Source organism: Musa acuminata, chromosome BXJ3-7 (genome assembly GCF_036884655.1).
Source record: "Musa acuminata AAA Group cultivar baxijiao chromosome BXJ3-7, Cavendish_Baxijiao_AAA, whole genome shotgun sequence".
In the NCBI taxonomy this organism is placed as follows: Eukaryota; Viridiplantae; Streptophyta; class Magnoliopsida; order Zingiberales; family Musaceae; genus Musa; species Musa acuminata.
In genome coordinates, this window is record NC_088355.1 from 11,901,192 (window position 1) to 12,033,259 (window position 132,068).

General features: G+C 40.0%; 12 protein-coding genes and 2 long non-coding RNA genes across 19 annotated transcripts; 7 read left to right on the top strand and 7 right to left on the bottom strand.

The window, feature by feature from the left end:
- The first annotated feature begins 27,320 nt into the window (after nucleotides 1–27,320).
- Nucleotides 27,321–27,767, top strand: LOC135643817 (RING-H2 finger protein ATL60-like). Its single transcript, XM_065161182.1, has one exon. The coding sequence runs from the start codon at nucleotides 27,321–27,323 to the stop codon at nucleotides 27,765–27,767; it is 447 nt and encodes a 148-aa protein (XP_065017254.1).
- A 12,357-nt stretch (nucleotides 27,768–40,124) lies between these two features.
- Nucleotides 40,125–41,129, bottom strand: LOC135643479 (E3 ubiquitin-protein ligase EL5-like). Its single transcript, XM_065160487.1, has one exon. It carries the CDS (start codon nucleotides 41,094–41,096, stop codon nucleotides 40,293–40,295), a length of 804 nt encoding a protein of 267 aa, XP_065016559.1. The 5' UTR covers nucleotides 41,097–41,129; the 3' UTR covers nucleotides 40,125–40,292.
- A 759-nt stretch (nucleotides 41,130–41,888) lies between these two features.
- LOC103991751 (uncharacterized) lies at nucleotides 41,889–43,106 on the bottom strand. The gene is made up of 2 exons (XM_009411293.3): nucleotides 42,434–43,106; nucleotides 41,889–42,341 (listed from the first exon to the last, which is right to left on the bottom strand). The coding sequence occupies exons 1-2, from the start codon at nucleotides 43,044–43,046 to the stop codon at nucleotides 42,262–42,264; spliced, it is 693 nt and encodes a 230-aa protein (XP_009409568.1). The 5' UTR covers nucleotides 43,047–43,106; the 3' UTR covers nucleotides 41,889–42,261.
- Nucleotides 43,107–43,889: 783 nt separating this feature from the next.
- Nucleotides 43,890–49,056, top strand: LOC135643481 (uncharacterized). The gene is made up of 4 exons (XR_010498266.1): nucleotides 43,890–44,426; nucleotides 46,364–46,483; nucleotides 46,584–46,687; nucleotides 47,789–49,056. It is a non-coding gene; the product is annotated as an uncharacterized LOC135643481 (long non-coding RNA).
- Nucleotides 46,791–48,854, bottom strand: LOC103991752 (protein TIFY 3). Of its 2 annotated transcripts, none has more exons than XM_009411295.3 (5): nucleotides 48,714–48,854; nucleotides 48,399–48,510; nucleotides 48,054–48,294; nucleotides 47,893–47,950; nucleotides 46,791–47,072 (listed from the first exon to the last, which is right to left on the bottom strand). In XM_009411295.3, the coding sequence occupies exons 1-5, from the start codon at nucleotides 48,749–48,751 to the stop codon at nucleotides 46,991–46,993; spliced, it is 531 nt and encodes a 176-aa protein (XP_009409570.2). In that variant the 5' UTR covers nucleotides 48,752–48,854; the 3' UTR covers nucleotides 46,791–46,990. The 2 variants fall into 2 exon arrangements, with proteins under 2 accessions (XP_009409570.2, XP_009409569.2); XM_009411294.3 differs by having other exon boundaries at nucleotides 48,054–48,297.
- A 3,859-nt stretch (nucleotides 49,057–52,915) lies between the features above and the next one.
- LOC108953430 (uncharacterized) lies at nucleotides 52,916–60,305 on the top strand. The gene is made up of 4 exons (XR_010497933.1): nucleotides 52,916–53,339; nucleotides 53,530–53,588; nucleotides 54,302–54,375; nucleotides 55,236–60,305. It is a non-coding gene; the product is annotated as an uncharacterized LOC108953430 (long non-coding RNA).
- Nucleotides 60,306–70,448: 10,143 nt separating this feature from the next.
- Nucleotides 70,449–71,555, top strand: LOC103991753 (brassinosteroid-responsive RING protein 1). Its single transcript, XM_009411296.3, has one exon. It carries the CDS (start codon nucleotides 70,853–70,855, stop codon nucleotides 71,387–71,389), a length of 537 nt encoding a protein of 178 aa, XP_009409571.2. The 5' UTR covers nucleotides 70,449–70,852; the 3' UTR covers nucleotides 71,390–71,555.
- A 657-nt stretch (nucleotides 71,556–72,212) lies between these two features.
- LOC135642347 (uncharacterized) lies at nucleotides 72,213–74,739 on the bottom strand. The gene is made up of 5 exons (XM_065158432.1): nucleotides 74,228–74,739; nucleotides 73,891–74,136; nucleotides 73,737–73,805; nucleotides 73,205–73,397; nucleotides 72,213–72,820 (listed from the first exon to the last, which is right to left on the bottom strand). Exons 1-5 carry the CDS (start codon nucleotides 74,588–74,590, stop codon nucleotides 72,414–72,416), a joined length of 1,278 nt encoding a protein of 425 aa, XP_065014504.1. The 5' UTR covers nucleotides 74,591–74,739; the 3' UTR covers nucleotides 72,213–72,413.
- On the bottom strand, nucleotides 74,706–76,746 carry LOC135642346 (pentatricopeptide repeat-containing protein At3g14730-like). Its single transcript, XM_065158431.1, has one exon. It carries the CDS (start codon nucleotides 76,741–76,743, stop codon nucleotides 74,836–74,838), a length of 1,908 nt encoding a protein of 635 aa, XP_065014503.1. The 5' UTR covers nucleotides 76,744–76,746; the 3' UTR covers nucleotides 74,706–74,835.
- A 325-nt stretch (nucleotides 76,747–77,071) lies between these two features.
- Nucleotides 77,072–82,458, top strand: LOC135642329 (uncharacterized). 2 transcript variants are annotated; one of them, XM_065158395.1, is made up of 5 exons: nucleotides 77,072–77,502; nucleotides 77,594–77,726; nucleotides 79,908–79,952; nucleotides 80,040–80,126; nucleotides 82,419–82,458. In XM_065158395.1, exons 1-4 carry the CDS (start codon nucleotides 77,271–77,273, stop codon nucleotides 80,095–80,097), a joined length of 468 nt encoding a protein of 155 aa, XP_065014467.1. In that variant the 5' UTR covers nucleotides 77,072–77,270; the 3' UTR covers nucleotides 80,098–80,126; nucleotides 82,419–82,458. The 2 variants fall into 2 exon arrangements, with proteins under 2 accessions (XP_065014467.1, XP_065014466.1); XM_065158394.1 differs by lacking the exon at nucleotides 82,419–82,458 and having other exon boundaries at nucleotides 77,073–77,502; nucleotides 80,040–80,336.
- Nucleotides 80,732–89,203, bottom strand: LOC135642328 (uncharacterized). 2 transcript variants are annotated; one of them, XM_065158393.1, is made up of 12 exons: nucleotides 89,079–89,203; nucleotides 88,449–88,534; nucleotides 88,259–88,367; nucleotides 87,583–87,672; nucleotides 86,663–86,776; nucleotides 85,469–85,642; nucleotides 84,032–84,519; nucleotides 83,179–83,278; nucleotides 82,996–83,055; nucleotides 81,919–82,011; nucleotides 81,699–81,818; nucleotides 80,732–81,338 (listed from the first exon to the last, which is right to left on the bottom strand). In XM_065158393.1, exons 2-12 carry the CDS (start codon nucleotides 88,484–88,486, stop codon nucleotides 81,024–81,026), a joined length of 1,701 nt encoding a protein of 566 aa, XP_065014465.1. In that variant the 5' UTR covers nucleotides 88,487–88,534; nucleotides 89,079–89,203; the 3' UTR covers nucleotides 80,732–81,023. The 2 variants fall into 2 exon arrangements, with proteins under 2 accessions (XP_065014465.1, XP_065014464.1); XM_065158392.1 differs by having other exon boundaries at nucleotides 85,460–85,642.
- A 985-nt stretch (nucleotides 89,204–90,188) lies between these two features.
- On the top strand, nucleotides 90,189–96,411 carry LOC135642122 (protein REPRESSOR OF SILENCING 3-like). Of its 2 annotated transcripts, none has more exons than XM_065157991.1 (5): nucleotides 90,189–90,329; nucleotides 91,095–91,364; nucleotides 92,236–92,448; nucleotides 94,912–95,328; nucleotides 95,502–96,411. In XM_065157991.1, the coding sequence occupies exons 2-5, from the start codon at nucleotides 91,146–91,148 to the stop codon at nucleotides 96,285–96,287; spliced, it is 1,635 nt and encodes a 544-aa protein (XP_065014063.1). In that variant the 5' UTR covers nucleotides 90,189–90,329; nucleotides 91,095–91,145; the 3' UTR covers nucleotides 96,288–96,411. The 2 variants fall into 2 exon arrangements, with proteins under 2 accessions (XP_065014063.1, XP_065014064.1); XM_065157992.1 differs by having other exon boundaries at nucleotides 90,191–90,329; nucleotides 91,072–91,364.
- A 456-nt stretch (nucleotides 96,412–96,867) lies between these two features.
- On the top strand, nucleotides 96,868–100,381 carry LOC103991758 (pentatricopeptide repeat-containing protein At5g52850, chloroplastic). Its single transcript, XM_009411302.3, has 2 exons — nucleotides 96,868–99,727; nucleotides 99,810–100,381. Exon 1 carries the CDS (start codon nucleotides 96,946–96,948, stop codon nucleotides 99,388–99,390), a length of 2,445 nt encoding a protein of 814 aa, XP_009409577.2. The 5' UTR covers nucleotides 96,868–96,945; the 3' UTR covers nucleotides 99,391–99,727; nucleotides 99,810–100,381.
- Nucleotides 99,742–106,155, bottom strand: LOC135643544 (protein PHOSPHATE STARVATION RESPONSE 3-like). Of its 2 annotated transcripts, XM_065160626.1 has the most exons (9): nucleotides 105,969–106,153; nucleotides 104,241–104,312; nucleotides 103,333–104,025; nucleotides 102,733–102,949; nucleotides 102,583–102,659; nucleotides 102,474–102,513; nucleotides 101,759–101,834; nucleotides 101,584–101,653; nucleotides 99,742–100,223 (listed from the first exon to the last, which is right to left on the bottom strand). In XM_065160626.1, the coding sequence occupies exons 3-9, from the start codon at nucleotides 103,948–103,950 to the stop codon at nucleotides 99,939–99,941; spliced, it is 1,383 nt and encodes a 460-aa protein (XP_065016698.1). In that variant the 5' UTR covers nucleotides 103,951–104,025; nucleotides 104,241–104,312; nucleotides 105,969–106,153; the 3' UTR covers nucleotides 99,742–99,938. The 2 variants fall into 2 exon arrangements, with proteins under 2 accessions (XP_065016698.1, XP_065016699.1); XM_065160627.1 differs by lacking the exon at nucleotides 104,241–104,312 and having other exon boundaries at nucleotides 105,969–106,155.
- Between the last annotated feature and the right edge of the window lie 25,913 nt (nucleotides 106,156–132,068).

The window sequence follows — 132,068 nt, forward strand, 5'->3', positions numbered from 1 at the left end:
CTCTAACGGACTAAAACCTAAAGAGAAATGGCATACGCCGGAAACCAAGAGGGGCATTCTATTACGCGTCCACCCATGTTCAATGGGACGGACTACACCTACTGGAAGACCCGAATGAGGATCTTTCTTATTTCTATGGATTTTGAACTATGGAATCTTGTCGAAAACGGATTTTCGAAGTCTTCTCTTCCAATGATCGATTGGAATGATTTGGAGAAGAATGTTAGGATCGGAGCGGCACTAAGAGGGGGGGGTGAATTAGTGCAGCGGATTAAAACTTCGGTTTTAGAAAATCTTTCGTACGATAAGAACGGAACTTGAAAAGCTTAATCTTGAAAGCGTATTCTTAAATATGCGCAGCAAAAGTAATAAGGAACTTAAAGCATATAAGAAGGTTTGCAATAATGTAAATAGCAATAATGAAATGCAAACCAAGAATCACGCCGATTTTAGAGTGGTTCGGTCAAATGACCTACTCCACTTGCGAGGCCCCTCTTCGATGAGGCTCCCACCTTCCACTAGCAAATCTCTTGAAATGGAAGGGTAAATACCCCTCTTACAACTCTTTTACAAGCGGTTCACTCTCTTACAGATTTTCGAGAAGAGATGAGGTGAACACTAGCAAATTGAAAAGAAGACAAGCTAAAACTTTTCTAAGACCTTTCTTTCAAACTCTTGCTGCTCAAAAAGTTGTCCTCTCAGCTGAGATTTGAGGGGTATTTATAGGCCTCAAGAGGATTCAAATTTGGGCTTCAAAATTTGAATTCTCTTTGGGTTCCCGCTGTTGGAGGTGCCACCGCCCAGGGCTCGGGTGCTGGGCGGTGCCACCGCCCAGCCAGGAGGTGTCACCGCCCAGCTCTCGGGTGTTGGGCGGTGCCACCGCCCAGCTAGGCGGTGCCACCGCCTACAGTGTTTTCAGCCCGACTACAGTGTTTTCAGCCACTAGTTGGGCTTCAATCTTGGCTCTCTAGTTCACTGGTTTAGCTTAATTTTTAGCCTAAACCAACTCTGACTTTGGGCCCAGTTGGCCCCTAACCAGGATATAGGATTATCTCTTAATCGTAATCCTAATTACAAGTGGACTACATAACCAAAACACATCCTAAGCAAATTTTCAACCGCGAACGTCGAGTCTTGTTCTGGCGAGCTTTCCGACGAACTTTCTGCTGACGGGCTTCTAGCAAGCTCCCGAACTTGTGATGACTTTAATGAGTAGCCGAGCCTTCTCGGTGATCTCCGTGAACCTCCGACGATCTCTTCGGCGAACTTCCGAAAATTCCGACAAGTTCCCGATTTCTTCTCGGTTGGTTCTGGCAGCATCTCCGACGATTCTTCGGACTCTTAAACGTCCATCGAACTTGACTCCGGTATTCTCGCTTTGTGTTTTCTGGTTATCGTAGTTAATCCTGCACACACAAGCAAACACTCTACTCCGATCTAGACAATTATTATAACGCAAATTGACATTCTGTTGCCCGGCACGTCATTGGTTGGCGCTTCATCCGATTCTTCGGTGCATCGTCCTCTCTTGCGGCTTGTTGCCCAATCGGCGGTTGACCTCCGCAACCCCGATATCCTTGGCGCAATTTCGCTCTCCTTGGGCCGATGCCCGACGCCCGACGCCCGAAGCCTTCTGCCATCCAATATCCTGACGTGATCTCCTCCGACGCAACGTCAATTCCTCCTGCGTTAATTGTCTAATCCTGATCGAGTAGACCTGTATCACTCAAAATGTAGTCAAACATTTAAACACAATCAATTAGTTTCATCATCAAAATCCGAGATTCAACAAAGAAGGCTTTCGCTCTTAATGCAAATGCTATGAATGCCTTATTTTGTGCACTTGATAAAAACGAGTTTAATCGTGTTTCAACTTGTGAAACTGCATTTGATATTTGGCACACACTCGAAGTGACCCATGAGGGCACAAGTAGAGTAAAAGAGTCAAAAATCAATTTGCTGTTACATTCTTTCGAACTTTTTCTGATGAAACCGAGTGAAACCATTGGCGACATGTTTACCCGTTTCACGGATGTCGTCAACGGTCTAAAAGGACTCGGAAAGAGCTTTTCAGATTTTGAGCTTGTTAATAAGATACTAAGATCCCTTCCTAAGAGTTGGGATCCTAAAGTCACTGATATTCAAGAGGCAAAAGATTTGCGAAATTTCCCTCTTGAAGAACTAATCGGGTCATTAATGACCTACGAAATGACTTGTAAAGCTCATGAAGAACAAGAAGACATCCTTCCAAAGAACAGGAAGGATATGGCACTCAAAACTTCTGAATGCCACTTGAGAGAAAACTCAAGTGATGAGGACTGTGATGATGACTTGGCACTTCTAACAAGAAAGTTTAAAAAGTTCTTTAAAAGAAACAAGTTTAAGAATGATGCAAAAAACAAACTTGAACCCAAGAAGGACCAAGTAATCTGCTATGAATGCAAAAAGCCAGGACACTACAAGAGTGATTGTCCTCAAGTCAAAAGGAAAACGTCAAAGAAAAAGGCGCTTCAAGCAACATGGAATGACTCAAGCGCATCCGAAGAAGAGGAGTCCAACACCGAGCAAGTTGCTCATTACGCCTTAATGGCCATCGAAGATGAGGTAACAAATTCAATAGATGCAGATTTATCATTCGATGAATTATTAAATTCTTTCCATGAATTGTTTGATGAGTGTAAGACTATCAGTAGTAAATACAAATTACTAAAAAAGGAGCATGATAGTCTTATTTGTAATTTCGATAAGTTAAATGCTGAACATCATGATAGTTTAAGCCCATGCATAAAATGCCATGATCTAGAAACTCTCCAAAAAGAAAACTTGCTACTTAAGGACACCTTGAAGAAATTCGAGGTTGGTAGCAAGTCATTGAACATGATCCTTACAAATAAGGGTCACGTTCCCAAAAGAAGTGGAATTGGATTCGTGAGAAGTCCTCACCAAAATCCAACCACCTTCATAAAAGGCTCCATCCTACATATTCGACATCAAGACAAATGTAACTTCTGTTGTAAATTTGGACACAAGACACATTGTTGTCCATTCAAGAAAATAAGTCCAAACAAATTGATTTGGGTTCCTAAAGGAATTATGATAAACTCCATGCAACATGATAAACAATGCAGATCTATCTTTGAGGCACCCAAAAGCAAATGGGTACCTAAAAATCATCCTTTCTTGTAGAAACCCACACCATCGCAAGCTAGGAGCAAGAGATGGTACCTTGATAGTGGATGCTCAAGGCATATGACCGGAGATCCATCTCATTTCTCTAAGCTCACTAGCATAGACGAAGGCTATGTCACCTTCGGAGACAACAACAAGAGTAAAATTATTGGCAAAGGAACCATAGGTAACAAATCCAACCTTTTTATTGAAGATGTTCTGTTAGTTGATGGTTTAAAACATAACCTCTTGAGTATTAGTCAATTATGTGATAAAGGATATACTGTCAAATTCGAATCTAATGCTTGCATCATTGAAAAACCACAGAAAAATATGTCTATGATTGCATTAAAACAAAATAACGTATACACTATTGACATCAATGACTTATGTGATGAAATGTGTTTTGCGGTTATGAATGAGGATGCTTGGCTATGACATAGAAGATTAGGTCATGCTAGCATGAAACTAATCACTCAAGTATCATCTAGAGAACTTGTAAGAGGAATTCCTCATATCAAGTTCATCAAAGACAATGTATGTGATGCTTGCCAATTAGGTAAACAAATTAAGGGTAGTTTCAAAGTTAAGAATCAAATAAGCACCTCTAGGCCCTTACAATTGATCCATATGGACTTGTTCGGACCAATCTCTACATCGAGTCTAGGAGGTAGCAAATACGCCTTTGTCATTGTTGATGACTACAACAGATATACATGGACCTACTTCTTAAAACAGAAAAATGAATGCTTTAGATATTTTACCAAGTTTTGTAAACTTGTTCAAAATGAGAAGGAATCTATGATTTCGTCAATTAGAAGTGATCATGGTGGAGAATTTCAAAACCATGATTTCAAAGAATTCTGTGAACTCAATGGATACAACCATAATTTCTCTACTCCAAGAAATCCTCAACAAAATGGGGTAGTAGAAAGAAAAAATCAAAATTTACAAGAAATGGCAAGAACCATGTTGAATGAACATGGCCTACCCAAATATTTTTGGGCCGAAGCTGTAAACACTGCATGCTATATTTTGAATAGAGTTCTAGTAAGACCCTTACTCTCCAAAACTCCTTATGAGTTATGGAATAACAAAAAACCCAATGTCTCATATTTTAAAGTCTTTGGGTGTAATTGTTTTATCTTGAATGAAAAGGATAACTTAGGAAAATTCGATGCTAAATCTGATGAAGGAATCTTTCTTGGTTATTCTTCGGTTTCTAAAGCTTTTCGTATTTTCAATAAAAGAACCTTAATTATTGAAGAATCCATCCATGTTGTTTTCAATGAGATTTCCGAAATTAAGAAGAATGATCTTGATGATGATGTTAACTTTGATTCTTTGAATTTAAACGAAACCCCATCTCCAACTAGCAACTTGGATGCATCCACTTCCTTACCTAAGGATTGGAAGTATGTAGATGCTCATCCTAAGGAGCTAATCTTAGGAGACACATCAAAGGGGGTTCAAACACGATCCTCTTTTAAGAATTTTTGTGGCAACGCCGCCTTTCTCTCGCAAATTGAACCCAAATATGTTGATGAAGCCATGAAAGATGATTCATGGATTATCGCAATGCAAGATGAATTGAATCAATTTGAGAGAAATGAGGTGTGGACGCTTGTTCCTAGGCCAAATGACCATTTAGTTATTGGTACTAAATGGGTCTTTAGAAACAAGCAAGATGAAAATGGTAACGTGGTTAGAAACAAGGCTAGATTTGTTAGGATCGAGAGCACTAAGAGGGGGGGGGTGAATTAGTGCAGCGGAAATCTTATATTAATTTAAAAAACCAAAAGCTGCATTCGTTCAAAAACTATTATGATGCAAAAGCAAATTCTCAGTTTGTATCTAAGTGCAGTTTGCGTCTAAACTCAGATTTACGTCTAAATGCAGATTTACGTCTAAACGCAGATTTACGTCTAAACACAGATTTACGTCTAAACGCAGTTTTACGTCTAAACGCAGATTTACGTCTAAACGCAGTTTTACGTCTAAACGCATATTTACGTCTAAACGCAGTTTTACGTCTAAACGCAGATTTACGTCTAAACGCAGTTTTACGTCTAAACACATATTTACGTCTAAATGTTGAAACTCGTTCGTAAAATCATAGAGGACAGATTGCAGTTATTAATAGGATTAAAATATAAGCGTAAACTGCAAAGAAGCTCGTTCGTAAAAGCACGGAAAACAGTTCTGCAGAATCAAACGTAAACGTAAACTGTAATGTATGAAAGTACGAATTTACGTCTGAATGCAGATTTGGAAGAACAGCACTTAGAACTTGTTCGTGAAAGCGCAGAGAGCAGTAGTGATGAGGGAGGTTTGCAGTAATGATAAAGTGCTCGAAAATAAACGCAAACCAGAGATTTAGAGTGGTTCGGTCAGCCTTGACCTACTCCACTTTTGGCTTCCTCCACCGATGAGGTTGCCGACGTCAACTAGGTGCCTTCCTTCAATGGGCGAAGGCCAAACTTCCCTCTTACAATTTCTCTCCTTTTGACAGGCTTAGGAGACAACCTTTACAGACCTTTCTCTCCTCACTTTACAATTGAAAACTTGAAGAACAGAAGGAGGAGACTTAAAGGCTTTACAACACTTTTGAGCTCTTAGAATCACAGAAAAGATCAAGATTTCGTTATTGGTCTGTATCTTTTCAGTGCTGAATGGGTGGGGTATTTATAGGCCCCAACCCAATTCAAAATTCGAGCTCAAAACGATCAAATCGATCAAATCCCAGAATTCTGGGATCAGGCGGTTGCACCTCTCAACTGGAGAGGTGGCACCGCCTGGCAGAGCTCGAAGACTGAGCTCAGCCGATTGCTCTTCTCTGCCAGAGCTCGAAGACTGAGCTCGATGGTTGCATCACCTGGCAGAGCTCGAAGACTGAGCTTGGTGGTTGCATCACCTGGCAGAGCTCGAAATCTGAGCTCGGTGGTTGCATCACCTGGGAGAGCTCGAAACTGAGCTCAGGCTGATGCACCTCTCTGCCAGAGCTCGAAGACTGAGCTTGGTGAATGCATCACCTGGCAGAGCTCGAGACTTAGCTCAGGCTGATGCACCTCTCTGCCAGAGCTCGAAGACTGAGCTCGGTGGTTGCATCGCCTGGCAGAGCTCGGAACTTGAGCTCTGGCGGTGCAACCTCTTGGCTGGGGCGGTTGCACCTCCCAACCCCACAGCCCAGGCGGTTGCACCTCCTGGCTGGGGCGGTTGCACCTCCCAACCCCACAGCCCAGGCGGTTGCACCTCCTGGCTGGGGCGGTTGCACCTCCTGGTGCAATCAGGGTCCGAATGGTTCACTCCATTCGGCCCACTTTGAATCTTTTCAGGGGCCCAATTGCCCCAAGATTAAGCTAATGGGATCACTTCCCATTTTCATGCTTAATCATCATGCTAACTACGATTAACTCTAAGACAACTTCTGCAGCTTTGCTCCGATGCGTCAATCGCTTCTTCCGGCGAGTTTCCGGCTAACTTCCGTCGATCAACCGATAACCCTCGGTGATCCTTCTGCGGACATCCGGCATACTCCTGGACTTTGCGACGATCCACTTGGCGAGTTCCGACGAGCTTCGCTTGGCAAGCTTCTGGACTTCTCGGATCTGTTCTCTCTGAACCTCCGACGACCGTCCGAACTTCCGTCGAACTCTCGAACTCCCAACGTGATCATGATCTTGACTCCGGCGCAACACCTGCTGCTTGTCTTACTCTTATCGTAGTTAATCCTGCACAACAAAACAAAACTTCAATCGAGACAATTAATCCTAAGCAATTAACCAAGTTGTCCGACATGTCATTGGTCCCTCGACGCTTCGTCCGATTCTTCGGCGCATCGTCCTCTCGTGCAGCCTATTGCCCAATCGGCCAGTTGACTCCGCAACTCCGATATCCTTGGCACAATACCCGCTCTTCTTGGCCCGATGCCCGAGTCCACGGCCCGAAGCCTTCTGTCGATACGTCGACCGATCCACCGGCCCGACGTCCAATCTTCTGACATGTTCCTTCGGCACAACATGATTTTCCTGCTTTAATTGTCTCATTCTGATCGAAGCATCCTGCGTCACTCAAAACGCAGATTAAATCATAAACATATATCAAGTAGTTTCATCATCAAAATACGAGATTCAACAATCTCCCCCTTTTTGATGATGACAACCACTTGATGACGGAGTTAAACTTAACTCCCGGAGTTTAAACAAACTCCCCCTATCAATATGCCATATTGATAGAACCTTGAATTCAAACTGAATTCAAGTCATTGCAATATTCATCATGAATACTTGCAATACATCAACATGAACATATGCATAAACTTATGCATCACATGTCATGTCATCAACATACTTTCATCAACATACTTCTCCCCCTTTGTCATCAACATAAAGGAGAAGTATCACAATCAAGTGTTTGTGATATTGATTCAACTCTTTGCATGAAAAAGATAGTATCAAGTTTTATCATCATGCAAGTTTGCTAATATCAACATGAAAAATTACGATGTAAGCTTTTGATATCATAACGCAAACATTTCAAGTGTTTATCAATTGTAGCATTTCATCACATGGTAAGATATCAATGCGTAAAATTACGATACAAGCTCTTGATATCTTAACGCATGATGCAAACATGGCATAATGCAAGTTTGGCAATCATAGCATCAATTCATATATTTCTCACCCTTTGTTATCAACAAAACGGAGAACGATATAAGCAAATTTTAAGCATAAGTGCTTGTAATTATTCATGTCATAACTAGGTTCATGTCATTTTCCAACAGTGAGTGATAGGATATCAATTATACAAACATCTCAAGGAAAACATGACATAGAGATAGCTTTGAAAACTTCTTCCTTTTTTGTTATTATCTTTTTGCATGAAGGAGGAAGACTATTTGTGATACATGCTATTTGTGAGTTTACTTCGAGTGAAGTTAGAATCGATGAGAGATTAAATCATGCTTCATTTTTACAAGGACCAAGATATGTATGTGAAATAAATCCTTGCAAGTAAAAACACTTTCATCCATATTCATCAAATCCATTTCTCAAAAAATATTTTTCACATGATGTGTGTATGAGAGATGTATTTGCTAGTTAATTACATATGTCAAAAATCAATGATATGAACTAAACTTGATATGACATATGCTTGTTAAGTTTGGAAGAGAGTGAACTTGATATGTTAGATTCAAGAGAATCCGAAAATGAAATTGGACTCTTTCTTCCATTCGGACAAGGTTTTGCTATAGATATTCAATTACAATCATGAAGGTAAAGCATGCTTGTTATCATGGAAGTTTTGTATTCAAGCACATAATTTTCAACATGTAATTGTGTAAAATCATTATGCCAATCAAGTGATTCGATCATTCAATCAAGAAGGTTCGAAAAATAATTTTAACACGTTCAATCATTAGGACGTATTTTTGCCATAGTTTTTCAAATACAATCATAAAGATAAGACATACTCATCATCATGATAGTATGATAGCAGGTTTACCATATACAAGCTAGCAAAAAATTTCTACATTTTAAGGCTCGCAAGCTAGCAATTTTGAGATGTTCAAGAAAGCAACTCTTGCTTCTTGATATATGCAAATTTGTCAAGTTTTGCTAGATGTGCAAGTTAGCATTTTTGCCTCTTGAGATATTCAAGATGGTGATGTTCAAGAAGACAACTTTTGCTTCTTGAAATAAGCAAGTTAGCAAACTTTGCTACTTACGATAGGCAAGCTGGCAATCAAGTTTTTGCATCTTCTTGACTTGTGCAAACTAGCTATCTCCCCCTTTGTCATTGTCAACAAGGGAAAAACCCTTTACACCAATTTCTAAATCATGACAAAGGTAAGTAATCATTCTTATTTGTGCATCATTATAGTTTCAATGCACAAATTCATTAACATTACATTTCAAAAAATTTTATGCATGATACCGAAAAATCAATCATCATCATGAGCATATCAAACATGATATTCAAGCATTCATGATATATCATTTTGGCAACATGATCATAGATATTCAAACGATGGTATCTAGAATTCATTACATCCTATTATGCATGATCATTAACTCCTCATTTGTATTTCATGCATTATTTCATTTCATCTCATAAGGAATATCAAGAAGAGTTATTGGATGATGAGATGAATATTTTATGAATACACAGAATATCATAAGTGTTTCATGTATTCATATTATCACATGAAGCATATTATCATTTTTAAGATTCATAACATGAATAACGTTATTACTATTTCATCAAAATCAGTTTCGAGATTCACATAATATCATGAAATCATTAATCTCGATAAAATGGGAAAAACATTTTCTTTTTAAGTGATTCTTTTAACACATCATAAAAAAGAAAAACTCATTCATAATTCAAGTGATTTACAAGATATCATAAATGAATTTATCACTTGTATTTCACCAAAATCGAGAACTTTAGAGTTAGAAAATGATTGAAGCATTTAATCTGATTGAAGAATGATTCATATTTAAAGTGTAGCATTTGTCAAATCTGAAATCATCAAGTATAACTTTAATATTTTCATTGCAACATTAAGCAAGGTTTCATTGAACATAATTTTGAATGATTCTTATAAATGCCTAAAACTTCTTTAGTTTTAATTTATGATTGACTTTATAATAGCATGCTCAAATCTTTATTCTTATGTCAAAACCATACATTATATTTAATAAACAAAGACAATGAAAAATATCAAGCCTTCCAGACAAAAGCCATGTATCGTCATTGAAAAGCAATATGAAAATCATCAAAATATACATTCTTGCTTACATAAGATTAATCTCACTAGGTGTAAAATCATTAGATTTCTATCTTGCATTAACATAAGACATGCAATTTTCATTATCATTTTCAAGATTACAAGCATGATCATATTTTTGCATTTTCATTGTTAAATTATTAAAAATATAATTTTCAACAAAATTTAAAGAAAAAGAAAAGTGCATCATGAAAAGCATCATGTAATTTCGAAGTAAATTAGGGGGATTTCGATTACCTCATCATTGTAGGCTGTTAAGGCGTAGTTTGCCGCCTTGCTTTTGTTGACTTTCTCTTCTTCGGAGGAGCTCGATTCATCCCAATTTTTGTTCTTCTTCTTGCGTTTAAAGCAAGTAGTTCCATTCTTTTTGCTTTTTAATTTTCGTTTCATTTTAAGTTCACCATCACTTGAGCTTATGCTCGAGTGGTCTTCAAATGTTCTATGTCCCAAATCCTTCTTGTTCTTTGGAAGGTTGGTTTGTTCATCATTGTCCTCATCACTTGAGTCATCGCTCAAGTGGCATTCATTTGTCCAGAGTTCCAAATCCTTCCTGTTCTTTGGAAGGTGGTTCTCAAGTTCTTCACGTGCATTGCACGTCATTTCATATGTGATCAATGAACCAATTAGTTCTTCAAGTGGAAAATGGTTCAAGTTTTTCGATTCTTGAATAGCAGTTACTTTTGAATCCCAAGTTTTAGAAAGTGAGCGCAAAACTTTGTTAACGAGTTCAAAATCCGAAAAGCTTTTACCAAGTGATTTTAAACCATTGACGACATCCGTAAAACGGGTGTACATGTCAACAACGGTTTCGCTTGGTTTCATATGAAAAAGCTCGAAATCAAGCAGTAGAATATTAACTTTCGAGTCTTTGACTCTACTAGTTCCCTCGTGCGTGATTTCAAGAGTGCGCCAAATATCGAAAGCCGTTTCACACGTAGAAATCCGATTGAACTCATTTTTGTCCAATGCGCAAAATAAGGCATTCATAGCCTTTGCGTTTAAAGAAAAATTCTTCTTCTCCAAAACCGACCATTCGTTCATCGGTTTGGAGGGAAGTTGAAAACCGTTTTCAATGATATTCCATAAATCCAGATTTAGAGAAATTAAGAAAACTCTCATTCGAGTTTTCCAATAAGTGTAGTCTAATCCGTTAAAGAACGGTGGACGAAAGACCGAACAGCCCTCTTGAAAAGTCATTTCTCTCGGGTGTAAACCCGAAATGAGAAATACCCCGCTCTGATACCAATTGTTAGGATCGAGAGCACTAAGAGGGGGGGGGTGAATTAGTGCAGCGGAAATCTTATATTAATTTAAAAAACCAAAAGCTGCGTTCGTTCAAAAACTATTATGATGCAAAAGCAAATTCTCAGTTTGTATCTAAGTGCAGTTTGCGTCTAAACTCAGATTTACGTCTAAATGCAGATTTACGTCTAAACGCAGATTTACGTCTAAACGCAGATTTACGTCTAAACGCAGATTTACGTCTAAACGCAGTTTTACGTCTAAACGCAGATTTACGTCTAAACGCAGTTTTACGTCTAAACGCAGATTTACGTCTAAACGCAGATTTACGTCTAAACGCAGTTTTACGTCTAAACGCAGATTTACGTCTAAATGTTGAAACTCGTTCGTAAAATCATAGAGGACAGATTGCAGTTATTAATAGGATTAAAATATAAGCGTAAACTGCAAAGAAGCTCGTTCGTAAAAGCACGGAAAACAGTTCTGCAGAATCAAACGTAAACGTAAACTGTAATGTATGAAAGTACGAATTTACGTCTGAATGCAGATTTGGAAGAACAGCACTTAGAACTTGTTCGTGAAAGCGCAGAGAGCAGTAGTGATGAGGGAGGTTTGCAGTAATGATAAAGTGCTCGAAAATAAACGCAAACCAGAGATTTAGAGTGGTTCGGTCAGCCTTGACCTACTCCACTTTTGGCTTCCTCCATCGATGAGGTTGCCGACGTCAACTAGGTGCCTTCCTTCAATGGGCGAAGGCCAAACTTCCCTCTTACAATTTCTCTCCTTTTGACAGGCTTAGGAGACAACCTTTACAGACCTTTCTCTCCTCACTTTACAATTGAAACTTGAAGAACAGAAGGAGGAGACTTAAAGGCTTTACAACACTTTTGAGCTCTTAGAATCACAGAAAAGATCAAGATTTCGGTATTGGTCTGTATCTTTTCAGTGCTGAATGGGTGGGGTATTTATAGGCCCCAACCCAATTCAAAATTCGAGCTCAAAACGATCAAATCGATCAAATCCCAGAATTCTGGGATCAGGCGGTTGCACCTCTCAACTGGAGAGGTGGCACCGCCTGGCAGAGCTCGAAGACTGAGCTCAGCCGATTGCTCTTCTCTGCCAGAGCTCGAAGACTGAGCTCGATGGTTGCATCACCTGGCAGAGCTCGAAGACTGAGCTTGGTGGTTGCATCACCTGGCAGAGCTCGAAATCTGAGCTCGGTGGTTGCATCACCTGGGAGAGCTCGAAACTGAGCTCAGGCTGATGCACCTCTCTGCCAGAGCTCGAAGACTGAGCTTGGTGAATGCATCACCTGGCAGAGCTCGAGACTTAGCTCAGGCTGATGCACCTCTCTGCCAGAGCTCGAAGACTGAGCTCGGTGGTTGCATCGCCTGGCAGAGCTCGGAACTTGAGCTCTGGCGGTGCAACCTCTTGGCTGGGGCGGTTGCACCTCCCAACCCCACAGCCCAGGCGGTTGCACCTCCTGGCTGGGGCGGTTGCACCTCCTGGTGCAATCTGGGTCCGAATGGTTCACTCCATTCGGCCCACTTTGAATCTTTTCAGGAGCCCAATTGCCCCAAGATTAAGCTAATGGGATCACTTCCCATTTTCATGCTTAATCATCATGCTAACTACGATTAACTCTAAGACAACTTCTGCAGCTTTGCTCCGATGCGTCAATCGCTTCTTCCGGCGAGTTTCCGGCTAACTTCCGTCGATCAACCGATAACCCTCGGTGATCCTTCTGCGGACATCCGGCATACTCCTGGACTTTGCGACGATCCACTTGGCGAGTTCCGACGAGCTTCGCTTGGCAAGCTTCTGGACTTCTCGGATCTGTTCTCTCTGAACCTCCGACGACCGTCCGAACTTCCGTCGAACTCTCGAACTCCCAACGTGATCATGATCTTGACTCCGGCGCAACACCTGCTGCTTGTCTTACTCTTATCGTAGTTAATCCTGCACAACAAAACAAAACTTCAATCGAGACAATTAATCCTAAGCAATTAACCAAGTTGTCCGACATGTCATTGGTCCCTCGACGCTTCGTCCGATTCTTCGGCGCATCGTCCTCTCGTGCAGCCTATTGCCCAATCGGCCAGTTGACTCCGCAACTCCGATATCCTTGGCACAATACCCGCTCTTCTTGGCCCGATGCCCGAGTCCACGGCCCGAAGCCTTCTGTCGATACGTCGACCGATCCACCGGCCCGACGTCCAATCTTCGGACATGTTCCTTCGGCACAACATGATTTTCCTGCTTTAATTGTCTCATTCTGATCGAAGCATCCTGCGTCACTCAAAACGCAGATTAAATCATAAACATATATCAAGTAGTTTCATCATCAAAATACGAGATTCAACAAGATTAGTGGCCAAAGGTTTCAACCAAGAAGAAGGTATCGATTACGAAGAAACCTTCGCACCTGTGGCTCGATTGGAAGCCATAAGGATGCTCCTTGCCTACGCTAGTTGTAATAATTTTAAGTTATTTCAAATGGATGTTAAAAGCGCTTTTCTAAATGGCTTTATTTCCGAAGAAGTTTATGTTGAACAACCTCCTGGCTTTGAAAATAATAGTCTCCCTAATCATGTGTTTAGATTGACTAAAGCTCTCTATGGCTTAAAACAAGCTCCAAGGGAGAGACTTAGTTCCTTTCTTATTGAAAATAATTTCATAAATGGCAAGGTTGATACTTCATTATTCATCAAAGACTTTGAAAATAATTTTCTCATTATTCAAATTTATGTTGATGATATTATCTTTGGTTCTACGAATGAATCTCTTTGTGAGTCCTTTGCTAAAACTATGAGTCGTGAATTCGAAATGAGTCTAATGGGAGAATTAACATTCTTCTTAGGTCTACAAATCAAACAACTAAGCAATGGCATCTTTATTAGCCAAACTAAATATGCTATGAGTTTACTAAAGAAGTTTAATATGAATAACTCAAAAGCTATTAACACTCCTATGAGCACCTCCACTAAGTTAGAAATTGATGAAAGTGGAGAAAGCTTCGATCAAAAAACCTATAGGGGTATGATAGGAAGTTTACTTTACCTCACTGCAACTAGACCAGACATAATGTTTAGTGTAGGACTTTGTGCTAGATTTCAATCAAACCCTAAGATATCTCATCTCAAAGCAGTTAAAAGAATACTCAGATATCTTAATGGTATCACAAATCTAGGATTATAGTACCCAAAATCAGAGAAGTTTGAGTTAACTGCTTATGCTGATGCGGACTTCGCTGGTTGTAGATTAGATAGAAAAAACACATCAGGAACATGTCAATTCTTAGGACATGCCCTTGTTTCCTGGACATCTAAGAAACAAAACTCGGTTGCACTATAGCATATAGACAGGGGGAGTTAAGGATAACTCTATTATCAATTGATTGTCATCATAAAATAGGGGGAGATTGTTGAATCTCGGATTTTGATGATGAAGTCAATTGTCATTTGTTGTCTAATCTATGTGTTGAGATAAGTGTGCAGGATTAACTACGATGAAAGTTAGACAAGCAGCAGGAGTTGCGCCGGAGTCAAGTTCATGATCACGTTGGGAGTTCGAGAGTTCAACGGAAGTTCGGACGGTCGTCGGAGGTTCTGCGAGAACAGATCCGAGAAGTCCAGAAGCTTGCCAAGCGAAGCTCGTCGGAACTCGCCAAGTGGATCGTCGTAAAGTCCAGGAGTTTGCCGGAAGTCCGCAGAAGAATCACCGAGGGTACATCGGATGATCGACGGAAGTTCGCCGGAAACTCGCCGGAAGAAGCGATTGACGCATCGGAGCAAAGCTGCAGAAATTGTCTTAGATTTAATCGTAGTTAGTATGTTGATTAAGTTGGAAAATGGGAAGTGATCCCATTAGCTTAATCTTGGGGCAATTGGGCCCCTGAAAAGATAGAAAGTGGGCCGAATGGAGCTAACCATTCGGACCCTGATTGCACCAAGAGGTGCAACCGCCTAGGCCAAGAGGTGGCACCGCTTGGGCTAAGCCTCCCAGCGAGACTGGGCGGTGCAACCTCCCCAGCCAGGAGGTGGCACCGCCTGGGCTCAGTCTTCGAGCAAGACTGGGCGGTGCAACCTCCCTGACAGAGAGGTGGCACCGCCTGGGCTCAGTCTTCGAGCAAGACTGGGCGGTGCAACCTCCCTGACAGAGAGGTGGCACCGCCTGGGCTCAGTCTTCGAGCAAGACTGGGCGATGCAACCTCCCTGACAAAGAGGTGGCACCGCCTTAGCTCGGTCTTCGAGCTCTGCCAGGCGGTGCAACCTCTCTAGTCAAGTGGTGCAACCGCCTGATCCCGAAATTCCGGGATTTGATCGTTTTGAGCTCCAAATTTGAATTGGGTTGGGGCCTATAAATACCCCACCCTTTCAGCACTAAAGGGACACTGATCCACACCGAATTCTTGATCTTTTCAGTGATTCTAAGAGCTCAAATTTGTGTAAAGTCCAAAAGTTCTCCTCTTTTCTGTTCTTAAGTCTTGAGTTGTAAAGAGAGGAGAGAAAGGATCTGTAAGAGTTTTCTCCTGAGCCCGTCAAAAGGAGAGAAACTGTAAAAGGGCAGTTGGCCTTCGCCCATTGAAGGAAGGCAGCTAGTTGACGTCGGTGACCTCGTCGAAGGAGGAAGCCAAAAGTGGAGTAGGTCAAGACTGACCGAACCACTCTAAATCTCTGGTTTGCTTTTATTTCGAGTACCTTATCATTATTACAAACCTCCTACATAACTACTGCTCTCTGCGCCTTTACGAACAAGTTCTAAGTGCTGATCTTTCTGAATCTGGATTCAGACGTCAATAGGTGTTTTCGTACGATCTTTACATTGCAGCTTACATTTACGTCTTGAATCTGTTTATAACTGCGAACTGTCTTCTGCGCTTTTCCGAACGAGATTCCTTGCAGTTTACATTTACATTTTGATTCTATTTATAACTGCAAACTGTCTTCTGCAATTTTACGAACGAGTTTCAACATTTAGACGTAAAACTGCATTTAGACGTAAATCGGCTTTCCTCGCACAATCATCAGATTTCAGTTTACGTTTACGTCTTGATTTCAACTGCATACTGCCTTCTGCAAGTATACAAACGAGTTTCAAAGTTCAGACGTAAATCTGCGTTTAGACGTAAATCTGCGTTTAGACGTAAATCTGCGTTTAGACGTAAATCTGCCTTCTACAGATTACTTTTTGAGTTGTACAATAGCAGCACATTGTCTTTATACTTCTGCTTAAACTGCGCTTAGACGCAAACTGTGTTTAGACGCAATCTGCGCTTAAACGCAAACTGCGCAATCTGCGCTTAGACGCAAACTGTGCTTAGACGCAATTTGAGTTTAGACGCAATCTGCATTTAGACGCAAACTGCATTTAGACGCAAACTGTGTTTACACGTAAACTGCACTTAATCATAAGTAATCTTAGAATCGGCTTTTTGCATCAAAATAGCTTTTATCGAACGAACGCAGCTTTCGATTTTAATCGCTGAAAGATTTCCGCTGCACTAATTCACCCCCCCTCTTAGTGCTCTCGATCCTAAAACTGAGATGGCTGACATTTTGCTCCACTCACGATGGTCACCACGCAACGCAAGAACAAGCCAAAAACAGGCCAAAACGGCCCAAAAACGGGCCAAAACTGGCCATTTTTGGCATCGCGAGCGAGCGGCGAGCGGCGGACAGCGAGTGAAGCGAGAGGAAGCACCGTCCCCGCTATACGAATGCCCCATCCAGCCCTGTGCCACCCGGGGGGTTCCAGGGGGCTGAGATGGCTAACATTTTGCTCTGCTCACGACGGTCACCGAGCCACGCAAAAACAGGCCAAAATGGCCCAAAAACGGGCCAAAACTGGTCATTTTTGGCTGCGCGAGCGAGCGGCGAGCGACGGACAGCGACCGAAGCGAGAGGCAGCACCGTCCCTGCTATACGAAAGCCCCATCTAGCCGTGTGCCACCCGGGGGGTTCCAGGGTGCTGAGATGGCTGACATTTTGCTCCACTCACGACGGTCACCGCGCAACGCAAGAACAGGCCAAAAACAGGCCAAAACGACCCAAAAACGGGCCAAAACTAGCCATTTTTGGCTGCGCGAGCGAGCGGACAGCGAGCAAAGCGAGAGGCAGCACCGTCCCAGCTATACGAAAGCCCCATCCAGCCCTGTGCCACCCGGGGGGTTCCAGGGTGCTGAGATGGCTGACATTTTGCTCCGCTCACGACGGTCGCCGCGCCACATAAGAACATGCCAAAAACTGGCCAAAACAGCCCAAAAACGGGCTAAAACTGGCCATTTTTGGCTATGCGAGCGAGCGGCGGACAGCGAGCGAAGCGAGAGGCAGCACCGTCCCTACTATACGAAAGCCCCATCCAGCCCTGTGCCACCCGGGGGGTTCCAGGGTGTTGAGATGGCTGACATTTTGCTCCGCTCACGACGGTCGCCGCGCCACACAAGAACAGGCCAAAAATTGGCCAAAACAGCCCAAAAACGGGCCAAAACTAGCCATTTTTGGCTGCGCGAGCGAGCGGCGAGCGGCGGACAATGAGCGAAGCAAGAGGCAGCACCGTCCCTGCTATACGAAAGCCCCATCCAGCCCTGTGCCACCCGGGGGGTTCCAGGGTGCTGAGATGGCTGACATTTTGCTCCGCTCACGACGGTCGCCGTACCATGCAAGAACAGGCCAAAAACTGGCAAGAATAGCCCAAAAACGGGCCAAAACTGGCCATTTTTGGCTGCGCGAGCGAGCGACGAGCGACGGACAACGAGCGAAGCGAGAGGCAGCACCGTCCCTGCTATACGAAAGCCCCATCCAACCCTGTGCCACCCGGGGAGTTCCAGGGTGCTAAGATGGTTGACATTTTGCTCTGCTCACGACGGTCAGCGCGCAACGCAAGAACAGGCCAAAACGGCCCAAAAATGGGCCAAAACTGGCCATTTTTGGCTGCGCGAGCGAGCAACGAGCGGCGGACAGCGAGCGAAGCGAGAGGCAGCACTGTCCCTACTATACAAAAGCCCCATCCAGCCCTGTGCCACCCGGGGGGTTCCAGGGTGTTGAGATGGCTGACATTTTGATCCGCTCACGACGGTCGCCGCGCCACGCAAGAACAGGCCAAAAACTGGCCAAAACAGCACAAAAACGAGCCAAAACTGGCCATTTTTGGCTGCGTGAGCGAGCGGCGAGCGGCGGACAACGAGCGAAGCGAGAGGCAGCACCGTCCCTGCTATACGAAAGTCCCATCCAGCCCTGTGACACCCGGGGGGTTCCAGGGTGCTGAGATGGCTGACATTTTTCTCCGTTCACGACGGTCACCGCGCAACGCAAGAACAGGCCAAAACAGCCTAAAAACGGGCCAAAATTGGCCATTTTTGGCTGCGCAAGCGAGCGGCGAGCGAAGCGAGAGGCAGCACCGTCCCTGCTATACGAAAGCCCCATCCAGCCCTGTGCCACCCGGGGGGTTCCAGGGTGCTGAGATGGCTAACGTTTTGCTCCGCTCATGACGGTCACCGCGCCATGGCAGAACAGGCCAAAAACTGGCCAAAACAGCCCAAAAACGGGCCAAAACTGGCCATTTTTGGCTGCGCGAGCGAGCAGCGAGTGACGGACAACGAGCGAAGCGAGAGGCAGCACCGTCCCTGCTATACGAAAGCCCCATCCAGCCCTATGCCACCTGGGGGGTTCCAGGGTGCTGAGATGGCTGATATTTTGCTCCGCTCACGACGGTCACCGCGCAACGCAAGAACAGGCCAAAACTGACCATTTTTTGCTGCGTGAGCGGCGGACAGCGAGCGTAGCGAGAGGCAGCACCGTCCTTGCTATACGAAAGCCCCATCTAGCTCTGTGCCACCCGGGGGGTTCCAGGGTGCTGAGATGGCTGACATTTTGCTCCGCTCACGACGGTCGTCGTGCCACACAAGAACAGGCCAAAAACTTACCAAAACAACCCAAAAACGGGTCAAAACATGCCATTTTTGGCTACACGAGCGAGCGGCGAGCGGCGGACAACGAGAGGCAGCACTGTCCCTGCTATACGAAAGCCCCATCCAGCCCTGTGCCACCCGGGGGTTCCAGGGTGCTGAGATGGTTGACATTTTGCTCCGCTCACGACGGTCGCCACGCAACGCAAGAACAGGCCAAAAACAGGCCAAAACAACCCCAAAACGGGCCAAAATTGGCCATTTTTGCTTGTGCAAGCGACGGACAGCGAGCGAAGAGAGAGGCATCATTGTCCCTGCTATACGAAAGCCCCATCCAGCCCTGTGCCACCCGGGGGGTTCTAGGGTGCTGAGATGGCTGACATTTTGCTCCGCTCACGACGGTCACCACGCCACGCAACAACAGGCCAAAAACTGGCCAAAACAACCCAAAAACGGGCCAAAATTGGCCATTTTTGGCTGCGCGAGCGAGCGGCGAGCGACGGAGAACGAGCGAAGCGAGAGGCAGCACTGTCCCTGCAATACGAAAGCCCCATCCAGCCCTGTGCCACCCGGGGGGTTCCAGGGTTCTAAGATTGCTGACATTTTGCTCCGCTCACGATGGTCACTGCGCAATGCAAGAATAGGCCAAAACAGCCCAAAAAGGGCCAAAACTGGCCATTTTTGGCTACGCGAGAGAGCGGCGAGCGTCGGACAGCGAGCGAAGCGAGAGGCAGCACCGTCCCTGCTATACGAAAGCCCCATCCAGCCATGTGCCACCCGGGGGGTTCCAGGGTGCTAAGATGGCTGACATTTTGCTCCGCTCACGACGGTCGCCGCGCCATGCAAGAACATGCCAAAAACTGGCCAAAACAGCCCAAAAAGGGGCCAAAACTGGCCATTTTTGGTTGCGCGAGCGAGCGACGAGCGACGGACAATGAGCGAAGCGAGAGGCAGCACCGTCCCTGCTATACGAAAGCCCCATTCAGCCTTGTGCCACCCGGGGGGTTCCAGGGTGCTGAGATGGCTAACATTTTGCTCCACTCACGACGGTCGCCGCGCAACGTAAGAACAGGCCAAAAACAGCCCAAAACAGCCCAAAAACGGGCCAAAACTGGCCATTTTTTGCTGCGCGAGCGAGCGGCAAGCGACGGACAGTGAACGAAGCGAGAGGCAGCACCGTCCCTGCTATACGAAAGCCCCATCCAGCCCTATGCCACCTGGGGGGTTTTGCGGTGCTGAGATGGCTGACGTTTTGCTCCGCTCACGACGATCACCGCGCCACGCAAGAATAGGCCAAAAACTGGCCAAAACAGCCCAAAAAGGGCCAAAACTGGCCATTTTTGGCTGCGCGAGCGAGCGGCGGACAGCGAGCGAAGCGAGAGGCAGCACCGTCCCTACTATACAAAAGCCCCATCCAGCCCTGTGCCACCCGGGGGGTTCCAAGGTGCTGAGATGGCTGACGTTTTGCTCCGCTCACGACGGTCGCTGCGCCACGCAAGAACAGGCCAAAACGGCCCAAAAACGGGCCAAAACTGGCCATTTTTTGCTGCGCGAGTGAGCGGCGAGTGGCGGACAGCGAGCGAAGCGAGAGGCAGCACCGTCCTTGCTATACGAAAGCCACATCTAGCCCTGTGCCACCCGGGGGGTTCCCAGGTGCTGAGATGGCTGACATTTTGCTCCGCTCACGACCGTCGCCGCGCAACGCAAGAACAGGCCAAAAACGGGCCAAAACTGGCCATTTTTGGCTAAACAATACCTACGGAGCCGATGGGTGGGAATTGTGGCAGCAAGGATTGCCCGTAGCTCCTGCGACGCATTCATATGGGCGGTCGAAGCCTTTCTTTGCTTCACGAAGATATCAACTATGAATTTTAAATTTATTGTTAAAATTTTGATGATGTTACTAATTATTATTGACATAATAGTTTATTACTAAAGTTTCATCACTTTTTTATCACTAAGATTTTTACACATCTACCTCACCGGGTCTTTATTTTCATCTTAATGATAAAGTTCAAACAGGTTGACCATAAACACAATTGATCATTTGACTAATAATTTAGTGCACAAAGTATCTTCTTCGTCACTAATGACGGATCAGTTCCAATCGGCATCGACAAAGGCATGAAGATGAAGTGGAGAGTGTTTACAAAGAAAGAGACCATGATTGAGGGTCCTCTTAAGATATCGTTGAACTCATTTGACCACAGACTAGTGCATAGTAGATGGCCTCTACATGAACTGTGATAATTTATTGACTATAAAGGAGATATCTGGACGGGTGAGAGCTAAGTACCGTAAGGAGCCAACGACTTATCGGTATTGAGTGGGCTCCGCATTAAGACTTCCATTAGAAAATTTGAGAGAGCCACTAGTAGAGAGATGAGTTGTAACTGCATTTGCGTCCTGCATGTTTGTTTTTTATAATAAATCTTGAATGTACTTTCTTTGTGAGAGAAAGAGACCGGAAGATATGAATATAGCTTCGACGCCTAGAAAGTAGTTTAAGGGTCCTAGATCTTTAAGCGAGAATCGATCTGCCAACTGTTTAATGAATGCTTGGATTACTACGGGATTGTTTCCTGTGATAATGATGACATCCACATATACCATAATATATATTGTGTCACCATGATGTTGTCATAGAAATAATGAGTCATCAGATTTAGAGTTGAGAAAGCCAACGAAAGTCAGAAAATAGCTAAGTTATGTGTACCAAACTCTTGGAGCCTGACGAAGTCCATAAATAGCTTTTCACAATTTGCAAACATGCCTTGGATACTGAGGATGAGTGAAACTAGGAGGTTGTTGCATAAAAATAGCTTCAATTAGAGTCCCTTGTAAAAAGGCATTATTAACATCCAATTATCGTAATTGCCAACCTTAGTGGTGGCAAAACTCAGGATATGTCGGATTATAGTCGGCTTAACAATGAGACTAAATATCTCATTGAAATCAACTCCATGTCTTCGATGAAACCCTTTGGCGATGAGGCGTGCCTTATATCGGGCAACAGAGCCATCTGGGTTATGTTTAATTCGAAAGACCCACTTACACCCGATGATGTTTTGTATATGATGAGAGGGTACTAGATCCCATGTTGAATTATGGATGAGGGCATTATATTCCTCGCACATGGCAGTATGCCAATGCAGAGATTTTTGGGCTTAAGTGAAGGTGGTGGGTTCAACGGTGGTGGATGGGGAATCCATGATAGCATGGAGGTCAAGGACTTGACGTGGTTTGAAAATATCACTCTTAAAGCGTGTGGTTATAGGATGGTTAGAGACTACGGGATCATGAGATTGTATTGTTGGAATAAGTGGTTGAGAGTCATTGACATAAACTAGGTCAAGTGGAGGTACGTTAGTGTCACTTGACTGAGAAGGAGGTAAAGATAAGGGTTGTGTTTTTGAACTAATTGTCCCAACATTTGGAGAAGAAAGAAGTGGAGTAGGAATGGAGGGAATAGGCAATTGCTGAACTGGAGGAGTGATATAGTATGGATCATGAGGGGAGAAACTGGATGATGTCATGGGAGGCGCTAGAGCCGACAATCCAATTGGGCTAGCTAGTCATCGGAGTAGTTAGAAGATTTGCCTGAGGCCAATGTGACTGAGTAGGGAGGCGGGGTCGAGACCAACAAATTTTAGCGGAGTGTTTGACTTTATCACACAACTAGCAAACGACCCATTTTTGGTGGCTTGGTGGGGTAGAATGCCAAGACAAATGATTATTGGAGTTGCCACTTTGTGAGAAGTTATGATTAGGAGGACAAGGGGGGTTTCGCATGGAATCCATTGGATCAAGATGTGTATTGGCTAAACCTTTGGAGATGTTTGGAGGGTATCGAGTGCCCTTCCTTTTAGACTTATGATTGAATTGAGCTGTGATAGTCGGGCTGGGCAGCTTGTCCTCACGCTTCAAATACGTCTCATAATCAATCAACTTGTCATAGAGTTCTTAATGATACTAGCGTGTCGTGTGCCTGAATTGTAGTTGTCAACTCCTTGTAATCGTCTCCGAGACCATTAAGGGTATGGATGATGATCTCTTCATCATATATGGAATGACCTATCAAAGCCAAATTATTGATGATAACTTTGATATTTTGTAGATAATCAGTAATAGTACTTCCCTCTTGTTTTGTCACCATAAGCTTGGACATAAGGCTGAGCTTGCGAGTACGCGAATGATTCGCCAAGGTAGTTTGTAGTTTAGACCATGCTTTGGTAGCAGTCTCACATGAGGATATCAATGGAGTGACGGATCCAGCAACTGAGGTTTAAATAGCTTGGAGGATGAGATGATCTTGACTTAGTCACAATTTATGAGCCGGATTTGGTATTGGACTAGGTTCTCTAGGGATGTTAATCATGGCTAGCGAACAACTGGAGGAGCCATCAACGTAGCCGAGCAAGTTGTATCTAAATAAGATATTAGAAAATTGAGCTTGTCAGGATGCATAGTTGTCACCCTTTGATAACTTGAAAGGGATTAGCGTGGCAGCATTGACGGAGATAAGCCCTATAGGAGAAATACTATGAGTTCCTATAGAAATAGTAACTGGAATATTAGAAGAAGATAAGGAAGACATCCCAGACATTTTTATCATTTTTTATGTTTTTTTGTGTCGTTTTTTATATTTTTTTGTGTTTATTTATTTTTTTTATTTTTTTTGTTTTTACTGAAGGGTGATCTTTACAGAAAAGGAGGGAGGAAGGAGGCTTGTGAGAAGAGCAAGAGCATATCATTGCTGCTCTGCGATTGTTGTTGCTACTGCGACAACTACTCCTGCTACGGTTGTTGCTACTATGGCTGCTGCTGCGGTGGCTGCGGCTATTGCGGTTACTGTGAGAGGAAGCTACAGTAATGCTACAGCGATGCTAGAGGAGGAGAAATATGTAACGATTAGGTGGAGAAATCTACAGCGATTAGGTGCAACGATTAGGTGGAGAAATCTGCAACGAGGTGGAGAAATCGCAGTCGACGAAGAGGGCCCAATCATGGTAACTAGCGAGGTAAGGGGAGCCCACAACAGTCACCCACTAGTTCTTTCCGTTGGGTGACCAAGGAGACGCTCGCCACGGTGGTAGGCCATATGGTAGTACCTGGCCATCGCCTAGTACTCACTGGGCCAGCGTCAGGTTTTGCCACTCGTCTGAGCGAGTGGTGCTCGGGAAGCCGATGGAGGTGCCGCAACCGGTGAAGAAGAACTCAGTGCTCTCGGTGGGGCCATGTTTGCATTGGTAGAGACTAGTCGAGCAGAGATTATACTAACGAACGGGGAAGCGGTTCGACGGGGAAGCAAGTCTGGTGGGGAAACTGGTTCACTTCATAAGTGCATTTCTACTGGAGGCACTACAACGATGTCGTGGACGTAGTTTGCATTGATGTAGTCGATGATGGCCTTAGAGATATCATTATCTTCCTAAAGACTGTAGCTCTGATACCATATTAAAAGATAATATAAGATACATATTATGAAAGAAGTTGTATTGTATTAAAGTTGTTCTCTCCCTATTTATACAGGTTAAAAGGAAGAATTTTTTTTCACAGAATATAGATATTTCCTCAAGCAGTTAAAAAAATCTTATTTGCTGTATCTTCATCGTTCCTAGTGAGTTCCTCCCACATTTTATAACCATTATTAATTGGCTTGTGAAGAGTCCCCAAGGAGAACGGCCTCCAACAATTTTGAAAAGCATCATCAGTTTCCACTTAATCTGTATTTTATCTACTCTTAGATGGCTATCATCTAGCATCTTTAGGGGCGCACAAGCAAACTCGAGCATAGATAACCCTCCATCATTCTGCTTGGAGTAAATTTGATCAACATGCTTTTGTGCAACAAAGAGTATCCACTTGGCAGGCTGTATATGGAGTTCTTTGTGGGCACAACTTTAAACTCTTGCCTTTTTTCAGTGGTTGGTACCCCTCGATCACCCCTCGTCGTTCGATTCTCTTTTCACGATCAATGGGGCTCTCATCACAGGGTAACTGCACATTGAATTTAATGGGAGTCATTTCCTCATTATAAGTAAAGGTATAAATTTAGCATTGTTCCATAGAATATTTTTCTGTTGCAGTCTCCTGTGAATACACCCCCATATAAGGTAGCTATAACTCTCTCGTAGCTTCCTTGTGTTATTCTTAAACTTTAATCTCATAAACCTCTCCTGGAAGGGTCTTTGATGTCTAATACTCCTATAAGAATCATTATAACATTAGTATTATGATTTTGAGTTATATCAAATAGATATAAAAATAATTTTCTGAAAATCTAGATAAGATAATTTATATGGATTAACCTAAACAATTCATAGAAAGAAATATAAATTTTGGCACGTAAATTTAAAAAAATTATTTATGACCATAATAGGTTTCTAGATAACTTATCTTATTCATATAGAGATATTTAAGGATATGTCTCAATAATCATTAAAATTATCTAAGAAAGAATTTATTAATTAATTCTTAGAAAAATTTAGTATACACCTTTGTTCAATAAATGATAAAAGTAAAGAATTTTAGTTAGAGCAAGTGTTTTTAAAATAACTTGGAAAAGAATCAAATGAAAGAAAAATATTTTTTATGTATATATATTGAAAGTCTATTATATGCTCAATTATATATTAAATTAAATATTAATTTTATAGTTAAAATATTGAGTATATATTAGAGTTACCTAGAAATGAAATACTGGTAAGTTGCTAATAAGATGTCTGGAAGGGACGAATGGTTATATGCTCATATATATTAAATTTAGTCTGGAATGATTATATTTTTAGATTCTGATTATAAATTATCTCGATAATAGAAAATCCATTTTATATTTTATATTTATATTAGTTGGATGGTAATTTATAGAAAAATATAAAGCAATGTATTATTGTATTATCAAAAATATTATTTTGTGACATATAAGGCCACTAATCAAGTTTTATAATTGTAAAAGTTCATCTCTTGGTGTGGTCAAATTCAATTGCCAAGTGATTGAAAATACCTTATGACATATCATAATAGTTTTCTTTCCTAAAAATAGCTACTCCTATGCATTATGGTATAAAGTACTTGATGATTAGAAAAATAGTTTAAAAATAATTAATATTAATTAAGAATTTGAGTTTCACTATATTAATTACTGATTTATTCACTAAGGTCTTATAACTTAAAGTGTTTGATTATTATAATTAATTTTATGAGTAATCTATAAAAGATATGATATTACATATTTGAGTAGATAATATATTGATTTTTTTATTATGTAATTAAAATTATTTATTTCTATTATCTTGTTCATGTTTATATATATACATATTATAGTTAAATTTGATAATAGAATTAGCTTGACAAGATAAATTACATAGATCGTTTTAGACTATAGTAGAAAGGATTAATAGTGTTATGGTATACAGAGGAAAGTATGACATTGATGGTATACAACTATTATGACTCGCATTAATAATTAAACTTAATATGGTATTATTATATATGTTAGACTTATTGGTCTATTTTATAAAATTCACATGCACATGTAAAATATTTTTTCAAAATTTTAGAATCTAATTAAGTAAAATTATTTTTAAATAACCTTTTATTTTATTTATTTAGATTTTATATTTTTTTATATTTTACCAATTAATGGGTAAAGTGAGAAATTATTATATTTTATAGTCTTATCTAATTAGGTAATATATATCAAAGATATAATTGAATTCTGATTAATCAATAGAAAGGAAGTCAAATAAGATTCCTTAAGAGACGACCTTGGTGGGATGAACATTTTTAATTACTTATCCTATACCCTTTGCTCTCATCTATAAATAAACAGAATCTTCTAATGACTCAAAATGTGATATTATGTTATATTATACATTTAAAGATTACTGATCTTCTCTCATCTCCCCTTACTCTCTATTTTATCACTTATATTAGTCCTATGAAGGATAGAAAAAAAGAAGAAGACGAGTCTAATTCTCGTTCTACATCATTGTAACTTTCAAATTCAACGACAGTGTACTTACTAATCAAATAAAGGTTTTTTTAATAGTATCAAAAGGTACGTTATTTTGATCTTGATATATTGTTATTTAATTTTAATTTTTTTAAAATTTTTATATAATAAAATCATAATTATAATTTTTATATTTACAAGAATATCTACATTCGATAAATAGATGAGAGGTGATCCACGGTGAAAATGGTGAGATGAGGATAAGCAGTGAGATTGTGGTGGCAGCTATCATCTTCTTCTTTATGATGGTCGTACTGGCCTTCAATTTATACTTGTACGCCAAGTGGCACTTGCGCTCCGCCCTCCGTGCCCACTCTCGTCCACGCTTTGACTTCACCGCCATCGACATTGATCCCCTCCCTGTCCCTGATCATGGCCTTGAAGCTGCCGTGCTTCAATCGCTACGTGTCACCGTTTACCGAGCGACAGACTTCAAGGAGGGGATCGAGTGCGCCATTTGCCTCTCCCAGTTGACCGACGGTGAGGTGGCTCGGCTGCTCCCTAAGTGCGGCCATGGGTTCCATCTCGATTGCATCGACATGTGGTTTTGCTCTCACTCCACTTGCCCCCTCTGTCGAAGACCGGTCGGCACCAACCCGAATGTCCAACCCATGTCGGGGTTACCGACCATTCATGCTTAGATGAATGTAGGGATCTTTTGCAATTGCAGCAATAGAGATGAATGTAGGGATTTTTTGCAATTGCAATTGCAGCAATAGGACTAGTATCACTTATATTAGTCCTATGATTGAGATACTAAGGAGGGTACTCGAGGGGTTCCCATTGATGTGTAGGCTAGCAACAGAAGAGGCGACATCACCTGTTCCGATGAGGTTTAGGTTGCTGATGAGGCTGTCGACCCATGGAAGGTGGGCTGCCAAACTGTCTCATAGCCCTAGGGAAGGAGGCAATGGGGGAACGATCGAGTGGGAAGCATTAATGCATCAACGTTTCGAACTATATAAACTTGATTTCTTTATTCAATTGAGGTGGTGAAGAATTATTCACCAATTAGTGGCTTAGATTCATTCTCATATGTCAATCCAAATGCATGTTCTGTTTGTAGTTGATATGTACATCAAAAACACAACTAAAGATCAATTGTGAAGTCTCTTGTATTTTGCTAAAGTAAACAATGGAAGGTGTCAACTAGCTTAGTTGATAAAGATTAATTTGATAATTTATTATAAGATTGATCTTATGTTTAAATCTTGTCTTCGTTACTTACTTATTTATAGAAAAAATAAAAATAGATGAACATAAACATAATCGAGCATAGCAAAGACGATCCTAGGTGACAAATGGGATGGGTTGAACCACTTAGGTTTGACATAACCACCCACAAAGTTTATGAGATTACTGTCACCACTATGGCAGGTGAAATAAGACAAAAAATAATCTTAGTCTAGATTAATCTGATTAAAATAATAATTTATTATTTTAGATTATAAAATATACTTAGTAATATAATAACTATGGATTATTAACCCTCCTCAAGCCTAATCCTCTTACTAAGCAATAAGATGTATCCATTAGAAATATTTATCTTTAATCCCTTACACGTAAAGTCAAAGTCTTGAATTTATCCCTTTATAAATAAAGGGTATACTATTTGGAATTTAAGAAATCATAAGTTTTTATATTTGGAGTATGAAAAATAAGTTAGGAATCTCAATATTAAATTTTGCACTCCCATTAATCCATTATTTTTTAAGAATATTATATTATCAAATTCAAGTATTATGATTATGGTAATAAAATTTATATCCCTTTAAATTTTTTAGATAAATAATAAAATACTTTTAAAAAATTGCTATTGAATTTAATTTCTTTCAATGTAATTTAAAGATCCTTATCTCTATAGGAAAATCCTAAATACATAAATGTCTTAAGTTTGATTTTTTATTAGTCAGTAACTCAAAAGGAGTCCATGAAATTGAGTTAGTAGGAATTTTATTCAAGATACACATAATTATCCTTAGAGTTTCTCTTTATATTAATTTGAGTATAAAAGAATAACTCATCATGCTTTTGATCATATCTATAAGAGTATGATTTTGTTTTTTAACAATCTTATTCTACTTTGACACATCTAGTAAAATATACTAAGCACAAATACTCTGCTTTTCTAAGAATCTAACAAAAGACTCAAGATTCTGATTTAACTCATTATATCTATCATGAAATTTATCATCGGATCCGATAATTTTAATCTTTTTATCTAATTAACTCTCAACTTAATAAGTGTATATTTAAAGGTGTCAATAGCTTGAGATCATACATGAATTAGATATATATAATTATATTTCAATAAGTTACCTATAAAGATAATGAAGTAACTCCCTCCATTAAAATCGAAAACATAGAGTGACCTAGATGTAAGCATATATAATCTCAATCAGTTTCTAAAACTATGTTTCATTTAAATATTTGATTATAGAATCAGTGTAAACTTAAGCTTTATATTAATTTTATACAAACCATAATATATAGTTTAATAGTTAACTTTTATTAAACCATAAATATATTGAGCTTACAACCACTAAAATAAATATAATATCCTAATAATTTTAGATAAAGAAATCAAATTTTTAGAATTATAGGAACATGTATTGTAAGGTGTATCAAATAAACTATCTTTAGGCATAGGTGATAAATATCCGTTATTATCGGTTTTGCTTTGAGATGATTTCTTATAACGATGAATATTTCATACTATTTGATTTTCATATTAAAATAAATCTTTATTATTAGTAATATATGTTGAAGTATCATAATCAATCCAACAAGTATTAAGAAATGGACTTCTATAATTTTTTATTTGAAATATACAAATGTCAGACTTATACCATATTTTTTCAAACCAAAACTTTATAGTTATTTTTTACTTGACCTTTCTTGCCACATAAGTAGAATTTTACTATTAAGATTTTTTGAGTTTATATAATATTTATAAACTTAGGTTATTCATTATTAAATTTTCTTTGATTGTTACCTACTTCTATCCAGAATATTATAAGTCTTTCCTACTTTAATCTTAATTTCTCCTAAATACATATACTACTCAAGCTCATTTAAGTTTCACTTATTTTTAATTTTATTATAATAAATTTTAATTGAGTCAACTAAAAAAATATAATTAAAAATAAATTATATGAGAAAGGACTCAACTATATTCATGTCTAATATTCTTGAGTTTGCAGCTTTGTTAACCATATTGATGATATAATTTTGAAATCTTGAATACCAATTTTTTCGTTAAGATATCAACTAATGATTTATTAGTAAATTTAAATCGACCCTTAAATATTCCAATACATTAATTGACCATAATAAAGTCTAAATATTACTAGCAATTATTTATTTTTTAGATTTTTTAATCATTTATCTCAATTATTTGTTCTATAGAACTTTTAGTAGTTACGTTTATGATCTTTTCAACTCATCCGATTAAGATCTTACACACCTAGTATAAATTACATATGCTTAAGCCATTTTTAATCAATTAATCTGGAAGTTATATGGACACATGAAAGAATGTACTAATGTAAAATTAATGCTTTTAGTTTTTAAAATATGATAAATTATTGATATTATTTATAGTTTCCCTTTTGAGTGAAATATTAACATATCTAGTTTACTCAAAATTATTTGTGGAAGACTAATACGTAGAATAGTATTGATATATTTGGGTATACAACTCTAAACTAAAAGGATATTCAAAATAGTATTATTTTATCTTATTACATTATTATTAGATTCTCCTATCGGATTATCTAAATTTTCTAATTATTTATGTCATTATAAATATTATTTTATTAATATCATTTAGGATTAATTATTTAATATAATTTTATAAGTTATTAATCTAGGTCGTTTTAACAACTATAGAACTAATATAATAATTTAAAATATTTTATAAATAATAAAATAGTTATTATAATTTATATCCTACAAGCCTATTATCTTAGGTCACTTTAGTAGCTACTAGTTAGATAAAACCTAGAGATATAAGTTACAAATAATATTCACTAAATTTTTTAATCTAATTTATTTAGAAATAGATCAATAATAGTAAAATAATAATCATTATAATTAGTAAATATTAATTAGCATAAAAGGAATCATATAATGATTATAATCAAGAGAAAACATAAATCATATATTTTATGTGAAAAATAAATATCATTTCATAATTTTCTTTCATGCTCATATATTTAATAATAACATAAATATCTAAAATAATAATTAAAATTTATAAATAACATAAGTAGTTAAATTTAATAATAATAATAAATTATATCACATGAATAAAAATAAAATATTTATATTTTATTTTATTCAATTTTGACAAATATTTATCAGGTTTTATGATATAATATATTATTATCAAATTATGGCTATTAAAATAATATTATCAAATCAAAAAGGTAAAATTATAAACAGAGAATAACAACCATAATTAATCAATTTCATGAAGGTAAAACAATAATTTTGTGCTAATGACATAAGTAAAAAATAATTAATTTTTGAAGAGTAAAATTGATAAATAAAAAAATGAATTAAAGGATACAGATTTAAATTATTTGATTTTTGAAAGATAAAACTTCAAAAAAATGCAAAGCAACTTACAGCGATCTCATGCATGCGAACCTTTCGAAGAGAAGAAGCGGCATATCTATCCCAGTGATCTCTCACATCCATTTATATAGCTTATCGTTCTACTTCATCGTCCCCCCTCTTTGACACTTACTGCAAGCTGTTGCTATTTGATATCGATTCATCAGCCTTTTATGGTCATCACCATCATTACAGAGACAGTAAATAGGAAGAGAATAAGCTTACACCCATGAAAGGAATCATTGGACAGAGCCGGTCACCAAGAGAGATGATCCAGGAAGAGCAGCAAGTCAACTTGATGAATTCAATGGGAAGAAATAGTTTTTGTGGTACCTCATTTTGACAATGTTATTGATGTTCTTTTTTTTACCTTTTTGCTGTTTGTCTTCTCGCCTGTCCTTTTTCACTATCTACTTTTCACTGTAGTAATTAATCTGATATCCATCCTTTAGAGTATATATTTGCTCTGCTGCTGCTTAATTGATGACGTATCGCATCTTATGAATCAATCCTTCATAATAGATCAATCCTTCCATCGCTTCAGTATTCTCCAAATCAAATATGATATGATAAATCTTTCATATCTTGGACCGAACACTATATCAGTGTGACATTTAAGTTCAAATGGACAATATGATCACGAGGAAGAAGAAGAGAGAAATAAAACGACAAGCCAAAGAAGAGAATTATTAGGCGAAACTTGGACTTGACCTTCACAAGTGGAAGCCTTTTTAGGGATCAACTCAGGGCCATCAACTTGGTTGATAGCAGTCCGCTCGCCATCACCAAACCGAGCTGCCGGCGTCTTCTTCACACCCACAACGAGACCCAAGAAGGATGTCGTCATCAGCATAAGATGCGAGGAGGAACTTACTGATCCGACGGTCCGGATCGCGTGAGTGCGTTGTTCGGGTCAATGTTTTTTGGGTGCCCAAGGCATTAACTCGACCATGACCAAGCCGTGGCACCTATTGGATCTGCTTTGGGTCCGACCAAAACAAACTCACGACCGCTCCCCGCCTTCGCAGTAGACCTCAACGTTGAATTCTCTCTCTCAGTTTGCTCTTCTTCCTCCGTCTTGCACTCATCCCCACCTTGAGTTGACTGTTATGCCTCCTCGCTAAGCCGCCGCTTCCCACACGTCTAAAACTCCTTTCTCCTAAACAATTATATATACGTCATCTCGTGAGAATAGAATTATTAGATGTTATAATTCTATCTAATAACTAAAATATACTATAGGTCTAATTAAATTTTAATTATAGTTATCATCAATAAAAAAATAATCCACTTATGATAAGATTTCTTATGAGATATGTTGAGGAGAGACTCTCCAATTACTTGTTTTATATGCTCTACTCTCTCACCTATTAGTAGACATTATCTCTTAAGGAGTTAATACATTATGTGACTTTATGTTATACGTTGAGAGATTATAGATCTTTTATTATATCTCTTTACATCGCTCATAATAGTTCTCTGAATGATAAAATGAGAGGAGAAAATAAGTCTAATTCTTCTTACATATCTATATTACTGTAGCTTTCGGATCTGATAACAGTATGCTTATAAATCATATAAAGGTTTTTTGAATAACATTGAAAGGTGCGTAATCCTGATTTTGATCTATCATTATTTGATTTTGATCCATGTGTTCTGATTTTTTCACATAACAAAAGTATGATTATAGTTTTTATACTTATATTTGGTATCAAAACCATGTTTTGAAGTCATCTTAGATCATAAATGTATATTTGATCTATTTTGCATTTAGACTTATTTGTTAGTACCCGTTGCTTGCGAAAAAGTATTATTCGATTTTGATTGTACGATTCTTAAACAATCCGTTTGTGTTGTCGATTTACTTTCCTATCTCATCCATCTTTTTCAATCTCTAAATATATTCTTTAGTGCTCCTCGTTTGCTTGCGGACATTGTAATGTGATGGAACCAAGATATGTTGCTCGTATTTGTTCAATGGGTTACTATCGGTAGCAACATTTTGAGGGTGGCGTCCTCCGTTGGTCACCAACCTAGTAGTAGGCAAAGTTGTAGGTAATGACTGTGCCGATGATAATCGTTGTTGCACCGCTTCTATTTGTGTGTAGTAGCCTAGGTGTTGCGTCACTATAGTTTGTATCCAACAACAACCCCTTCTAGGCATTATTGTGACCTATCGTGGTTGTCGATGCTGCACACATAGTAACACCGATAATGGTAGAACCAACGTGGGTGGGTCGGATCGAGGGGTTTCTTTGTGTTGTCGCTAAAGGACAAGTATCATGAGTGATGATAATGGTTGATAACAAACAATGATAATGGAAGTGCTACGACGGCTATGTACACAATAATCATAGCTTTTGGCTGAGACTAGTTATTACGCATCGAACGACTGCTACATATGGAGCATCGCAGCATTAAGATACGTTGATATAATTTATTATTGTTAAATTTAATTACTTATGTTATTTATAAATTTTAATATTATTTTAGATGTTTATGTGATTATTAAATACATGAGCATGAAAGAAAATTATGAAATGATATTTATTTTTATATAGAAGGTGTGATTTATGATTTATCATAATTATAATTATTATATGAGTTTTTTTATACTGATTAATATTTAATAATGATTATGATTAGTAAATAATTATGTGATGAGATAAAATGATATTGTTTTGGATATCTTTATAGTTTAAGGTTATATATCTAAAGATAGCAAGATTATTCTATAAGGATGATATTAGTCCTCTATAAATAATTTTGAGTGAATACTAGATATGTTAATATTTTACCAAATATAAATGATATTAATAGTTAATTATATTTTGAAAACTCATTAATATTATTTTATATTTTATAGTAGTACTTCCTTTCATGCATTTTTATACTTATAGTATCCATATAGTTTCTAGATTAATTAATTATAAATGGATTCAGTATACACAATTTACATTAGGGGTGTTAGACCTTGATCGTATTAATTGAAAAGATCACAAGCATAATTATTGAAGGTTCTATAGAATAAATAATTAAGATAAATGATTGAAAAGGTCTAAATTGCTCGATTTTATGATAATTACTAATAATATTTAAACTTCATTATAGTCTATAATTGACATACTAAAATATTTAATGATTAATTTAAATTTACTGATAAGTCATTAGCTAATATCTTAATGAAATAACTGATTAAAATTCAATATGATGGTATTCGAGGAATGCAAGATTATATCCTCAATATGACTAATAAAGTTATAAGGCTAAAAAATATTGGGTATGAATATAGTTGAGTCATTTCTTATATAATTTATTTAATTTTATTTTTCTTAGTTAGGCTCATTTAAAATTTACTATGATAAAATTAAATATAGGTAAAACTTAAATGAGTTGACTAGTGTATGTGTTTAGGAGAAATTAAGATTAAAATAGGAAATGCTGATAATAATGTAGGTAATATACAAGGAGTGGGTAACAATAAAAGAAAATTAAAACATAAATCACCTAAGTTTATAAATATTATATAAACTCATAAAAGAAAATTGTTTATAGTAAAGTTCTACTTCTATGGTAAAAAAAGTCATGTGAAGGATATAAGGTTTTGGTTATATATATATATATATATATATATATATATATATAAGTTTAACCTTTATATGTTTCAAATTAAATGTTATATAATTTTTTTATAATACTTAACGAATTAATTCTTACACTTTAACTTATGTTACTAATAATAAGAATTCATTTTAATATAAAACTAAAGAGTAAGAAATATTCATCATTATAAGAAATAATCTTAAAACAAAAGCAATAGTACGAGGTATTTAATGCCTACGCCTAGAAATAATTCATTTGATTAATCTTAAGATGCATGCTATGTTTCTACAATTTTAAAATTTAATTTTTATCTAAAATTATTAGGATATTATATTCATTTTAGTAGTTGTAAACTTAATTTATTTATGATTCAATACAAGTTAATTTTTAAATTCTATATGATAGTTTATATAGAATTAATAATATTATTAAGTTTATAATGATCATGTAATCAAATATTAAAATAAAATATAGTTTTATAAACTTCTCGAGATTATATATACATATAATTGTGGGTCACTCCATATTTCTTGTTTTAGTGGAGAGAGACATTTCATCATATTTATAAATAATCTATTGAGATATGATTATATATCTCTAATATACTATTGATACTTTTAGGTATACATAAATTAAGTTGAGAAATAATTAGATAGAAATATTAAAATTATCATATATGATTGGGGTGATGAAACCAATTGAGAGTGTTTATGATTTAATATGTGTTTAAATGACACAGAACTAGTTTCGATCAGGGAGAGATAATTAAAGCAGGAAAAATCAAATTGGGCCAAGAGAAATATATCAGAAGATTGGACGGAAGAATCAAATTGGGCCTGAGAGAAATATGTCAGAAGATTGGACGTCAAGTAGAAAGATCGGTCGACGTGTCGGCAAAAAGCTTCGGGCCATGGGTTCTGGCATCGGGCCAAGAAGAATGAAAATTGTACTAAGGAAATCGGAGTTGCGGAGGTCAACTGGCCGATTGGGTAATAAGCCACAAGAGAGGACGATGCGTCGAAGAATCGGATGAAGCACCGATAAACCAATGACATGCCGGATAACATGATTCAAGCTTTATAATAATTGTCTAGATTAAAGTAGGTTTTATTTGTGCAGGATTAAATACAATAGTGATCAAGGCATAAAGCAAAACGAAGTCCCGGAGTTAAGAACGAGATTTCATTGGGAGTTCGAGAGTTCGTTGGAACTCACCAAGAAGATCGTCGTGAAGTCCAGGAGCTTACTAGGACTCCGCTAGAATATTGCCAAGAGATCATCGAAAGTTCACTAGAAGATTGCCGGAAGATCGCTGGAAGCTCCTCAGAAGAAACCTAGACTAATCGGATCAGATTTGCTTAGTGTATGCCTTAAATTTCGTAGTTAGCACATAATTAGGATTAAAATTGGGCCAACTTAATTAGGGTCAGTTGGGCCTATGTATGGACTGTGTTAGGCAAAGTGAAGGGCTCAAATAGTGACCCAACAAGTAGAATCGTTGTGGCACAATCTTCAAGACTATGTCAGATGGTGGTACTGCTCAGACTCAGTCTCCCAGACTGTTAGGCAGTGGCACCGCTAGTCTAAGTGATGGTACTGCCCAAACACAGTCTCCCAAGCAGTGGTACTACCAGACTAGGCGGTGATACCACCCAATGTCAGTGCTACAGGTAGTGGTATCACTAGGACTCGGAAAACCCAGGATGAGACCTTTTTAGGCTCCAAGTTTGAATCAACTTAAGACCTATAAATACCTCTCTAGAAATGATTGAACCACTATAAAATGATTTACATTTCTGTTCTTGCTATTTTCTCTTATTGCAAATTGTTTTACTTGCTTTAATTCCATTTCACTTATGAATATGATTTCAAAGTTAACATCTCTCTAAAATGATTTTTGTCGAAATCAGTTTTAATCGAATGAAAATTTTCAAACCGACGACTTTTATCCGTTATACTAATTCACCCCCCTCCCTCCTCCCCCTCTTAGTGCTGACTCATTCCTAACAATTAGTATCAGAGCTAGGTTATTCTCATTTAGTTTAACACCCAAGAAAAATGGCTCTTTTCGGATTTCAAGAGAGTTTTCAATCATTTGTCCCCCTATATTCAATGGGATGGACTATACTTATTGGAAAACTCGAATGAGAGTTTTCTTGTTTTCTATGGATTTAAACTTATAGAATATCATTGAAAACGTATTTCAAAAGTCTTCTACTCGAATGAATGAATGGAATGCTTTGGAGAAGAAAACTTTTTCTTTAAATGCTAGAGCTATGAATACTCTATTTTACACCTTAGACAAAAATGAATTCAATCGAATTTTTATGTACGAAACGATTTTCGATATTTGGCACATTATTGAAATCACACATGAAGGCACTAGTAAAGTTAAAGATTCGAAAATCAATTTTTTGATACATGATTTTGAACTATTTCGAATGAAGTCATGCGAAACCATTGTTGACATATACACTCGTTTTACGGATGTCGTCAATGGTTTAAAAGCTCTTGGCAAATATTTTTCGAATCTTAAACTAGTTAATAAAGTTTTAATGACGATCATTCAAGAGGCTAAGAATTTGAATAATTTTCCTCCGAAGAACTTATCGGGTCTTTAATGACCTATGAAATGAGTTGTATGGCACAAAATGAATATGAGAACAACCTTCCAAAGAATAGGAAGGATTTGACATTTCGAACAATAGAATACCACTTGAGTGATGACTCAAGTGATGATGATAATGACCTTGAACTCCTCGTATTAAAGCTTAAAAAATTCTTAAAACAAGAATCAAAGAACAAAAATGAACTTAAAAGGAATGCAACTACTTGCTATGAATGCAAGAAAAAGAAAGCACTTTGGGACGAAACGAATACCTCAGAAGATTAGAAGCAAACCGATAAAGACGAAGTGGCGAACTTCGCTTTGATGACTCGCAACAACAAGGTAACCAGAATCCCTTTACTTTATTTCAAAATTACATGATGCTTTTCATGAGTTATTTTTTTAGAAAAAAAAAAAAAAAGTGATCATGTTAGTGTTGAATCTTGGATTTTGATGATGAAATCAATTGGTAAATTATTTGACCTAATCTATATGTTGAGATAAGTGTGCAGGATTAACTATGATAGCAATAAGGCGTAAAGCAGATGATGGGCTAGAGTCGAAGATTCTGATAATGTACCGGGAGCTTACCGAGAGCTCATTTGAAGATCGCCGAGAGTTTGTCAAAGGATTGTTAAGAGTTCGGAAGATCGCTGAGAAGTTCATCAGAAGATTGCCAAGAGTTCATCAGGAGTTCGCCGAAAATGCACTAGAAGACTCGCCAAGAAGTTCGCTGGAGGATCGCCGAGAGAAAAATCGACATACTACACTAATTGCTTGCCTTAATCGTAGTTAGAATATTAAATTGAGTTAGGATTGGGAGGTGATCCCACTAACTCAATTAGGGGCCAATTGGGGCTGATTTGGGTTGGATTGAACAACTCATTCAGCATCTGAAATCACGGCCGGCGGTGGCACTGCCTAGGACTCGGTCTCTCAAGTGTTCTGGACGATGGTATCATTGATAGTTAATGCTGTCGACTAATGGTACCGCTAGAGCTCGGTCTCCGAGCTTTGTCAGGCGGTCGTATCGCCCAAACATGGTACCGTCCAAACTGAGTGATGGTACCACCCAATATTAGTCTACAGGTGGTAGTATTGTCCAATAATGACAGTGGTACCATTAGTATCCCGAAATCCGAAGAAGTGATACTTTTTTGCTCCAATTCAAAAGTTATTAGGACCTATAAATACTTCACCCTTTTTGACGTGAAAGAGTAACAAAAATGCAATTGATAATTTGAAAAATTCTAAGTGCTTAAGGTATTAAAAATTATTGTAAAAGTGAGAAATGTTCTCCTCTTTTCGCTTTGTAACCATTCAAGAAATAGGAGCAAGAAGAGATTGGAGAAAGGTGTTAGAGAAAAAATATTTAGGTGGAGAGCAAAACTGATTTTTTTTTGTTTTTTTGGATTGAGCCAATCAAACATGATTTGATGATGAATCACATCGTGATAGATAGATGCAAATAAGTGAACTGTTTCGTAACATCAGAAAATAAGTAATATTTAATAAAACACCCTTAAAAGTAAGAGAAAGAAAATAAAGAGGAAGATGTTGAGAACATTCATATCCGTGAGATTTAGAGAGATGTCCCGAAAAGATAACCTCATATTTCTAAGGATAAGGATTAAAAAAATCAAATTACATTTATTAGGTGTAGCTCATAATTTAGAAGTTTAAATTTTTGGGTTTAATTCATGTGATATAATATCTGTTAACCCAACTCATGATTGTAAGATTTCTGACATTTTTTTTCTTATTTTAAATATGAATAGTTATGATTTCTCAAACCTTGTATAATATATTTTTTTATTTATAAAAAGATAAACTCAAGCTAAAAATGATGAATCTTTATCTTAATCAGATTAATCTGGACTAAAGATTATTTTATTCAAATATTATTACAAGGAAATCATGTAATGATGATTTGTTTATCATGTATGATTTCACTTTAGTTCCCAATCCATTTGTCGTCTCCCATCACATTTGCTATGCTTAATAATTAATATATTTATTTTTTATTTTTTATTAAAAATAAGTGACGAAGGTAAAATTTCAACGTAAGATCGATTTTATGATTAATTATTAAATTAGTTTTTATTTAGGATATCTTTTACTGTTTATTTTGAGTATTAGTATTTATAGTGAGCAAAATAAGAGAGACTTCACAATCGATTTATCAGTGTTTTCGATGCACGTACCAATAATTACAAACGATATACTCATTTGGATCGACAAATGAGAATGAATCTAAGCGACTAATTTGTGAATTATTATTCACCACCTCAATAGAATAAAGAAATCAACTTTATACAGCTCGGAACTTGATGCATCAATGCTTCCCACTCGATCCCTCCCTCGTCGCTTCTGTGTCGCCTCCTTCGCTGAGGCTATGTGACGCACCGGCAGCCCGTCTCCCCTGGCTCCACAGCCTCATCAGCGACCTAAACCTCGCTGGAACAGGCGATGTCGCCTCTTCCGTGGTCAGCCTACTCGTCGGCGGGAACGCCTCCGCTACCCTACGCGGTATCTCAATCACAAGTGCTCCTGAAGAGCTCGAAGAACTCTCCAGCGAGCCATCTCTGTTTTCTACTGTAGCAGTTGTTACAGAATTCCCTGCATTCATCTGAGCATGAACGGTCGGTAACCCTGACACGGGCTCGGCATTTGGGTTGATGCCGACGGGCCTTCGGCAAAGGGGGCAAGTGGAGTGAGAGCAAAACCACATGTCGATGCAATCGAGGTGGAAACCGTGGCCGCACTTAGGGAGCAGCCGAGCCACTTCACCGTCGGTCAACTGGGAGAGGCAGACGGCGCACTCGATCCCCTGCTTGAAGTCCGCCGCCCGGTAAACGGTGACGGGCAGCGACCGAAGCATGGCGGCTTCAAGGCCACGATCCGGGACGGGGAGGGGGCCGAGGTCGGCGGCGGCGAAGTCAAAGCGAGACCGAGAGCGGGTGCGGAGGGCGGAGCGCAAGCGCCGCTTGGCGTATAGATAGAAGAAGAAGGCTAGGACGACCACCATAAAGAAGAATATGATGGCCGCCACCACAATCTCGCTGCTTATCTTCACGCCAGCGTTATCGCCGCCGCCCCCGCCCCCTCCGCCTCCCATCGATTGATCGGCTGTGGACATTCTGCCCTCCTCTTGCAGTTCGTCGAGAAAGAAGCATCAACGTATAAATACTTGCTTAAAGAGAAGGAAGTTTTAGACGTGTGGGAAGCTGCGACTGAGCGAGGAGGCATAACACTCAACTCAAGGTGGTGGATGAGTGCAAGACGGAGGAAGATGAGCAACCGAGAGCGAGAGAATTCAACGTTGATGGGCTGCGGTCTACTGCGAAGGCGGACCGTGGTTTTGGTCGCACCCAAAGCAGAATGCAATAGCTGCCACAGCTTGGTCTTGGTAGGATTAGGAGTTAATGCCTTCAGCGCCCAAAAAATTTGACCCGGTAAACGCATTCACGCGATCCGGACCGTCGAATCGGTAAGCTCCTCTTCGCATCTTATGTTGATGACGACGTCCTTCTTGGGTCTCTTTCTGGGTATGAGGACGACGCCGCCGGCCCGGTTTGGTGATGGCGAGCAGACTCCTGTCAACCAAGTTGATAGACTTGAGTTGATCCCTAAAAACTCTTCCACTTGGGAAGGTCAAGTCCAAGTTTCGCCTAATAATTCTCTTCTTTGGCTTGTCGTTTTATTTCTCTCTTCTTCCTCCACGTGATCATCTTGTCCATTTGGTAACTTAAATGTCACACTGATATAGTGTTCGGTCCAAGATATGAAAGATTTGTCATATCATATTTGATTTGGAGAATGCTGAAGCGATGGATGGATTGATCTAACTGAGTCTTGATTCATAAGTTGTGAGATGTCATCAATTAAGCAGCAGCAGAGCAAATAATATGTAAGTGTATACTCTAAAGGATGAGACAAACTGGGTGAGAAGACAAACTGCAAAAATGGTACCAGAAAAACTATTGCTTCCCATTGAATTCACCAAGTTGACTTGCTGCTCTTGGATCATCTCTCTTGGTGACAAGCTGTATGCAATGATTCCGTCCATGGGTGCAAGCTTATTTTCTTCCTATTGACTATCCATGTAATGGTGCTGATGACACTAGAAAAAAGAGAAAAGAAACAAGAAGAAAAGGAGTGGGCTGATGAACCGACGACATCAAACGATAACAATTCGCAGTAAGTGTCAAATAGTGGATGATGACGTAGAATGGATGTGAGAGATGACTCGAATAGATCTGCCGCTTCTTCTCTCGGAAGGGTTCGCATGCATGAGATCGCTGTCAGTTGCTTTGCTTGAGAGAGCACGCCACAGCCTGCGCCCAGTGCCGCAGTCTCGCCTTCACATGCTGCGGATTGTCTCCTGTTCAGCACCCAAACCACCCTAGTTGTCATCAACATTTCCGTTCTATATGTGTTAGATCGATAGGTTGACATGGTGTTGTAGATCAGCACCTGGGTTGAATATCTTCCAGGCCTCGGAAGAGCCGGAACGCGTCTGCTCATCGGGGCTGCGGGGGCTCAGAGGGCCGCACAAGGTTGACGGAGACGAGGTGGAGGTCGGGGTCGAGGCAGGGCTCGGCGAGGACCACAGCTTGGGGTCAGAGACCTGACGGTTTACGGCGAAGTAGAGGTCGAGTGCGGGGAGGGTGTGGCGGAGGTCATGGCCGCCTTCCTCCTCGCTGAACCCGAACCCGAGTTCTATGCATCCCCTCAGCTCATCAAGGTCCTCATCGGTCAGGCTCTTCACTCTTCCGCTCAGCCTCCTCTCGCCGTCATCGCCGGGCTCCTTCTCGACGGCCTTCTCCTCATCGTTTCCCGCCTCCATCATCATGTGCCTCCTGTGCAGTGTCTGCCTTCTCCGCTTCTCCCACTTGGCCTCCCTCGTTGTCTCTCTCATCGACAGCTGCTTCGAGAGCAACCTCTTCTTGCTGCCTCCCATGGCGGCACTACCGGCATTCCACGTCAAGGGAGGATCGTCGATCACCACCGCCTGTTCGTCCTCCTTCCCCTCGCTTTCCGAGGACTTCGACATCAGACAATGCTGCAGCATCTCTTCGCCCTTCATCACTTCTTTCACTCTCAACGCCTGCGCTCCTCCTCCTCCAGCGGATTCTCGTGAAGAGCATCAAGCACCGGCCGGTCGACGACGGCGGCCGCTGCGAGCGGAGGACGAGGAGGGCAGGGGGGGAGGGAGGGGAAACAAGGCTCCCTGGATGGAAATGAAGCGGGAACAAATGCGAAGGAGCTGCATTCGCTTATGTCTGGGGAGGTGGCATGGATTCGGGCGGCTTACCATGTATATTGGGAAGGTGTGGCGTTATCCTTCACTCCTCCGAGCTGCAATGCCCACCGCTCCTTCCTCTTCTCCACAACCATTTCTAGTTCACACAACCCGTCTTCCATACTTAGCGTAGCGGGAAGCTGGTTTACTGTTCCATCTTGCGCAGGATGATCCCGATCCCTTACAGAAACGCGAACAAAGCAATTTTAGCTTGTCGCATCAAAACTTGTCATCGGTGGCGTCTGACTCTGCCTCCGTCATCGGATTAAGCCGATTGACTTGATGACGTGTTAAAATCCAAGCAACTCACTGAGTGGCGGCTGAGTCCAAGACAATCTCTCTCTCCTCTCTTTATCTCTCTGTGTAATCATAAGATTCTTCCTTGTATCATTACGTTTAGAATCTTCCGGATGTGCCGGCTGGCGCAACTCGGAGGTGGATAGGGATCGGCTGTGAAGATATAGGCAGGGTGACGGCTTTTTCCCATCGCACTGGCCGAGTGGGGACCACAGAATTCGCATATTTTGCCCTAGGCCCGACGTTGTGATCTGTAAATTTCTGTCTTGGTTGGAACATCTGATCCTCATGTTCGAGAACGTTTTAAGAGCTTAGAGTTGTTTCGTGTCACGACTTGAAAGATGGCTGATGCAGGCGGAGTCGGAGAACATCAACAAGGCACCGACCTGGTCCCACTTCTCTCGTCTCCTCGATGTGCGCCACGTCGAGCTGTTGCGCTCATCGAGGCCTTAAACCCGAGCTCCACTGGTTCGCCGTTCGAACGACCAGAAAAATGGCAGTTGCCTCCGCCGCCACTATGGCCGTCGCATCGCTGCCTACGTCCCTCTTCGTCCTCCGCCACTCGGCTACCGCCTCCCGGATCTTTCTCCCCGCTGCGCGCTTCTTCCGCCCCTCGAACCCCGGGCCGCCTCATTTCCTATCACCTTCCTTCCCTTGATCGACGGAAATCACTGAGTCGCCGCCGCCGCTGATTCCGAGGCACAGGATGTCGAGGTAGATGTACAAGACGACGATGCAGGAGGAGTCGAGGGGCCCGATCACGGCTCGGGTGCTGGCGAAGGCGACGACGACCGCTCCGAGGAGGCGAGGAGGGAGGGGTCGACAAGGAGAAGAAGTTGACGCCGGTTTTCGCGGCCCTCGTTGGTGGTAACCCCTGACCCTACCTCTGTGCTTTCTTTCCCTTAAGCTTCCTTTGGATCGTGTACTTGTCGATGTGAATCTTTGTTGCTTAAAGCACATAAATTGGATGCCCAAATGCTGTAGGTAATTTGACCTTTTAAGATATTTAATGTGTAATTCTTTCACAATCCAACAAATAATGCTGAGAGATGCTTGTAATTGGAGCTTGACGTATCTTGTTCCATGTACATTCTATTATCGGTTTGATAAGCTCTTCCCTTTTCCAGTAAATTTAGTGTTTATGATCTCTCAATTCGAATTAAACTAAAAAAATTAGCTTGTTTGTAGGTGTGTTGCCCTTCTTGCAAAACAAAGACAAACAAAAACCCTTATACTGAAAGCCCTATTTAATTTTACTATAAGTTAATGTTTTGCAACATGAAAAATCTGTATGAAGCTTCAAGTTATATTAGTTGCATCTCATTTCCAGAAGAAGACAGTCGAAGGTCTTAGGAAGAGATGATGTACGTTTTTGACTTCATTATAACATGTACAAATGAATTTGCGATATATTTATATTTGATTTGCTTTTATATGCTAACTTGCAGTTAGCATATTTTTCTAAAAGAAAAACAGTATATCATTGGTTCGTAATCATTCTAAGATATAATTTGAAAATAGAGCCTTTGTCATCTTTTAGAAAAGGAATGTCTGATATGCTGCTTTTGCCTATTGACAAGGACACAGTATCTACAGTGTTACATGTATCGTGTACCATGTTGCGCTTGTTAATGGCACCTACATCGTGCTATTATCAGATTCTGACAACTCAATTTACACCTGCCTGGTGACACACAGTCTTTAGTTGCTGCGTATCTGCTCATTGGAAGAGTATGAAGATGGTACTTTAACTCTAGTTTAGGACAGTTTAATAATTGGTCGAAGCTAAAACAATTTAGTACCTTCTTATCTCATAACGTACGCCATATCAATCTATTTGATGTGATTATCCTTCAAAGAACTTTAATTAGTGAATATGAAGTCAATATATTATGATTGGGAGAATTATAACCAGGCGATTCAGAACATAAGGTCTCTTTAACTAATAGATGGTTATGTTCCATCTTATATTGTAATGCATTTGTTCAAGTTCTACCTTGAGGGAAGAAAATATTGGAGATTGGGCCACAAGAGGAGTTTTTCACCAACTAATTTCTGTATCAATCAGGTGGTCTTATTTTCTTCTCTTAAATTTGTAAATTTGACTTGAGAAATAGAGATTGCGGGTTCTATTTTGTTCTTAGCCTGTTTAATTGATTTTGGGAGTAAGACGATTGGCCTAGTCAAGTTCCGATTAATTTTTTTTAAAATGCTTTTTACAATTTGTCAAACTAAACATGAGTCTATTATTAAATATCTTAAAACCTGCTGAGTGTGTATATCTATATGTCAACATTCAATTGGGTTGGACTCAATTGGTCAATAAGCAGTTCCATTGTATGGATCCTGTTCTTGGCCTCGCTTAGACATCTGATCCATTTGACCTGGGAACTTTAGAATTGGTGGCACTAGCTACTGTAATTGGTGAAACATCTTGGACTGCTTAAAATTTTTGTCATGGTTGTAGATCTGGCTGATTTATTCAAAGGTTATGAATCTTGGATAAGTATGACTTCTTCTTTGCAGTTTCATTCCCTTGATCAATTGTTTTTGTAGATTTAGACTGTCAGATATGCGAAGTACATTCGAACTGAAAGGAGTGGATTTACAATTCTGTTCTTTGATGGTCTAGCATAAGATGCTTTACAATGGAATGATGAAACTTCCGCACATATAATATTCTGATTACTCTATGGTGTTGTGTTTTATATGCATTGTGAACCTGTTTTTCGTTAATACATGTATAGTTTGCTTTAGAATTGGGAATTCAAACTAATTTGTTGTCTTGGTTGCCATCGTCAAAGTTGGTGGAATCGTGCGATATGTCAAAAGTGGAAGTCAGAAGTCATTAGCAGCCTTTCTACCGTATTATGTGTACGCACGACTTCCGGCAATAGCAGCTTTTGCATCATCTACGAGACTTGGTACAGCAAAACCATTGCTAACAACGTTTCAGCTTGATGTCTTCTTCGTACACTCTAATTGTTCTCATGCTGTTGTTTTCCTAATTGCTTTGTCTCGTAGGTGTATCTGCCACCCTCCGTGCGGTGATCGGTGGCTAAATCCTCCGTGTCTGATACCTACTACCACCGGACTCTGTGACTGGCCCCTGTTGTTACGAAATATCTGTAAGTGTTCGCCACTCTTTTTACATCACTTGCAGTTTGCTATTAGATCACAAGGACAGTAAGCAGAAATTAATGTCTGAAGTTGTGTATCAAACATCGATACTGCATGCCACACAGCACTTTTAACATTAGTAATAATTGCATGTTCATAAATGCAAGAGGTTCATCATAGGACAGTAAAATGATGCAGTGAGAGACATCAGTAAAGGTGACCTAACACAAAGTTCATGATTCAACTACGAGTGGCAGCATAGCAGCTTTTCCTAATCAAGTTTCTTATGGCAGTGACGAACTGCAAGCTGATTAGGTGAGTTGAGGCCTCTCCTCCGAGGCCACTTCCATGTCTGAAGACTTTTCTGCAGCATAGGGGGCCCTATTTGCCAGCCTGCACAAAGTAGTCATTGGGAAGATAATTTAGAGGTTTGACAGGCATAATATATAAAGGAAATGCCAAATTTTGTAGAATGGATAGATCTCCTGTGAAAGGGCCCCATTTGGGACCCTTTCTGCCTCCAGTCATCATACGAGGAGGCGAGGCTGGTAAACCAGCAAGGGGCATTCGCACGGTTGCATCACCCGTGTGCGCGTCACATCGATAACGTTGGAAATGTCGACCTGCTACCTAACTCATGTGCCCCAAATCCCCAATTATAATTGAAACGGACATAATCTAATTTTAGGGTTTCCTTTTATCCTGTGAAATATTCTGTGGATAGTGTCCTAGTCATGGTATCCACACATCAAGGGGCTTCAAGATTTTTCAGCACCAAGAATGTAGTATTTATCTCCAGGGTGATGTTATGTCCACAAAATAATAATAATAATAATAATAATAATAATTAAGGGACTTGGTATTTGGAATATCAAGATTAAATATCTGAAATAATAATAATAATTTTCAGATGCACATATCTTAATGGTATCATGACAAGATTATTTATGAGTTATTCTCTAGGGTTCATTGTAGCGGATTATTAAAGAATTAACCAAGATGTGACTTGAAGACATGAAAGGAATGTAATCAGGTGTGATTCTATGTTTATAGATTGCTGATAACTATGCAGTATACTGCCTAAATCAAGCCAACTGATATGGATTTAGATTGAAGTTTACGTGATCGGACACGAATCAACAGGATTATTTCCTGACAAAAGTAGAGAGAACATGGAAAGAAGAACAAGTTGACGGTGGAGCAGGAAGCTCACCTGTCCCGGCGTTTCTCCAGGAAACGCTGAAGCGAGTGCCTTCTTGCCATGGGCAGTTCTGCAAGCGAGCAAGAAGAGGAGTCACTAATAATCTCTGATCTGTGAGCTAATGGTGGAGAAAAAGGAACCACTAGAACCAAGGAAGAGGGGGGAGTTCCGACCATCTTGCAGCTTGCACAGAGCGTCGCTGGCGGTAGGCATCAGCTGCGGCTGGGGCTGCCCGCCGGCAGTGGAGCTTTGCAGTGACAGAGACCTCGTGAGCACCGGCCCGAGCGCCGCGGCGGCCGCGGCAGCGCTGGGGCCGACAATTGCGGGGGCTTTCTCGGCGGCAGCAGGAGTCCGGTCGCCAGATACCTTCGTAGCCCCAGCAACGGCGGCGGCGATGAGCATGATCGCCTGGGCCTGCTTCAGTGTCGACCCAAAAGCTTCAGCTGGAGTGGCGAGTCCAAAGCGTGCAGTGTGGGGAGATGTTCCAACTAAACGGATCTAGATCCGGAGTCAGATACCTTTTCCGGCGGGATCGCGTTGTAGACTCTGACCTTTCCGGCGTAGAAGATGGTGAACGGCGACGCAGCAGCCGGTGGGTACGCCGTTGTCATCGTCAACCCCCTCAACAATCTCCCACATAGCAACACAACAACCCAAAGCAAAAGAGAAATATTTATACATGGAATCAGATGGAGAGAAGAGCGGTAGCAACTACAATCGAGCATATTCTCGACAACAAGAACATCCATCGCCAACAGCAAGAAGATTTCAGACAGAATCCGAGACGTGGAAGCCGTGAGATCATTGCAAGTTAGAAGCAGAGCAACCGGTACCTGTTAGCGGGGTGCGTCTTCACATCCTTCCTCTCCATCACGCCTTGTTCTTGATTCCTCACGGCTCGCTATCTTCCTCAGGTCATAGGAGAGGGCAGCGTCACGGGACTAGTGCGCCTTAAATCAAACCCGTTCCTGTGCTCGCACGCCCACGTTCCTTCCGTCCTGGCTCTGAACGTCAAGGAAACGCAACGTACGAGAGAGAGAGAGAGAGAGAGAGAGATGCTAATATTGGAAGGAAGGAAAATGAAAAGAAGAGGTAAAATAGTGGTCCCATTTCTTGGACGACGACTTTTTAGTTTTGTCACGTGGAGGATTCGATTTAAACTATTCCTTTTTTTAACTCGTGGCAAACACTCGATTCCTTCTCTTTGATGTATGCCTCTGCACGCAACTTTTGCACTCAGCGTCCTCTGTTTGTCCGCTGTTTCTGATTCCTCTGGATCGAAGCGTTGGAGAGGTAGAAGAAAGTTATCCCCCGATAGATGGATGTTATAAGCATGGCTCAGTAAACGAAACGTAGTCTCTTCATGGACTAATATAAGGTCAGATTTTGATATAAGCTGCTGATATTTAAAAAAAAAGTGTACATTTTGATGTTAAATGTTATATATCTTTATATATATATATATATATATATATATATATATTCTTTATTCGTTGATGTCTGAATTTTTGTTTTGGTTTCGACTTTTCTCTTCCTCTTCAACAAAAAAGAAAAATTATAAATCTTATTTTACGATTTGTTTATTATTTTATTTTTTATCGTATTGGTATGTATTGTTAAAATTATATTTTATTTGATTGGTACAAAGAGAAAAAAGAGACTCGGTGTTTATCGCTCTCACAAGATAATAACATCTCTCTCTCTCTCTTTACATCTTCCACTCTTGTTTGTCAGAAAGCGGTGCACGCTTAGCTTCATCACCGGGCTTTATGAAGCAGCTGGACGACATGTCCATCTGTTCTCTCTCTATCAGTAATCATGGCGACTTCAAATGTTGCATGCGTTTGTCATGGCCAATGGCGCGACCGACATGCTTCTGAGGGGAGTCCAAAAAAAAACAACAACAAGGACGATTATGAGTTAGAACGCATCATGTAGGGTAGCCGGTCCTATCAAGGCTATTTGATCTACTTAATTTTCTCGTTTGACATTTATGCTGAATCTATTTTGGTGACTCCAATCATGATCATTTAAAACAATGTATCACGGCATCGAAGTTTATTTTTTTATTTTTTTTCTTTCTCGTAAAGGTAAATTTTTTTTGAATTTTCTAATTAGATTTTCTTTTCTTGATATATTCATATATTTTACTATTGTTTGAACAATATATATAATAATCAATAATATCTGAAGTACTATATATATAATAATCTCAATGATCTTGAAGATGCTAACTAGCTTAGTTGGTAAAAAATTCCGATAGAATATTACAAGAACATGTGCTTAAATCTCGTCCTTATCGTTTGAAAAAAAAAATCAATCATTTAAAAAAGTTTCTTAAGATTTTGCTAACGAAAAAAAAAAGACAAATCGTTGTTTGTGGATTTATTTAGGAACACCATGGCTGGTCCACCATCCCTTTCCAGGAGCAGGTCCTGCAAGGAGCAATTCCTGGGTTTCAATCCTTACCTTGGGTTTCTTGTGGGTTGGGTAGACCTGGAAAGGAGGAGGAGGAGCGCATGACGGAGGGGCTTTTAGGGCATGTGAACTCCATGGCTTTCTGCATTGTTTGGCCGAGGGGGTCCCACCCATGTTCTTCTCATCGAGCACCTATCTCGAGTGAAGCCTTTGGAAATGGAGTCTTCCTCCTGTTGCTTAGTGGCTTGTCAGGCAGCCTGCGGTTGGAAGCATTGTACCTCAGTTCGGTGATCATCCCACCTAACTTGTCCGATGATGATTCAACGAGCTCCTCCTGTGCTCTGTAGCTCACGAATCGAAGCACTCTCCCAAAATTACGCCTGCCATTAGCTCAATCAACTTTTACAGGGAATCATCACCGGAAGTACTGATTTAATTTGTCTAAATAAATTAACTCATCATCTTTTATTTTTCTTTTTTCTAATAATTTTCTCGAGAAAAAAAAAGAACTCTTATTGTATAAGTTGATGGAGTGTTTTTTTTTTTTTGCATTTTTAGAATATTGTAAAATAGTTGTATAAAGCATTTCTCTTCTTGATATTATTCTATCAATATAAAGTTAAGTGGGAAATCTAAAATTAAGTGAAGATACCAATAGGTTATTTGTTTTTTTCTCTAATATGAAGTTGATTGGTTGTTCCTTTTTTTCCATTGTTAATTATGTAAAATAGTTGCATAGATATTATCCTATCAATATATGAATAGATGACTGAATGACCTATTCACCTAATGATAATAATAATAATGATAATGATAATGACCCAAATGGAAGCCCCACGCCACTTCTCACCATCATCCATCTCTAACACACATGTATCTTTCGAGACATTGAATGTGTTGTCCACATGTTCACTTCGTTTTCTTCTTTATGATAATGCATATCTTGTCGAGATAAATGCTAGAATTTGTTGTTCTGAATTATTGCACGTATTCTAATCAAATTCTATGATGCTGGTAATTATAATTAAGAAACAAAATAACCCTTTTCAACATATACTTAATATTCAAAGAAATTTTTATTTTATGTTTATTTTTATTCCGTGGGTTGTTATCCAAACATGGGAAACTCGGGCATGCAAAACATCCTAATTTATTAGATTTCTTTCTTAAGATTCTTATTGAATGTGGACATAGAGGCATCAATTATTTTTATTAGTTAGATGCGAGGAACAAATGAGATTAAGAATTAGATAGATAGATAGATACGGGATGAGAACCGTTAAAGCACTTTCCATTTTGTTAACCGGCCTCATCATATGTGGGCCCAGAAGAAGCTAGACATAAATGCTTGGCCCACATCAGATCGAATTAATCCTTCACTGAGTCGATTACGAATCAAGTACAAATTAAATGATATTAAAACATATCTCCTCACGTTCTCCGTGTCAGAGGAATAATACATTCAACATTATTATTATTATTATTATTATTATTATTATTATTATTATTATTATTATTATTATTTTAAAATTTAATATTATTAATTAGTTTTAATAAATAATTTATTTTTTTTAAAAAAAATAAAAAATAAAAAAATTAATTAAGGAAAATATAAAAGAAATTTATACCTCCATATTCCAATGGTACAAAAGCACTGCATATTTTTTGGTGGAGGGAATAGTCTACAACAATTCATTTTACTTTTACTTTTATACCTCCATATTCCAATGGTACAAAAGGCACTGCAGATTCTGCAATGCATTAGAGTTAAAGCAAACCCACCGCACTCTCTATCCTGGTTAGGATTGGCTTCAATGCCAACTTGACCAAGTTGATATATTTTTTAGTAATTTAAAATATAGGTGTAAGATGATTAATGATAGGCTACCAAACCAAAAAAAATAACAACTGGGCCATAGATTCAACACAAATTTTTTTACATAATAACTTTATTCAAACAATTATTATGTAGTATGAGTTGTCATGAATTTGAGTTCTATTTACTTATTAAGTGATGACTTAATTCAGTATGTAGAGTACAATTCTTAAGTTGCTACAATTAGAATTACTACAAGTTTTCATTAACTCAAACATATATATATATATATATATATATATATATATATATATATATACAAGAAATTTTTTTAAGATTAATAATTTCTTACGTAGTGTTATTATGTGAAAAAATTATATTACTTTCACCTCAATATAAACTATTATTTTCGTTGGATATTAATGGATCCGATGACAAAGGCATGATAATCCTAATGGTACCTTATTGGATGGACCCGATGATAATCGAGGAATATGATGAAGATGGGTAGAATTTATGATTTTAATTTTTTATTTGAGAAAAAGATTGCAAGTTCCACAATTTTATGATGAAGATGGAAAAGATGATAGCTAAATTTAGAGGGACACGCAATCACCCCTAAAAAGTGGGCCCCACACGTTTTGGGAGAAAGGTGGTGGCATTACTCGCGAAATTTCTCAGGGGTGATTCACTCCGACCGGATGTGGCAGCGTTCGATAGGAATTCGGGTTGGATTTAACTGAATCCGACAACGATGCAGATCCAAATATTACATCCAAACTCGATCCGCCAGCACCGTCGTTCCGACTCCGAGTCTTGAGACCCCCTCTGCTCCGGCGCCAGGGACTCGCACTCCGCCTCTGCTCCACCGCCGACGGCGATTTCGGATTCACCATCCTTCTCGGCCGTCCATGGATGGATGATTTCTCTAAGGAATTCTCTCTCTGTCTCTCTGTCTCTCTCTCTCTCTCTCCTCAGCATTTCCACCACCCTCTTGGTCGGCGCCGGATACTTCGCCTTAGGCTTTCTCCTCGCCCACAAGGAGACCGGGAGCGGCTTTCCTTCCCAAGTTCTTGGATCAAGCCTTCGCTGATAGGACTACAGTCGCCTCCTTTCGGCCGACGACGCTGCCGCCTAGTTCGAGTATATAGAGCGAACCACGCAGAAGAAGCCCTCCCTTCACGAGATCAAAACCCTTGCTGAAATTCTTGAAAGTTTCGACATGGTATCTCAGTTTTTGTCTTTCTTATTCTTATTGTTCTTTCAATGACTTCTGAATCATTCCATGTCTGCAAAAATGTAGTTTTTAATTGTAGTCCTTCTCGATTCCTGGAATGCCATATTATTTAATCTAAAATTGCTGCCTTTATTAGCATATTCGTGTTTTCGATCATCTTCGTCTTCTAATTGTTCAGGTTTTGCTTGTTAGAAATGATCTGGAAATGAGACAAGGGAAGATTGCTGCCCGACGCAGGTATTCATCCTCTTGAGATGTCTTGGATGATGTTGTAATATTGCATCATGGCTACTTTGTTATGATTTATGTATTTTGCGTATAGGTTTCAATCCAGTAGAGAGAAAGATTTGATGGTCGTTTAATGAGAAGAGTCGGTGGATAATTAAGATAGAGCATTCGATAAGGTGAAAGAAGCTTAAAAGTAGAAATAGTAGAAATGTCCTAAACCCATTTCTTAGATCATTCTCTATTTGATACTGCTAGTGATTCTCCGGTTACTCAATGGCTTAAAGTCTAGTGGTTTTCTTGTGCCATAGGTATGCCTCGTCTAGAATCTATAGGAAGGCGGCATCTTTCTGTATTCTATTTCCTTTCCTACAGTCTATTGCTAAACTTTGACGCATATGATGACACTATTTCCAATAACATATTGCATAACCGTGAGAAAGATGGACAAATTCCATCATGTGTGTATGCCTGATAAGTTCTTTACTGGTAGAGATGAGCTGACATCTTAAGAAAAATTGCTAGATCCAGCATATACTGTTAAATCGACAAATGCCCACTAGTTGTGGTGCTGTCATTATGTCATTGTGACTTGAGGAAATTATATCTACTCATAAACTTTAAGTAAAATTTAACAGTGTAATTTGATGATGTTAGAACTGTTGAAAATTTATTCCTCTGTTTTGGTTCTTAAGCCATTTCATAACAAATTTGGTTTCTTGCAGTGAGACTAATGAGTTTGATGGACATCATGAGCAAGAGAACAGAGAAACTAGCTACTCAAAAGCATAAAAGACAGGTTCGTCTTTGTTTTTAAAACCAACTAATTAAAACTCAGAGATCACCAAAGGTGAGGAAATGGTGGTGTTTTATTTTTCTTTCTGGAAGGTGAATGATAGTAAAGTCATCAATAGCAACATTTCAAATAACGGTTGATACAGTGTGTGTTGACTGGAATTTACCAGTCCAACAAACGGTTAGGCGTCATGCCATAGGTTCAATGTGTGTTGACCGTTAGACTGGCAAATTCCAGTGCAACAGTCTAGTACTGATTGATACCTGTTATTATTGATATTTATTGATATCAAATGGATGGATCGACATAACATCGTCTAGTACACTAATACCATACTGGTCCTGTAGATTATCAAAACTAATGTCTGATCGAGATTTAAAACTTGATCAATATGATAGTTGTATAAGTCGTTAGCGATGTTGATTGCCAAAGTTAAAGAAGAAAGCAAATCATTTACATGAATGATCAAAACAATTGACTAGCTGGGATAAATAACCAATACGAATAGGAAAATGTTTGAGCAGTAGATTTGGAACCTCCTATGAATATAAAGGAATTATAGTAATTCTTACTACATTTGACTTACCAATTCTAATTTTTTTTTGGGGGAAAAAAAGTGAAGTCGTGTATAATACTTGTTTTATTCAGAGGTCATAATTGTTCTTGATCAATGACTTTCATGGGCATTTTATATTGGAGGACAATAAAAATTTTAAATGCTTTAAGGAAACCAGAATTGACATAGTCTAATAAACTGAGTTGTTCATGCTATCGCAGAATGACATTTAAATCCAAGTTTATACTGGTAGCAATTCTAGAAAGCTGAAACTAATTGTCTGGTCTTTTATGTTTCTGCTTTTCAGCCATGCAATGGTGATTTGTATAAAGAGCTCCTTCGAAGGTCTGTGCAAGCTTTCAGCAGGTACCTTTGGTTATTCTCATAAATGAATTATCTATCTCATAGAAAGCTCTTTGATAGGGATTCAAAATAAGTGTGCAGGTACCTTTTGGTACTCTTACAAATTTATCATCATATCTCGTATACCTTGCTTTTGCACCTACAAAATCAAGAATTGTCATATTAGAACTTCATATACTGGTTCTAGATATTTTGATTTTATCATGTACAGCTTCTTTTGTCGACATGAGGGAGAATCTAGGACAAGATTGTAACCATAATCAAAAGGGAGATCTTCTGTGGTTACAAGTATATTACAGTGACATGTAGTTTAATCACATTGGTTAACATAGATCTATCACTTTCTTCGTCTAGATTTGCACCTTTTTCTGTCATCAGATAGTTCCAGACTCATAAACCTGTTGCCATCTCAAGATGGTATATGGTAGTGGGTCAGTAGTATAAAAGCAAACAGCACAAAGGATCACCTGGTGGTTGACCCAGTTGCCTATAACATTAAGTCTATTGTCTTCTTAGATGCACAAATTTAGTTGCAATGCTCAAGTAAAAGGGAAACATCGGTGCCTCTGAAGCATCAGTGATGGTGCTTCATGATTTGCTTTTTCCTGCTTGCTTATGGATCTCTAACATATGATTGATAACTGACCTTGTTATCCAAAAATCCTTCCGGATTAGATTACCGTAATGTCACGGACAAACTTCTAAACATGATGTTTGATGTAATGCTGATGTATATCCATGTCTTTTGGTATGTTCATGCCTTGTACAGCATGTAGAGGGACGGTCGAAGTCTTAATAGTCCCATTTTAGTTGGATTGGTGGCCTCTTTAGGCTTGTAAATAAAGGTTGTGTCATGTGGACACGTGCGAGAGATTTTCGGTCTGTAATGGACTATTTTACCCTTTGTTGTGCAACTGTTCAGAGCTTGTAAAGTCTATTTGTAATTTGCATTGTCTATGAAGTATTTTTCGGAGATGTTTGCTTGTGGATCCCGATTGAGACGTTCTCTCTAACTCGTTCTATCTTTTGTTGGTCCTAAGGGACAATGAGAGGCATCGGAGAGGCTGACCTTTGCGGACGGACACGCAAGGGTGCCGCACGACTTAAACAAAACCAGCTAAGTCCGTGACAGATGGTATCAGAGCGGGACAAGCACTCATAGAAACACTTAGCATGCAAATGTGGGAGACCTAGCGGGGCTGCATTGACGGCAGTCAGCACACGCGCGACCGTTTGGGGGAAAACGGGCATGGAGAATAGGGAAAAGGAGTCGCTCGGAGGAGCGGGTATATGACATTGGCATTCAGAGGAATGGCCAACCCTTCGCACAAGAGGCACCACGAGAACAGGCAAGCTTGGAAGAATGTGGAGCGCACAAAGGTTGGGATGGCTGAGTTTGAGCTACGACTCAACGTTGACAACTATACTTGATGGTGCTCAAGGCAAGCGAGGCGCTTGGTAAGAATGAGACCATGTAAGGTGGAATGAGTTGCTCAGCGATCGAAAGAGTTGTGCAAAGCTCACAAAGGTGAGGGGAATTGCTAACTCAAAGAATTCGGTACTCATGCATGGGCTTGTATGCGGACGATGGAATGTTCGTGGCCATCCCAAGGCGACCGAAACTCGGCGCCATGGAGCATTAAAACTTTCTCTTCGGCATGTGAAGGATACGTCCGTAGGAGGCTGAAGTGTGCAACGAGTTCAGCATGTTGCTAGGCCTTGAGTGGTGCAGCGGGGGCTGTATTGACGTGGAGTCGCAATCTAGCAAGTGCGTTTGCAGGAGGCAGAACAATGCACAGTTTGTTCAGCAGATCATAGTAGTCCAAGGGGATGGTGGTCTCCGAAACGAAGAGAGATGTTGCTCCAATGGGATAGTTATCCAGGAGGGATAAGTCCCAGCTCTCCAGAGGGAGAATCATGTGGGACGAACCTCACATGTTGAGGAGGAGTACCTCAACAAACAACGACTCCACGAAGCTCAATGGACTGAGCAAGCGGCGAGGAGTCGTCGCATGATCTCGCTTAAGAGAATGCATTGGTGGATGCATTGCGAGATCAAGTGGGGGAGCGACCCAAAGCAACTTAAATAAAGGCACACTTGGAGTCGATGTGGAGATCGGACAAGGGAGGGCTGACCCGTAGAATGGTGGGCGCGAGGGCCACCATCGACTCAATGCAAAACTAAGGAGCAGAGCAACTTGGGTGTAACTTGGCGAAGTACCCAAGCCGCATGAAGGGAGCCAACATAGAAGTTGGAACATGGAGCGGAGGCATAGTGCTTTCCTTAGACAGAGGTCAAGGACATGAACTCTTGTAGAGGCAAGAGTAGAATCATGTTGTTCCATGGGTTCTTCATTCTGACGGAGCGGACTCATCTTGCATGGTGCCAAAGACGAAAGGAGCTTCTGGGCACATGCACCTTATCTCGAAGAAGCATTTGATGGAGGAACTAAGGCGACTAAATTTGCGGAGGTGAAATTGGGTTCAGAATGTCTTATCACGGGGCAAGAGGACTCAGAGATGGGTACTCTTGAAGAATATGCCACAGTGTTGCCATTCAAGTTGCCATGAAGGAAGCGGTGCGCAGCGGAGATTGTGCTGGTAGGGGCAGAGGCCTAGGATCCAGACAATGGTGCACAAATTACAGTGAAGTCGGTGGACTTCGGGAGCTACTAAGCGATGGACTGCCTTAGAGCGGTGCTTCATCTAGGTGAGACACAAGAGTGGATGGATGAAGGTCGATTGTCAAAGGAGCGAACAAAATTGAAGGTGGAAGAGACCCTGCGATGTATTGGCAGAGGCCACACATGGAGGGTTCACAATTCGAGTTTATTCCACAAGGATCAGAATGCAATGGAGATGTCACCAGGAGGCGACATGGTGCAGCGGATCATGGTGGAACAGTTCATGGCAATGCGATACACACGACATAGTCCCGTGAGAGACTATATCATATGGAGGTATGATCAGGAGTTACTGGAAGCTCCACTTTGGTGAACAACACGACGGCAAGAAGGGCTATGGATTCAAGGAGTGAAGGCCATGGTGCCGCAGAGGCGGGTCTTCCGTGCGTGTATCGAATTTTGCATCGGATGAAAGCCTTGGTCATCAGCATATGGAGGCTGGGTTCCACCAAGGGAAAAGTTCGAATGCAAGTACCAGTGAGTTCCATGGGAGGGACTTGATCATGTAGAGGTATAATTGAAGCAGTTGGAGAGTTGGACTGCTCCAGAGCTCATATTCGCTTAAGGGAGCCCGATAAGTCAGAGGACAAGGTCGAGTAAACGAACATTGCTACCAAGGAAGCTAAGGAGAACAGAATCGGTGCAAATCCTATAACGTGATGGCAGAAGCCATGCTTGGGAGTTGTAGTCTGTCTTTCCATCGACCAAACAGACTGCTTGGAGAACACAAAGGTGTTGAAGCAGGGGGTCGAAAGGGGTGAGGAAGCAACGACGAGTCCAGAGGGACTTAGCTACCCAAAATCAAGCATCAGTTAGAATGGAGGTGGACTCGGAGGAGTACCACAGAGACATATCTACTGATTGTGAAGAAAATGGATGTAGATGCGAGGCGACGAATAGTAGGGCCATGGGCATGGCAGCGCCATGGTACTGGAGAGGCGGGATTTCTGTGAAAGTCATTGATCCCTTGCTCTCATGGAGGGAGAGCGCTTGGTCGTGAAAGGGGCCGAGGAGGTGGAGAATGCAGAGGCAATCTCCAAGTACCGAGACAAGACTGAAGGGCAGAGGCCGAAGAACTTCGTAAGACCGGTGTCAATGTGCTTCTCATCAAGATAGCCGAAAGTGAAGGACTTCGGGTAATGCAAGAGTGCATAACCAAGGAACAAAGCAGGCAGTACGCGGTGTTGTACCTTTGCTACTCAGTGGAGTAGGCGGCAGGGTTGATGGAGAAGACGGTACAATCCCAAAGGCGACCAAACCTATGAGAGAATTACTCCAAGTTGGGGTGAAAACTTCTTGCATTCCAGAAGTTCGATGGCATTGAGAAGGTGAATCACAGTAACTTGTTGAATCTCGTATTTTGATGATGAAACTACTTGATATATGTTTATGATTTAATCTGCATTTTGAGTAACGAAGGATGCTTCGATCAGGATGAGATAATTAAAGTAGGAAAATCATGTTGTGCCGGAGGAACATGTCAGAAGATTGGACGTCGGGCCGGTAGATCGGTCGACGTATCGACAGAAGGCTTCGGGCCGTGGACTCGGGCATCGGGCCAAAAAGAGCGGGTATTGTGCCAAGGATATCGGAGTTGCGGAGTCAACTGGCCGATTGGGCAAAAGGCTGCAGGAAAGGACGATGCGCCGAAGAATCGGACGAAGCGTCGAGGGACCAATGACATGCCGGACAACTTGGTTAATTGCTTAGGATTAATTGTCTCGATCGAAGTTTTGTTTTAAGTGTGCAGGATTAACTACGATGGAAGAAAGACATGCAGCAGGAGTTGCGCCGGAGTTAAGACAATGATCATGTTGGGAGTTCGAGAGTTCGACGGAAGTTCAGACAGTCGTCGGAGGTTCTACGGGAACAAATCTGAGAAGTCCATGAGCTTGCCAAAGAAGCTCGCCGGAACTCGCCAAGTGGATCGTCGCAAGTCCAGGAGTTTGCCGGAAGTCCGCAGGAGCATCACCGAGGGTTCATAGGATGATCGACGGAAGTTCGCCGGAAGCTCACCGGAAGAAGCGATCGACGCATCGGAGCAAGTTGCAGTAAATGTCTTAGGAAAAATCATAGTTAGCACAATGATTAAGTTGGAAATGGGAGGTGATCCCATTAACTTAATCTTGGGGCAATTGGGCCCCTGAAAAACCTAAATTGGGCCGAATGGATCAACCCATTCGGACCCTGATTTCTGGCGGGAGGTGCAACTGCCCAAGCCAGGAGGTAGCACCGCCTAAGCTAAGTCTCCGAGCGAGACCGAGCGGTGCAACCGCCCTAGCCAGGAGGTAGCACCACCTGGGCTCAGTCTCCGAGCGAGACTGGGCGGTGCAACCTCCCCTAACAAGAGGTGGCACCGCCTGAGCTCGGTCTTCGAGCTCTGCCAGGCGGTGCAACCACCTCAGTCAGGAGGTTGCACCGCCTGAGCTCAGTCTTCGAGCTCTGGCAGGAGGTGCAACCGCCCTTGACAGGAGGTGGCACCGCCCAGAGGCTCAGTCTTGGAGCTCTGCCAGGCGGTGCAACCGCTCCAGTCAGGAGGTGCAATCGCCTGATCTCGGAATTCCGGGAATTGATAGTTTTGAGTTCCAAATTTGAACTGGGTTGGGGCCTATAAATATCCCACCCATTCAGCACTGAAAGGGTATGAACTAACACCGAAATCTTGATCCTTTTCTGTGATTCTTAGAGCTCAAAATTGTTGTAAAGGCCAAAAGTTCTTCTCCCTCTGTTCTTCCAAGTTCTGAGTTGTAAAGAGAGGAGAGAAAATTCTGTAAGGGTTGTCTCCTAAGCCCGTCAAAAGGAGTGAATCTGTAAAAGGATGGTTGGCCTTTGCCTATTGAAGGAAGGCCTCTAGTTGGCGTCGGTGACCTTGTCGGTGGAGGAAGCCAAAAGTGGAGTAGGTCAAGATTGACCGAACCACTCTAAATCTCGGTTTGTATTTACTTTGAGCATCTTATCTTTACTGCAAACCTCCTCAATAGATTATTGCCTTCTGTGTTTTTACGAACGTGTTTCAAAGTTCAGTGCTTTCCGAATCGGGGTTTAAGACGCAAATCAGTTTTATCTTACGAATGTCGTATTTCAGTTTGTGCTTACGTTCTGATTTCCATTATAACTGCAAACTACCTTTATATCTTTGCTTTAACTACATCTCGCCTTATCTCAAGTTAAAGTGGTTTACGAATCAGCTTTTATACCGAAATCGCTTTTATCGTACGAACGTCGTATTTCAGTTTGCGCTTATATTCTGATTTCCATCATAACTGCAAACTGCGTTCATATCTTTGCTGCATCTCTCCTAGTCAAAAGTTGAAGTGATTTACGAATCGACTTTCTTACCAAAATCACTTCTATCGAACGAAAGCAGTTTTCGATCGCAGAAGGTTTTCCGCTGCACTGATTCACCCCCCCCCCCTCTTAGTGCTCTTGATCCTAACAATTGGTATCAGAGCCCGGTATTTCTCATTTCGGATTTACACCCGAGAGAAATGGCTTTTCATGGCTTTCAAGAGGGCTTATTGGTCTTTCGTCCACCGTTGTTTAACGGATTGGACTACACTTATTGGAAAACTCAAATAAGAGTTTTCTTGATTTCTATGAATTTGGATTTATGGAATATCATTGAAAATGGTTTTCAACTTCCCTCTAAACCGATGAACGAATGGTCGGATTTGGAGAAAAAGTATTTTTCTTTAAACGCAAAGGCTATGAATGCCTTATTTTGCGCTTTGGACAAAAATGAGTTCAATCGGATTTCTACGTGCGAAACGACTTTTGACATTTGGCGAACACTTGAAATCACGCACGAGGGAACTAGTAGAGTCAAAAACTCGAAAGTTAACATTTTATTGCATGATTTTGAGCTTTTTCGAATGCAACCAAGCGAGACTATAGGCGACATGTACACCCGTTTCACGGATGTTGTCAATAGTTTAAGAGCTCTTGGAAAATGTTTTTCGGATTTTAAACTCGTAAACAAGATTTTACTTTCTCTTTCTAAGAAGTGGGATTCAAAAGTAACTGCAATACAAGAAGCTAAAAACCTAAACAACTTACCACTTGAAGAACTAATTGGTTCATTGATGATATATGAAATGGTGCACAATGCACATGATGAACATGATGAACAAAATCACCTTCCAAAGAACAGGAAGGATTTAGAACTCCGGACAAATGAATATCACTTGAGCGATGACTCAAGTGATGAGGACAACAATAAACTTGAACGAAGGAAGAGGCCAAAGAAGAAGAACACAAAGTGGGATGAATCGAGCTCCTCTAAAGACGAGGAGAAAATCAAGAAAGGCAAGGTGGCAAACTACGCCTTAACCACTTTCAATGATGAGGTAATCGAAATCCCCCTAATTTATTTTGAAATTACTTGATGCTTTCATGATGTATTTTCTTTTTTAGTTTAGAATTAATGTTTTAAAAAAAATATTATGATCATGCTAGTAATTTCGAAAATGATAATATTGCATATTTTATGATAAACAAACAAAATGATTTTGATTGAAAATATGAAATCATGGTTAAGAAGTAATAATGTGTATCATGTTGATGTCCATTGTTATTTCTCGATTTTGAGTATATTAAATCATGTTTAATTTGAAGTTATGATTAATGAGTATATATTTTTGAAATTATGTATGATGATTCTTGATAATTATGGATTATCGATTTTCATGATAATAACAGTGGCTTTAAAAATTGATGCATGTTTTGATTTGACATAAATGAAAATGTATGCTAACATGAAATCGATCACTTAAGATGAAACACTTAAAAAAGGGGGAAAAATATTATCAATGAAATCATGAATCTATTTATGTTATAAATTTTATGAGCCATAAAAATGATTTTGATGATTTAAATTTGAAATGAGTTTTATCAAAATCATGATCATGATTTTTCAAATTGAATGAATTGAAAATGAATGATGATTTTTCTCTTGAATGATTGTGACCTGTATTCCTTGTATTCATGATATGATTTTTATACAATTCTTTGTATTTATGAAAGGTTTATCTCATCACCCAATTATTTTCTTCTTGATATTCCTTATGTGATGATATGAATACATGAAATATTCATTAATTTATTTTGATGTATACAAATGAAAGGTTATGATCATGTATGGTAGGATATAATTTAACAAAATTGATACCATCATGAAACATTTATGATTTGCAATGATGCACGCAATACTTGAGCTTTTTAATTATGATGTGATGTATTGCATATGATGTGAATCATGATTTAAAATGCTTTGAGTTGTTGCTAAAATGAAGTATTAAAAATATTGATTTAATGTTCGGTATCATGAACACTTTATTATCATACATGAAAATAGCGATAAATACTTTGAAAATAAATGTTTGTATCATGTTAGATGGTTTGAAACAATGATTAAAATAATAGGAATGATGATTTGGAATCATATAATAATGAGTTTATATATGATGATAATGATGCATGCAATGATGAAATATTCATGATAAAATAATTGTTTTGACATTCAAGACTTGAATTTTCATCAATGCTAGTTACCTTTGTCATAATTTAGAAATTAACGTAAAGGGTCTTCCCTTCTTTTTGACAATGACAAAGGGGGAGCAAAACATGCTTGAAAGCTAATTTGCTAGCTCATAAAATTCAAAAAAAAAGGAGAAAGAAAATAATTACACTTCTCAAAAGAAAAGGAATTGCTATCTTGAACATCACCAAGAAGTGCTATCTTACAAATCTCAAGATGCACAAATGCAAACATGCAAAATTTGTAATTTTGCACATCATTAAAATTTATGATGCTTTGGTGATTATGCATGTTCTAAAATGTTATAAGATTCACTAGCTTGTATGATGTAGAACTTGCTATATTGAACATCACCAAGGAATGATATCTTGCATAAGCAAAAAGTTAACTTGCACATGTAGCAAAATTTATATTTCAAGAAGCAAGAGTTGCTTTCTTGAACATCTCAAAATTACTAGCTTGTGTGTCTTAAAATTGTAAACTTGCCATCGTACTACCATGTTGATGAGCATGCCTTATCTTCATGATTGTATTTGAAAAACTATGGCAAAAATACGTCCTAATGATTGAACATGTTAAAATTATTTTTTGATTGAATGATCAAATCACTTGATTGGCATAATGATTTTACACAATTACACGTTTATGTGCTTGAATACAAAAGATAACAAGCATGCTTTACCTTCATGAGTGTAATTGAATATCTATAGCGAAACCTTGTCTGAATGCAAGAAAGAGTCAAATTTCATTTTCGGATTCTCTTGATCCTAACATATCAAGTTTACTCTCTTTCGAACTTAACAAGCATATGTCATATCAAGTTTAGTTCATATCATTAATTTTTGACATATGTAATCAACTAGCAAATACATCTCTCATACACATATCATGTGAAAAATATTTTTTTTTTAGAAATGGATTTGATGAATATGGATGAAAGTGTTTTTACTTGCAAGGATTTGTTTCACATACATATCTTGATCCTTGTAAAAATGAAGCATGATTTAATCTCTCATCGATTCTAACTTCACTCGAAGTAAACTCACAAATAGCATGTATCACAAATAGTCTTCCTCCTTCATGCAAAAAGATAATAACAGATAAAAAAAGGAAGAAGTTTTCAAAGCTATCTCCATGTCATGTTTTCCTTGAGATGTTTGTATAATTGATATCCTATCACTCACTGTTGGAAAATGACATGAACCTAGTTATGACATGAATAATTACAAGCACTTATGCTTAAAATTTGCTTATATCGTTCTCCGTTTTGTTGATGACAAAGGGGGAGAAATATATGAATTGATGCTATGAATACCGATGCTATGCTTGCATCATCAAGAGATATATGAATTGATATGATTGTCATATTTGCAATGCTTGCATCATCAAGAGATATATGAATTGATGCTATGATTGCCAAATTTGCATTATGCCATGTTTGCATCATGCGTTAAGATATCAAGAACTTGTATCGTAATTTTACGCGTTGATATCTTACTATGTGATGAAATGCTACAATTGATAAACACTTGAAATGTTTGCGTTATGATATCAAAAGCTTACATCGCAATTTTACATGTTGATATTTGATAATAGCAAACTTGCATGATGATAAAACTTGATATTATGTTTTTCATGCAATGAGTTGAACCAATATCACAAACACTTATTGTGGTACTTCTCCTTTTTGTTGATGACAAAGGGGGAGAAGTATGTTGATGACATGACATGTTATGCATAAGTTTATGTATAAGTTCATGATGACGTGTTGCAAGTATTCATGATGAATATTGCAATGACTTGAATTCAGTTTGAATTCAAGATTCTATCAATATGGCATATTGATAGGGGGAGTTTGTTTAAACTCCGGGAGTTAAGGTTAACTCCATCATCAAGTAGTTATCATCATCAAAAAGGGGGAGATTGTTGAATCTCGGATGAAACTACTTGATATATGTTTATGATTTAATCTGCGTTTTGAGTGATGCAGGATGCTTCGATCAGAATGAGACAATTAAAGCAGGAAAATCATGTTGTGCCGGAGGAACATGTTAGAAGATTGGACGTCGGGCCGGTGGATCGGTCGACGTATCGACAGAAGGCTTCGGGCTGTGGACTCGGGCATCGGGCCAAAAAGAGTGGGTATTGTGCCAAGGATATCAGAGTTGCGGAGTCAATTGGCCGATTGGGCAATAGGCTGCAGGAGAGGATGATGCGCCGAAGAATCGGACGAAGCATCGAGGGACCAATGACATGCCGGACAACTTGGTTAATTACTTAGGATTAATTGTCTCGATCGAAGTTTTGTTTTAAGTGTGCAGGATTAACTACGATGGAAGAAAGACATGCAGCAGGAGTTGCGCCGGAGTCAAGACAATGATCACGTTGGGAGTTCGAGAGTTCGACGGAAGTTCGGACAGTCGTCGGAGGTTTTGCGGGAACAAATCCGAGAAGTCCATGAGCTTGCCAAAGAAGCTTGTCGGAACTCGCCAAGTGGATCGTCGCAAGTCCATGAGTTTGTCGGAAGTCCGCAGGAGCATCATCGAGGGTTCATCGGATGATCGACGGAAGTTCGCCGGAAGCTCGCCGGAAGAAGCGATTGACGCACCGGAGCAAGTTGCAGTAAATGTCTTAGGAAAAATCGTAGTTAACACAATGATTAAGTTGGAAATGGGAGGTGATCCCATTAACTTAATCTTGGGGCAATTGGGCCCCTGAAAAACCCAAATTGTGTCGAATGGATCAACCTATTCGGACCCTGATTTCTGGCGGGAGGTGCAACCGCCCAAGCCAGGAGGTAGCACCGCCTAGGCTAAGTCTCTGAGCGAGACTGGGCGGTGCAACCGCCCCAGCTAGGAGGTAGCACCGCCTGGGCTCAGTCTCCGAGCGAGACTGGGCGGTGCAACCTCCCATGACAAGAGGTGGCACCGCTTGAGCTCGGTCTTCGAACTCTGCCAGGCGGTGCAACAGCTTCAGTCAGGAGGTTGCACCGCCTGAGCTCAATCTTCGAGCTCTGGCAGGAGGTGCAACCGCCCCTGACAAGAGGTGGCACCGCCCAGAGGCTTAGTCTCTGAGCTCTGCCAGGCGGTGCAACCGCTCCAGTCAGGAGGTGCAACCGCCTGATCCCGGAATTTCGAGAATTGACAGTTTTGAGCTCCAAATTTGAACTGGGTTGGGGCCTATAAATACCCCACCCATTCAGCACTGAAAGAGTATGAACTAACACCGAAATCTTGATCCTTTTCTGTGATTCTTAGAGCTCAAAATTGTTGTAAAGGCCAAAAGTTCTTCTCCCTCTGTTCTTCCAAGTTCTGAGTTGTAAAGAGAGGAGAGAAAATTCTGTAAGGGTTGTCTCCTAAGCCCGTCAAAAGGAGTGAATCTGTAAAAGGGTGGTTGGCCTTCTCCTATTGAAGGAAGGCCTCTAGTTGACGTCGGTGACCTCGTCGGTGGAGGAAGCCAAAAGTGGAGTAGGTCAAAATTGACCGAACCACTCTAAATCTCGGTTTTCATTTACTTTAAGCATCTTATCTTTACTGCAAACCTCCTCAATAGCTTACTGCCTTCTGTGTTTTTACGAACGTGTTTCAAAGTTCAGTGCTTTCCGAATCGGGGTTTAAGACGTAAATCAGTTTTATCGTACGAACGTCGTATTTCAGTTTGCGCTTATGTTCTGATTTCCATTATAACTGCAAACTGCCTTTATATATTTGCTTTAACTGCATCTCGCCTTATCTCAAGTTAAAGTGGTTTACGAATCAGCTTTTATACCGAAATCGCTTTTATCGTAAGAACGTCGTATTTCAGTTTGCACTTATATTCTGATTTTCATCATAACTGCAAACTGCGTTCATATCTTTGCTGCATCTCTCCTAGTCAAAAGTTGAAGTGATTTACGAATCGACTTTCTTACCAAAATCACTTCTATCGAACAAAAGCATTTTTCGATCGCAGAAGGTTTTCCGCTGCACTAATTCACCCCCCCCTCTTAGTGCTCTTGATCCTAACATAACTAACTCAACGCAAGGAGTGCAAACACTTCAAGTGCTTCAAAAGTGTGAGCAAAGAGCAGGCGAAGGCTAGTAACCAGCTCGATGCATGGAGTACAACCTGGAGGAGGCGGGCGAAGTCAAGTAACCTTTGCCTTGTCAACCCTTAAGAGAATGGGTGAAACCGAGTACCCCAATTCTCTTATCTATCCAGTAGAGGAGCTCTGCACAAGTTCAAAGACCATTCGAAGATAATGGAAGACAATAGTTGTCAAATCCTCACCAACGGTGATCAGTGTTACTGAGAGTAGATTGTCCGCTTCATTTCCCAACGAAATTCCAATCGAAAGCGGAAGTGATGCGAACCTACTTGGATGTGACAACTAAGTGAAAGAAGAGTCAATGAGCAAATTTGGTGGAGGAATGACCCAAAACTTCAGAAGTTTGCGAGACGATGCTCGTTAAAGCTCCAACAAGCATCCACCCAGTTCAAGCAGCATGAGGCATTTGAAAGACTGGCGCAGTAAGGATGGTCTTTTCCTTCATCTGGGGGATCCACAGGAATCAACAAGGATCAACACAACTCAGCCAACCCCACACCAGAGTCAGAGTCATTGGTGAGTTGAAGTAGCATGGCGGATCAAAAGGTTCGACTACTCAAAAACAGTAGCGGGGAGCAGTTGGGAGCCAAGAGGCGCATTGTAGTTAGAGCAGAAGATTGAAGACTCAACAAAGGCGAGGAGTTGCACTGTCGACAAAGGCTTCAACGAGGACGTCGAAGGAATAAGTGGGGGAGAATGTCACGGACAAACTTCTAAACAGGATGTTTGATGTAATGCTTATGTATGTCTGTGTCTTTTGGTATGTTCATGCCTTGTACAGCATGTAAAGGGACGACCGAAGGCATAATAGTTCCATTTTAGTTGGGTTGGTAGCCTCTTTAGGCTTGTAAATAAAGGTTGTGTCATGTGGACACGTGCGAGAGATTTTTGGTCTGTAATGGATCATTTTACCCTTTGTTGTGCAACTGTTCAGAGCTTGTAAAATCTGTTTATAATTTGCATTGTCTATAAAGTGTTTTTCGGAGATGTTTGCTTGTGGATCCCGATTGAGGCGTTCTCTCTAACCCGTTCTCTCTTTTGTTGGTCTTAAGGGACAATGGGAGGCATCGGGGAGGCTGACCTTTGCGGATGGACACGCAAGGGTGCTGCACGACTTAGGCAAAACCAGCTAAGTCCGTGACAGTAAGTTGCTTTAATTATATATAGCACTCGAACAATTTCTGTTTTGTTTGTTTCAATTTTTTTATTCTCATTTAACTCTCTAATTATAGCATATGCTCGTCTAGTTTCAATCAAATGCTATACAAGGTTATTAACTTGAGCTTGAAGTATTTCGGGTTATGTGATTTATGATTGTAAAGTTAATGAGTTAGTTTCTCCATCGGATTGAACGGTTTATAAGTTTGGACCTATATCAAACATAGTGAAGGGGGGGAGTTCAGGTAAAATAGGTCTTTTGATAGATAGGACTTGAGGGAGTTGGAATCACTACTGGTCTGGATCTGATGTATTGCCTACCAGACATGATTTTGACAGTGAAATAAAGTTGGATTGTTCTTGGAACAAAAATGAAACAGGAGTTGTGGTTGTTGTTGGGCAATGGCAATCTCCTTTACCTTTAAGCACAAAGCAAGTTAGAAGATGAGCAGATCTATTCCTATGTACTTTGATCTATTTTCCTCTGTGTGTGTGTGGATGGAACAGTCATGGGGTCAGAATAGGTGGTCCATGTGGTCAGATCCTATCTTGAAGGAACAAGCAAGTCATCACGAGGAAGGAAGGATAGGATAAGGGACCTGTTTGGCTGGCTGCATGTGTTCTTATCAGTAGCAAAGTCCTCCTCATACAAGGAATTGAATCACTATATTGCCTTCCTATCATCTCAATTACCGGAATTGAATCGACTTGATCAAATATCGGTCACTGAGTCACCGGTTGAGCCGATGGATTCATTGATCATATCATTGGTTAAAAAAATAATATTTATAATGTATTATCATTCAAAATAAAATAAATTAGGGATACGGAGCAGAGCAGATATAATATTTTTAAATAATTATAATAACAAAATTTAAATGCCTTTATAAAAGGTCAAATATCCTTCTTGTTGATAATGAATGAAGAGCATAATAAAGGGCATCTCAGTTTTTTTGAAGACTTAATTAGTGAACAGAACCCAAGTCTTTCTGTTGGCTGTGCCTCCTCTTTCTGCTTGCTGACCTCAAGTAGGACAATCTTCTTTTTGTTGCAACCCTGTACATCCTTTTTCTGTGGCTTCTTCCATGTGCAATGGACATGGTGGGGATGAAGCTCGAGAAAGTTTGGCACCCCCCATGTCACCGTTGATGGTTGTTCGTGTTTCCTGTGATGGGTAGGTGATAGGTCCATTTCACTGTGAGTTTTACAGTGGGATGGCACCCATTCCTCAGCCTTCAAGGCAGGAGGCAAGATGAGATGCCAAACCTGTGAGACAAGTCATTGGAATATTACCACAAAAGAGAAAGAGAAAGAAAGAGAAGGAGAGAAGAGAGCGAGAGGCTGGTGGTGAACTTAGAATGTCACATCTCCTACGTCACAGCTTCGTCTTTTGTCGATCTGTCACCTCAGTGTGGTTCATCAACGTAAATGAAATGATGTCAGTTTCCGACATAATAGTGGATCTGACTTGGATCTTATGCAATTCTGACTCAGCTCCACCCTCCCATCCCTCTCCCACATCAAATCCTCCTCACATCTGTCAATTTTGGCCTTCTTTCTACTCCCTGCAGTCTCAGATTCATATGACTGACACAGTCATCAACAACTCTGAGCCACACAAGACTCTCTTCTCGTCTTCCCCTCCGTGCCGCCCATCTTTGACTGTCAAACCTCTTCTCGCTGCTTTCGAGCTTGTCATCTTAAGCAGGAAGTGGTGTCGGATCATGTCAAGGTGCCTCAAACCATGATTCTTCTCGACTTGGTCATTCTAAATCCAGAGGCATAATTATTGGAGACCTGTCTGGTTGAAGGTGCTTTTCTCGTGTCGTTTGCTTTGCTTTCACATGGTGGTGGGTGCAGCGTGGAGTAGATTAATATCATGAATAGTCTCAAATAAATCTTCCATCTTTTCCTTTATGAAAGAAGGCCAGAAAGGAAAGGAAAAAAGAAGATTAGCTGATGCATGTCCTCCTGTTGCCACCATCATCCATCTCCCTTTATAAGCACCCTTCCTGCCCTCTCTTCTCTTTCCCTTTCTCCTCCTCCTCCTCCTCCTCCTCCTCATCTGTGTGCAGGATCAGGTTGATAATAGAGATATGAGCATCTCAAGGGAGAACTGCTACTCGACCCTTGTGCTGTTCCGATTCCTTAGAGAGGTTGTAGTCTTCTTGTCTCTCATGGTCAATTGGCTCTTCTTTCCCTGCTACGACTGGTGGCCTACTTCTTCATCCGCTGAAGACGAAGCGGAAGGAGGCAAAGGAGCAGAGGACAGAGCTCGTCACCGCGCCGCGGCGCAAGCGGTGAGGGAGACCCTCCACGTGTCGACCTACGGCGAGGTGGCGGGAGAGGAGGAGGAGGCCGGCGCCGTCGCCACGGCGTGCGCGGTGTGCCTGAGCGAGGTGAGCAGGTGGGACAAGGTGTGGGAGCTGAGGAACTGCAGGCATGTGTTCCACCAGGGATGCCTCGACCGGTGGCTCGACCACGACGAGCACCTCAGCTGCCCCCTCTGTCGCGAACCGCTCCTGGCTCGGCGGCCGCCGTCTCTTCCACCGCCGCCGCCGGAGGCCAGCTGGGCGGTGGAACGTCTCCTCTACCTTTTCGGAGACGACCTCCTCCCTGCCCCTTCTTCATAGCTTCATCATCTTCTCCTTGATACGAAGCTTGTTTCCTCTTCCTTCGATCTTGGGGTGATATATATATATATATATATATATATATATACACGAGAGATGTAAGTATATACATGTTTGACATTTTTTACGTGAAAAAGTTAATGGAATCGAGTATTCTTCTAACTCATTGATTGATCTTTTGAATCAATTACACACCTATTGACATGGTGATCTAATTCATGTGAACCAATTATGATGTATGATGCATTATATTTGGTTTGCATCGTATACAGAACAGAAGTGGAACCTAATTTGCAGATGGGGAGCAGCAGATTCATGGAATTTCCCGGTTCTACAGATTCTAATCCCAAAAAAGTCCCAATTTCTTGAGAATTCTGTTCCAATAACAAAGTATCTTTCTTTCTGCGAGAAAGAATTGTTCTCCCTCGAAGAATTCTCATAGTGATTCGCATTTGGCGAAAATGAACGGTCATGACGGAAGAAAGCTCGTCCAGAGGAGTGCCTGTGCTTGGCTTGCAGGCTAAGTTATTAGGGCTTTCTTTCTCGCTAGCCTCAGGTTTCACATGTAAGGGACTTGGAATATGTTCAAACTGTTTGATCGGTCCGATCAAGTTCAACAAATTAGATTGATGACCAAAATCGATCTTGATGAACGGCACATCGTAATCCAACAAATTGGATTGACGATCAAAATCGACATTAACAATGTCGATAAATAATTGTGTCCCTCATAAAACATAAATTTTTGACTCTTGAACAGTTGGAAGAGTGGTTCATTCAATACCTAGACAGAGTAGAATCGAAAAGTTCAAAAAGATCCCTATTAATCACAAGGAGACTTTTGAATTGGAATTTTGATATTTCGAGAATCACAAACGAGCTAAAAATGAATGAAGACAGTGTTTGATTCACATAGTACCGACTGGAGTAGCTATCAAGAAGAACACCTCATCAATTACAAATTCAAGACAACAAATACAAAGTTGAGGGCATTTTGCTCTCGAAACATTTCTCATTCAAATTATCAGATCTTTTGAAGAACCCTAAGCTTGGCGCTTCTACACCTGCGGTTCAGTTTCTCTTCTTCCTTTGTGGGTGTTATGGGTCGCTTGGTGAGAACAATCCCTTGCCTCCCTTGAACTCTGTTCTTACTCCAAGTTTCTGCTTCGCTCTCAGTTGCAAGCAAACTCAAACCGGAAGAAATCTCACCCTTGTCATCATCCCCTTCGGGCTTTTCGATCATGTCAAGAAAGGTCTGCTTCACAATTCTATCCTCCAAACTGTGGAATGAGATAACGACGAGCCGACCACCAGAGGAGAGACAATCGAAGCACGCATAGAGTGCATCTTCTAGTGTCTTTAGTTCATCATTAACTGCTATCCTTAGCGCTTGAAAAACCCGTGTAGCAGTCTTGATCCATCCTTCCCTACCTACAATGTTTTTGATCCACCATGCACTCATCAAGAAATGCATGCCATTGTCATACAGATAAAAATTGTTGATCGCTCTTATTCTGTTTTTGAGAGTTCAAATTCGATGTACTCATCATGTTCAGTTCCAAAATCTTGGCTAATTTCAATCATGGGTGTTGTTCTTCATGGCACACTCTAACCTACATGCTAAAGTAATTTCTTCAAGAACCAATGCTGTTGGCTTTATGTGGTTGATCAGCATAAATATGGCTCAATTAATTGGTCAAGTTACTGAAACCATGCTCAACCCAGGTGTTTGTGTGTGTGCATCCGTATTTAGGTTCCAGCAAAGCAGATGAGTGAGCGCATCAAATTATCTAACATAGAAATTCAGGTGCCTACCTCCTGATCTGCCAGATGCCCTTCTCACAAGATCGACAAGATCACTTGTAGAATGCAACCCCACGCTCGCACGAGCTTTCACAATTTGTTTCTGAAGAAAATGCCAGTTGCTTTCCTCCCCATAATCACGCAATATCTTTCCAACTTCAGACTCAGGCCACGAATTCAAGATATCCTCTGCTGTCAAACTTGCCTGTCATAACCCATACACTCGTTGAATTGGCAGGGTCTTTTTTTTTTACTTATCACAATAGAAGTACTAGAAAAACATCTTTTTATTTTTGGGACAATTAAGTGGTTTAAGTAGAAGAGCACTATAATTTCATTTAATTGTGTAGATTATGTACCATGCACGAATAATCAATATCATGCAAGAATCCCAATCACATGAATCTGACATATCTAAGGGAAAAATGAATGTTCATGCTACTAGACTGTAGCAGAAAGCATCCATCACTAGTATGAATTCTAGTTCAGTAATCCAAACAGTTAGGAAACACGACAGAGTTCACATATTAAAGAAAGCTCCCACCTGAGGGTTCATGCGCATATCCAGAGGCCCATCGCTGAGCACACTGAATCCTCTTCCTGAATCGTCGACCTGTTCAATGACCTAGAGCTTTATTTCCAGGCCAAGGCTTACTGCGGCAATTCGTCAAACATGAGAGAGGCATGCATTTCCTGACCTGCATAGATGACATTCCGAGGTCCATCAAGATCCCATTCACGCCCACATCCAACAGGTTCTCGTCCACGCCGCCGAGCACTGACTTGATGTACTTGAAGTTCCTGACATGAGTGTAAGCTTCCAAGCTGCTGCCACGCGAATCCTCGGCCAAGAGCCTCTCTATCCGGGCCCGAGCCTCGTCGTGGACTGCAGGGTCCACGTCCATCCCCACGTACAGCTCCAACTCTCGATGAGCTTCTATAATCTGCTACAACACGAAGCACATCAGGAGTGACGGTGAGCTAAGAATGAGGTCGAACGGGAACGGAGAGCTTGTGGGAGATGGACGGACGGACAGCGGCGGAGTGGCCGGCGACTCCGAGGGTGCAGTCGACGAAGGAGCGGAGGTGGAGGGTGCCGAAGACGTCGAGCACCTCGCCGAGCATGACGGGCACGTGGCCGCGGGCAGGGTCAGCGTATCGCCGGTAAAGGCCGCGGTCGAACTTCGCCCCCGAGCGCGTTCGCTTCTTGAGGCGGTCGGGCGACGGCGGCGTCGTGGGCTTAGACGCCTCCTTCTGCTTCTTCTTGCTTCCTTTGATGAGGGTGGACGCGGTGAGCCCTCTACGGTGCTGCGCCGGTCCTTGCCGGCAGCGGGGGGCGGAAGGTGGGAGAGAGAGGAGACGAGCCGGGCGGAGGGCGAATAGCCGCCGCGTCGCCATTGCTCAAACAAGACTGTCAGATCTCTTCTCCCGAGCACTACAACTCCGTGCCATCAAAGGCGAAGCAGCGATTGTGGATATCAAACCGTTATTTAAGAGATCGTAGACAAGTTCGTATCTGATATCCGTCGTGAACTAAAATTAATAATTATTTTAAATGAACAAATAATTGGGTGTTGCACGTGATGGGCTTGACGCCGTCGTCACACCAGAGGGAGACGGCGTACCCGACGAGTCCAAAGCTGTCACTCGCCGTGAGCAGCGCTCACCTCAGGAACGTACCCCCACGCCTCCCTCATCCACCCCATCAGCCCGTGCAGCGCCGTGTATATCTCCGCCGCCTCTGGGTGCTCCTGGTCGCCTGCAACGAAGGCGTGCATCCTCGCTCCTCCGACCTCCACCCAGCTGCATCCAGGTGCCTTCCTCAGCCCCTTTCTCCTCATTTGGCTCCTGACCTCTGCCAACTCACTGTACTTACCGGCACCGCCATAAGTACTAGCCAGAAGCACGTAACTCCCGCTTCCTTGGGGTTCCATTTCCGCCACTCTCTGCGCTGCTTCGGATGCCTGCGCCGACTTCCCATGCATCCGGCACGCTGCTAGATATGCCCTCCACACACCAGCGCCTCCCGCCCCTGCCTTCTCCGCCACCCTCTTGGCCTCCTCCAGCAAGCCAGCTCGGCCTAGCATGTCTGCTACGCATGCGTAGTGCTCCATCGATGGTGCCAACCCGAATTCTGCCTCCATTCGCTGAAGCAAGTCCTTTCCAGCCTCCACCAGCCCGGCATGGCTGCAGGCTGAGAGCACCCCGACAAATGTCACCTCATCGGGAGCCGGACCTACTGCCACCATCTGCTCGAAGAGTTCGACGGCCTCCGCTCCCCGTCCATGTGCGCCATACGCATCGATCATGATGTTCCATGAGGCCACATCTCGGCTTGGCATCCCATTGAACAGGAGTCTCGCTTCCTCCAAAGCGCCACATTTGGCGTACATGTCCATCAAGGCGTTGTCAACAAAGACATCGTCTTTGACACCCCTCATGCCGCTTGTAATGGCGAAGCCATGGATTTCTCTCCCGAACCTTAGCGCTGCCACCTGAGAGCAAGCTGGAAGGACGGCAGCAATAGTGACGGCGTCCGGCATCACTCCGTTGCGTCTCATCCGACGGAACAGTTGGAGAGTCCCTGCATGATGAGCGGAGTACTGGTAAGCAGACATCATCGAATTCCATGAGTAGGCATCCCACTCCTGCATCGACTCGTAGATCTCCTCCGCCTCCTCCAATGCGTGGCACTTGCCGTAGAGGTCAATGAGCGAGTTGGAGACAGCAATCTCATCGTCTAACCCCATTTTTATGACAAAAGCGTGAATCTTTCGACCATTTCCGAGGTCAGCCCTCGCGGTAAACACAGATAGGACGCCGGTAACAGTGAACTTACTCGGAACCATTCCTTCGCTCATCATCTGGCGGAAATAATCCATAGAGCGAGCAAACTGACCCAACTGCGCAAAACCATTCACCATGGCGTTCCAAATGGCGACATCCCGATGGTGCAATTCATCGAACACCTTAACAGCCTCACCCGCAAGTCCCATGTTCAAGTACGCACGGATCAACGCGCTGGCAGCGAACACTTCAGCGTCGAAACCGACCTTGAACAACGTCGCATGAATCTTCCGGACCTCATCCGACGCACCGAGATCGGAGCAGGCCCTGATGGCGCAAGGGAAGGAGAACTCGTCCGGGGAGAGTCCCGGCTCCGAGGAGAGGCGGCGGAAGAGGCGGAGGGCGTCGGAAGGGAGGCCGTTGGAGGCAAGACCTGCGATGGCGGCATTCCAGACGAAGAGGTTAGACGGGTGAGCCGGGGCGGAGAGGAAGACGGAGAGGGCGTCGGCGGGGCGGGCGCATTTGGAGTAGAGGGAGATGAGGGCCGAGGTGGCGACGGGTGAGGCGTGGAGGCCGGTGGCGAGGAGGCGGGCATGGAGCTCCCGGGCCTTGGGGAGATGTCGGCGGGAGGCGCAGAGCTGGAGCTGGGAGACGTACTCGTGGAGGTCGGAGTGGAAGTTCCTACGAAGGCGAAGACATGGGCGAAGGGCGAAGACAGGCTTAATGATCATGTTTAATGGGTCGTCAACAAGCATACATGACATTGGAAGACTGAAGATTCGATTATATAGTATTGGTAGCGCAATTTGTTTTATTTATCCCCCCAGAAAAATTCAGAAATCATATATATATATATATATATATATATATTAATCACTATAGAAATAAATCAGATTGTGTCGAGACGCATTGACATGAGTTGACGAATGCATGTCGAATTGATCCAAACCTGAGCATCGCTTATTTGAGATCTACCGAACTCGAGTTAAGCCCACTAGACGTCTCACTCACCAAATTATTTATTTTATTTTTATTTTATTTCCATTAAATTTTGCTCACCATTGATATGGATTTATGGGGCGGCCAGCATCAGCGCGCGGAGGTGACGCCCCCTCCGCCACACGTAAGAATAGAGAGAGCGAGAGAGAGAGAGGAGAGAGAGAGGAAGAGGAACCAAGAGATCGTAAGAACCTGGTCAGCTTCGACTCCAATAGCTGCAGAGCACGCAATGGAGCAGAGAAAGAGATGAAAGGCGATCAGGAGAGGTAGAAGGAACCGACTCGAAGAAGAGATGGCAAGCATACTGCCGAAGGTCGTCCCGTACAAACCCCCGTTCGCCTGTCCTCTTCGCCTTCTCCGGCTTAGTAGCAGCACGAGGACAAGGACAAGAGCAGAAGCGACGGGGAGAACGGGCTTCGTGATGAGCTCCGCGCCGGCTTTGCTTGCAGCACTCGTCGTCCTCTCGTCCTCCGCCGTCCCTTCGTCGCCGGACACGCTGTATGACGTGCCGCAGACCCTTTCCGGTGGGTCTTTCGCTTCTTGACTGCAACGTGTTTGAGGAATTTACAGCAATTTTGGCTCCGAGGTGAAAACATGAACTGGCTTTGGGTTCAGGGGATGACAAGAAGCAGGCCAGAATCCAACGGCCGAAGTCGAGGAAAGCGGAGAAATGTGTCGGCAAGTGTGTCACCACGTGCATTCTGGGCGGCGCCGGCTCACCGGGCGAAGGACCCTTCAATATTAGAAGGTAGGGTTTCTTGTTTTCCTTGTATACCTCAGATTTCTACCTGCCAAAGATCAATGTGCATTTGTTTTTGCTTGAGGAATCTCTACATGCATGCTGTCTAAATTAGGAGAGCAGGATGTTGACTCAATAACAGTTTCAATTGATTCAATGAGTGTTTCAAGCACTTTGCAAACTGGAAGGTTAAGTGGACATAAACTTGTTTTGTAGATTATACTTTAGTCCTTCACTATGATTGTTGAGTCAATAAATTAGTGTTTTAGTTATTCTTTTGTTGTGCTCTAAATGTAAAAAAGGCCCATAAATGCTTGCAATAAATATGATCGGCATATACATCTGACAGATTTGTGCTATATACTGACATGGTAACATGGTGATTTAACGAGAAAAATGTATTTGGAATTGACGGCATGAGCATAGATATTTTGGTGAATCCATGGCTCACTTGCAAGTTTGCAACTGCTTGAAAGGCATACTGCCAGTATTGGAGTATTGGAGATGGATGAATACATATATGATATGTGTTGCCATACGGATGGTGTAAAGAGGCATCTTGAATGTGTTCATGGAGAATGTATGGATTAGAATCTCAATGTGTGTTTAATGAAGATCATATGGAGGATTGAAGGCAGTAAGATGAGCATTATCGGTGGAAGAATTCTGGTTGGAGAAGATGTAGTGTGAAAGAAATAAGATAAAACTTAACTCCGCATCTAAGCTTTCAGAAGTTTAATTTAGGAACCATTAAATTTAATTTCCATCCCTGAGGTTTTTTCCTTTCAACTAACGATAAGCCCATGCACTACTAGTATTTTTCTTGTACATATGCAAGACTCCTGTCTGCATATGCTTGTGGCCTTTTCTTATGAGCTTGTGCACTACTTAAGAATTTTTTTCCTCGACAATTATTACAATGAATAAGAGTTAAGGAAAACAAAAATGGCACTGAAAGTTACAGATTGAGCCAAGTTTTTTCCTCTTTTCTCAAAAATGATTGTTAAAGAGGTTGGATTAATTTTCTCCAAGAAATATGGTTTCTCTTCAGTGGTTATAAAAAAGAAACATCCAATGCAACATGACTTGGATGTCCAAAAGAAGTTTTCATGAAACTGGAGACGATGGTGAACAGAATGCTCATTAGAAGTGGAAAAGGATTAGTGCTGAAGAAAATGTGTTGATCATGTCTTGGCACTAAAAAGAAAGCGAATAAACACACAGAATCATTTTTTGTGAATGCAAGATCCTTTTCCGCAAAGGTTTAGCAATTGACAGCCAATATAGGTGTGGATGACAAAAGGAAACCTGGAACAACACAAGTGAATGATGCCAGATGTGCCGACTAAACAGAAAAGAAAGGAAAAAGGATCAATAAGAGAATGAGGAGGCAAAGGTTTACCCTTTTTGTAGCATGCAAAATCACTTGGTAATGTGATATCTTTTAAGAAATTATTTTCTTGAGGTGCCACTTGTGAAAATCATGTTATCATTACATGCAAGATTGCATTTCTTTTTCAATGTCTGCAAAGAAGTCCATTTTTTCTAGTTTATTTTGAGAAAAGATAGACATTACAAAGGATACTGACCGAAGCATAATATATTAATGATCTTCATGGCCTGGGCCCCATCTGTTACATATAGAAGGTATCCATTGATTTATCATCTGTTGCATGATAGGATCTGGATGGAGTAAACAAGATTTTAAATAGCTTCAAGATTAGTAGCACTGTGTGGGAGCACATTAGTGGAAAAGAAATTATAGAATGAGATGCAAAATGTTTAGCATAAAAGGAAGAGGAGATAACATAGATTACCAGACATGTGCTGATGAAGGTAAAGGCTTTAGTTCACAGTATGAAAATAACATCTCTTGCTGGAGAGCATAGAATTATCCAAAATGGTACCAGAAATAATTTTGAAGAACTTAGAGTTAGTTGACCAACTGACTTGCATTAATGAAAATTAATTTCAAATTTGGGTCTGCAACTACACTTACATGATGACTGTCTAAATGAAAATAGATTAGTACTGTTCCAAAGATCAAATTTTACCTCTGCATTGATCTTTAAGTTTCATGTCATCTCACTTGTGAGTGTAGCACAGTAAATTTAATGGAGTTATCATGCTCGACATTTCAAGAACTTTGCCTGACAAAGCTTAAAATAACGTTTTATATTCCATAACCAGGCCTCTTGTGGTGTTCAAGGATGGATTCCGCAGTCGTCAGTACTGGTAAGTTCTTTGCGCCTTTGTCCATTTTGTGTTTCAGATAGATACTCATTTCTGAGGGATATAAACACGCAACTCTCTGTCAACCAGTTTGGTAGAGTGCTCAGACATCTGCAACCTAATCAAGGATGGAGAAGATGGCCCTTGATACAGTTGTTTGTGTTGCAAGAAATACCGGTACTAAACCCACACAAACCAAAGTGCATCAATTTGAATTTAGTATTTTCACATCATTGTGTTAACTGAATGGCAAATTTCTTGCTTATTCTAAAGAAATGCTTTCTTGGTGAGTGATTTAGTAGCTGGCAAGTTTCTGAAACATTGCATATTCTGTACTTCTGTGCATATTTGAAGAATAAATAGTTTAGACCAATTATTCATTGTTGACTGTGGTTGTTTGGGTATATATAATTTTTACCTGCACAAGTTTCTTTCCACATTGACCAAAATTTGTGTCATTAACATCATTGTTCAAGATTTTTATGTCCTATCAAACATCATCCTGTTATCTTATGGAAAAACGGAGGATTTACATAATTCCAGCATCCATAGGATCAAACATCACTTGAACTATTTGCTTGTACTGATTATAATTTTCTTGCTAGAATTATAAACCAGGGATTCAGCAATCAGCAAACTACAAAGTTTAATCCTTGCAAATTTCCTGAACCTGTTCAGAAATATAGTTGAACATTGAGGCCTTAAAAGGCAGGTTTTGCTGCAGTTAAGATTCTAAAGAACATATGATCAATGCTTCTTGACAGACCATGTAGCCCGCCCTCTTCATTGCAATAAAGACAATGCCAATTATTTAGAGAATTTAACACACTGTTTTCAACTTTATACGGATTGATATAATCCACTCGCATCTACAATATAGTCTACAAGCAGAAGACAACCATTTTACTCGACAAATACATTAGAATTGCCGAAGTAATTCACAATAATTTAAACTGATCCTCGTAACTAGCCCAGGAAGCAGCAGAAAGCATATCATTATTTGCTAATCTTCTGTACCAAATCCATCTTCTAATAGATGTAAGAAGCTCAAAAGATACTATTGGCACCACAGAGTCATGTTAATTTCTCAGGCAAGAAAAGGTAGCGAAACCGGGAATCAAAGGCCATAACTCGGAAGTTGCAGGAGCCAAGAAACCTCTGCCGTCTCTGCGACATGCACTGCTGAACAAAGGCTGCTTGTTGCTGCGGGAGAAACTGAGAGATCCAAATTGCTAGGTTGGCATCGTCGACGATGCCTCTGGCAAAACAGTAAAGCATCTTCGGAACCAGAAGCTTCCCTTTGCTGCTGACTCCAACTGAGGCCCGTACGTAGTCACGCTGAGCCTCTTGTAACTCCTCCTTCACGTTTGCAGGGCTGTAGATCTTTACCTGCAAACCATGCAATCTCAAGTTGAGATATATATACACTGCACACTACCATGATGGAGCAAAACTATCAACCTCCCTTGCATCGAGTATCAACCATCAATCTCAAGTTGATGGAGCGAAACTATCAACCTCCCGTCAAATGTCCATCAATTCGTCTACCCAATGATTATTGTGTAACATTTGTGACTGCTTTCATGTCATCCCCACAAACACAGCTAAGGTGAACTAAATGTTCCCACGATGACTTAAAAGTGTTGGTGTGCACATTAGAATAAAAGCACACTACACAGAGTAGCTTGAGATGGCAATTAAGCATGAAACACAATTAAAAACTAATGCATATTGTAGCAATAACATTACCGCAGGGGAAGAATATGATCCACAACTTAGAGCAAATGTCACGAGTGGCTCGAATGTCTCAATTGAGAACTTTTTCTGCTCCTCTGATAGCTTCAACTTGTGAAGGGCAAGAAACAAAGCCTGAGAATACAAAGCAAGAATATTAACACATAATGTAATAGATTCAAACAATAACAAGAGGGCTAGAATATTTGGTCAATTTTGTAGGAAATCCACATACAGTTTGAGGCCTATGGACTGGTGGCTTCATTTTTAGTATTCCGTACTCGATGCAAGCAGCGCTAAATGAGTGCCCTCCAACAGTATATGCAGCCTAATAAGAGAATGATATTAGACATCCAAGGGGTGTACAGCATGATAAAGAATAAAACGCGTGTTACTTATTCAGCTGATAACTTTGTACCAAAAGAAATAGCACTGCAATACCACAGCTGAATTGCCCTACAATTATATGTAATGCCAGTGACTGCCAAACAATAGAGTACTAATTTCAGGTAATGGTTTTTTATGTTAAAGAGCTTCAATTTTCTTTAACATGTTACCATCGGTAAATGGTCATACAGATTTGTTGATCCCTCACCTGTTGCATTCAGACAATTGGAGATTGACTGGTGGTTTCTAAATTGATTACTATGCAATGTTGCTGTCAAGTTTTGTGTTTGGTGATTCAGGAGTTAGAGCAAATGCATTACTATAAATTAACTTTTCATATTCTTTCAGTGCCCAGAGAAAACAAGAATAGGAATCTCGGAGCTATTTATTGAAAATCAAATTAATCTGAGTGCTGGAGCAAGCAAAAGATTAGAATCCTTAATCAAAGATGAATCTCCATCATGCAGACATATATTGATTTAGTGGACTTACATCTAGTTGCTTGAATAAAGTGTTAAATGCACCTTGTATCCTTTCCATTCTACTTATCTTTTATGGAGGTCTAAGCTTCCAGCACATGTAAAATTTTCAGAAATAAGATGTACATCTGTTCTGCTACAGTGACATTTTCCAAATCCTACCGGCAATTCATGCATAAAGTCCAACATAATTTCAGATAATGCAACTCAAACAGTTAATGAAACACTGTGCCTCGGCCTGAAGATAAGAAGACTCAAGAATTGTTATAAAAAGGATATTAATGATGAATGACATGCATATCTAGCTTTGTTGAACATAAATGAAGCATCAGTTGGCAACAAATGAAGATTCAACAAGACTATTATTACTACTCGAATACCGAAATAACAATAAATTTTTTTTGATAGAAAAATAACATGGGAGAAATAATGTTTGATGAATAAACCTTTTGCATCAAAGAAAATAATTTCATGTCACTCCGTGGAACGCCATAGGCAAGATAAGCCTGCAGTGAATGAGATAAATATATTCAAATCCTTGTAGCTCACAGCAATTAAACTCACCCTTGTTACTCTTCAGATTTTCAACATAGAATAAAAATATTGTATCATATATTCAGATAGCTTACGTGCATGATTAATGCATTGTATAAATTGATCCAAAATGCCAGCTTCTCATCTCCCTTAAGGTGGACTGGATTTACTTCTGCTAGTTGCTCAATCAGTGATCTGTTGGCTAAAACGTGAATATTAGTATTGACAAAAAAATTGCACAAAATGATCCTTAGAAAAACAAAACAACTTCATTGCAGGGAGTAAACTTTATTACTCTATCAAAATGTGTTGTCACTTAAATATATAGAGAATATTACCAACATTGCATAAAATATTATTCCGGTGAAATTGAAAGTTTGTTTAATGTCACTAAAAGGATCTTTACTTTTTCATTTACTTCAATAAGAAAACATAATGTGAAGTACTTCATTTCAAAATCAAGTGTTTCTGAAAATTGCAAATAAATTTTCTAGTAATAAAGTATCATACATGTTCATAGATGAACAGTGACTGTGTGAGATTCTGTATAACAGGCCCAAGATGTTAAGCATATATAATATACGCATAACAAAGTAAACAGTGTCAGCTTATAGAATATTGTATAATCAACTTTTACCATACAAAAATAGAAGAGAAATGCAAAAGAACAAATAAATGCTTTCTAGTTGATTTTTATGAAATGAGTTCTACTAATACTCTGGTGAAGTCTAGAATCATCATCCTACGCATTATTGAAAACACTACCAGAAAAGAGCTAAACATAAATTTTCAAGAATCCAAAGCCTGACCCACAAACATACGGCCAATTATAATTTAAAGAAGAGTGTTCATGGTGCAGAAAAAAGGGATATATGCATAGAGGAAGAACTTCAAAACCCTGATCCTTCAAACATAAAAAGAACTAGAAAAAATTGAACAAATAAGTACCTGAATCGCCTTAGCGCACCAGCAGCATATTCAAGTTGCTTTTTCTCCACTGACATCCAGGAGACTTCAGTTGCTAAACTATAATTTCCAATATCAGCCCAACATAGTTTTCCATGAGCTCTGTAAGGATCAAAAGTAGTTCCCATGGCTAAAAGATCATTATTACATTGTAGACCCACTCGAGGACTGTGTGCCCATGATGAAATTGACGATTCAGATATCGAACAATGTGATGAATTTGAAAGAAGCCCCACAGGAGATAGAGGAAAGCGAATGATATCTGATGACAATCTGGATGATACAATAGAAACATCTGCTAGTGAGATGAAAATATTTTTCATACAGCGGACTATCTCCTCGGACAACTGATTAGGGTTGTTCCATAAGCCTTTGACTGGGATTTGTTTTCTAAAACTCTCAGTTGGTACATGCTGAAGATTTTCCTCAGGTAACTTCTCTTCTTGATCGAGCATGCTGCCTATCGTATCCTGGTGCAAAATAAGATTATATATGTAATGGATAAGTAGTTGTATATTTTTGGAAAATGTGTCCACGATCTTCTTGATAGGATTGTTAATTAGTGACCAACTGATCTCAAAAGCTTAAGCAATTAAAAAAGAACACAATCCCTGATATATGATGAGATTTTCAATAAGTGACCAGTTAAACTGTTAGGCAAGATCTCAATACATAATTCGCATTTCTTGTTTCCTCTTGTTTTGTTTACAGTATCTGTACATTACACTACCATTTTCTACTTCAAATTGAATTCATATGCAAAAAACAACCAAATTATAGTTACCCATGTAACCTGACATTATCTTCAACTTGTAACTCCAGGCGTTAGAGATATCATTTTAAAGATAAAAACAGAAAACAAATCACAAATCAAATTCCACATCCATTTGAGTTAGGTCATGAATGCAATCAGTGAAATGCCAATAATACCTAGATCAGAATGAAAGAAGAAAAAAATTCTACACGTTGATAAGATGATATGAAAAAAATAAACAGACAGAAAAGGTACAGTCAGAATTTTATAACTGATTAAGAACAGGCTTCGCGTTGTATATTGATATGGCAAGTACTTGAACGCAAACATCACAGCTAACCAAAGGATAGAGATTGCTAATTGATAATTTGATTTAATGAAATCATCAGGTAATGCAGATAATGGAAGTGCATTATAAGAGTGCAAATCTTCTATTTAATGCCAATGATAACAAGACTTTATATGTTGTCTTAAAAACATGGAAAAAAGCATTAATTGTCCTTTGTTAGATATATTTTAGGATCAGGTTGGTGAGGAATGGAAAATGAAGGAACATCTCCCTTTAGCAATATATGCAAAGAAAGTCAAGCTGATTAGATGTTCTACGTGCAATGAGTATCTAAAAGTAGATGTGCATAGTAAAATGAAAAGAGTACATTTTTCACATTTTGAGAAGGGCAGACTTTCACTGGTTGTGAAGGCAATTGTTTTAGTCGATACTCAGCAAGTCTTCTTTCATTTCTTTCTTGAATAAGCTGAAAATGCAAAGAAATCATCTCTTCTTCTAGTCTGGAAACAGTCATCTCCAATGAGGCTATATTAGACAACAATTCTTGTGCCTGCAAACAGCATCCAAACTTTTTCTCATGTCAAACAAACACATCCAGAGCACTTGACCAGTAAAGGAAACCAATGAATAATAACAACCCAGAAAGAGTGTCATATCATTCAATCTTTTGACAATGTTAAATAGTCCAACGTATGCACTGGAAAGTTACCTCAAACTAGAAAATAAATTCATATGTTCGGAAGCATGATATGTCAAAAATTATTTTCATGTTTTGTGTAACTTCTACAGTTTCTGAGAAATTAGTCTTTAATCAAATGATAATCTTGAACACAGTACATGACTGTAAGTTGAGAGCCAAAATGAGAAGCTTCATTAAAGAAATTGACTATACCAACTCACTTTCTCACGATTCAAGTTGGGATGTTAACAATTATAAGTGACTTCATCAATAAATGGGGAAGCATATTGGTGTGTGTGTGTAATTAAGGACTCAATTGTGTGGGCTGTGGGCAACAGGAATGAAGTGAGCTTTTGGAACAATACAAAACTACATTATGAAACCTTGAACCTGTATAACTCAATTGCATGTGGCTGTGGGCAACAGGAACAAAGTGAGTTTTTGGAGGATTATAAAATTACATCACGAAACCTTGAACCTATATAGTTTTGTACAACTGTTTTCATATTGCACTGGACTTGGTCAGACAAACTGTCCGATTATGGAGACACCGAATAAAATAGGATGCAGAAATAGTAAAAAAAAGGTATGGAAGAATATGCACTTGGTAAGGTAAAAGGAGACAATCGCTTCTTAGAGGTCAAATTATTTTGATTGACAATTTCCATCATTAATGTCTTAAGCAATAGCATAAACATCAAAGACACATAACATCATGCAAGCTAAAATGAATAGAGAATCTGATCACATGAACCACTCATCCAAGACAAGCAGGAAAAAGTGTCAATTCTAGGAGATATTAAAAATAATGTTAGGTTTTACTTTGAAATCAATTTAAACTGATCCAACAGGCAAAAATGTGATGAAATAGTAAAGTTAAGAGGATGATACATCATTTGGAAGGCACGACAAGTCAGACAATGTTACAGCAGCATGTTCCAGGGCATTTTCAAGGACAACATGCAATTCCATTTCCTCATTCAACAATTGCTGGAGCCTTTGAACCTGAAACATTGCATCACGTATAACATAAGTGCAAAATTTGAGAACAACCTTTCTTATTTCTTAAGCCTCCAAATTTCTAAGACATGAGAAAGTAAAGATTTTCCTCAAATCAAGTACCTTTCTATTTTCAATTTCCCATGCAAAACCAGAAAATACATCCATAAACTAACATTTAATATGGAAGTTGGTTTGCATCACGGAAACCATAGACAAACAGTTTTTAACTCTTAATTATACAAATTAGACAACCATGGCCCTCAAAATTTCCATAAGAACCAAATTGCTTAAAAAATTCAAAGAGTATGGATTTTTTTTTTTGTACCTGTTGGAGTAAAAAAGGACAGAAATGACAGACTGAAGTATGACAGAAAGAATGTGATTACTGGACAATCAAACAATTGGACAAGATCAGGATGTAAAGAAGATGAGTGATGATTATATATATATATATATATATATATGTAAAGCAGCTAACGGCAACATAACAAATTCTGAAACATACTGCAAGGAATGGATAAACAAAGTAATTTGAAAAGGATCAGGTGCGTATGTGCATCTTTAGGATGACATAGGCACAATTTAATAATTAAGAAAGAAAAATACTCCAAGGAATGGATAAACAAAGTAATTTGAAAAGGATCAGGTGCGTATGTGCATCTTTAGGATGACATAGGCACAATTTAATAATTAAGAAAGAAAAATACTGCAAGGAATAGATAACAAAGTAATTTGAAAACGATTGGGTGCATATGTGCATCTTTAGGATGACGTAGGCACAGTTGAATAATTAAATAAGAAAAACTTACATCTTGTTCAAGCTGAAACCTACACGAATGTTTAGAAACATTTCTTTTGCACGAAGTTGTCCTTCCAAGTTCTCCAATTTGACAATTTTCCTAGAAAATATTAGGACAATATTAGAAACTGAAAGTCAATCAGCAAATGCAACATAATGAAACCGGGAGATGTACAATGTGCATATAAAATATCTTTTATAGAATGGCCACTGAGGAGCATATGAAGAAACATACATCATAAACCCTAACGTTGAAAAGAGGAAAAGGACAACCAAATATCTGCTCGTGGTTGTATCATAGCCTGCTGAGAACCAATCATCAGCAGGATGAGCAAGCATGGCTACTCAAGCACACTGAATGTACAACTTTGGTTGAAATTATTATCGGCATCTCATATGGTTTAGAATACCGAGGTGTGCTTCACCTATCGTTGGTATCACACTAACTAAACACTGCAAATTGCATGCTGTATATGAGTCAATGCTAGAGGTGCTGTGGATCCATTATCAACAGGAACCAAGAAAACTTGCATGACCAAATACCCTGTTCGTGTTTTTAATCACACTGGCCTGTTAGATGCACCACATGGACAGTTCAGCGACGAATTATGTAGAATACCAAAGTTTCACTCACTTTCTTTCCAAAAAAATACAAAATTAGGATATTTAGGGGCTTGGAAACTGACCTGAAATTCATATGAACCCTCAGCCTTGAGCTCATCAAGATAACCCAAATGAAGTTTTGCATCATGATTTCTTTTAGCGTTAAGGCAGTTCTCAGGGGACGAGGCTTTTCTGCACCAAGACATCAGGTTGGCTCAACGTAAGTATCGATACAAGTATACAGAGAATTCAAAGCAGCAGCACGAGACTTACAAGTTCGTTCTGCATCTAAGAATCGGCGGTTCGCACATTCTTCAATTAAGGGGCGATGAGGAATCACTGCTGTATTCGGCTTACACCTGTTTAACAAAGATTACAACAAGAAGGTTACATTAGTCAAAGAAAAAAGAGAGAGAATTAAACTTCTCGTGGTTTGGGCATCTCAACAAAAACCAAAAGGTCGCCTTAGTACGTCAAGGACCATAAACATTCTGGACAGTAAACCCTAGGAATGTCGTAATCTCGGCTATCCTGTTCGAGACCAGTAATTCAAGAAACCAGAGCGAAGCTTTCTTGGTTTTGAAATCAAAGCCATATGCTCTATCATTATGTTGATTCGACATGAAATGACATTCGCCCTTTCCGATCGTACAAGCACAGAGGAGAAAAAGAAGATCGGAAGTTTTGATTCAGTACTGATGAACAAGAAAGCAGCTTTCTCATGTACTCGGCTTTCGAGAGAAACGGGGAGGCGAGGGGTACAAAGGATGAACCCGATGAAGAGAACTGTTCGATCGATCGACACTGTGAGGCTTTAAGCATGGAAACAGAGGGAAAGGAGGAAGCAATCGATATGGGAGCTGCGGTTCGTCAAAGATGAGAGCGAGAGGGCGGAAAGCTTACCTGGAGAATAGCTGATTTGGGTCTCTCGAGTGGAGAGACCGGACGAGGAGGGAGGAGCAAATTAGCAGCTGCTGCTTATTTGCGTATTCTATTGTAGTAGTAGCTGCAGCGATTTCAAATTTCAAACCAGCAGTCGTTACTACTAATATCTTATTTGATTTCCTCGTCATCCTTCTTCGTCAGATGGACGAAGTTTCCACGCCTCGAGCATCCGCTACCCCAATTTCTCCCCTCTCACAATGTTGACATGGGACCCGCTCGAGTGCCCCCCGTGACAGACAGAACAACTTTTGGGGTCCGTAGATTTGCTGAACCGTCATGATAAGACCTGTCTCGCCCCAGGCCAGGGTCCGTAGATTTGCTGCATCTGGGGTATGAGTAATGGCCATGGGACCCTGCACGCGCTCCATTGGATAGGTGAGAGGAGGAGTATCCCTGTTTTGTCAGGTCAGCGAATCCCCCGGTCGGAGATTTGCGGCCATGGCAGGCTGTTGCGCTCTTGTTGGGATGTGCGTGGACCGTGCAGGGGGGGAGGGATACGGATTACCTGCAGTTTCAATTCAAAATGGCTTCTCCTTGATTTCTACTTCTCTTTTCTATTTTCTTTATTTCGACTCATTTACTTATTAGCTCGAGACATTAATGATCATTTACCTTTGCTCGTTATCGAAACCTCTATTTATGTTTTTTACGTTGTTTGAGACTAGCTCAAAACACCATATTTCTTTAATTTTATGAATCATTAATTGGCTTGATTTTATCGGACATACCTCCAACATGAATTTTATATGGGAACGACCCCTAAAGTTCATGATAGGTTATGATGTTGATCTCAAGTTTACTCCAAACCTAATCATATCTGTAATCAAAATAATAAATAATTGACAAAAACCCTATTATTTTCTTTAATAAATATAGAGTTAGAAAACTCGTAAATAAATAAATTCAATAAAAAATATTTATGTAAATTCTATCAATCGATTCAAGAACCTGTATGTGGAATTCAAGAAACATACATTTTTTATGTTTAAACGGGTCGGATGAGCTCGTAAGACAAAAAAATCCGACCCGCATTAGATATGGGAAAACAGTACTCCTCCGGTTCGGAAAAGGGCCGGTCGAGCACATCGTTTTGGGTGTTTGCCCTCCTCTCAGCGGCGAAAGGGAACCTGTAAACCTTAGCAGCACTTGGGTGGAAAAGGCCTTGAATCCCCAGTCGTCTTCTTCTCTACTACCTCATAAAACGAGCGAGTACGTCTTCCTCGTGACATGTGTTCGTTTCCTTCGGATGGAATCACTGATTTCTAATGCCTGTTCTTTTGCCTTTAAGTTCATGCATTTTTCGTGATGTGTTGGCGACAGATCGCACGATCACATGTGCTTCTTGCTTTGTCGAGAAGTTCCGGTACGAGAGTTGGTAGTTAATTACTTAATGCGGTCGATTTCTTGAACGCTTGGTTAAGCGCGTCTGTGACACTGCTTTTCCATGCCTTCTACCTGTTTGACGAAATGATGTCCCCCATTTCCTTGCTTAGAGCTTATGCTGAATGAGTTATAGTTTGTTTAGAAGCAACTATCGTGGAGTTAGCAGGGTATTGATTGGGGTGGTTGGTTGATTTCTTTCACTTTTTTTTTGCTATCTCGGTGATATGCTCAATCATGTCTTATAGTTGTTTGATGTACTGACTTGCATGTTTATTTTAATAATTATACTTATCAATCATTATATATATATATATATATATATATATATATATTCAGAAGTGCCTTGCTTTGCTTGGGCAAGCACCTAGCTTCACTCGGGTGAGTGCCTAGTTTCTCTCGAACGAACACCTAGTGCCTCGAGCATATTTTGGAACCTTGGCACTAAATGAGTGTTTTGGCACCTTGGTGCCTTTTAGCGCCTAATGCAGTACACTGTTTTCAAATCCATAGATGGATATCTTTTTTTTCAGATTCTTCATATAAAGTACAACTTACATCCCAATTATAGCTTTTTGCATTTGATTTTTTCAGGGATAAAGAAGATTGAAAGGGAGAGCCGGTGGAGGTTGAGAGAGTTTGGAGATGGAGGAGTGTGCTTCTGGTGTTGCTTCTAGTTTAATGATCAACAGGATTTTCATTGGTGGCCTGAGTACAAGTGTGACAGCTGCTGACTTGGAGAAGACATTCTTGTCGCTAGGCAGAGTGCATAATATGGAGTTTGTGCGCTCAAATGGACGGAGCTTTGCTTTCGTGGACTTCGAGCCTAACTCTGACAAAGCTTTGGCGAAGCTGTTTGCAGTTGTTAGTTACCTTCTGATAATTCGTATTCTTCCTTTCTTATTAGTTCAATTCGATATTGGAACTCCCAAATTGTTGGCCTAAAGGTTTTTTTTTCTTCTTGATGTTAATTCATTGTGCCTATAATAACTTAGACATTTATGGTTGATTGCTAACTCATCAAGGGCGTATGTTCTGCTTGTTTGTCTATTCTTGAAGTGTTTTGTTTGATAGACATGCATAGAGAACTTTATGGTGAACCCTTGATTACCATTTTACTAACATTTAGCGTGGAAAACATCTGATGTAATACCATATAATGGTTAAAAGTAAGTTAATTTTTGGATGGGCTTCGATAAAGAGAATAAAGTATTTGCACTGTAGTTATTTACTTATGGGGTCTTTGGAAATTGATGGACATGCAAATTGGATTTATAATTTTCTACCTTAAATTTGATGATAATATACATTTAGACACTCCTATAGATTAAGATGCAGGTTATGTGTTTTTGTATTTAAACAAATTATTTTTAATTTGATCCTCTGGTATGATGGGATGTTGCAAGAGAACTGTCATGTATGAGACACTCAAGTTTGACATCCTGCTCTGGCTAGAAAAAGATGATAAGTAATCCAAAATCTAAATTGAAACCTAAGTCTTGATTTGAGGAGTGTCCCACTCGATTCTCTGAGTGTTTAAGATAAAAGAATGAAAGGAAGGAAATTATAATTGCCTTGAATCATATCTTACACAGGACTTAACAAGAAAATTACTCTGTTTTGACTGGAGAACATTGATAAGATATTCTATTGATCCATTAGCAGTAGATGAGTGGACTACCACAGACAATTACATGTTCGGATGGCTAATGCTTTTAAACTGTGTTGTCTCCAGTACAATGGATGCACTTGGAAAGGAGGGAAACTGCGACTTGAAAAGGCTAAAGAACATTATCTGGTTCGCTTGAAGAGGGAGTGGGCTGAAGATGTTAAAGTCAATGGACCACCTGATCTTGATGTTGTGAAAAGTTTAGATCATTCAGACAAGTCAGGATGCTTAAGTCAGGAGAATGCTAACCTTCGAATTTTTTTCCCAAAGTTGAGAAAGGTATGTTATTATGTCTTTGTATTAAGAAAATCAGAAAATCTTCACATGATCTGCAGGCTACACTGTATAAAATTCAACAATTTATTTGGTTATTTTGTTAAGTGAATCTCCATCAGAAAAATTGGACATGTGCATTTATTTTGTTATTATTAAATATAACTTAGCTCTAGTAATATTGGTTTCTTCATCCCATTTGAAGAATTTGCTGTTTTAAAGTTATCTTTTAGTTAGAAAGAGGAAACTTCATCCAGGAATGGTAGCGGAGTACTGTTCTTGCAAATGGCCTCTCTACTTGCATGCTAGTTATCACCATAACTCCCTGCACCTGGCTGTACAATTAATAACATATGTTAAGTTTCATTGGAAGGATAGTACTCAGTAGATGTATTTTGTATCATTTTAATTTTCTCATAGACATATACGTATAAAAGGTAAAGATGTACTTCTCATATAATATGGCTACTTATTTGCACAATTGTGAATTTAGCTTGCAAATTTTCTTAACTAAAATGATTTTTTTAATTTTTATCATCATATATATTTATCAGATCCTCTATGATTGTGCGTATTGTCACAGATTTAGTTGGAATTGTCTAAGTCGTAAGGCACTCTAGCGGCAAAGACGCGAACTTAGCTTGCGTTGCCTATGTCGTGAGGCACCCTTGTGGCAAAGATGCGAACTTAGCTTGCGTTGCCTAAGTCGCGCTTTGCCCTTGCGATTTGCGTCCGCAAAGATCAGTCCACTTGCAACCTCTTGTAGGTCTTGAAGGACCTGTAAAAGATAAAGTTGATTAGTTCGAAGAACAAGCGACGGACAAGTCCCGACGTCTCGCGAAAATGGAAAGCTTTACAAGCAATTCAGCGAGCACCTTGCGTGCACAAGAGAAAAGAGGGAGAGGAGGAAAACAAGGATTTTAGAGGGTTGAACGAATAGTTACAAGTCCACAAACAGCTGCTCACCGGGTGCCGAGCGCGACAACAAGTTCTTGTCAAGGTAACGTACGAACTTGCGAAAAATTGTTCAACGCTCGACACTATACCGAAGCCCCAACCAGCCCTGTGCCACCCAGGTGGTTTCAGGGTGCTGAGATGGCTGACGTTTCGCGTGCAGTAGCGGGCTGCAGAAATCAGCCCGTGGCACGTAAAAACGGAGCTGTTTTGGGGCTGTTTTGCTTGGTTCGGTGAGCGGTCGCACTGTAGTGCTGTAATTTGTTTGAACTTATATTTTTACAAGCAAAAGGACTTAAAACCAAGCCAAAACATGCTGCCAAGCAGCTGTACATGTAGATTAGAGCGACGAACGGTTGGTTGAACGGAGTTGTTGCGGGTGCACGATGACCGTTCGTGACAGTATGGTAAAACGTGAAACCTTAGTTTTGCACCTTAAATCTGTATGATTATACTGTTAATTATGGTGTTTATGGACTTAAACATTCATGTGGTTCTCAATCAATGTAAATCTGCAATTTCTAAAAATGTTTGTACATCCTTATATATTGGTGAGCCATAATTATAAATTGAAAATTACTTCATTGTCTGTTATCTACTATCTGGTCACAAAAATTAGGTAATCTACTATCTGCGAGGGAATCTTGCTTTGAAACATGAAGAAACTTATTATTACGTAGGAGACAACATTGCAACATGAAATATTATGTTGTTTTGAGTACACAACATTTTAATGGTCAGAATTATTAGTCGCCTTATTCATTTGAATTTGTTAACCCTGATAAACATTATATTGATATTACAAGCTGTGGTTATTTGATACAACTTACAAGATTGGGCTTAGGTCTTGGTAATTTGTAAGTAATGTTTTAGACTAATAAATACAATTAGCTACCAGCAAAATAATGAGAGTGAATGGCAGAACAAGAGGGCACTATAGAAAATGAGGTAAGCAGTTATATACTTCCAAGTTTTTATGTCTGATTTGAATATTTTGGTTGTCTTTAGAGAGGAACAACTAATGGACTTTGTTAGTCATATCTGTCCAACCGAAATTTTCATATATTAAAAATTCTAAGGATCCCTTAGTCCCAAAATTTCATGAGAAAAGTTGACCAACTTTACTGAAAAGAGGAAAATAGGAATGCACATTGTATAACTCAATTTTATTCCTATCACCACTCAAATTAACCCTAACCTTACAATGGATATCGTGGCATTGGCATTGTGTTTTAGACTTTGCCATGCACAATTAAATGATGGATCTTCAAGGCTTGGTGACATAGACTAATATTAAATGTTGGATGGGCACTTTTGATTCCTGGCGATATTGCATGATGAATTGCTAAGGTCAGTGTTGGAATTTGTCTCGCATGTATGTCTTGTATAGTCATTTGGAGCTAAAACAAATCCTTCTTTTTGTCTTGTGTTTAAATATTCTTCCTCGAGTTGTTAATGCCACTTTGTCACCTTCTTTCTCCTTATTTATCTGAAAGGTAGAACTGATCTATATAGGTAAAGACACTGTCGTATAAAGGAACAGGGAAGCACAAGTACAGTTTTCAACGTGTTGTAGTGCCTTCCCTACCAATTCATTTTTGTGACTGTGAGGAACATTGTGGGCCATCTGAAACAGCCAATGAAACATATATCTCTGCTCTGAATTCTGCAGCATATGAGAAAGAACGAAGTATTATGACAGGTGTAATGAACAAACTTCTTGAGAAGGAAGAGAATGAAGTCCCTGCATCTGGGGTGAAAAGCATTGCCGCACAAGCCATTATTGTAAATACCTCTGATGATGACATTAAGCCAAAACAAACTGAAGAAGCTCAGGAAACAGATGCAGACTTTGTTACCAACATTGGGGTGGGAGAAAGTGATGACATGTTGATGCAGTTATTAGGCAAGAAGGCACAATCTGTGGATCAGGTACCTGAGTTATGTAGATGGTTGACCTCATAGAAACTAGACACAAATCTTTGTCATGATATATTCCATCAGAAATTCTGTTTTGTTTGACATACAGGTTCCAGTCGTCTTGCATAATCTATTCAAGAGGATACAGCTGATAACAAAATACTTCCTTTCTCTATGCTCTGTAGGTTCAGGAGTTGAGAACTGGTATACCCCAACCTTTTACAGAAGGGCTTTCTCAAAAGAAAGCATGCTCTCTAAAGAAGCAGAAGATCACAACTACTGTTACTTCTGAAGTCACATCAAGTCAGGCAACCTCTCCAACAGTGGTGGGGACTGAAGATGAATTTGCTTCCATATTAACCAGAAGTGAAGATTTAAAGGATGATAAAGTAAACAAGATTTTAGCGGAAGATTCAGCTGGCAAAAATCAAGCTCAAAATGCCACAACTACTGTTATATCAGCAACAAGCAACACCTGGATACAGAAATCCTCATGGAGAGATCTTGTTGGGGAGTCAGACAGCAGCACATTCAGCATATCACATGTATTGCCTCGCATCAGTTCAATAGCACCAACGGCATCGAATGCTAAGGATTCTGTCACCAAGCCTTTTGCTGCACCAAAGAAGAGGAAGAGGGAACCTGATGGAGAGGGTTCAACAGATGTTAAGGTGAAACAAAATACCAGACTTGAGAAGATTATATCACATAGTCTTCCTGGGGTGCCAGGGAACATAGACAGAAGGAAAGCAACTACTACAGATACCACCGATGGAGAGCATCAGAACAATCTGCAGCAGGGAAGAAGTATCCCAAAAATTAACATCGGGGAAGTTTGCACCTTCATGCGCAGTGCCGAGTCCGAAAAGGAGTGGTTGAAGGCAAAAGCAACTCTAAGTGGGTACCTGAAGAAGAAAGGTGGAGACACCAACGCATCTAAGGAACCCAAACTCAAGCCATCCAGGAGATGATCTAATGTGCACTTGAGTGATGAGAAACAGCAATGATATTTTAGTATCTTTTCCTGTTTCCTATCAAAATCTCATGTTGTATAACTTCTTACTGCAGTTTTAATGAACTTTTTGTTTATCAGTACCTGTGATTGATTCAAAATTATGGGTCGATTTGCTCTTTACGGCTACTCTATTTTGAGCTTGTACTTCCGCCGTGTTGGTGGTGCTTAATTTTTTCCTGTTGTAGACGTTCATTCACCCTAGATAGAAGGATCAAATTTAATTATCCTTTCAATTCTTGTGATCGTATTGAGATGATAAAGTTTGAGATAAATTTGTAAAGTTGATAAGAAAGAAAGATATTTTCACTCGTGATAATATAATATAATTTCGATAGAGGAAAAATCGAGAAAAAAATATTTAAGATGTGCTCTGCAGTGGTTTATGAGGATTTTATCAGAATCTGTAAATAAAAATATAACTGCGGATATAATTTTGCATAGAATCCCATTTTTTGGGACATTACGATCTGTTGTGCTTCTCATTGATTGAAAACTCTTGCTAAAATCATCTTATATTGCATTTTCTTATGCTCAGATTATAGTTTAAACTTTAAGCAGCATAATAAATTAGGAGACGTGCAGTTGATGCGACATTACTGTTTTGGAAAATCAACATGAGATGTGGTTGGATCGAAGCTTTCGTCGTCTCTCTTCACCCTTACAAGAGAAATCCTATGGTGGCCCTTCCTTTGGCTTCCTCTCATAGAAGATGGTTCCAGACTTTTCTCGGCGTATCGCTCGAGTTTCACCTTCCGCAGCTTCACCATCTCAATTCCTATCCCTCACATATTACTGAGGATTTGTGCCTGAGTCTGCTCTCCTTGTGCTCCAAACCAAAGTCAGCAAGGCAGGGAATCTGCGTTCACAGCCCTATCATCAAGCTATGTTTCCATGATCACCTGTCGCTGAACAACCACCTCCTCTGTCTCTACTCAAAATTTTGTGGTGTCGGCACTGCGCGGAAGCTGTTCGATGAATTGACTAGCAGAGACGTCGTAACATGGAGCACCATCATCTCGGCGTTTAGTCGGGTCAAGAACCATGAGGAAGCACTTGGATTGTTCAAGTGCATGTTGACTCGCTCTCCTCTTACCGGTCCTAATGAGTTCATTTACTCCAGCGCCATCTGCTGCGCCGCCTCGCTCAGGTTACTGGACCTTGGAGCTCAAATTCATGCCCACGTTCAAAAGCGTGGATTTGAGACCAATGCTGTCGTTGGAAGCGCTCTGCTTGACGTCTACTCAAAATGCGGCAGGTTCCAAGAAGCATCTGAGATCTTTGCTTCGATGGACTACAGGGACGTCGTCTCGTGGACCACCATGATCTCGGCTCTCATCGAAGCGAAGAACTGGGTGGGAGCATTGCGGCTGTATTTGCTCATGATCGAAGGCGGAACTTCTCCTACCGAGTACACCTTCGCCAAGCTTCTCAGGGCTTGTGGGTGCTTCTTCGGCCTTCGCGTTGGTATGATGCTTCACGCTCACCTGGTCCTGTGGGGAATGGAGCTCAATCTGGTGCTGAAGACGGCGCTCGTCGACATGTATTCGAAATGCCACCGGATGAGGGATGCACTTAAAGTGTTTCTCCAGACGGCAGACTCAGATGTAATGCTGTGGACGACGATGATCTCTGGACACTCCCAAGCAGAACGCTACCTGGAGGCAATCACTATGTTCCATGACATGAAGGATGCAGGGGTGACGCCGAATTCCTTCACCTACTCCGGAGTCCTCAGTGCCTGTTCATCTGCTCCTGAGCCAGAACTGGGAAGGCAGATTCACTGTCGGGTGATCAAGGCAGGATTGGAAGATGATGTATCAGTTGCCAACGCACTGGTAGACTTGTACGCCAAACACTCCCGGGATCTAGATGACACAGTGCGCGCCTTCGCAGCCATTGTATCTCCCAACATCGTCTCGTGGACAGCTTTCATGGCCGGGCTTGCTCGACACGGACTCGAGCAGAAGGTGCTCCTGGCTTTGGTGGAAATGCGACTTACCGGAGTGGAACCGAATTCTTTCTCCCTGTCGACTGTTCTCAGCAGCTGCAACTCCGTAGAAGCTCTGGCTCATGCCCGAAAGCTCCACTCTTACATGATTAAGACCAAGGTGGACGCGTCGGATTTGTCTGCCGGGAACTCGCTGGTGGATGTCTACGCTAGATTTGGGAGGGTGGACGACGCGTGGGCCGTCGCGCACACGATGATGGCTCGCAGGGACGTGCTCACGTACACGACCTTGGCCAAGGGGTTGAATCAGGTTGGCCTTCACCGGAGGGCACTGGACATGATCGCGTACATGCACGAGGAAGACTTGAGTATCGATGGTTTCAGCCTCGCCTGCTTCCTATCCGCTACTGCGGGCTTGGCGGCAATGCAATCCGGTAAGCAGCTGCATGGCTTCTCGGTGAAGTCCGGCCTCCTGAGCTGGATCTCGGTCTCGAATGGCCTCGTCGACATGTACGGCAAATGCGGAAGCGTAGAGGAGGCTCGCAGGGTCTTCGCGGCAATCGAAGAGCCAAACGTGGTGTCATGGAACGGATTAATATCCGGCCTGGCGTCGAACAGCCGTTTCGTGGAAGCGCTGTCCGCTTTCGAGGACATGAGACTGGCAAGAGCTCAGCCCGACGGTATCACCTTCTTGCTGGTGCTGTACGCCTGCAGCCATGGCGGACTACCCGACGCCGGCGTCGAGTACTTCAACTCCATGCAGGAATTGCATGGCGTGGCACCGCAGCAAGATCACTATGTTTGCTTGGTCGACATGCTGGGGCGGGCGGGCAGGTTGGAGGAGGCGGCTTGCACCATCGAAACGATGCCGTTCCAGCCTGACGCGCTGGTGTACAAGACGTTGCTGGCTTCTTGCAAGCAGCGCAGCAACATGGTGCTTGGAGAGTGCATGGCGAGGAAGGCGCTGGAGATCGACCCATCGGATCCGGCGATCTACGTGCTGCTCGCGGGCATCTACGACGATGCAGGGAACGTGGAGTGGGCCGAGCAGACTCGCCGGATGATGAGGGAGAGGGCAAAGAGGAAGAGCCTGGGCCAGAGCTGGCTGTGACTGACAGAGATGATTGAGGAAGAAGTACATGTTCAGAACTGCACCGATCGAACAGTGCAAACACAGTGCAGAATCAGCAGCTGTGTTTGCCCGAGCTGCATCATTGATTAATGGAATCCATGAAGCAGAATAACATTGGCATTTTGGAAAACCAAGGCTACTCCTCTAACCAGACGCAAGTTAGCATAATTTACAATCAGAGTGGCTCAGAACGATGACTGAAGGTGTCATATCAAGTCTTATGATGGAACAGAGTCATGTCAAAAGGGAACAAGGACTACTCCATGCAAGGTGTATTATCTGTCTGAAAATGTTCCAGGAGATGATAGCAAATAAGGTGGAGCAAAAATATGCACAAGTTTTCACCACTTAAGAATGCAAGGGTACAGCTTACCTCAGTTTTAATTCATTCTTCACAGGAATTTACATCAACTCAATCCAAACCAATCCCACCGCCTACAATAACTAGGAAATGAATGAAAAGAACATTCATGCAAATTCTTCTTGTCAACAAGTACAGAATGTGGACAACAAAAGCTGTCTCAACATTAGGAAAGTATTTCCTGCTCAACTTCAAGCCTAATCCTCTTACAATCTTTGACAGATTTAGAATCGCTTTCTGAATCATTTTCTTTATGCTTCAGAGAGTTTGGTGGAGAGCAGTCAATGCCCACTTCGGATTGATCTGGGGCGGGGCTATGCTGTTCTAAAGGCACCTCCGAGATTGACCTTTGTGTGCAGGATGTGGGATTCCTTGCTTTTTGCTGCTGCTCCAGAATCTTTTGCAAGTACTTTGCATTTTCCTCTATGCGCAACTGAAGTGCTCTTTGCACCTGGAGAAGAATATTGGGGTTTGGACAGAGAAATATAGAGCTGCATAAAGTAAGTAGAATGTCTCTGACAAGTAGTCTGCTAGCTCTTCATATTTTTGAGGATATCCCAATGTCCTAAAGTTTTTATCAGAAAGACAAAAGGTCCTTATGCTTTTCCACTCAGATCTACCAATTCTAGTAAAGTAGCCATCAAACAAAGTTCAGGATCATCTGTCTGGCAGTTCCTTCCACAACAACAACAAGCTATAGTGTGCAAATTATTAGAGATCATTTGCGTGAATCTTTTCTTGTCATTGACCTCTTTAAAGCAATATTACTAGTCAAAAACTAAGAGCAGACATCTTTTTCTTGTTTCTAATAAAGGTTTCTTAGGTCTTTCTCCACCTTTTTCTCAACTGAACTTAATTGGCATAACTCATCTAATCAGGACAACTATAGGGCTTCTTTGGATATGTTAACCGCCAGCATAACTATTATTCCCTCATTGTGTTTTCTATAAGAACCGCATCTAATTGTCCTAAATGTATAAATTTGTTATTTTACCTTTTTCTAGTGATCTCACACATCCATCTTCTTCACTTCCTCATCACAGCGACATGAATTTTCTATTTTGTTTAAAGTTCAAATGCATTGATATAAAAGAAGATCTATAGAAGAGTTTATGTTCCTACGGTTTAGCTCAATATAGTATCTTTGCTAGATATTAGGCTGTTCAGTACAGGAAAAATCGTATGAACTTTAAGAATTCAACATCTAGCTTGAATATTCATATCCACCAAATATCTTAACTAACAGGATGAAAACAAGATATCAACATCTGTAGACATAAACACGATCATCAGACAGTAGATGCAATAGCATTTTGGCAAGTCCAACCTTAGAAGACTGGTAAGGGTAGCTTGATATGACCCAAAGATGAGATTAGCTCACAGTGCTTCAATTTCGTGAACCCATACTACCAGTCTAATAAAACGTAACGCTGCTCCTTTATGCTTACAGACTAAATCACCCTACATAATCAGTCTAATATAATAGTCGCAGAAGTGGATCTGCCAAAATGGGGGAAGCACCAAAAGCCTAATCTCATATCTCACATGTAGCTAAAAGTGAAAAAACTGTCCACAAAACTAGGTTGCTCTCATATTTACAACCTGTTTGGGAGAGGTAAGCTCTTCTTTGATGTTCCAGAGTCTGAACCACAACAGAAAAGTAAAGTCTTGGGGAGTTTGAAAAGCTGCATAAGTTCATATCATCATCTGGAGCTATCACCCTCTATACCACATAATTTGGCAGTCTCTAAAGCTTGTCAATTGATTGTTACAGAAACTTGACAGCTAACACTTAAATATGTAATGCTTACCTCAAGTTGTTCATGCAGCTGCTTTTGAACCTCTATTTGCATCTGTAGAGCCTCTGTAACTTGAATGTTCCTATCATTAAGAGAAAAGGATAGTTAAATAAATGATTTAAATAAAAGATTACAAGTCATGATTGAAATAGGGGAGAAACAACAAATATTTTCTTTTGGGGGATACCTCCTCTTGGCCAAATCACTGTCATCACTAACTGATGGTGCCTTCTTATCTTCAGGACAAGAAGCCTTTTTGTCATCTTAAACACACACAACCATTAAGATATCAGATATTAATAATCATAACATTTTTACTACAACAATACTATATATTAATTTAAAGCAAGTAAACAGCCATGAACATCCAGATAATATAGTTTATAACTAGTTTACTAATTCTGTTGTTTTTCCTTTCCTTTTCTTATGTTTCGGTTGTTCAGGGGAATAAAGTTGACAATCTGCAACTGCATTAATGCAATTAGGTTTGATACAAATACAATTTGCTTACTTCAATGGAATTTGGGTTGTCCAAATTCCAGTACTAGCTTCTTCCAACGTGCTCTCTTTATGAATCATACAGTTTGAAAGTTTATATATCTACACCCATCTTCAAGACAGGAGACAAGAAAATTTTGTGTAGTCAATCTTGACCCATTTGAGTCATCTTCAATTTTGTCGGATTAATGTTGGCAACTTGAGTATTAATTGTGTAGTATCAGGGAACAGATGGTTGATAGTTTATGGTAATAAAATGGAGTCATTTCATATGACTTAACCAACAATCCCCCATCCAAGTTTGATTAAGTTTGAGCATTGACAGTTTGCTAAGACAACATTACACATTCACAGTAAATAAGAAATAAGTGTGTGTTCTCTTAATAGCTGGAACTTGGAATTACCTTCTTTCGCCTCTGGGATGTACTTAGTAAGTCGATATTTCTGCAAGTTACAAATGAATAAGTACAGTGAAATGCAACACCTTGTGAGAGATCACTTTGCTAGATATACCTGCAAATGACTCTTTACGTGGTAAATAGTCAAACCTTCGACATTCATAAGATTTAGTACAGCCTTTGGAGTTGCCTCTGCATGTGAGAACACACATAGATGGAGACTACAAATTCATCCAGCAATGCTAAATCAAAATGGAGAGCTTACTCTCAGCCCCATCAAGTTTGTTCACAGCTTCTACAAATCGCTCATGGAGCTCCAAGGTCCATCTTAATCTTGTCTTATTTGCAGCTGAAGCTGAGACTGTGGCTGTGGAGGGGGATGAGTGCAATTGAACTTTAGCAGGAGGCTCTGAAAGCTGAACAGCCTGGTTGTGGTTAGAAGACAAAGGAAGAGAAGAGACCTTTGGTGTCTCATATATGTCCTATATAAAAAAACAGCAAGTTAGTTGTATAACAAAATTGTTAGCAAATTGGACATACTATGACTATAATTTATCTTCAAAAATATTTTCATGTTTGTTCAACAACAACAGTAATCATCCTTGTATAGCCAAATTTTAGAGCACTCGCCACTTATATGCAAGCAGTTCCTGACCAAACTATTCAGATATATATTACGCTCAAGAGTCATTTTTATGTCATTAACATTGCTTTCAAGTCAGATTTTTGGGTGCAACACCAAGATACTCAAAAAGTTTTGAATTAGATGATGCAATAAGCATTTACATGAAGTGATACTAACATATTTAATTTAAAACACTTAAGGAAATAGAAAAATATTGCAAAGATACAACAAAATACTCACATCCAAACGTGGGCTTTCCCCATTGTCAGTGATAGCTATACCGAGTTGTTCGGAAAGAAGTTGCAATTCTATTTGCTCGCTAAGTGCTATGCCATTATTGCCATAAATCTCTCCATGGGTGCTACCATCTGAAGCATCTCCAGACAGATTAAGAAAATCTTTCATCAAGTCATCTGTGTGTTCATCCTCACAACTTCTAGCACTTGTGTCTCCATTGAACAGCAGAGGAGAGCTAGACAATTGAACAGCTGAATTCTGCTTCTCGCACTTTGGAGGATGAGGAAGGAACAGTGAGCTACTTAACTTTCGGGAGGACTCTGAGATGGCTGAAGATGAAGAGTAAAGGCTGGTACAAAATGTGGAAGAACGAGAAAACATATGATCTGAACATTGAGAATGAGATACATAAGAGCGTGGACTTCCTGGCTTGAAGCTGGATGATTTAAGCAGTTCTGTCTGTGCACGGTAGGGGCTTGTGGAGGACAACCTATCATCCAGTAGGTTTTTACAGTCATGTTGGTTGCTCAACTGAACTGATAACAGCGAAGAATGATGGAAATGCTTGGTTCCTTCAGGATTATTATTTTGTTTAGCTGTAGTTAAACTATGGCTGCTCATGGTTTCTGCCTAATAGATCTTAGTAACCCTGCAATTGCTGAACAGAAGAATATATTCTCCTTTAAGCGACTGAGCCTACAAAATAATTACCTTTATTAGCCAACTTAGCAAGAAGAAAAAAAGCTTTGCCATGAATGCTTTAGTTAGAAAATAGTGACTTATGGATAAGAATCATAGACTAAGAGGTATTTGTCTTTCTAGGAGTAGGAGATGTCTGCACATACAACAAGATTACAATGACTAATAGCTGAAGTATTTGCATCTTTGCTAAAAAAAATTGTAGTAGGTACCTGCTTTTGAAATTAATGGTTGTGTCCATCAGGTCTTCTCCAAGGCCAGGCATTGGTGAGACTTGACCTCATCTGTATGGTGCAGTCTAATGTTATTTATTAGTGTTTAAGAAACTTGAACTTCATATGCTATAGATCAATAAACTTTGACTTGGGTTAAGACATCAGTACTTGTCAGATCTGTTTTATTGATCGAGATGGATATGCTCATCAAGATTTTAAATACCAATAAACCAAAGATCAAAACTAGACCATATTTCTCAATTTTTCGTTTAAGTTTGTTACCTGATGATTTTTTTTCCACTTTTCCAGAGAGAGGAGGATTCCCAAGAAATGTCCATTGCTTATATCATATAACTAACAATCTATATCTGATGAAGATAAATAGGAAAAATTACCTTTGCTCTACATCAAACTTGATCACCTGGTACAGACTTCATATGTTAGTTTCTGACAACCCACTTAATCATGCTATCACAATATGAAGAGATTCTTATCACTTGATTAAAGTTATATGCACAAATTTATCTTCTTATTTCCATGGTGGGACTACTAGACTATGACCACCTTTCCTGTGCAAATGTTTGATAATTTCATCAGTGTGGGAAGAACCAAATATAACCAAAATCATCCTTTGGGGTTGTTTGGGACAAAACCTCTCCCACAATAATGATATCCCGAGTGGTCATGCATTCCTCAGTCCTCACTGGATCAAGAAAAACCACATCTAAGACATCCAACATTTCCCAATGGATCAAGGGAACCAAATCTTAGACATCCCACATTCTGCATCATAATAACCATTATGGAGACATCCAAAACATTGCATTGGCACCGTTAATAACAATCTCCATGCGTACCAGCCAATTAATTTGTATGATACAGGCCTTAGAATCTCACCCAAAACACTTGATCATGCCCAGGAATAGAGAATCCATGTTATCATTTTCCAACATGGGACTATATGCCATTGTTGTGATACAAGGACAGAAGCTTAACCACTTACTATTTAGTCTTTTTTCCAACATACAACCTGTGGGATATCAGTGAAATAGCAAAACTGGTGATTTAGCTTCAACTTAGGAGATGGTCCTAAGGTGGATCTTAAGGGAGTGAACCACAAATTATCCCAGTAGATATAATCCAATTTTCTTCTTTACTAATCCGACTAGCATAACTCTACTCCCTATAATACAGATCCTCCTCAGCATTCTGATTTTAATTACTGATCCATTCTCATTAGTCTCCTTCAAGATGAATATCCCAGTTCATCTTTTTTACTTCTTAAGCACACAAAAATCCAATTTTGCTGTCTCACATGCCAATAGCTAAACATTTTTTTGGTGCAAATCTTTCACTCTTTTTTCTGGTGACTGCTTCACATAATCATTTTCCTATTCTCTCGACTGCTTCTTCACCTAAACAAACATTTCTCTTGCTAAACCCCAAAATCCTTTATGCCTTACAAATGAGAACATACAACAGATCAAGAAATCCTAGGGCTCGTAGTTCGCCAATTACTAGTAGAACTCCGAAATAATCGACCTTGCTTACCTAGTACCAAAGAGATGAATCCACTAACAAAAACCATTTTTTTTCCACCTCCACATTTCAAGAACTTTCAAAGATGGTTTGATTTCGAGAATCTTACAAGACATAAGTTTAAAGAGATCTATCATCATCGTCATCTGCCACAGCAAAACAAAAGATTGAGAGCTTCCAACTTACAGGTGGAGATCAAGATGTGCGAGTGAGCCCTGTTGTCCAAAATGTAGCCGGCAACCGAAAGAAGGTTTCTTTTTGCTCCCGAACTGTCTCTATTTCTTCTCCATCGCCTGCCGCTGCCGTCACGTCTCCTCCGCTTCCTCCTCCCTCAGTTTTGCGAGAATATGATTGGAGCATGAAATAGGAGGCGAAGAAACACACGGAATCTCCAAAATGCCGCTGTCTTCCATTTATGGCAAATATTGCTCTTAATTTAAAGTTATTATGTCATTATAAGAAGACGGCTGTTTCTTTTAATTCCCCTCTTCTCTTTTCCTCCCAATTTATAACAGCGTAAGTTCCCAAAAAAAAAACCTTTTTATTTATTTTTTTCCCATTTATACTTTTTTTTTCTCATTTATTCTATAACATGACTTATTTCTTAAAAGATGAAATTACTCCTATCCACCTCCTCTCCTCTCTTCCTCTATTGTCTCCACCCTTCTTCATTATTCATCATCTCTCCTATTTGTCATTATCACTCCTCTCTTCCTCTATTGTCTCTACCCTTCTTCATTATTCATCATCTCTCCTGTTTGTCATTATCACTATCCTCATTTGTTTTGATTAATATATTTACCCTCATTGCCTATGCACTCGAGATGAGGCACTTTTTAACTCTTAAAGGAAGTATTGGATAAAAATGACAAACTCGAGTGTGGACAGTGAGATGCCTCACTAGCAATCCTCGAGAAAAGGAGGACCAATGAGTGTATAGTGGCATGGGGGGCGATCGAAACTCGACGATCACCATGGGCATGGACAATCGAGGTGGGAGCGAGCCTACGCGTACAAGGTAAAGTGGAGAATGACGAATAAGGCGTGTGGGTCAAGGTGGCAAGCAATAAGGGTAACGGAGGAAGACGAGAGGAGAAGCAAGGACGACAAAGCCTTGCAATAGGGTGGAGGCAAGGAGCTTTGATAATTTTTTTTTAAAAAAATAAGACTTTTTTATTTATTGACCCTTTATAATATTTTTGCCAAATATAAGAAGGGTGATTTCCTAAAAACAATCTCTCTTTTTGGATCATTCCTAGATGATGTCTCCATTTTCAATTTTCTTATTTGGTACATCTAATTTTCTCTAATATCTTAAATGCATCTAGTTTTCTCATTTGGTACCTATAATTTTCTCTACTATCTTAAATGTCTCTTATTGTTGCCAATGCCTCTCTTCCATCCTATTGCTTTCGTCCTACATAGCCACCTCCATCCTATCACAAGGCCCCACTATGGCGGCCTTGGAGCTACCTCGCTTTCACCTTGCCATAAGGTCTCATCGTTTTCACCTCGTCATGGTCATCTTCTTCCCCTCCACCTTTGATGTTTATCACTTCAACTCTTTACTATCATCCACTACCTCATCTCCCCCTATGCTTATCATGCCGTTAACTATCTCTTGAACTATACCCTTGTTTACCTTGCGAAAAGGATAGAGCATAAGAAAGGCACCGATGATGATAATGAGCATGTAGGTTATTAGAGGTAAATAGGACACTAAATAAGAAAAGTAAAAATAGGGATATCATTTGAAAAAAAAAAAAAACACAAAAGGAGGAGCTTTCTCAAGGATATTATACATATAATTTTTTATGATTTTCCTAAAAAGTCTCCTCTTTTTGGGTTTTTCCCGAAAGGTGCCCCCCCCTACATTCCCCTTATTGTCACTAATACCTCTTTCTCCCTTCGTTGTGATGGTGGCTCACTCAAAGTAATAAGACGTATGCAACGAGGTGAAGGCAATGAGGCCTCGTAGAGGGGAAAGAGATAGTGAGGCTGAAGTAGAGGGGGGAACTTTATGACGCTATGGTGGCTATGGCAAGTGAAAGTGATGAGACCTCATAGAGGGGTGAACGTTACGACACTATGATGGTCATGGCAAGCGAAAACGATGAGACCTCATAGAGGGGTGAATGTTACGATACTATGGTGGTCATGGCAAGCGAAAGCAATGAGACCTCGTAGAGGGGAAGGAGGTGGTAAGGTTGAACTAGAGAGGGAAAAGTAGCGACACTGAGGTGGCCATGATGAGCAAAAGCGATAAAGCCTCGTGGAGGGGAAAGAGGTAGTGAGGTCAAAGTAGAGGAGTAGAAATAACAAGGCCTTGTGAAGGGGAAGGAAGTAGCGGGGTGAAAGCGATGGGATCTTGTGGCGGAGCATAGGAGGCCACGATATGACGGAAGAGATGGGGGGGGGCCTTACGAAGGGGAAAGAGATGACCATGACAAGACTGAAGTTGTAGGGTCAAAGGCGCAAGGCAAATGTCGACCGGCAATACCCACTTGGAGGAGGAGACGATGACAACGAGAGACATTTAGAATATTTAAAAAAATCAAATGAGAAAACTAAAAGTTGGGGATACCTTTTAAAAAAAACCCAAAAAGAAAAGTTCTTTTTCGGAGAGAAATCACACTTCTTTTTTCGTGTATTCCCTCATGTACATCAATAAATTTATAATTCTAACATATCTAAAAGAGTATAAATGCCAAAAATCATATTATCTTCATATAATATTATTTGACAAGAGAATCAGTGAAAAATAAGTTAGTTATTGTGTTTTTTAACCTGTCACCCAAGAAAAATAAAATACTATTAAAAATTTAAAAGGTTAGTATTTAGTTGTAAATTTAAAATTGTTAAGTTCGGAATTTGTACTAATGTGTGTGACTTTTTGGTTTGACTGTTAGGGAGGGTAAGATTCAGATAACGATATCTTACGGGTGAGATATTGTATCTCAAGTAAGATTTTGAGAAAGAAAATGTAAAGATGTTTATCTCATGGAAATTGTTATACCAAATGACCATAATGCCATTTCCTCGTAATCTTTATGATTAAAGCTTCTGCATTAACAACTGACCATTGATTAAATAGTGTATTAGAATGATTAAGGAAACATGTAGCAGTATCAACCAGCAAAATAAAATAAATATCGGCAACCTTTATCCAGCCACAGTCTCAATCATCCATCAGTCTGATGCGTCATAAGACTGGTGTTGTCTTGCATGGGTGTGAATGGATGAGAACTTTGAAGGAATGGGTCGTCCAAATCCTCTAAACCGAGGCAATGATCTCATGGCGATGCACTGCACTGCAAGGTCGTCTTGACGAACACAGGTGCCTTCCTGATCTCCCCATTGTTCATCCTCGACCTCAGGAGGCAAGGAACTGTGGCAGAAGAGGACAACGCCGTGAGCCGGAAGCGAATCTTTCCATGGAAGGACGCCAAGAAGAGCCGAGTGAGTGCGGGGGAGGTGATGAAGACAAGGCCACCAGCGCAGGACCAGCTTTCGTCTTCTTTGGCCCAGTCGGCGTCACCGAAAGCTACGGAGAGCTGCTCTCACTGGAATATACCCGCTGTTAGTCTTCGGAGATGCCACAAGCAATCGATGGTTGGTCAATTATTGCTGTATCATTGGGCCATGCGAGTGTCCTTGTCACCACCCTAATCCTTGTTAATGAATTCGTGAATCTGACTGACAAGGTCATTTATCATTATATATGCTCCCATTTTCCAATGATTCTGTCATGCAGCATCATTTTTTCTCCATTCTATCACTCGAGAAGTGTCCTCATCAAGTCGCAGTAATTATACTACGAGAACACCTCACTTCTACATATAAATCATAATTAAAATTATTATGATATAAAAAAATTAATATTAAAAATTAAAAATTAAATAATAATATATTAAAATATATAATATATATATTTCGATGTTATTTAAAAAAAAATTATCTGATATATAAGTTCACTGTCATCGGAAAGTAGACTCTTATCCCTTCTTATTTCATCTCTAGAGCAAAAGGTATATGATAGTAATTAGGAAAGTCTCTTTCATTAATGTTATATCTTAAGAGATTTTACTATAATTAATTTTTTTTTATTTGATAACCATAATCAGAATCTAATCATATCTATAATATATTTTATCTAAATGGATAAGCCACATAATCTAATATTCTCTTACTTGACCTATTAATTAATTAGATAAAAAATTAAAATCAAAATAAATAAAGCAAAGATTATTTAAAATAATTTTACTTAATTAGATTTTGAAACTTTAAAAAAATATTTTATACATGTGCATGAATTTTATTAAATAAGTCAAGAAGTCTAATAAATATAATGATATCATATTAAGTCTGACTATATATGTAAATAATACCGATTATATATCATTGATGTCATACTTCTTTTTATGTACAACAATATTGTTAGTTAATTCTAATACAGTCCAAAATGACATATATAATTTGTCTTGTCAAGATAATTCTGTTATTGCATTCAAGTATAATATGTACATACATGAATATAAATATGATAGTAAAAATAGATAACCTTAATTACGTAAATAAGAATATCAATTATAATGTCCAGTTAAATATCCATCACCATATCTTTTATGAATTACTCATAAACCTAATATATTCTTTCAAACACTTAAGGTCATAAGTCCTAAGTAAATAAATTAGCAATCAATATAGTGAAACTCAAGTTGATATTAATTGATTCTGGACTCTTTTTTTAACCATTAAATACTATATACCATAACGTATATAACTATCATAGTACTTGCTATTCTTAGAGAAGAAAATTATTACGATATATCACAAAGTATTTTCAACGACTTGAGAATCAAGTTTAACTACACCAAGAGATAAAATGTTATAATTATAAAGCTTGATAGTGGCCTTAAAAGCATACCAAATTTTATATATTTTTTATTTTATCTATAAATTATTTAAGTTAATCCATATAAATATAGATCCTTAATTAGAAAATTTATTTTTATATCCATATGATATAACTCAAAATCATAATGAGCAATTAGTGTCATGATGATTCTTAATGAGTTTATCTAAAAAACTAGAGAAAATATCTTAGTACGATCAATACTTTATTTATGAGTAAAATATTTAACCACAAGTCTGTCATTATATTGTTTGATATTACCTTTTAAGTAATATTTATATAACAGACTCTTTTATAGTTATTAAATAATTTAGTGAGTTTTCAAACACTATTCTAGTCTATTGATTTTAACTATTATTTTATTACATTATATTAGTTTTTATAAAATCATTACTTTCAATAACTTGTGAAAATAATGAAAGATCCTCTTGATTCTTATACCATAATATGATTCTTTTCATTTCTATTTGAGATCTTCTAAAAATTATTAATTATAATTATTCTATAAGTTCGTAAACAACAATATCAATATTATGTGAGAGTTCATTAATATTATTTTATTATTCACTCTCATTAATTCTTTTAGTGATTTGAGGAATAACATTCTCTTGAATATAAAATGATAGAATATCAACTTATATTTTCTCAATATCAAAATTAAATTATGAGATTTTCATTCTCATTCAATTGTTATTTTCTAAAAATCTTGTATCACAAGATTCAACTATCCTATATTATGATTGGGATAATAAAATCTATATCCCTTTGAATTTTTATAGATCAATAATAAAATAGTTATAAATAATTCTTGAATCTAATTTTTTTTTCATTTGAATTAAAGACTCTTATCTCTATAGGATAATTCTAAATATGTAAATATCTCAATTTAGATTTTTGACTTATCAATAATTCAAAAAATAATAATGAAATTGACTTACTATGAACACTATTCAAAATATACATAATCATCCTTAGAGCTTAACATCATATTAATTCAGATATAGAAAAATAACTTATTATACTCCTAACCATATCCATAAGAGTAAGATTTTATCTTTAAGTAATCTCATTCTATTGTGATTCACCTGGTATGACATATTGATGTTGAATCTCGGATTTTGATGATGAAACTAATTGATTGTGTTTAGATGTTTAACTGCATTTTGAGTGATGTAGGTCTACTCGATCAGGATTAGACAGTTGACGCAGGAGGAATTGACGTTGCGCTGGAGGAGATCACGTCAGGATATTGGACGACAGAAGGCTTCGAAAGTCGGGCATCGGGCCAAGGAGAGCGGAATTGCGCCAAGGATATCGGGGTTGTGGAGGTCAACCGTCGATTGGGCAACAAGCCGCAAGAGAGGACGATGCGCTGAAGAATCGGAAGAAGCGCCAACCAATGACATGCCGGGCAATAGAATGTCAATTTGCGTTGTAATAATTGTCTAGATTGTTAGGATCGAGAGAACTAAGAGGGGGGGGGGGGGGGGGGGTGAATTAGTGCAGCGGAAAACTTTCTGCGATTAAAATCGAAAGCTGCGTTCGAACGATAAAAACAACTTCTGTATGAAAGTTGATACTAAGCAAGGTTAAAGTCAAACTATGCAAGCAGTTTGCAGCTATGATGAAAACCAGAATATCGGCGCAAACTGAAATCTGACGTTCGTATGAAGAAACTGATTTACGTCTAAATGCTGATTCGTAAATCACTTGATTAGATAAGACGCAGTTTAAGCAGGAGTATAAAGGCAGTGTGCAGTTATGGTAAAGCTCAAAACGTAAACGTAATCTACAATATGATGATCATACGAAAAAGCAGATTTACGTCTAAACGCAGATTTACGTCTGAACCTTGAAACTCGTTCGTAAAATCGCAGAGGGTAGTAAACTATTGAGAAGTTTGCAATGAAGGTAAAATGCTCAAAGGAAATGCAAACCGAGATTTAGAGTGGTTCGGTCAATCTTGACCTACTCTACTTTTGGCTTCCTCCACCGACGAGGTCATCAACGTCAACTAGAGGCCTTCCTTCAATAGGCGAAGGCCAACCACCCTCTTATAGATTCACTCCTTTTGACGGGCTTAGGAGACAACCCTTACAGAAGTTTTCTCTCCTCTCTTTACAACTCAAACTTTGAAGAACAGAAAGAGGAGAACTAGCAGTTTTGAGCTCTAAGAACCACAGAAAGACAGCAAGATTTCGAGTGTGTGTTCTGTGCTTTCAGTGCTGAATGGGTGGGGCATTTATAGGCCCCAACCCAGTTCAAATTTGGAGCTCAAATCTGTCAATTCCCGGAATTCCGGGATCAGGTGGTTGCACCTCCTGACTGGGGCAGTTGCACTGCCTGGTAGAGCTCGAAGACTGAGCCTCTAGGCGGTGCCACCTCTGTCAGGGGCGGTTGCACCTCTCTGCCAGAGCTCGAAGACCGAGCTCAAGCGGTTGCATCGCCTGACTGGAGAGGTTGCACCGCCTGGCAGAGCTCGAAACTTGAGCTCTGGCGGTGCTACCTCTTGACAGAAGAGGTTGCACCGCCCAGTCTCGCTGGGAGACATAGCCTGGGCGGTGCTACCTCTTGGCTTGTGCGGTTGCACCTCCCACAGCAATCAGGGTCCGAATGGGTTAATCCATTCGGCCCAATTTGATTCTTTCAGGGGCCCAATTGCCCCAAGATTAAGCTAATGGGATCACCTCCCATTTCTAACTTAATTAATGTGCTAACTATGATTATTTCCTAAGACATATTCTACAGCTTGCTCCGGTGCGTCAATTGCTTCTTCCAGCGAGTTTCCGGCGAACTTCCGTCGATCATCCGACGAACCCTCGGTGATCCTCCTGCGGACTTCCGGCAAACTCCTGGACTTGTGATGATCCACTTGGCAAGTTCCAACGAGCTCCTTTGGCAAGCTTCTGGACTTCTCGGATTTGTTCCCGCAGAACCTTCGACGACTGTCCGAACTTCCGTCGAGCTCTCGAACTCCCAATGTGATCATTGTCATGACTCTGGCGCAACTCCTGCTGCATGTCTTACTTTCATCGTAGTTAATCCTGCACATGTAAACAAAACTTCGATCGAGACAATTAATCCTAAGCAATTAACCAAGTTGTCCGGCATATCATTGGTCCCTCGACGCTTCATCCGATTCTTCGGCGCATCGTCCTTTCCTGCGGCCTATTGCCCAATCGGCCAGTTGGCTCCGCAACTCCGATATCCTTGGCACAATACCTGCTCTTCTTGGCCTGATGCCCGAGTCCACGGCCCGAAGCCTTCTGTCGATACGTCGACCGATCCACCGGCCCGACGTCCAATCTTCTGACATGTTCCTCCGGCACAATATGATTTTCCTACTTTAATTGTCTCATCCTGATCGAGGCATCCTGCGTCACTCAAAACACAGATTAAATCATAAACATATATCAAGTGGTTTCATCATCAAAATACGAGATTCAACATAGATCGGAGTAGAGTTTTGGCTTGTGTGTGCAGGATTAACTACGATAACAATGAAGACATAAAGCGAAACAAAGTGTCAGAGTCAAGCACAAAGGATTCGTTGTGAGTTCGAGAGTTCGACGGAAGTCCGAAGATTCATTGGGAATATAGCCGGAACTAGCCGAGAATGAGTAGGGAGCTTGCCGAAGGGTTTTTCGGAAGCTCGCCGGAAGGTTCGTTAGAAGTTCACGGAGCTCGCCGAGAAAGATCGGAGCTTGCCGAAGAAGCTCGTTGGAACTCGCCAAGATCAAATCATGAAGTCTAGAAGCTTTCTAGGAGTCCGCAGAATGGTTTCCGAGAGTTTATCAGAAGACCGCCGGAAGTTCGTCGAAAGCTCACCGGAAGAAGTCTTGACTTGCAGACTTTGTAATAGCTTAGGAAATGTCTTTAAATTCATATTTAGCATATTAATTAGGGTTAGGATTAGGTGTTAATCCTATAACCCAAGTAGGGACCAATTGGGCCCGAGTTCGGACTGGTTTGGGTCAAGTTTGGAGCCCAACCAGTGAGCTGAAATAATGTAGGCGGTGGCACCGCCCAGAACCCGAGAACTGAGCGGTGGCACCGCTGGACTGAGCGGTGGCACCGCCCAACACTTGAGAGGTCCGGCGATGGCATCGCCAGCCTCGGAAACCCAAGAGAATTCAAAATTTGAAGCCCAAATTTGAATCCTCTTGGGGCCTATAAATACTCCTCAATTCTCAGCTAAGATAACAACCTTTGAGAAGCAAGAGATCGAGATAAAAGTCTTAGCAAAGTCTTTAGCAAGTTTTTGTTTTCAATAGCTTGAGTGTTCACCTCCCTCTTTCTCTTTGAAAATTTGTAAGAGTGTGAACCACTTGCAAAAGGTTGTAAGAGGGGTATTTGTCCTTCCCCTTCAAAGTGATTTGCTAGTGGAAGTTGGGAGCCTCATTGAAGAAGGCTTCGCAAGTGGATGTAGGTCATTTTGACCGAACCACTTTAAATTGGTGTGTTTCTTGAATATGTGAGTATTTACCTTCCTGGAATTGTCATTTACACTACTGCTAGCTTTCAGATCTCATTTTCTCATTTTACTCAAGTTACTATCAAAATAAAATCTCTATATATTTACAAAATCATTTTCAAACTTATGAGTTTTAATCCACTGCACTAATTCACCCCCCCCTCTTAATGCCGCTCCGATCCTAACAATTGAATACCCTAATTTTTTAAGAAAAAAATAGAATTATGATCGGTCTCATCATAACTATCATAAAATTCATCACCCCCATTAGATATGATAATTTTAACTTTTTTATATAATTATTTATTAACTTTTTTTTATGTATGCTTAACTATATCAATAGCTTGAGACCTTATATAGTCATATCTCAACAAGTAATTTGTAAAAGAGATAAAATATTTCTCTATACTAAAACAAAATATGAAGTGACTTGCATATGTAAGATTTATAATCTAAAACAGTTTATGAAACTTTATTTAATTCTAATATTTGATTATAGGATCATTGTAAATTCAAGATTCATATTAATTCTATACAAACTATCGTATAGAAAAAAAAAACTTTTATTGAATCATGAAAAGTTTACCTTTACCAAAAGAAAAATAATATCCTAACAGTTCTAGATAAATAATCTAAATTTTTAGAATAATAGGAACATAACATCAGATGAATTCCCTATTACAATGAATATTTCATACTTTTTTTGTTCTTGTATTAAAATAAATCTATAATATTGGTAATATAAGTTGAAGCATTAAAATCTATCTAGTAAGTATTAAAAAGGAACTTTTGTACCAATTAATTTGAAACATATAAAAGTAAGACTTATACATTTTATTTTTAAACCAAAATCTTATAATCCTTTTTCACATTATCTTTCTTACTAAAAATGTTATACTTTATTGAAAAGATTTTCCTTTTATAAGCTTATATAATATTTAAAAACTTGGATGATTTACGTTTCAATTTTCTTTTATTGTTACTCATTCCTCGAGTAATACTCATAATGGTATGAGTTTTTTTTTCTACTTTAATCTTAACTCTTTCTAAACACATATACTAATTAGCTCATTTAAGCTGACTTATCCTTCATTTATTATAGTAAATTTTAAATGAGCCAAATTAAAAAGAAATAAAATTATGAACAAATAAAATTATGAACAAATTATACGAGAAATGACTCAACTACATTTATACCCAATATTCTTGATCTTATAACTTTGTCAATCATATTGAGGGTACAATATTAAATTCTTTAATTATAATTTCAATCAGATATTTTATTAATATGTCAGCTAATAACTTATCAGTAAATTTAAATTAATATTTAAATATTACAATATGCTAGTTGTAGATTGTAATGAAATCTGAATATTATTAGTAATTATTATAAAACTGAATCTTTTAGACTTTTCTGATAATTTATCTTAATTATTTATTCCATAAAACTTTCGGTAGTTATGTTTATGTTTATTTCGGCTAGTTTGATCAAGATTTAACATACATAGTGTAAATTATATATACTCAAATCATTTATAATAATTTAATCTAAAAAATATATGGACATTTTTTAAGAATGCAATGAAGGAACTATAATAAAATAATTTAATATTAACATTTTGAGTTTTTAAATTAAACTATTGATATCATCTCTATTTCACCTTTAGGTGAAATATTAACATATATAATATTTAATAAAATTTTTTATGGAGGACTAATATCATCCTTATGAAATAGTATTGCTATGTTTGGGTAAATAACCCTAAACTATAAAAATATCTAAAATAGTATTACCCTGCCTTATCACATAATTATTTAAAGTAGATTCTCCTTTAAGATTATCTTGATATCCTAATTATAAGTGTCATTATGTATTTTTATTTTTAATAATATTTAGGACTAATTCTCTAATATAATTTTATAAGTTATTAGTCTATACCACTTTTATAGTTGCAAGAATAATATAATAATATAAAATATATTTTAAAATATCTTATAAATGATAAAATATTTATAATAATTTGCTAGTCATAGGTGCCATATAAGCTAATCACGTGAGTGATGACACTATGACTTGATATACAGTTTTTTTGCTTATTATTATTATTTGATATTTTATCACTTAAATATTGCCTGTTGCATGAATATATTGTGATGTCCATAGATCTGTACGAGAATCGGATCGTGATGAGACCAAGATAATGAGACTGATTCGTCTTTAAATATAGATTCTAAATAATCCCGATCATAGGTTACTTAAGAGAGACATTAAGATAACTGGACAGAACGACATGTTGTATACCCGTCTATATGATGGATGCAGCTAGTCTCATAGCTGCTCGTGTGGGGACACTAAGGATACAGTGTAGGTGCTTATCGAAGAATGAGTCACTGATTGATTCGTTCACATAATGTTAGATGGTTGATGATGCCCTATTGTCAAACAATGATTCTGTCGTCTCAATGGTGTATCTGATCATTTGACTTGAGATACCAAGAATATCCTATGTGAGTACTCCACGCTTTAATACCAAACTTACAGGTCTGGAGGTCCCAAATCCAGCACAACCAGTCATCGGGAGTGATAGCTAACCTTACGAGGACTATTGTATACCGATAAAGGTCCGCTCTCAGGGTCATGAGAGGAATATCTCATGTATTCTTGCTCAGACAAATCCCTGGCTAGGGTTATTTGAATTAAGAGAGAAAGAGTTCTCTAAAAAAATCCGATTAGAGTAAGACTTGTATAGAAATTGTATGGGTTTGAGAGCACCATGCCTAGCATACTGTAACGGACAAACTTCTAAACAAGATGTTGGATGTAATGCTGATGTCTGTCCGTTGTCTTTTGGCATGTTCATGCCTTGTATAGCAGGTAGAGGGGCGGCCGAAGGCTTATAAGTCTCATTTTAGTTGGGTTGGTGGTCTCTTTAGGCTTGTAAATAAAGGTTGTGTCATGTGGACACGTGCGAGAGCTTTTCGGTCTGTAATGGACCATTTTACCCTTTGTTGTGCAACTATTCAGAGCTTGTAAAGTCTGTTTGTAATTTGCATTGTCTATGAAGTGTTTTTCGGACATGTTTGCTTGTGGATCCCGATTGAGGCGTTCTCTTTAACCCGTTCTCTCTTTTGTTGGTCCTAAGGGACAATGGGAGGCTTCGGGGAGGCTGACCTTTGCGGACGGACGCGCGAGGGTGCCGCACGCCTTAAGCAAAACCAGCTAAGGTCGTGACATTATGGTATCAGAGCGGGACAAGCACTCATAGAAACACTTGACATGCAAACGTGGGGGACCTAGCGGGGCTGCGTTGAGGGCAGTCAGCACACGCGCGACCGTTTGAGGGAAAACGGGCATGGAGATGTAGGGAAAAGAGTCGCTCAGAGGAGCGAGCATCCGAGATTGGCATTCAGAGGAATGGCCAACCCTTCGCGCAAGAGGCACCACGAGAACAGGCAAACTTGGTTGAATTTGGAGCGCACAAAGGTTGGGATGGCTGAGTTTGAGCTACGGCTCAACGTTGACAACTATACTTGATGGTGCTCTAGGCAGGCGAGGCGCTTGGCAAGAATGAGACCATCCAACGTGGAATGAGTTGCTCAACGACCAAAAGAGTTATGCAAAGCTCATAGAGGTGAGGGGAATTGCTAACTCGAAGAATTTGGTACTCATGCATGGGCTTGTATGCGGACGATGGAATGTTCGTGGCCATCCCAAGGCGATCGAGACTCGGCGCCATGGAGCATTGAAACTTTCTCTTCGGCATGTGAAGGATACGTCCGTAGGAGGCTGAATTGTGCAATGAGTTCAGCATGTTGCTAGGCCTTGAGGGGTGCAGCGGTGGCTGTATTCACGTGGAGGCGTAATCTAGCAAGTGCGTCTGCAAGAGGCAGAACAATGCATAGTTTGTTCAGCAGATCGGAGTAGTCCAAGGGGATGGTGGTCTCCGTAACGAAGAGAGATGTTGCTCCAACGGGATAGTTATCCAGGAGGGATAAGTCTCAGCACTCCAGAGGGAGAATCATGTGAGACGGACTTCACATATTGAGGAGGAGTACCTCACAAACAACAACCCCATGAAGCTCAATGGACTGAGCAAGCAGCGAGGAGTTGCCGCATGATCTCGCTCGAGAGAATGCATTGGTGGATGCATTGCGAGATCAAGTGGGGGAGCGACCTGAAGCAACTTAAATGAAGGCACACTTAGAGTCGATATGGAGATCGGACTCAAGGGAGGGCTGACCTGTGGAATGGTGGGCGCGAGGGCCACCATCGACTCAATTTGCGGAGGCGAAGTTGGGTTGAGAAGGGCCTTAGCACGGGGCAAGAGGACGCAGAGGCGGGTACTCTTGAAGAATATGCCATAGTGTTGCCATTTGAGTTGCTATGAAGGAAGCAGTGCGCAGCGGAGATTGTGCTGGTAGGGGCAGAGGCCCAGGATCCAGACAATGGTGCACAGATCAGTGAAGTCGGTGGACTTCGAGAGCTACTAGGCGACGGACTGTCCTAGAGCGGTGCTTCATCTAGGTGTGACCCAGGAGTGGGTGGATGAAGATCGATTGCCAGAGGAGCGAACAAAATCGAAGGTGGAAGGGACCCTACGATGTATTTGCAGAGGCCACACATGGAGGGTTCACAATTCAAGTTTATTCCACAAGGATCAGAATGCAATGGAAATGTCACTAGGAGGCGACATGGTGCAGCGGATCGTGGTGGAACAGTTCGTGGCAATGAGATACACACAATCGGTCCCGTAAGGGATGAGATCATATGGAGGTATGATCGGGAGCTACTGGGAGCTCCGCTTTGGTGAACAACACGACGGCAAGAAGGGCTATGGATTCAAGGAGTGAAGGCCATGGTACCGCAGAGGCGGGTCTTCCAGGCGTGCACCGAATTTTGCATCGGATGAAAACCTTGGTCATCAGCATATGGGGGCTGGGTTCCACCAAGGGAAAAGTTCGAATGCAAGTACCAGTGAGTTCCATGGAAGGGACTTGATCATGCAGAGGTATGATCGAAGCAGCTGGAGAGTTGGACTTCTCCAGAGCTCATATTCGCTTAAGGGAGCCCGAAAAGTCAGAGGACAAGGTTGAGTAAGTGAACGTTGCTACCAAGGAAGCTAAGGAGAACAGAATCGGTGCAAACTCTACAACGTGATGGTAGAGGCCATGCATAGGAGTTGCAGTCTGTCTTTCCATCGACCAAACGGACTGCTTGGAGAACACAGTGGTGTTGAAGCAGGGGGTCGAAAGGGGCGAGGAAGCGACGACGAGTCCAGAGGGACTTAGCTACCCAATATCAAGCATCAGTTAGAATGGAGGTGGACTCAGAGGAGTGCCACGGAGACATCTCTACTGATTGTGAAGAAAAGGGATACAGAGGCGAGGCGACGGATAGTAGGGCCATGGGCATGGCAGCGCCATGGTACCGCAGAGGCGGGACTTCCGTGCAAGTCATTGATCCCTTGCTCTCATGGAGGGAGAGCGCTTGGTCGTGAAAGGGGCCGAGGAGGTGGAGCATGCAGAGGCAATCTCCAAGTACCGAGACAAGGCTGAAGGGAAGAGGCCAAGAAACTTCGTAAGACCGGTGTCAACAAGTTTCTCATCAAGATAGCCGTAAGTGAAGGACTTCGGGTCATGCAAGAGTGCACGACCAAGGAACGAAGTAGGCAGTACGCGGTGCTGTACCTTTGCTACTCAGTGGAGTAGGCGGCAGGGTTGATGGAGAAGACGGTACAATCCCAAAGGCGACCTCATCTATCAGAGAATTACTCCAAGTTGGGGTGAAAACTTCCTGCATTCCAGAAGTTCAATGGCTTTGAGAAGGTGAATCACAGTAGCTAACTCAACGTAAAGAGTGCAAACACTTCAAGTGCTTCAGAAGTGTGAGCAAAGAGCAGGCGAAGACCAGTAACCAGCTCGATGCATGAAGTACAACCTCGAGGAGGCGGGCGAAGTCAAAGTAACCTTTGCCTTCTCAACTCTTAAGAGAATGGGCGAAACCGAGTACCCCAGTTCTCTTATCTATCCAGCAGAGGAGCTCTGCACAAGTTCAAAGACCCTTCGAAGATAATGGAAGACAATAGTTGTCAAATCCTCACCAACGGTGATCAGTGCTACTGAGAGTAGATCGTCCGCTTCATTTCCCAACGAAATGCCAATCGAAAGCAGAAGTGATATGAACCTGCTTGGATGTGACAACTAACTGAAAGAAGAGTCAATGAGCAGATTTTGTGGAGGAAGGACCCAAAACTTCAGAAGTTTGCGAGGCGATGCTCGTTAAAGCTCCAACAAACATCCACCCAGTTCATGCAGCATGTGGAAATTTTTCGAGACTGGCGCAGAAAAGATGGTCTTTTCCTTCATTTGGTGGATCCGCAAGAATCGACAAGGATCAACACAACTCAGCCAACCCCACACCAGAGTCAGAGTCATTGGCGAGTTGAAGCAGCATGGCGGATCAAAGATTCGACTACTCAGAAACAGCAGCGGAGAGCAGCTGGGAGCCAGGAGGCGCATTGCAGCTGGAGCAGAAGATTGAAGACTCAACAAAGGCGAAGAGTTGCAGTGTTCACAAAGGCTTCGACAAGGACGTCGAAGGGATAAGTGGGGGAGAATGTAACGGACAAACTTCTAAACAAGATGTTGGATGTAATGCTGATGTCTATCCGTTGTCTTTTGGCATGTTCATGCCTTGTATAGCAGGTAGAGGGGCGGCCGAAGGCTTATAAGTCCCATTTTAGTTGGGTTGGTGGCCTCTTTAGGCTTGTAAATAAAGGTTGTGTCATGTGGACACGTGCGAGAGCTTTTCGGTCTGTAATGGACCATTTTACCCTTTGTTGTGCAACTATTCAGAGCTTGTAAAGTCTGTTTGTAATTTGCATTGTCTATGAAGTTTTTTTCGGACATGTTTGCTTGTGGATCCCGATTGAGGCGTTCTCTTTAACCCGTTCTCTCTTTTGTTGGTCCTAAGGGACAATGGGAGGCTTCGGGGAGGCTGACCTTTGCGGACGGACGCGCGAGGGTGCCGCACGCCTTAGGCAAAACCAGCTAAGGTCGTGACAATACGGTCTCTGAGATATTAAATAGACGAGAGACTATAGGTATATGGTAACTGAGGATAGATAGGTCCAAATAATTAGATTCCCCTGTATCGTTTGAAGACTATGGCGTAGTGGCCTAGTACGTCCGCAATCGATGAGTCGAGGTTATTATTATGGAAATAATAATTCACTAAGCCAAAAGGAGTTCTAACATGTATGACTCACAACCAGCTCGATTTTGGGCCTATAAAGTATCACACATATATATAGGCGTTGAGACGAGTAGAGGTTCAGATATGAGATATCCGCTAAAGCCCCTATCTTACTGGATATTTAATAAGCCCTTGAATTATTGGATCATATGAATGATATCTAATAAGAGCTAATAAGAGATTATTAGGTAAAGACCCACTAATCTAAGAGGCTTGGGTAGTTGGATGAAGATCTAGTACACAATATGGCAGGATCCATTAGAGTTAAGTTTACAAGGGGCCCTTTATAAATAGGAGGGAACTAAAAATCCATAGGCTAGAGGTTTTTTTTAGCTGCCTTCTCCTATTCTCATCTCTCCCTCGCCTCCTCATACTGTAGCCCCCTATTTAGGGCATGTGGATAGCAAGAAGGGGCAGCCCTTCTTAATTGTGTAGTGTGTGCGAGGAAGAGTTTTGGCCAACGATTTAAGGAGCATCTTCGTTGCCCCTGTCATGTGGATCACCACCAAAGAGGAGGACAATTGATCTCTTTCATCCTCTCCCATAGATCTATGGATTTTCAAGGATATACGATCTCCTTAGGTAATTCTCTTACGTGTAATTTTTGGGTTTCGTGGGTTTTTGCGCACTAACTTTTGTATAATAATGAAATCTTTTTTTCTATGAAAATTCTAAAATTTTATTTTTTTGTTCTTCCACTATGCATGTGATGTCACCCCAGATTTCCCAACAGTTGTATTAGAGCCAGGTTGCTATGCAAAAGATTGATTTTTAAACTATGTTGTATTCAATCGCGTTGAAATTGTTTTGCACGATTGCTGCAATTTTTTTGTAGTAGTTTTCAAATATGTGCACACTTTTTATTGCTGTTAAGATGTGCTTTAGATAGGGCTTTCGATGTCAAATTTGTTGACACAAAAAGGGAAGAAAGGGCAGCAACTATTGTTGCCCCTTGGATTGGCTGAAGGCTGCTTACAACCTTGGATGAGAGCTCCAATTTATTGCTCTCAACTTGTCCAAAAGTAGCATGAACTAGAGCAGCATGACTGCCCTCAACTTGCTGAATGGTAGCACCTATAGCCAAGTTTCCTGGCTGCAAGGGGCACCCTTAGTGGCCAGAGTTTCCTAGTCATAGGGGTCGCCCAAGCGACCAGGAGTTCTGGCTGCATGGGGCACCTGTAGCCCATGGCAGCCCAGCAACCATAGTTTCCTAGCTGCAAGGGACTCTTCAGTGGCTAGGGTTTCCTAGCCACGCAAAGCAGTCCAGTAGCCATGGATTCCTAGTTTTCGGGTAGTCTCTATATGGTAAGATTTCCTTGCTTAAGAAGGAACTACCTGCCATGTGGGGCACCTATGGTAGAGTTCCCAAAATACTACATATAATTAATTAAAATAGTTTAATTAATTATTATTATCTAACAGTCCTACATGGTGTATATGTGATGTATGATATGGACAGATAATCATGGACCATTTGATTTGATTATTATTATTGGGGCCTGCGAGCCTCCAATTTATTTCTCATTTATTGTCGGGCCTACGTGCTTGTAATTAAGTTGTAATTACATAAGAAGGCATAGCGGGAGCGTGGAAGTGATAGCAGAACCCACGAGGTCGAGACGGACGATCGTAACGCATGAAGATGCGCCGAGATGCCAACGGAACCGACGATGATGAGATCGACGATCACACGACATAGAGATGTGCCATTGTATACATAGATCTTGATGTGAGTGATCAAGCTCACCGGCTCGGGATTGATCACATTAGGATATGGTCCATGATCATCTGGTGTGATTGATTATACACGTACTATATATATATATATATATATATATATATATATATATATATATATATATATATATATATATATATATATATATTGCATGTGATGTATACATATATTAAATATGTATGTGTGTGACACGTTACATTAGGAGACCGAATCAAAATCTCCTCTCTCGATAATATTAAGTCAGTAAACATGAGGCAATTAGATTAACTCACGTGACCTTCCATCGTTATAGGTAGGAACCGATTCTCGACGTAGGTTGAGTTGGTTAAGTTCCTCGATGCTCACTTATATCGTGATTCACTATCTTGCCTACGACATAGAGATACCACCGATGACTTAAGGACATGGTATTCTTGGTCGAGTCCCTCGAGAGTATATTATAAAACCAGACTCATCTTGTAATGAAGGTGTTGACTTAACCGAACATCATGGTTGGTCGAGTCCCTCGAGGCCATGATAGTTCGAAGGCCAAATAGGATGGGAATCATAAGGAGTTGTGATCAGCAAGAGTTGCCTATCTTTTGGGCTCAGTGTGATTGGTCGAGTCTCTCGAGGTTACACTAAGACGCTGATTGGATCCCGATCTCCACTATAAGTCTGTCGAAGACTTCCGTTTCACGTGCTGAGGGTGTCATGTGACTCGTCAAAAGAATAGTGGGAGTAGATTAAGATAGAAGTCTATATCTTATTTGTTAATTTTTTTTTTAAATCTGTATGTTATTTATTTCTACTACATCTTTATTTTTAGAAAATATCGCTTTCAAATCTCTTACATAACATACTTGATGTCAACCGCCTCACTAGTCCGAATTATATGGATTGTCTTTACAAATTAAGAATTGTTCTCATAGTGGAGAAAATCGCATACGTCCTTGCTTTAGTGATACCTACGCCCGAGGAAGGGGTAAGAGAGGATGAGATTACTCGCTACGTGAAGTATATAGATGACTCCACTCTTACTCTATGTTACATGTTGGGCTCCATTACTCCTGAGTTATAGAGACAACATGAGAAGATGGATGCCAGATTCATTCTCCTACATGTTCGCAAAATGTTTGAGGAATAGGGAAGGACTCAACGATATGAGATATCCAAGAGCCTCTTTTATGCTAGGATGACCGAGGGGACACTAGTTCAGAACCATGTCATAAAGATGATTGAGTGGATAGAGAAACTCATAGGTATAGGAATGGTCCTAAAGGATAACGTGTATGTGGATCTTGTGCTTTAGTCCCTATCAGATTCTTTTTCATAGTTCATAATGAATTTTAATATGAACAAACTTGAGGTGACTCTTATTGAGTTACTCAATATGTTGAGAGAGGCAGAGAGCACTCTCAAGAAAGAGAAGTCAATTCTCTATACTAGTGAGACCAGAAAGAAAAGGAAAATAGAAAAGTCCCTTAAGAAAGGCAAGGGTAAGGGCAGACTGGGTAAAGCAAAGGTTGCTAAGAAAGACCCGACAAATGACAAAGGACAGTACTTCCACTATGGCAAATATGAGCACTAGAAGAGGAAGTGCAAAGAGTACCTTGCATAGAGGGCGAAATAAAAGCTTGGAGAAGCTTTAGGTATATTCATGATTAGTCTCCATTTGTTAGACTTTTATGATAATACATGGGTATTGGATACCAGTAGTGCTTATCACATTTGTAATTCATTGTAGGTTCTGGCAAGACATAGGAGATTTGCGAGAGGCGAGATAGACCTTAAGATGGGCAATGGAGCAAAAGTTGTTACAGTAGCTATTGGCGAGGTCACCCTATATCTACCTAGTAGAATTATTATTGCATTGGATGTATGCTATTTTGTTCATTCTATTATTAAAAATATTATTTTTATTTCATGTTTGATAGTTAGTGGATATAAATTAGCTTTTTGAGAATAATGGTAATTCAATAATATTAGATGATGAGATCATCACGAGAGGAACATTGCATAATGATTTATTTATACTAGACATTGCTCCATATATCATGAATGTAAGTGTGTCCAAGAGAAAACGAAATGAGGTAAATAGTACATACTTGTGGTATTATAGGCTAGGTCACATTTATGACGGAATGATTTAAAAGTTGTTAAAGAATGTATATCTAGATCCATTCCAGTATGAGTCAGATGCAACTCGCAAGCATTGTCGTCGTAGAAAATTGACCACCTTTCCTTTTAGTAGAACTAGAGAGAGAGCCACTGAGTTGCTCGAACTCATAAATAATGATGCATGTAGACCTATATAACTCATGTTATAGGTGGTTACTCATATTTTATTACTTTTACTGATGATTTCTCAAGGTATATATATGTATACTTGTTGAAGTACAAGTCTGAGACCTTTAAGAAATTCAGAGAGCATAAGAATGAAATGGAGAACTAGACTGAAAATAATATCAAGACTCTTCGATTATATCAAAGAGGTGAGTATTTGAGTACAAAGTTCACCTAGTTCCTTACGGACTTTGAGATTCTATCCCATTAAATACCTCCTTATACACCTCAGCTCAATAGTGTATCTAAAAGGAGGAATCGTACATTGTTAGACATGATGTAGTCTATGATGAGCTTCGTCGACCTACCCATCTCATTCTGGGGATACGCCCTAGAGACTGCAATCTACTTTCTGAATAGAGTTCCAACTAAGTCGGTAGTGTCTACACCATATAAGATATGAAAAAGAAAGAAACTTGGTTTTAAAGTTGTTAAGATGTAGGGTTATCCTACCCATGTTAAAAGATATAACCCCGATAAGTTAGAATCGAGGACGGAGCGATGTAAGTTCATGGGATACCCCAAGGAAACTTGTGAGTATTATTTTTATTATTCTGAGGACTAAAAGGTCTTTGTAGCTAAGAGAGGAGTGTTCCTTGAGAAGGAACACATTCTTGGCAGAGATAGTAAGAGCATGATAGAGTTGAGTGAGGTTGGAGAATCTAGCTCAAGCACCACTCCATAGCACGAGTATATTAAAGTACCTAGCATATAAGTTCTGCCTTTACGTAGGTCCGATAGAGTATCCAATCCTCTTGAGAGATATATGAGACATATTAGAGGAGAAGATGTTGAAGATATTGATTTTCAAACCTACGAGGAGGTTATTACGAGTATAGACTCTGAGAAGTGGCAAGAAGCAATGAGATGTATTTCATATACTCCAACAAGTTTTGGAACCTAGTTGATGCAACTGAGAGTATTGTACCATCAGTTACAAGTGGATCTTCAAGAATAAGATCGGAGTAGATAGAAAGGTAGAGACTTATAAAGCAAGGCTAGTAGCTAAGGGGTATCGTCAAAGGCAAGGTATTGGCTATGACAAAACCTTCTCACTTGTAACCATGCTAAAATCCATCCGAATACTATTAGCTATTGCAGCACACTATGATTTTGAGATATGACAAATGGAGGTGAAAACTGCGTTACTCAATAACAACCTCGAGGAGGAGATGTATATGATATAGTATAAGAGATTCATATCTAAGGACTACCCAGATAAGGTATGTAGATAGCTTAGGTTCATTTATAGACTAAAGTAGGCTTTCCGAAGTTAGAATATAAGATCTTATGACTTCGTTAAGAATAAATATAAACTTTGTGTGGATAGGAAGGTAAGTGGGAGCGCTATCACCTTCTTGGTGTTATATGTGGATGATATCCTAATCATTGGGAATGATATAGGAATGATATCCATAGCAAAAGCTTTATTATCTTGATACTTCTCCATTAAGGACTTAGGGGAAACATCCTATATCTTGGGAATTCGGATCTACAGAGATAGATCTAAGAGGATGCTTGACTTATCTCAGTCTAGGTCTATAGATACAATTGTTAAAAAGTTTGGCATAGAAAATTCCAAGAGATGTCTCACACCGGTAAGACATGAGATATCGCTTTCTAGGAGTATGTCCCCAAAGACTCTTGAAGAAAGGGCGAACATGGATAGGATATCCTATGCCTCAGCAATAGGGTCTATCATGTATGTCATGCTATGTACTAGGCCTAATATAACACATGCTCTGAGTCTCATAAGTATAAAGCGGATCCAGACTTAGAGTACTAGGAAGTAGTAAAGTGTATCCTTAAGTACTTGAGAAGGACTAAGAATATTTTACTGATATATAGAGGTAATAGCCTCAGGGTTGAAGGCTACATGAATTTAAGTTTTCAATTTGTTGTCGATAATAACAAGTCAAATTCGAGGTATATGTACATTCTGAATGGAAGAGTAGTATACTGGAAGAGTTCCAAGCAAGATACTATTGCTGAATCAACCACAGAGGTAGAGTACATTACTGCAGTAGAGGCAACAAAGGAGAGAGTATAGATGAAGAAGTTCATTATAGATCTAAGAGTCGTACCAAGCAGCGAGGAGTCGATTCCTATATATTACGACAACAACAAGGCGATTGCTGAAGCGAATGAACCCAAGTCTCATAAAAAATCTAAGTATATTCTAAGGAGGTTTCACATCATAAGAGAGATCGTGACCCGAGGAGATGTAGTGGACAGAGTTTCATCCGAAGATAACATCACAGATCCACTGACAAAGTCATTATCTCATATTGTCTTTGAGTGTCATAGGGGTCTGATGGGGATCAGATATATAGGTGATTAGCTTTAGGTTAAGTGGAAGATTGTTAATCATAGGTGCCCTACAAGCCAATCACGTGAGTGATGACATGTGTGACTTGACACAGTCTTTTTGCTTATTATTATTATTTAATATTTTATTATTTTATAATGCTTATTGCATGAATATATTATGATGTTCATGAATATATGGAATGAGAATCAGATTGTGATGAGATCATGATAATGAAACCAATTCTCCTTTAAACATAAATCCTAAATAATCCCGATTATAGGATACTCGAGAGGGACATTGAGATAACTGGACAGATTGGTGTTGTATACCCATCCATATGATGGATGTAGTTGGTCTCATAGTTGCTTATATGAGGACACAAGGGATACAATGCAGGCGCTCATAGAATGTTGGATGGTTGATGATGCCTTATTGTAAGACAACGATTCCGTCGTCCTAATGATATATTTGGTACTTAGACTTGAGACACCAAGAATGTCCTATATAAGTACTCCACTATTTGATACCAGACTTATAAGTCTGGAGGTTCTAGATCTAGCACAACCAGTCATTGGGAGTTATAGCCAACCTTACGAGGGCTATTGAGTGTCGATAGAGGATCATATGCTCTCGGTGTTATGAGAGGAATATCCTATGTGTTCTTGCTCAAACAAATCCCTAGCTAGTGTCATTTGGATTAAGAGAGAAAAAGTTCTCCGAGAGAATCCGATTAGAGTGAGACTCATGTAGAAATTGTATGGGCCTAACAACACTATGCCCAGTATACGATCTCTAGGATATTAGATGGATAAGGGACTATAGGTATATGATAATTGAGGATAAATAGGTCCAAAGGATTGGATTCTCTTGTATCATCTAGGGACTATGGCGTAGTGGCCTAGTACGTCCGTAGTCAATGAGTCAAGTGAATTATTATGTAGATAATAATTTACTAAGCCAAAAGGAGTTCTAACATGTACGACTCATAGCCAGCTCGATATTGGGCCTAGAGGGTCACACACATATGATAGACATTACGACGAGTAGAGGTTCGGATATGAGATATCTGTTGGCCTATATCTTATTGGATATCCAATAAGGCTCTAAATTATTGGATCATATAGATGAGATCCAATAAGAGCTAATAAAAGAGAGTAGAGACCAACTAATTTAAGAGGCTTGAGTAGTTGGGTGAAGATTCAGTACCCAATATGACAGGATCCATTAGGGTTAAGTTGATAGGGGGCCTCTATAAATAGGAGGGAACTAAAGACCCATAAGCTAGAAGTTGTTTTGGCTGCCTCCTCCTATTCTTCTCCCTCCCTCTCCTCCTTATATTGTAACCCCTATTTGGGGCGTGTGGATAACAAGAAGGGGCAGCCTCTTTTTGATTATGTGGTGCACACGAGGAAGAGTTTTGGGCAGCGATTTGAGGAGTATATTCGCTACGATTTGAGGAGCATATTCGTTGTCCCTACCATATGAATCACCACTAGAGAGGAGGATAGTTGATCTACTTCATCCTCTCCCATAGATTTGTAGGTTTTTAGAGATATACGGTCTCCTTTGGTAATTCTCTTACGTATAGTTTTTCGGTTTCGCGAGTTTTTGTGCACTAACTTTTGCACAACGATGAAATCTTTTTTTCTATGGAAATTTTATTTTTCTGTTCTTCTGCTACTGCGCATGTGATGTCGCCGTAGATTTCCCAACATAATTAATATCCCATCAACCTATCATTCCAAGCCATTTTAATAGCTACTAATAGATAAAAGTTTAGGATATAAATTATAAATAATATTTACTTTTTTTAATCTAATTTATACTGAAATAATTTAATAATAATAAAATAATAATCATAATAATTGTTGAACATTAATCGGTATAAAGAAAAACTCACATGATAATAATAATCATGATAAATCATAAATCATATTTTTATGTGAAAAATAAATATTTTTTAGAATTTCAAATAAATGCATGTGAATAAACAAATAAATATCCAAGAATAATAATTTAATTTTTAATATATATAATTTTAGTAATATGTCATATAAGAAAATTATAAAAGAAAATTATAATTTATATTTTTTATTTCATAAGAAAATTATTAAAAAAATATAATTTATATTTTTTCTTTCATGTGGAACCATTAGACTCGTCAACCATATTTAATTAGGTAAGCCCAAAAATTGGGTTACTCAAATTAAGCTCATAGATTTAGACCAACCATTGGATCCGTCAAAATTAAAGTTGATCAAAGTCAAAAATTGATCAACATTTATTTTTTTAAATTTGATTACAACTTATTGATCAAATCTAAATCCAATCAAATAATCAAAATATAATCATGATAAAGTCCGATCAAAATATTTAATTAAAATAAATCAAATTAATAAAATTTATAATTGATGATATAAATTAAAAAAATAATTTTGAAGGGTAAAACTATAATTTTCCTTGGGATATAATGAAAAAAAATATTTTATGAAGGGTAGAACTATTAATTCAACATAAGTTGGAATTAAAAGACCTACAAGGGAAAAATTATAATCTTAATAAATGAAACCCTAATCCCACTCTCGCAACTGTCGTTGCATTCTATGACACCCGTGGGCATGGGTTGGTGGTCCAATGCCTGTTCGCTGCTTATGCGCCACACATAGTGGCATACCTCTTCTCATGCGGTCGATCGATGACCTCACTAGTCATTACACCATGCCACCATGTCCTACCATTGCGTTCCTCACTAGTGGAACACCTCCATAATATGTCACTAACCAAGCACTATCAACAGATCGTCTCATCGTGCGATCGTGCACACGGGCTGATTGACGACTCCCATGGTCATCATAGTGCATGGCTATGCCCATGCGTCTGCTGTGTAGCCATTGGGAATCATGACATTTGACATCCAATTGATATTAGTGCAGCTAGCAAACGTTGTAGCGGTATTACTATAGTCGTCGTAATAACCGTAGGTAGCGACAATGTTGCAATTGCCTGCGACCACGGTAAGCCGACTACTGTAAGGCAGTTGCACACAGGTAGCCATGCATGCGACCACCATTGGTTATTACAATCTATGACACTTCAATCTATGATGCTTTCGTTGTGTACACAATCGTTGCTCACGATTGGACTAGTGACCATCGAAGGTCATGACTTTTAACAATATTATCGCCGATAGTAAGTTGTCAACAGTGGTCCATAAATCACTCGCAAGTAGAGATAGGACAAACAAGATAAGAAAACATATCGACAATAC

What these genes read in the sequence shown, in the direction of transcription:
- LOC135643817 (XM_065161182.1), top strand. Translation starts at nt 27,321, where the DNA reads ATGAGGATAAGCAGTGAGATTGTGGTGGCAGCTATCATCTTCTTCTTT.
- LOC135643479 (XM_065160487.1), bottom strand. Translation starts at nt 41,096, where the DNA reads ATGTCCACAGCCGATCAATCGATGGGAGGCGGAGGGGGCGGGGGCGGC.
- LOC103991751 (XM_009411293.3), bottom strand. Translation starts at nt 43,046, where the DNA reads ATGAAGGGCGAAGAGATGCTGCAGCATTGTCTGATGTCGAAGTCCTCG. An exon ending in CTGGAAGATATTCAACCCAG is followed by an intron (nt 42,342 to 42,433) that starts GTGCTGATCTAC and finishes GGTGCTGAACAG; the next exon opens with GAGACAATCCGCAGCATGTG.
- LOC103991752 (XM_009411294.3), bottom strand. Translation starts at nt 48,751, where the DNA reads ATGGAGAGGAAGGATGTGAAGACGCACCCCGCTAACAG. An exon ending in TCTGTGCAAGCTGCAAGATG is followed by an intron (nt 47,951 to 48,053) that starts GTCGGAACTCCC and finishes GCTCGCTTGCAG; the next exon opens with AACTGCCCATGGCAAGAAGG. An exon ending in CTGGAGAAACGCCGGGACAG is followed by an intron (nt 47,073 to 47,892) that starts GTGAGCTTCCTG and finishes TACTTTGTGCAG; the next exon opens with GCTGGCAAATAGGGCCCCCT.
- LOC103991753 (XM_009411296.3), top strand. Translation starts at nt 70,853, where the DNA reads ATGAGCATCTCAAGGGAGAACTGCTACTCGACCCTTGTGCTGTTCCGA.
- LOC135642347 (XM_065158432.1), bottom strand. Translation starts at nt 74,590, where the DNA reads ATGGCGACGCGGCGGCTATTCGCCCTCCGCCCGGCTCGTCTCCTCTCT. An exon ending in TCGCCGGCCACTCCGCCGCT is followed by an intron (nt 74,137 to 74,227) that starts GTCCGTCCGTCC and finishes GTGTTGTAGCAG; the next exon opens with ATTATAGAAGCTCATCGAGA. An exon ending in TCGGAATGTCATCTATGCAG is followed by an intron (nt 73,806 to 73,890) that starts GTCAGGAAATGC and finishes GTCATTGAACAG; the next exon opens with GTCGACGATTCAGGAAGAGG.
- LOC135642346 (XM_065158431.1), bottom strand. Translation starts at nt 76,743, where the DNA reads ATGTCATGTATGCTTGTTGACGACCCATTAAACATGATCATTAAGCCT.
- LOC135642329 (XM_065158395.1), top strand. Translation starts at nt 77,271, where the DNA reads ATGGCAAGCATACTGCCGAAGGTCGTCCCGTACAAACCCCCGTTCGCC. An exon ending in GGACCCTTCAATATTAGAAG is followed by an intron (nt 77,727 to 79,907) that starts GTAGGGTTTCTT and finishes TTCCATAACCAG; the next exon opens with GCCTCTTGTGGTGTTCAAGG. An exon ending in TTCCGCAGTCGTCAGTACTG is followed by an intron (nt 79,953 to 80,039) that starts GTAAGTTCTTTG and finishes TCTGTCAACCAG; the next exon opens with TTTGGTAGAGTGCTCAGACA.
- LOC135642328 (XM_065158392.1), bottom strand. Translation starts at nt 88,486, where the DNA reads ATGTGCGAACCGCCGATTCTTAGATGCAGAACGAACTT. An exon ending in AGGGTTCATATGAATTTCAG is followed by an intron (nt 87,673 to 88,258) that starts GTCAGTTTCCAA and finishes AATATTTTCTAG; the next exon opens with GAAAATTGTCAAATTGGAGA. An exon ending in GGTGCGCTAAGGCGATTCAG is followed by an intron (nt 83,279 to 84,031) that starts GTACTTATTTGT and finishes TTTAGCCAACAG; the next exon opens with ATCACTGATTGAGCAACTAG.
- LOC135642122 (XM_065157991.1), top strand. Translation starts at nt 91,146, where the DNA reads ATGGAGGAGTGTGCTTCTGGTGTTGCTTCTAGTTTAATGATCAACAGG. An exon ending in TTTTCCCAAAGTTGAGAAAG is followed by an intron (nt 92,449 to 94,911) that starts GTATGTTATTAT and finishes TGATCTATATAG; the next exon opens with GTAAAGACACTGTCGTATAA. An exon ending in AGGCACAATCTGTGGATCAG is followed by an intron (nt 95,329 to 95,501) that starts GTACCTGAGTTA and finishes TATGCTCTGTAG; the next exon opens with GTTCAGGAGTTGAGAACTGG.
- LOC103991758 (XM_009411302.3), top strand. Translation starts at nt 96,946, where the DNA reads ATGAGATGTGGTTGGATCGAAGCTTTCGTCGTCTCTCTTCACCCTTAC.
- LOC135643544 (XM_065160627.1), bottom strand. Translation starts at nt 103,950, where the DNA reads ATGAGCAGCCATAGTTTAACTACAGCTAAACAAAATAATAATCCTGAA. An exon ending in AGTGATTTGGCCAAGAGGAG is followed by an intron (nt 101,654 to 101,758) that starts GTATCCCCCAAA and finishes TCTTAATGATAG; the next exon opens with GAACATTCAAGTTACAGAGG. An exon ending in AGCTGCATGAACAACTTGAG is followed by an intron (nt 100,224 to 101,583) that starts GTAAGCATTACA and finishes ATTCTTCTCCAG; the next exon opens with GTGCAAAGAGCACTTCAGTT.